General features: G+C 38.5%; 5 protein-coding genes and 1 long non-coding RNA gene across 15 annotated transcripts; 3 read left to right on the top strand and 3 right to left on the bottom strand.

The window, feature by feature from the left end:
- Window positions 1-2161: 2161 nt before the first annotated feature.
- On the bottom strand, window positions 2162-10289 carry LOC132130059 (S-phase kinase-associated protein 1). 2 transcript variants are annotated; one of them, XM_059541677.1, is made up of 6 exons: window positions 5631-5761; window positions 5184-5280; window positions 4994-5067; window positions 3319-3462; window positions 2442-2582; window positions 2162-2258 (listed from the first exon to the last, which is right to left on the bottom strand). In XM_059541677.1, the coding sequence occupies exons 2-6, from the start codon at window positions 5278-5280 to the stop codon at window positions 2223-2225; spliced, it is 492 nt and encodes a 163-aa protein (XP_059397660.1). In that variant the 5' UTR covers window positions 5631-5761; the 3' UTR covers window positions 2162-2222. The 2 variants fall into 2 exon arrangements, with proteins under 2 accessions (XP_059397660.1, XP_059397661.1); XM_059541678.1 differs by lacking the exons at window positions 5184-5280; window positions 5631-5761 and adding an exon at window positions 10178-10289.
- Window positions 10290-11590: 1301 nt separating this feature from the next.
- LOC132130016 (serine/threonine-protein phosphatase 2A catalytic subunit alpha isoform) lies at window positions 11591-20158 on the bottom strand. Its single transcript, XM_059541581.1, has 7 exons — window positions 19841-20158; window positions 16538-16747; window positions 14530-14703; window positions 13262-13351; window positions 12961-13122; window positions 12276-12394; window positions 11591-12195 (listed from the first exon to the last, which is right to left on the bottom strand). Exons 1-7 carry the CDS (start codon window positions 19940-19942, stop codon window positions 12123-12125), a joined length of 930 nt encoding a protein of 309 aa, XP_059397564.1. The 5' UTR covers window positions 19943-20158; the 3' UTR covers window positions 11591-12122.
- Window positions 20159-23226: 3068 nt separating this feature from the next.
- On the top strand, window positions 23227-32439 carry LOC132130659 (ubiquitin-conjugating enzyme E2 B-like). Of its 4 annotated transcripts, none has more exons than XM_059542435.1 (6): window positions 23227-23427; window positions 25197-25277; window positions 25382-25407; window positions 26619-26708; window positions 26803-26893; window positions 31769-32439. In XM_059542435.1, the coding sequence occupies exons 1-6, from the start codon at window positions 23384-23386 to the stop codon at window positions 31776-31778; spliced, it is 342 nt and encodes a 113-aa protein (XP_059398418.1). In that variant the 5' UTR covers window positions 23227-23383; the 3' UTR covers window positions 31779-32439. The 4 variants fall into 4 exon arrangements, with proteins under 4 accessions (XP_059398418.1, XP_059398416.1, XP_059398417.1 ...); XM_059542433.1 differs by having other exon boundaries at window positions 23233-23427; window positions 26803-26882; XM_059542434.1 differs by having other exon boundaries at window positions 23238-23427; window positions 26794-26893.
- A 2511-nt stretch (window positions 32440-34950) lies between these two features.
- On the top strand, window positions 34951-84699 carry LOC132130979 (E3 ubiquitin-protein ligase Jade-2-like). Of its 6 annotated transcripts, XR_009428824.1 has the most exons (13): window positions 34951-35080; window positions 43991-44054; window positions 46192-46277; window positions 46866-47023; window positions 47839-48011; window positions 50206-50417; window positions 56151-56318; window positions 60084-60200; window positions 61829-62323; window positions 63449-63566; window positions 64984-65018; window positions 79073-79201; window positions 80477-80616. XR_009428824.1 is itself a non-coding variant. In XM_059542891.1 (12 exons), the coding sequence occupies exons 2-12, from the start codon at window positions 43991-43993 to the stop codon at window positions 81223-81225; spliced, it is 2469 nt and encodes an 822-aa protein (XP_059398874.1). In that variant the 5' UTR covers window positions 34951-35080; the 3' UTR covers window positions 81226-84699. The 6 variants fall into 6 exon arrangements, 5 of the variants coding, with proteins under 5 accessions (XP_059398874.1, XP_059398878.1, XP_059398877.1 ...); XM_059542891.1 differs by lacking the exon at window positions 64984-65018 and having other exon boundaries at window positions 80477-84699; XM_059542894.1 differs by lacking the exons at window positions 34951-35080; window positions 64984-65018 and adding an exon at window positions 35150-35172 and having other exon boundaries at window positions 80477-84699.
- Window positions 84700-88597: 3898 nt separating this feature from the next.
- LOC132130916 (uncharacterized) lies at window positions 88598-91497 on the top strand. Its single transcript, XR_009428811.1, has 3 exons — window positions 88598-88952; window positions 90639-90717; window positions 91140-91497. It is a non-coding gene; the product is annotated as an uncharacterized LOC132130916 (long non-coding RNA).
- Window positions 91498-96280: 4783 nt separating this feature from the next.
- LOC132130257 (arf-GAP with Rho-GAP domain, ANK repeat and PH domain-containing protein 1-like) lies at window positions 96281-131794 on the bottom strand. Its single transcript, XM_059541956.1, has 20 exons — window positions 131619-131794; window positions 131413-131526; window positions 130572-130682; window positions 127591-127651; window positions 127382-127502; window positions 120980-121137; window positions 120265-120371; window positions 111053-111338; window positions 110309-110491; window positions 110065-110239; window positions 108703-108747; window positions 108500-108617; window positions 107380-107479; window positions 107095-107284; window positions 106973-107018; window positions 98862-99013; window positions 97422-97631; window positions 97067-97172; window positions 96571-96718; window positions 96281-96495 (listed from the first exon to the last, which is right to left on the bottom strand). The coding sequence occupies exons 1-20, from the start codon at window positions 131792-131794 to the stop codon at window positions 96454-96456; spliced, it is 2649 nt and encodes an 882-aa protein (XP_059397939.1). The 3' UTR covers window positions 96281-96453.
- Window positions 131795-144179: the final 12385 nt, after the last annotated feature.

A 144179-nucleotide genomic window follows, 5' to 3' on the forward strand; every position in this document is an offset into this window, starting at 1 on the left:
CTACGATCAAATAAGTGTTAAACGGCATCTTTTATAGATTTAAAGTCCATAAATAACTAAACTTTTATATGTTTTTATGTAAAGATAAAAAAAAGAGAAAAAACATTCCTTGGCTGTTTACTTTTATTGATACAAGTGCCATTTTTAAAAGCTTTTGTTGTGTAGATCTGAAGTAGTCAGCTATGCCTGTCATCTTTCAAACGTCGCTGTATGAAATGATGTGTATGTATCTTTAGGTGTGTGTGTGTGTGTGTGTGTGTGTGTGCTTCAGTGTTGACTCAGGTCTGTTCTGAAGCAATCATGTCATTAGCCATCTGCGATCAGACAGAGGGAGCCATACATCTTCAGTGTTCACATATAGCAAGCCGTCTTTCTTCCTTTTGCTTTTGATGTAACAATAATCATTCTCTAGTTTTATTAAAATATTTTGAAAAACTGGTCTGATGGAGTTCTTCCAGTGTTTATTTTCACATGCATTCACCAACATGACCAACAGATCCACTGCGTCCTACCTGACATGTTTTTAGTGGGGGTTTTTCTCTTTTTAGGAAGCTAGTGTCCCATCACATCCACCCCTATACAGTTATTAACATTAACTACTTTAGTTATGATGTAATAAGGAAAATATCAAAAGCACTTGTTGGTCTTAGCTCATTTACAGATTGAGAAACAAATCATAAAAATAAAAAGTCTGCCACAGAATAAAAAAAATTGTAAAAAAAATTGGCAACTGCAACTTTTTTTCAAAATTCAACATTTTCTAGTTTAAATAATCACAGTTCTGACTTTCGTTTCAGGCAATTTTGAGGGGGAAAAAAAGCTAAAAATTTTACGTGCACCTATCAACGTAGACTCCTCTTAGAATTACCAATATATATCTTGAAATTGCAAAAGAATAAAATAAAGTTCTGATCTCACAATTCCCAGGATTGAATGTTCCTGGATATACACAAAAAAAAGTCCATATTGCCAGATATAATGTTGCAATTACCTTTTGTAGCGATAAAGGACTTCTAAAGCAAATTCATGTTAGGTCAGATCCATTAAATAATATTAATGAACGGCGCTAAAATGATCTAAAAACTAAAGGTTGCATTTTCATTAACAAATAACATTAAATGTTACCAATGATGTCTCCATTTTCTTCAGAGTAAGTGCAGTGTTCACTGGTTTGTTCAAAAGCCACAGTCAAAATGCATGAACACTAAAAATCACACAATGCCAGAAAAAATTAAATCTATAAACAGCACAAGCACACTTTAGGCAAAAACATTCAGTAATAAGACATTTTTTTTTTGCTTTCGTTAGGCATGAAATCATAGATTTAGTTTAGATTTAGAAAAGACTGTGACAATGATTAAGAGTTAATGTGATACATTATATGACAAAAAAACCCCAATCACTGAAAAAGCAGCCGATTCAAAGACAGATCACTGATCAGTAAGAACAAGTTTGGAGTGTTAGAAAAGCTCCAGCGGTGTTTAAGATACAGATGCAGACAGCTGCTCGAATGCGATCACATACTCAAACAGTCTGGAGCCACTTCAGACACTAACAGAAGGAGTCACAGATACTAGTCAAGTGTCTAGACCACTAGGTAGTGTCCATCTTTGAACAGATGAAGAGAACTACATAGAAAACACTTGCAAGAAGCAGGAAAGACATTGCACAGAGAATTGACAAATCGCACAATAATCAGTTTTTATTTATTTGAATGTTTTTGGAATCAAAAGATTTATAATCCTAATGGCCTACAATTAAGGAGCAGAACCGCGAAAGACAGTCAATCCCAGACACTGAGGCAGAGCACATGAAGTCAAACACTTCCAGTTCACAAGACAGCACGCAGACATCTCAGCCTTCAGATTTCCAACACGGATCAATCATCAGCACCAATAAGGCTGCTTAGAAAATCCTCCTCAAGCTAAACGTTCGTTTCTCAAAAACAGAAAACACAATCTGGCATTTGGTGACGAGCTCCGTTAAAATAAAATAAGTGTGGTAAGAAAGTGTTTTCTCTACTCCATTCATCTGAAGAGGAATGACATTAAAAAAGGGTTTACACCACACAAGCAAGAAGGATGGTCATGCTAGCAAACGCAAGGAACTTGACTAGGTTTATTCGTGTTAAATCTCAACAAATATCAACAGCGCAGTGCAATTATATTTTTTATTTTGTTTTTTTTTTGAACAATCCATAGTGTTAAAGTGTGTCAGGATCTTCACTTCTCTTCACACCACTGGTTCTCCTTGCGTACCTGCAACAAACAACATTCTGGTGAGATCATTCAAAAACAAACATTTAAACCAAGAGATTAAAAAAAAATAATAATAATAATTAAAACTATGATAGTATCTCGATGCTACTGAGGTATCACTGGTCTGAGCGCATTCAGAGCATGCGTGACGGAGGAGAGACAGGAAATGAGCTCTTGCTTTACCTGGGCTTCCTCTTCCTCTGTGAAATCATTTTTGATATTGAAAGTCTTTCTGATCTCCTCTGGGGTTTTGCCTTTGATCATGTTTGCAACCGTCTTGCAAGTAACGTCTAGCAAGCCTTTGATGTCCAAGTAATTTGCAGCCTAAACAAAGAGAAGAGATGAAAGTGAGCGTGACGAGACGGTGCAAATGAAGACAAGGCCATCGTGTGGCAGCTCAACATACTGCTGCTCTGATGGGTGCTAACAGCCGCCTCACTTCATCAGAACCAAGAGCACGAGAGACTGAGTGTTTGTGAAACGCTCTGTTGTAAAGCAGAGGAGCCAAATTGTGACAAACAGAAGAGAACTTGGTTTGAAACACTTCAAACAACACTTTTCCCAGTGCATACTGACAGTTACATCAATATTAGTAAATGTCAGAAATTCATATTTAATTGAACGTAATGGGAGATGCATGTCAGAAAATCCATGCATTTACAGAAAATACCTGCTGTCATTATTTAATGCATTTTTGGATAAATATATCAGGAACACTCGTTTTTACTACAGCAACTGTTTCAATGTTTAGATTTGGTTTACAAACTGCAGTACAATACTGATTAAATACATTTGATTAATTATGTTTTATTCAGTTTTCAAGTGCATCATGAATGTTTGGTTTCCGCTTCGATCTTTTATAATTGTAAAAAAAAAAGCTGCAATCTCAAGAAGCAGAAGGCACATCTCTGGTTCTTTTAGCTAGTTTTGCTTCATTAAAAGCAGGACGCCACATTTGTTTATCCAGCATCTTGTTTATGCATCTCTGTCCTGTAACAAACAGCAGTGTTTTACTGAATGCTGGCAGTCAGAGCACAAGCATCGGGTCAGTGTTACACACCAGAATGAGTTCGAAGAGGGTGCCCTGGTCTACTTTGAGGAACTCCTGGTCCCACACAGGGATGTCATCCGTCCTCTTCTCTTTATTCTCATCGTCTTCAGGAGGAGGAGGGTCGTCTTTATGGTGGGTGCACCACTGAATCACCTGTGGACATATTAAACACACTGTAAGGCTCAGTCCCATCGAAGACATACACATTTTGTATTTATTTTAAAACAACATATACACATATATATATATATATATATATATATATATATATATATATACCATGCTTCTAAATATTTAACTGAGAATATTGAACAATGAGACAAACAAAACCCACTCACATAACAGTAATGAGAACTGGCATGAGAATAATGTTATAATGCACTTTGATACATAAACCACATTGCTCCATATTCTCTAACTGTGGACTTTATTTCAAAAGAACAGACACCTCACAAGCTGTTTCTATACGGGGCAATAAATATCAAATTGACCAAATAAATCTCAGAAACTTCCCCAGCTTTAATGGTGTACATTTTGTCAATATTTTTTTCTGAAGAAAGATAAACATGTATAGCGATGAAAGCCAAAATATTAAATGCCATTGTGGATTACTCTGTAAATTTACATCTGTTTTGTAGAGGTGGGGGGGTCAAAATGGCATGTTTTCACCTCCGATTTGGAGCCGAATTATGGGGTTTGGAAAGATGGCAGCATCATGATGTTATTTTCACACAGAGATAGGCTATTAAAAATGGTTCAGTTTCGTATGCAATGGCAAAGTGATTATATTTAGTTTAGTTTTTGTAATTAAGTTAATTTCGAAAAACATATGGAGCCTTTTTTGTTCGTTAAATATACGTTTTTGTTTTTTAAAGTAATGACCAAGCGGCCAGCGGCAGACGGTAAGATGATAATATATGTTTGATCAATTTAGCCTTCTCAAACCATCACAACTTGCCTAAAATAAAGTCTATAGATATACTACTAAACAGTTTAAGCATATAACAATGTTTAAACGTTAAACCTAGATAAATGTGCGATATATCCAATAATTTGTGCGGAGAGTGAAAGCTGTGCTGGACATGGAGGAGCCAGCGATCACTTGCATGTTTTTCGAGGATACGCCATCATTTTTGCTCATAAGGTAAGAGTAATTCCTCATTCGTAACTGTAAAGGGTCTAATTTTCTTTTTGTTCAAACAATATCAATAAAACATTCTTTTATAAAATAAAGAAAATTGTGCTTTCCTCTGTCTGGTCTTGAATAGGAGCGCTATTCTACACACCTCACAGACATGATAAATATATCTATAGAAAGCATTAAATTGGTACTTAACTAAATAAAACATATCGAAAACAAAAACTCTTATTATAATAATCCTATCGATGCATTTCTTAAAGGCACGTCTAATGAGGAGATGGCAAGCACTGCACATGAACTATTAGCTCGCTGTTTGTCATGGTAATCAAATCAAAACTCTTTCAAAATGCAGCTTTTCCCAAAGCTTTGGGAACTTCTAATAACTCCCTGCGCTCCAACTTCTCCCTGATGCTCTGCATGGTCAGCTGTCACCTGTGTGCTAATGCATGCATGCACCTGTTGCGTAGGCAATGTATAATATTCATAATAGCCTATAATCATTATAACAGTATTTCTCCAATTTAAGCAATTAACAATTCTGACCTTCTTCAGGATGGCAGCGTTCACATTGGGCAGAGGAACCGGATCATCATCTCCTTCATCATCCATCCCCAGATCTAAGCAGAATAGAGCTGTGGTTACACACACACACACACACACACACACACACACACACACACACACACACCCCATATACATACATACATACACACACACACACACCTCAGCTTACCTTCCAGCATTGTCTTTATGGTCACAGACTGCTTGGCGATTTCAACATCCACCTCAAACATCTCTCCATCAGAGCTCTGCAGTTTAATAGTCGGCATCTACACCAATAATAACACAACAACAGACACATTATTACAGAAGACGAGAGCTAATGACTCCTGCTAGCTGTTCCCTAACAAGTGCACTTCTCCAGCAGCTTAAAAACCTCTCAGCATCAGCACTATCACTGTCACACTGTGTTTCATTCAACGTGCTTCTCATATGAACTAAAAGCATGACAGAAACATAAAGCACGAGCTGTTTGTGATGCTAAGCTAACGTTAGCCGCGCGGCTAACAGGCCTCTCACAGCAAACTTCATTTCACTCAATATTACGCCCGCTGCGACTCTTCGCTGTCCAAATATAGCACATGACACGCTCATGTGGCAGATATTGTCTCGTCCTTACCGTGACTGAAAGCGAAGAAAGTATTAAACTGAACGTCAACAAGGCCTAAGTCTGACTGATGCTGCACTATTCGTCCTAAATAGCCTCACATCCAAGTGTGACGTCGCAAGCCACGCCCATGTCCAAATACGTCACACTCTCATTCATTTTGAATTCAACAGGAAGAACCATCGCGAGGAGGCAGAAAGAATCAAGATAACAATCAAAGCAGATGAAAAGTATTTAGAGATAAAGGGTATTTCTGTAGACATGATAAATGAAAATCTAAAAGGATATGTAACAAGCTCGCAATCAGGATATTTATAATTTTCCAGAAGTCATATTACAAATGGTCAAGAATTTAAGAAATATATATGGTTAAGGGGCGAAATGATTTGTATGTGGAAATGAAAATGCAAAAAGCTGTAAAGGAGGTTGAGGATTGGGCAAGGAAATGGGTTTCAGATTTTCTGTGGCAAAAACAAGGTTAGGGCTCGAATCCCAGGGAACACCATAGACAGTATAAGAAACACATGTTAGGAGAAAATTGTTAGCTTGAATGCAATGTAAGTCGCTTTGGATAAAAGCGTCTGCTAAATGCATAAATATAAAAACACAGGTGATATGTTTTTCGAATAAGAAAACTAATCCTTCTCTGCATATAAAAATATGGGCAAAAGTTAGAACAATTAATGTAGTCATTTCTAGAAATGTGTACAATATTCAGAAACATATTCAGAAGCTGAGGGAAAAATGTAAGAAAGGGATAAACATAAAGATGCTTATCTGGAATTGAATGGAGGGCAAGGCATCACTCAATGGAGAAGATTAAAGGAAAGAGTTTGAAGCTTTAAATGATGTATTTATTTATGTATACAATTTTGTTTTATTTTATTTTGATTTTTTTTATCTATCATAGTTGAACCATCGATAAAAAGATAAGTCCAATTGCTTAATTTCCAGACAATTAAAAGTGTTATATCACAATGCTGGCAGCATGTTCACTTGGGACAGAACTGCCAGGAGACTTATTTCTTGAGGACAATGGTACAAGAGCAATACCAAACCATTGTTTAAAGTGAGAAAATATAGCAGAAGTAGCACCGACATTTAAAAACAATGGACTTGTGATAACGCTCTTGAAATACTCCGCTCTTCACTTTAAGTTTTCATTTAGTGATGAGTGAATTTTTGCTTGAAAAAGAGCAGGATAAATAACATGGAAGTGTCTCAGAGCCGGCAAAAGCTGTGAAATCTGCAGAAGTGACATGCATGTCCCCTGTTGTAGCAAAGCATAATCAACTCATTTAACTTCTTCCAAGGCCCACATTAATAAAAGAGAGACTTCTGGGAATCCATACTCTGGTTTCAAGAGATCATTTCGGATCCAGAAGCATCCAGAATGTTCTGGTGTTGCTAGAGGAGGAGTACAGTGAGAAGTGCTTGGTACCCACAATGACATTCAGTAGTACACTGTGAGAAAAGAAAATCTGCAAAATATACGGTAAAAAAATGGCAACTATGGTTGCCAGAATTATATAATAAGATATAAGGTATCATCGTTTTAGGTTTAACGATTTTACCATAAATTTACAGTTAAATACCATAATTTAAGTGATATAATGTTAATATACCAACCTATTGATGTACTGTAATCTGTTTTGCACCTTTGTAATACACTGATAACCACCAAATGCAGTTGGTGATGAGAAAGTCACATAATGAACCAAAGCTCATCACAAGCAGCTTTTAAATAATACGATATATAGAAGATGCACAGTGTCATTCACACAAACACTAAACACCATCATGGTCAGACTCTGAAAAACTGAAATATGCAATAAACATTCATTTAACAAAATTATATGGAACATACAACCCTAACAGATAAGAAAAAAATAAGAAGAAACTTAGTTATTTCAAAGAAAAAAACATCAAATTCAAACTGAATTTGAAACTCAACGCAGAGAATTCTGGGAATGTCAGTTTAGATTTTTTCCCTGTAAATTTTGCAGCTACTTACCGTTAACCATTTAACAGGTTTGTACTGTAGCATTTTCACAGTTTTTTTACTGTTAAATTCACAGTGATTTTTTACTGTGTAGTAAAGCTTTTATAAGGATGAATGAGCGCTGAAGGTGTGAGTTTATCAATGCTGGCATGATTTTTCACACTACTGTGTGATGCAATACAAAAACTTGAAACAGAAGATGCTCCCCTCCCCTCATTCCCTGCATTATTGGCCATTTTTTCAGCTTGACAGAGTATATATGTTCATTCTCCTGAGGTGAAAATCCTTCAGTGGACACTCAGTCCTAACGCTCTTGCTGTGGGAGCTGAGCAACACCACTCATTAAAGACCAGAGCGTTCAAGGAGCTCGTCCTCCAGGAGTTAAACAGGACAGAAGGGTCAGAGCAGTATACTTTAGGTTCTGGAGGACATACCAAATATTAGAATATTATACATTTCCTGAATTACATATAGGGTAAACTCACTTCTGCAATCCTTCAAAATTGGCTACACCTTACAGAAAATATTGGCATATATTTAGTTGTTTTTATTAAGTATATGTTTAACATGTTTGAATTTTGCAAACATTATATGAATTATACTAGTGATCATTAAGAAAATACATCCTTTATGTTAATTTAGAGGGGCTGTACTCATCTATGCTGTGCACTGTATATATATATATATATATATATATATCTGTTTATCTGTGTGTATGTGTGGCCTGCTGCATCTGGAGGAGGAGAACTGTCAGTCCTATCATGTTAAGCGTGACTTTTACAATACCAAAATCAAATTGCCTCCTTTAAATTTGATACATTTAAAATGAATTTATCTCATTGCATGAATAAGGGAAGGTGTTAACGTTTTTATTAACAATTAGTCTATTTTAATCAACCAATGCTAGCGTTTTACAGGCTGTTTCAGCTCAGTATATTAGACATATTAAATATATAAGATTTAAGTTGTGCCGTTGCTTAGACATAAGTTACTTTTGGTTTTCCCCAGTACAGGGACTGGCAATCAATCACACGGTGACGTATTTGGTAAGGGGCGTGACCTCTGATGTCACGAGTGAACCTGGGCGGGGTTGTGACGTGATGTGGGCGGGGTTGTCCTCACAGATGTCTGCACAATTAATCGAAATTCTAATCGTGATTACAAAATTAGCATGCCACAATTACGTAATCGTTCAAAAACGCAATTTAATAATAATAATAAAAAAAATAATAGTAGTCCACTTACATTATTTTGCATGTTTTTTTATTTCTAGATTATCTAAAGGGTTTTTCCATTGTTTTAGTGTTAGTATAATATTATAATACCATGAATAATTTTTTACTTTTATTTACTTAAAGAAAAAAACAAACCGATGTATTGCCGTTTGAGGCTCAATGCTATATAAAGCAATGCAAGTTTTTCAGGAAGAGCTTGTTTTTTTTCAGCTTGTTTATTTTCATATAAAAACATGGCATGAATTTGCTAAAAGCAATGGGATAAAGCAAAACATCATTCAGTGTAAACTGTAATAATCATAATTAATAATCGCAATTACAGTCTCAAGGGAATAATCAACAATTATGATTTTTGACCTAAAGTATCCTGAAATGTAATTGCAACAATGTAGCATTTTAACACAAATAAAATAGCTTTATTGTGAATTACAGACAGATTACAGACATGTACAATTCAATTAAATTGTTCTTTCATTAAATCTGTTTACTTTATCTTTGTCAGAAGAACTGAAATTGTTACTCGCCCAAAAGCCATCCAAAATGTAGATGAGATTGTTTCTTCATCAGACTTGGAGAAATGCTAGTATTATGTGTGCTAGCTGATATGTCAGTATAGGTCCTTGAAATAAGAAATGATAGAATTATACAGAAGTCATAGAAATGGTTATATTCTTTGATGCATTAATCTCATCTGGCTCAGACTTTTTGAGATGTGTTTTGGCAAAGCTCAGCATGTGGCCTTTCTTGAGGAGTGCTTTTTTCCCTCGCAGTCGTCCCATGCAAGTCACATTTGGGGAGGATTTGTGATATTGTTGTCACATGCACACAATGACCAATCTTTGAAATAAACTCCTGCAGCTGCTTCAGAGTTGCTGTAGGTCTCTTGTTCGACTCTCTGATCAGTTTCCTTCGAGCTCTTTCATCAGTTTGAAGTGACATCCTGATGCAGGGAGCATCTGTGTTATAGCACTTCTTAATAATAGACTGTGCTTCTATGCATTGATAAAGCCTTTTAAATGTTTTTGTCTCAATTTCCTGGCTTGTGCATGTCCACAACTGTATCCCGGAGATCTTTTGACAGTGCTTTGCCACCCATTGCTGATTGTTTGCTTCAATTGCACTACCAAAGACTGAAATGCTCCGGGAAATGCTTTCTGACGTGTGTGTTAAATCTTTCACCTGGCTGGTATATGAGTAAATACAGCCGTCTTCATTTCAGGCTGCAAAGCAACAAATGTGGTATTTTTAAAGGGGGACGATTATTTTTTACACCCACTTTATTTATACACACACTTATACGAGCACATCTCAGCTCAGCTTAGCTTCCAGCATGGTCTTTATGGTCACAGACTGCTTGGCGATTTCAACATCCACCTCAAACATCTCTCCATCAGAGCTGTGCAGTGTAATAGTCGGCATCTACACCAATAATAACACAATAACAGACTCATTATTACAGAAGACGAGAGTCAGTGAAGAGCTAATGACTCCTGCTAGCTGTTAGCTCATATTCTCTATCTCTAACAAGACAGATATTATTTGCTTCTCAGCTTCAGCACATGCATGGGCTAATTGTATGTATGTATAAACAGCTCAAGCTAATTCTGTTTTCTAATAAAGTTTCAAAAGGCTTAATTGTGTTTGCAGTCAGTTTTGTTCCCCACCACACAAATAAGTGAGTAAAGAACAGAAAAACTAAAACTATTACATATATTATATATTGACATTATGAATATGAATGGATGCCTTTTATTATTATGCACAGGTACAATTAAATTAGAATAGCTTCGCTTTAAATACAATTGACATATCACATATATAACTAGCTCCTTTGTCTTCATATTTCACCACTTTTAATATGCAGAATAACGTTTTATAGATGACATTTTTATAAAACCTTGGATCCTCAGAAAAGCCTGTATTTGTAAAGTACTGCAGTCTCTGAGGGGTTGAGTGATTTTGATTGCAACTATTTCCATAAAATAAAAACAGCTGATGAAAGTAATGCATCAAGTACCACTGAAATATTTGCTATTTATCTATATATACAATATTTTGCAATATTTACCATCTACAATATTTTGGTCAAATATAGCTTATAAATACATATTGTCACAATATTTTCCCCTTATCATGACTTATTGACTATCAATGGGGAAGTATATATTTTCCACATTTTTAGACCTTGAGAATGAATGTTCAGTTTAACTCCACATACCTGTTAATTTGGGGCTCTGTGAAATCTGTTTGAATTTCCCTTAAATTCCATTTAAATTTTTCCAGATTCCGTGGTTTATGATTCAGTTCAAATGGACCATAAAAACAGTTTGATCATTATTTTAAAATGTAATTAACAACAAAACATTGCACTTTATTGTCAAGCAAGTTGCTGCACAAATGAATTGTATAAATTAACTTAAACTTGGTTGTATGATTTTTTTCCTAAAAAATTTATTTGCAAAGAATTATGCTTGACTATGTAATAGTAATATTTTTTTTTATAATATAAAGCTAAATGTGTTAATCTCAATGGTATATTGAGACGTAGATGATATGTGTTTACGTTTGTGTATCAGATGAAACCACGCCATTCATTAGATCCAGAGTTTATCATCATCAACAAATTAGATGTGAATCTCTCTATGCTGTAGTTTTATCACCCAGCCCTTGAGCAGTCCTGACTAAGATCTGTGCTCGGATCGACTGAGGATTCAGGAAGAGCACCACAAAAGACACAGGAGCAAGATCCATCTTTATTCTTGAACTGGTACCCTTTATACAGACACAGAACCATCACATGAAGCGATTCCAGGATTCAGACGACAGCATGCCATCTTAGTCTGCCACACATCTTTAGTTGGCATATTTAACATGTTCACTGTAGGAAAGATTATAGCCTGCTCGTTAGGATATAAAAGCATCTAATCACCTATAGAACATGGAAATAAACTGGAAAACCGACTGAAAAAAAAAAAAAAAAAAAAAGTGCAAACAGACATAAAAAAGGAAAAAGAAAAGAACACAAACAGGGTTCATGAAGGAGACCTGTGTTTCACAGCCTGTGTTCATCTAAAGATAGCAGGACAGAAGCAGAGCAGAGGTCTGAGGCTCGTGGAGCCGGGTCGCTTCAGATATGGCACACACCTTTTGGTCCACAGACATTTCTCACTGGATCAGTTTTCTCTTATCTTTCTATACTGTTGCCCATTCCTCTCCCCTTATGTTAAACTGAATGATGATGATTATACTATCATGGCAATACTGGGTTCACAGGAAGTAGTCGGGGGTCCGGCGGGTGACATGGGGCTCTCCTCTGCGTGGCGCGGGGTCGAACTGCAGGCTGAAATCACACAACAACAACAGATCAGAGACGCTCCTCTGCTGGAGCTGCATCCGCTAACATCGAGCTTCTCCACTTACAACGAGTACTTGAGCGTGTCGTCCAGCTCCATGATGGCCGCCTGGTTCCCACAGCGGTAGCAGTAGTTGGGCGCGCTGAAAATCGTCACCACGTTGCGATCATGGCACCAGTTGTACCCCTAAGAGATTATTTAATAAAAAATACAGATAAAAATGTTAAATATTATTATGGTTTAAAATAGCACGTTACTATTTTAATACATTTTAAGATTTAATTTATTTCTGTGATCCAAAGCTGAATTTTCAGCATCATTCCTAAAGGCTTCAGCGTCACAAATGCAGATTGATTTATTGTGAACGGCTCTGAATAAGTAAACCTGTAAACAGTGCTGCATTTCGACTCTCGTTTATTTAATCAAATCATAGCCTGTAAGTGTGATTCCTGTTCTTCCGTTCCCAAATATAAGGCCTCTTAAAAGCGGTTTGTCATTGTACTTAAGATACATCCTTACATTTCATTAACACGTTTAAGGGCTCCTAAACACACTTCACAGATCACACTTCTTTTAGTCGCAGGTGAAACACTCACACTGTTGAGATCTCAGCAATCTCTTAAAAAATAAATTAGATATCATCCACTTTTTATCCACATGTGATTTAAGAAAGAAATCGGAGAGTAATCAGACGCGTGTCCCATTCAGCAGCAGTGTTCATGTATCTATCGTCACAGTAAAGAAGATTTCACCTCCATCACGAGCTGGTGAGCTCTAGAGACCAGCGTGAGGCCGTTAGCGTGGTTGAACGTCTCAGAGATGTCCTGCCCAAAGGTGTAGCCTGCACCTCTTGGAGAAATACCCCAACCTCCACGATCATCTGGGTCAGACCACAACAGATCACACATGGGTCCCTGAGGAAAACCACAGACGAAGCCATTAGTGGCAGCTTTTTAGCTTTATTTGGCCATCGGATTCAAACTGCACATTCACAACACAAGACAGCTGCTAAAACAGTCACTTTTATAAAGAAGGTTTATCCATGTCCAGTACCTCGTGTGGAACTTCCTGTAAACGATCCAGCGCTCGGATGTGGTCCAGAGTGTCTATGGACGGTGACAATCCTCCATGAAGACAGAAGATCTACCAGCAACACAAATAAAGAAATAAAACATACGATGAAACCTTCAGGGTTTACTGAGAGTCCTATTATTTATCAGTAAATCTCTTTTGTTTGCCAAAAAATTGTTTTCCATCGCTCTAAAAGATTCATTAACTCTGAGGTTTTACGCCTTGATTTGATTACTTTTAAAATTATGAAAAACATTTTGTGGGTCTTAAGCGTCAATTTTTAGGAATTGAGGTTTGCACATCATCTGAAGCTGAATAATCATCTCTCCATTGATGTGTGGTTTGTTAGGAGGACAATATTTGTCTGAGATGCAACTATTTGAAAATCTGGAATCTGAGGGAGCAAAAAATCTAAATATTGAGAAAATCATTTCTAAAGGGGTTCAATTTAAGTTATTAGCAATGCATATTACTAATCAAATTAAGTTTTGATATATTTACAGTAGGAGATTTACTAAATATTAGGGGTGCACCGAACTTTCGGCCGCCGAAAATGTTCGGCCGAAATGGCATTATCGGTTTCGGGCCGAAATAAAAAAAAACAGCCGAAAACGTAAACCGAAAATGAATGTCACCCGCCCCTCCCATCCGTGATATTTTATGTTTTGTTATGTAACTGTTAATAAAAGTTTGATTATTATATTGTGATTTTTCAATTCAGATCCATTAAATCCAAGCAATATATATATACGTTTTTAAAAGAAGCCATTTTTGGCTTCAGTTTCGGTTTGTCGGCCAAGTGCATCCTAAATTTTCGGTTTCGGCGCAGAATTTTCATTTCGGTGCATCACTACTAAATATCTTCATGGAACATGATCTTTACTTCTAAAAATCGTTTATAATTTTGACCCATACAATGTATTGTTGGCTACTGCTACAGAATTAAGTAAAAATAAAACTGAATTTGAAGAGAAATAAAACTTCATAAGGCTCTAAAATGTTAAACCTTTATTATAAGAGTTGTTAAACTATAGGTTTCATGATTTCAATTAATTAGACATGCTTTTTGATTGCCAGATTTAACTAAAATGAAGTCCAGAAAAAAAAGGTATTTTGTAAGATCATAGTTTACTTGTACACAGTGCTCTAGAGCCAGAGATGAAATGTTCAGTTTCCCACTCTGAAAGAGTTAAATATACAGTTGAATGAAGTCTGTTAATGTAAAGACACATCAGAGAAGATCCACTCACCTGACCATCGACCAGAGCAGTGAGGGGAAGGTAATCGAAGAGGTCTGTGAAGTATTTCCAAACGTTTGCATTGCCATATTTCCGTAAGCATTCATCATAAAAGCCGTACACTTGTGTGATCTGTCTGCTCTCGTGGTTCCCTCGAAGTATTGTAATGCGTTCACGGTACCTTACCTAGAGTTTGAAGACATAACCGATGATCAGAAGAAATAAAACTGGCCATCACCCTGCATAAAGACTCGACCCCCAGCAGTCCTTCAGACAACACACACGTCCTTTTCTCTGTTAACTACTGACTTTATTCACACTGTTCTGTAAATATAGTTTATTCAAAAGCAATATTTTCATCAAGTAAACTAAAGGTTATGCATGCTAACCATTAGAGACTGCTCAAAGTACACAGAACAATGAGATTGTCAGTGTTTTTAGTTTCATATTTCATCTGTCAATGCTCGGTTGACACTGGACTTCCTGAAATCTATATTTGGCACTGCATCCGGATGCATCATAAATCACATCATAACTCTGTGTCTCTGGATAAGATGATAATACAGAGAGAGTGCTCAAACCTTCCCAGATCACACAAACTGCTGCTAAATCATTAGAAACTAATCATTTTTACTTAAATAAATGTAAATGTATGAGAATGTATCAGTGTTCCTCTAAATGTTTACGCAGATGCAACTGGACAACTGTTTCCTTTTTTAAATATGAAATAATGACAAAAACCTGAATGATTTAGCACGATCATTTTTGTCACTAACTTCTTTCTTCTTCATAAAACGGTGGTCAAAAAAAATGACATGAATGATGCAAAGATATTAACATAATCCTCTGAGCAACACAAGATGCTAACCAGGTCAAACAAATAGATGGTTTAAAAAGTGTTTTTAGACACAAAAACTAACTTTAGCTTCTGAAGATTGACTCCACAAACCTTCTCAAGTGTAAACCGCTAACACAGAAATTACCACCCGTCCTCTGCAATAACTAATTATGGAAATACATATACATATTTGTATTTATACAGCTGTATAAACAGTGAATAATGCACACTATCAAATAAGTAATGCACAAATCTGTGCATAAATCTCCTGTTCCAGATGTATAACACATTGTTATAAAAAAAAATCGTATTTAGATATATATATATCTTATAATAGTTATTTTGGTTCTCATGTTTGTACGAAGAGCTCCTAAATAAAAAAAAATAAATAATAATAATAATATGTATAAGACACTTTGAAGAATGATGGTAATGAGGCTAAACCTAGTAGCATCGACGCATGGCAATGTTTTTCTTCTATATAAAGGATTTTTTCTTTCAGATTGTACAAATATTGATGGGAGGGTGTGTTTTATACATCTGGGCGTTTCAGAGATCACGCTCTCTGTATGCGTGCATTGCGCAGGCTATAGTCATTCAGATTGGTTAACATTAGTATAATCAGTTTTACTACAAATAGCATGGCAAAGCTAGTAGCAAAACTATGTTAATGTGTGGTTACATTAGTCGAACCATTACATTTTTTTAAATGTATTTGTAGTAAACCCATGATTACTTTTAATAAAAGGTACATATGTAATTAAAACTTGTAATTCATTGCAGAAATGAACGCGAGTAATCTTACCTGACGCTGATATTACGAGCCAGGCTCAACAGTTTATGTGATCTAGCTCTTGATTTTATTGTTTATTTCTTTGCTGGGAGTCAAATATCTCAAACATGCGTGCGGTAAGAGCATCTACGGTAATTCACGTTGGCCAAACACACAATGAAACTCTGGCAATCACAGACATTCACATTCGGACGGGATTAGTTTGGTAGTAGGTAGTTTGCTCTGGAATTATCACAGAGGTTGTGTGAGAAAAACACAGACGTGGCAGATTCGGACAGGATTCAAATCACCAAGTATGTCTGTGAAACACCGATTTCTCTACCGACCCCCTGTAAAACTAGTCCTGTCCGAATAGGGCTAATGGCCACAGTCAGCAAACACATGTTTACCTTGAGAGCGACGAGCAGTGTGACGGTCTCCACAGAGTAATAGCCACGGTCCACATAGTCTCCCATGAACAGGTAGTTTGTGTCTGGTGACTTCCCTCCGATCCTGAAGAGCTCCATCAGGTCGTGAAACTGTCCGTGTACATCTCCACACACGGTGACCGGACACCGCACCTCCTGCACATTAGACTCCTTGGTCAGGATCTCTTTAGCCTGCCGAGAACAAATAAAATCAATCTGGTTTAAGGCATCATTTTAACCATGTTATCGTGAAGCTCCTGATAAACTCTTTGTGAAGTAAAACACTAAACTTGTTTTGGTAAACATTAAGACTCTACCTGCTGTTTTTCCTCTGATGTATTTGCAATAAGGTTTAAGCAAGCTTCATTTACTGCTATACGTGGCGTTTCCAAGGTTCTCCGGATCAGAGAGGCATTACAGAGTCCTTACAGGCGCACATATATAATAAATTCAGACACCAGCTCTTTATAAAATACTCTATAAACACACGAGGCCTTATGATGACAGTAAACCATGTCAGGTTTATGTATTAGTGCTTTAAAAGCAGTAAGCCACATGAAGCCGTAATTTACACTCATTTAAGAGCATCTAGTGACGTTTAATAAAGAAGCACCAATGGTGTATAAAGTACCTGAAAGTCATACTCAAGTAAAAGTACAGATATCTTGCCAGAAAATGACTTTGGTAGAAGTTGAAGTCACCATTTAGACTATAACTTGAGTAAAAGTCTTGAAGTATGTGATATTTATTGTACTTAAGTACGAAAAGTACTTTTTTTTTAATCTTAAATGTACTTAAGTATTGAAAGTACAAGTAAATACAAAATGGAAAAGAACCAAATGAGCAGCAAGATTGTGTTCAGTTTTAACTATTTCTTCCATTTTGTATTGTTGAGTAAGAATAAGAAGCACTTGTTCCAGAACTTCGTGTCTTTCATTCCAACATATGAAAACATTTCTGGAATCTGCATCTGAAATAGCATTTAGGACATGGATCTATTTAAACTGCAGTTACAGATGCATAAATAGGTTTAATGATTTGTTTTTAACATAAAACGTTGAATAGTGATATTTGAAATAATTTAAAACATGAAACAAAATAGTCGAAATGTGAAATTAAAACCGTCAGTAGGTGACAGCAAGTGACTGTAAATGAGTGAGTCATTAAGATTCAACTGATTCATTCAGACGGCTGATTTATTCAGAAACAAAGCATTTGATCGTGTTAATAAGTGAATCACTGAATCATTTATTCAACCGATTCGTTCAAAAAGCGGATTCATTCAATAAGTGAACACCGTCCATTGCTCAGATGCAAAACAAGCAATATTATGTCTGAAATGCAAGTCACATATTGCTTTACTTAACTTGTATAACTTGATTATTAAATGTGTTCATGCATCTACAGAAAAACGGTACACTTTGTGTGATACAGATTAAGTTAACTAGGCCTACATTAAACACAGACTCGACTCGAGTGAAAAAGTGAAATCATCCGTGGCTGTGTGAAGCACGCTAGGGCTGCACAATATTGAGAAAAAATTACATTGCGATATTTTATTTTTCTGCGATATGAAATCTAATCTAATTTTTTTCTTACAAACAAAAAGGGGGTGAGCACACCTACATTCTCATTTTAAATGATTTAAACATCGACACTATTGTGTCAATTGATTAATATGCGCGAGGTAGAGAGAGCAAGACAGCACTCGTATTGTTTGAAGACGGTGAGCGTGCGACCGGGGCTCGCACGCTCTCTCTCTCCCTCTGTCTCTCTCGCACGCGCGCTCTCTCTCTCTCTCTCTCTCTGGCGTGCGCTCTCTCGCTCTCTCTCTCTCTCTCTGGCGTGCGCTCTCTCTCTGGCTCGCTCTTGCTCTCTCCCTCTCACATTCGTCAAGGGCCGGGGAGCAGCTGGCCCATACAGTTAATGAATAACGGATCAACTACGACAGCCTACATCGCACATCCTGCGATGTGACTATCGTGGATTCGTACATCACAATATCGATGCTTAAACACATCGTGCAGCCCTAAAGCACGCACTAGTTTTTGCACGAGCAAAGGTGTGTTTTTATGAGTCTAACTAGCAGAAGTCAAGGGTAGCCAAAATGTTTTGAAAACATGCCACAAAATATCTTTTGTGTTCCACAGAAGTCAGTCAGACAGGTTTGGAATGACAAGAGGAAGAGAAAATGATGACAGAATTTATTATTAGCAGGACATTTTCTGCATTCTAGCTCAAAATCAATGCTTTACAGTCAACTGCATTTCTATGCGACAAAAATTCATTATTAAGTTTGCCGTGAATTCAGTTATATCTCTTTGCCAGTTGTAATCGATACAAATGTGACAATTTAAACTGGTGGAGATGTTAAATGATTCATGATACAGTTGGGAGGCATTTATATGAATGTCTCTCTTTAGGGAACGGACTGTATATAAAACAGTTTAGATGACATTTCATTCCTCTAGTCTCTGTATCATGAACATTAAAGTAGTGTTTATAGCAGCTGCTCTATTTACAGCGGTAACCAAGGAAACGCTGTACTGCGGCTGTTCCACGAGCGCCCCCTGCTGCCAGAGACTAACTCTGCACCCCTCCGCTGTTATTATTATTAACATTTCAGTTTCACAACATTATGAGACAATCGCATCGTGAGTTGAGTGAGTCGTTACATCTCTAGTAAGATCTATCATTATTTGTTTCAACATTCACGGGGGACTCGTGGGCTGGATTCGGCCGAGCTTTGACCCAAGTCTAGCCCTGGGATAGGCCCTTAATAATGCAGGGCTTGTTTCTGAAGATGTGTTTGCTCATGTATCTTGTGAGAGAGTGTAAAAGTGCAGACAGGAGTGAGATCTGAAGAAGGCCAGTCACTCAGGCGCCATTTTAAGAGCAGAGAGATGAGGAAGCAGCGCATTCAGACGCGACGCGCTCACAAATAAACTCTATACGCGCGTAAAAACACACAAACAATTATGTTTTTATCAGATTAGAAGATTTAGTACTACGAAGTCACGGTTTGCTGCTTGATTGGTTAGTACTGTAGTTTACAGCCTACCGTGATTTATAAACCAACTCGATAGCACAAGTGATTTTATAAAAGATTATTTTTTATCTTGTGTTGTGTTTTTCAGGAGATTAATAGCGGTCGTAGTTTCTCGTAAGTGAGGGGAACGGCTGAAATGCCGCCATCTTGTACGTTAACGTTACCTCGGCAGCTAACGCGGAGAAATCAAATAAACATTACAAACTCGATGTTGTTGTTGTGTTTTACACACATACCTTCTCGCAGAGGCTCTTGACTTGGCTTTCCGAGAGCTGTTTGCACTCATTGAGCTGTTCAATCCACTGATCGAGCTCTTTCGAAAATGCCTTCTCGTCCATGTCTGGTTTTTCACTCGGTTCCGCGCGGATTTCAGCTCAGCTTTCCACGAATATCCACCGTCTATCGACCGATTACTTTGAGTCGTCACGTTACATGTGGGCTGGGGATGCTGAAGTGATTAAATAAGGGAATCCCGGGAGGAAACGAGAAGCCAGCCGTCGGCCTTCAGAGTCCCACCCTGAGCCACAGTTGTTATCACTTCAGCCTTTCTCACATCAGACAGTGAGAGCCGGCTCGTCTCTGATTGGACAGTCGCAGCGGATACTCCGATCTGATTGGACAGTCGCAGCGGATACTCCGATCTGATTGGACAGTCGCAGCGGATACTCCGCTCTGATTGGCCGCCAGGGGCTTTTTTAGCTTTCCGATTGGTTTTCGAATACGTCGTTGGGCGTTTTCCTTCACTGCGATAGGATCCTTTCTTTTACTGTCTATGATAGGATCTCATTAATACGTCAATGGTTAAATTTAGAGATGTTTTTTTACAGTCTATTGATTAAACATTAAAGAATTACGTACTGTTAGTTTTCTTGTATAGTTTCTCCACTGTAGTCCTTGATTTTGTCCTTAGGAAGATAATTTACCTAATGTAACTATTGTTTAGTTGTTTGTATATATGTGTTTTTTTATTATTATAGGCCAATATATATTTTTGTAGTTTTTTTTTTGCAACATTTATGGGTATAATTCTCATCCATCTAATAGAAATTGATCCTCTCTCTCTCTCTCTCTCTCTCTCTCTCTATATATATATATATTTTTAACTCTTAAATTCTTCACCTTGTTATAAGGACATTTCACATTATTTTGCTCCACTGTCTGACCATAAACAAAGTTTAATATCTCAAAGGTTTGCATCCTAATTCTATATTGCGGTGTTACTGGAGATTTAATAATGCTCAACTGGAGGATAATACATTTACTGATATCAAAATTAACCTTGCAAAATAATTATTTACTAATGTGCCTAATGTCTATAAAGAAAAATGAGAATACTTTAAGTATAAAACCAGATTCGTTGTTGTCTGATACCATGATTAAGACTGAATCTGGGTCATGTGTTTGAAGCTTGAATAGTCTTAATGAAGCAGTTACTGAAACCAAAACATTTTTAAGGTCACAAAAAAAAAAAAAAAGATGTTCAACAGCATCAAAGCTTTTTTAATGCTTTATTTGAACATTCATTTTACGGTTCAACCAAATTAAAACACAATAATTAAAAATAACAGTAATAGAGAAAAAAGAAAGAAAACATGAAAAACCAATACCATAGCTTTAAATAGAAACATAGTAAATAATAAAGGAAAAATAAAAAAGAGATTATAGCCCACAGAATATTGAAGTAATTCAGAAATATTAATTAAACAAAATATTTGTAGGCCGTGCAAATTGCACAGGTGAAAACTGAAATGGTAAGTAAATTTTTTTTCTTGTAAAAATACTACAAAACTTAAGATTTAAACGAAGTTATATTTGTGAATACAGAATCTACCTATGAAGAGTATGCGGTGTACAGGTGCTGGTCATATAACTAGAATATCATCAAAAAGTTGATTTATTTCACTAATTCCATTCAAAAAGTCAAGCTTGTATATTATATTCATTCATTACACAGAGACTTATATCTTTCAAATGTTTATTTCTTTAAATTTTAATTTTTATAACTGACAACTAAGGAAAATCGCATATTAAGTATCTCAGAAAATTATAATATTGAGAAAAGGTTCAATATTGAAGACAACTGGTGAATCAGCTAATTAACTCAAAACACCTGCAAAGTCTTTAAATGGTCTCTCAGTCTAGTTCTGTAGGCTACACAATCATGGGGAAGACTGCTGACTTGACAGTTGTCCAAAAGACGACCAATGACACCTTGCACAAGGAGGGCAAGACACAAAAGGTCATTGCAAAAGAGGCTGGCTGTTCACAGAGCTCTGTGTCCAAGCACATTAATAGAGAGGCGTAGGAAAGGAAAAGATGTGGTAGAAAAAAAGTGTACAAGCAATAGGGATAACCACACCCTGGAGAGGATTGTGAAACAAAACCCATTCAAAGATTCACAAAGAGTGGACTGCAGCTGGAGTCAGTGCTTCAAGAACCACTACACACAGACGTATGCAAGACATGGGTTTCAGCTGTCGCACTCCTTGTGTCAAGCCACTGTTGAACAACAGACAGCATCAGAAGCGTCTCGCTTCAAAAAGGACTGGACTGCTGCTGAGTGCTCCAAAGTTAAGTTCTTAGATGAAAGTACATGTTGCATTTCCTTTGGACATCAGGGTCCCAGAGTCTGGAGGAAGAGAGGAGAGGTACACAATCCACGTTGCTTGAGGTCCAGTGTAAAGTTTCCACAGTCAGTGATGGTTTGGGCTGCCATGTCATCTGCTGGTGTTGGTCCACTGTGTTTTCTGAGGTCAAAGGTCAACACAGCCGTATACCAGGAAGTTTTAGAGCACTTCATGCTTCCTGCTGCTGACCAACTTTATGGAGATGCAGATTTCATTTCCCAACAGGACTTGGCACCTGCACACAGTGCCAAAGCTACCAGTACCTGGTTTAAGGACCATGGTATCCCTGTTCTTAATTGGCCAGCAAACTCGCCTGACCTTAACCCCATAGAAAATCTATGCGTTATTATGAAGGAAGATGTGATATGCCAGACCCAAGAATGCAGAAGAGCTGAAGGCCACTATCAGAGCAACCTGGGCTCTCACAACACCTGAGCAGTGCCACAGACTGATCGACTCCATGCCACGGCACATTGCTGCAGTAATTCAGACAAAAGGAGCCCCAACTAAGTATTGAGTGCTGTACATGCTCATACTTTTCAGTTGGCCAAGATCTCTAAAAATCCTTTCTTTGTATTGGTCTTGGTATTGGTATTCTAATTTTCTGAGATACTGAATTTGGGATTTCCTTAGTTGTCAGTTATAATCATCAAAATTAAAATAAATAAACATTTTAAATATATCAGTCTGTGTGTAATGAATGAATATAATATACAACTTTCGCTTTTTGAATGGAATTAGTGAAATAAATCAACTTTTTGGTGATATTCTAATTATATGACCAGCACCTGTATTTCAAAACAGGCGTGGGATCGGGGTTGCCAGGTCTTCACAACAAACCACGCACAATTTCTACTCAAAACTAGCCCTGTCGCGTTTCGGGAGGACGTGGAGGGTTAAACTGCGTTCCAGGGGGTAAATATCAAGTTATTGGGGTAGCTTCAACCCGCGGACATGAAAAACAGCCGCGGCAACAGTGTTTAAGTAGCCCAACCTGGCAACAACGATTGAGATCCGCTCCGTAAACAACAGCATCTGGCTGTTGCCAGGGCGATGGCGTCACGGGTGACGTCACCGGCGCGTTGGATCGCCCCGCTCCTCGTGAACGCGACGCTCTTCTGCGCGTCTGATGACAGCTCGCTGTATTAAAGCATGTCTACTCCGGCGAGACGACGCCTCATGAGAGACTTCAAGAGGTAGGTGTCAGCACATGAATGTGATGTGATGATGTGTTTACGCTCCGGACTAGCCTTTAGCAGCGCTAGCCGGGCCCGCGCCAGCACGAGCGCGTTCGCGATGTTTACCTCAGAGTACCACAGTAAGTTACCACAGTAACTTATGCTGCGTTCCAGGCAGGTTTTTGAGCCCGTAAGTCACGATTTCAAACCACGACTCACGACTTTATAGCGTTCCAGGCAAGTCACGCCAAACTTCCTGAGCGCAAGCAATTGTAGCTAGATTATTAATTTTATTGCAATCTTATATTGTCCTAAAATCGTTTTTTTAACGTGCACCACTTGCGTAAACACTGCATCCATAGGCAATATTATCCGTAGAGGCTGCCATTGTTGTTTCGCAGGCTATGTGACGTCAGAGTTCGTAACTCGGAGTACATCTATCTAGTACGAGTTCACGGGTGGGAAGTCACGGGTTTGACTGCTGTTCCAGTGCAGTGTCACGGGTAGAAGGTTGGAAAAACACGGGTTACGGGTTGCCTGGAACGCGGCATTACTTCTGGTTAGGGACGACAGCTTTGTGCGCATCGCTTGTTTAGCACTCGTAAGGGCCACATATGTTGTGTAGGTCTGAACACACAACCAGAAACAGCATCACAGTAACGTTGAATGATTAAATATCTCGGCGTTTGTACTTCGCTATAACTCTTTATTTTTATATTAAATAGACCCACTTTATTTAAGTGTCTTTAACTAACGTTACTTTAAATTCATCATTTGATACAATGCACTTCAGTGAGGTCATATTTAAACTGTAATTATTACTGTTTTTAAGAATTCATACATTTATAATTGCACTGTTTGACCCTGACGTCACTTCCTCCTTAAAACTAAACATTGAAATACTTTTTGCGTAGTTGATTAAACTTATTTTATGGAGTGAGTTTTATTTTGTGGCTTGCATCAATGAACTGAAGAAATAGTTAAATTTTACCGGAAAGGAGTGGTTTTGATGCATAAAATGGTTTTATTGTCTTTCAATTTTTTTTTTTTAAATTTAAACTCATGAATTGTTGTGAATAATAGTGAAAAATCACTTTAAAAAAAAACTCCAAACTTATCCATTAAGAAGTCATTTTGACATCTTCCTGAGAAACATAAAAAAGTTTTGTGATTTTTTTTTATGTCATTACTTTGGTCTGAGCATAATAAACTAATGAAGAATATGTTTTTTTGTTTTTTTTATAAAATTAAAAAATCACGTTTTATTAATATTTTATTCTGTGTCATTAGTAAAGGATGCCAGTTATTTTAAATAAATAAATAAATAAAAAATAGACAAAGGCATGATTTTTTTTTCATTCATCAGTCAGTTTATGTTTCAGGCTGTTTTTAGCCAAACTTTGCACAAAGATGATTCTCAGCTATGATATGAAAGATATAACACAATGATTCGATATACTACTGTACTTTATAGAACATATGTCTAAAATATTCATAAATTGATTCTAAACACTGCATCTAATTTGCATTTTAATATGTTTTCGGGCCAAACCATAATGCAAAAAAAGAAGTGAAATAATGGGAATAATATCTCTGCTGCATATTTTCATCAGAATATTGATCTGTTTCAGAACAAAAAGTCAAACTCTGATCAGAGACGTTTCTTTACGCCAACCAAATTTAAATTTAAATGATAATCACAAAACATTACCACATTTCCCCAAGAGTGCTTGAGGAGGATAAATCTTCCACATATAAGGCATAAGCTTGTTGATATCTGTTTGCAGACTTCAGGAAGATCCTCCAACTGGAGTGAGCGGCGCTCCGTCAGAAAACAACATCCTGCTGTGGAATGCCGTGATCTTTGGGTGAGTGACTAGAGCATGACGACGTATGGATCTGTTACACATGTGTGTGTGTGTGTGTGTGTGTGCTTGAAGAACTTCAGCATTGTTCCTGTGTTTTCTTTCAGGCCTGTAGGAACTCCTTTTGAAGACGGTGAGACGCTCCTTGAATCCTCCAAATAAACAGTAGTTAATAAACACCAACTCAGCATTAGGTTTAGATTTTAGAGCGGCTTTTATAAGCTCCAGCTCCAGCATGCCTGATGTGTTTACTCCTAATGTGTCCTTTATACAGCTGCAGCTAACAATTGTATTAATGATCTGATTGTAGAATTATTTTATGGACCAATTTCGAGTTGCTTATTAGCATGCATGTTACTAGCAGATTATCTGTTTATTAGTACTTATAAAGCACTTATTAATGTCTCATTCTGCATGAGCGTATTTTAGATCTCATAATTCGACCCCATACCTAAACTAACAACTACTTTACTTACAATTAATAAACAGGTTATTAGGAGTTTATTGAGGCAAAGGTCATAGTTATTAGTGAGAATTGGATCTTAAAATAAAGTGTATGTATGTATTATTTTATACATGCTATTCCATGTTTTTATATATACATATATACAAACTTCTAAAATGTAGATCAAGTGAAAATGTAATCATTTTTGGCACCAAATGTGCTGCACAACAGATGTTTCCTGTTAAATTGAAAACATGGATGTCAATTAAATGATTATTCCTTAAATTAAGTTTATCAATTCACTTTACACACAAATATTAATTTGCATTTCTTTACTTTTAATCAATAACATTTTGATGATTTTATGAAAATAAATAAATAAATAAATACATTGCTATTCAAAGGTTTGAGATCCAAAGATTTGTAATGTTTTTATAAGAAGTCTCTTCTGCTCATCAAGACTGCATTTATTTGATCAGAAATACAGAAAAATACAGTAATATTTCGAAAAATTATTACAATTTAAAATAACAGTTTTCTATTCAAATACACTTTTAAGTAAAATGTATTTCTGTGATCATAGCTGTTATTTTCAGTGTCTTTAGTGTCACATGATCTTCAGAAATCATTAATATACTGATTTATCATCAATGCTAGAAACTATTGTGCTGCCTCATATTTGTTTTGGAACATGTGATACCCAGGATAGGCTTCTTTGAGTACATAGCCATTTTGCATTTAATTATTTTCATCTTTCACAAAGGTTCAATCTTCATAGACAGGTGTGTGTTTGCATCAAACTGGCAGTAAACTATGATTACAGCGATCAGTCGTTGCTGATTATTTTTATAGTTGTATTGTATTTTTATTGTATTCATCTGAATTCTGTCTCTCCGCAGGAACATTTAAGCTGGTCATTGAGTTTTCAGAAGAATATCCCAACAAGCCTCCGACGGTTCGCTTCATCTCCAAAATGTTTCACCCAAACGGTGAGCTGCAAACAGATGCGTTCTGGAATAAAGATAGCGGATCGGTGCCGGCGGTGTTTCTGATGAATGATGTTGTGTTTGTCAGTGTATGCAGATGGCAGCATATGTTTAGACATTCTTCAGAATCGCTGGAGTCCCACTTACGACGTCTCCTCCATTCTGACGTCCATCCAGGTGCATCATGGGTTTGTTCTTGTTACAACACAAGTGCATTTTATTATTCGATTACAAAGTGTAGTCCATTACTAACTATAGATTACATGATGAAAACTGTAGTTAGTAATGCATGCCGACTACTTTTTATCTTAACTTGTTTTAATCACACTATATTGATAATTAAAAGCAAAAACAGAAAGAAAATATATAAATTTTTCAGTGGGTTTGTGAGTTGATAAACACTAACAAATCTTAAAAAGGAAAAAATATAAATTTATTAAACCACTTGAACACTTAAAAATATAAATATTTGTTTAACTGCATGTCAATGTGACCATTAACCGGCCAAAAGTAACCAAAGAGTAACTGTAATCTGATTATGTAATCCAGATAATAATTGTTACAGAATACCCGGGAGGCTGAGGAGTAACAGAAAGATGGTTTTATTTAGGGCACAAGCAGAGGAGCGGGTAGTGCTGGGTAGAATGATGAATGGGTCCGTGATAGCTGGGTGAAGACATCAGAGGAGGGAGGTGTACCACACACACGCACGATGGAGACTTGGATCTTCGGAGGATCGCTGGAGAGAGGTAAGTAGAGGAAGAGTTAGTCCTTAGAGTTAGCATACAGGTAAGACCTTGTCGCGAACGAGACTGGACGCTGACTGAGTGCGTGTGTGTGGTATTTATAGTGCAGATGTGATTGGGTCGTGATGAGGGTCAGGTGGAAGTGAATAGTATTCCGGTGAGGGCATGCGCTGTGAGTGAGTGGAGGTGGAACCTGGCGTGTTTGTAACAGTACCCCCCTCCCCACGTCCCGCTCCTGAGGACCGAGGACCCAGACGACGTGGTGGACATCCTCTTCCCCTGGGAGCTGGTCGGTCAGGATGATTGGAGTGGAAGGTGTTAAGTAAGTTAGGATCCAGGATGTCGTTGCGTGGGACCCAGGAATGTTCCTCTGGACCGTATCCTTCCCAGTCCACTAGATATTCAAGTTGTCCACCACGCCGCCGGGAGTCCAGGATGTCTCTAACTTCATAGGCCGCACCGTCTTCTAGTAGGAGTGGAGTGGGGGGCTTCGGTTTCGCCAGGTTCTGTGGAAGGAGAGACAGAGGGATGGTGAGGTTTTAGGAGAGACACATGGAAAGTGGGGTGAATCCGGTATTCAGGGGGTAATTGGAGTTTATAAGTGACCGGATTGATCTGTTGAAGGATGGTGAATGGGCCAAAGAATCTGGGACTTAGCTTGCGGCAGGGCAGGCGCAGGCGGATGTCCCGGGTGGACAGCCAGACTTTCTGACCGGGTTGGTACGTTGGGGCCTCAGATCGGCGAAGGTCGGCTGTCGTTTTGCATCTGCTGGATTTGGTGGTGTGCCGCGTCCCAGACCCTCTCGCTCTCCTGGAACCAGTAGTCGATGGCGGGGACATCCGAGGGTCACCTGACCAGGGGAATAGAGGAGGTTGGTAGCCGAGTACGCACTGGAATGGAGTGAGTCCGGTGGTAGGTTGTCGAAGGGAGTTTTGTGTGTACTCGGCCCACCCAAGGAACTGGTTGCAGGAGTTCTGGTGGCCGTGACAGAAGGTACGGAGGAAGCGTCCAATCTCCTGGACCTTCCTCTCCGTCTGCCCGTTCGACTGGGGATGGTATCCGGAGGACAGGCTGATGGCCACACCTAGGAGTGAGTGGAAAGCCTTCCATACCCGTGAGATGAACTGGGGACCTCGGTCCGAGACGATATCCTCTGGGATGCCGAAGTACCTGAAGACATAGTTAAATAATAACTCGGCCGTTTCCATGGCCGTGGGCAGACCTTTCAGGAGGAGAAGACGACATGATTTAGAAAATCTATCCACTATGACAAGAATGCAGGTATTATTATCTGAAGGAGGAAGGTCAGTAATGAAATCCACCCCTAGGTGTGACCACGGGCAGTTGGGAACGGGCAGAGGATGGAGCTTGCCTGATGGAAGATGGCGTATGCTCTTGGATATGGCGCAGTTTGTACATCCGTTCACGTACCTCCTGACATCCGAGGCCATGTTGGGCCACCAGAAGCATTCTTTAAGCAACGAGAGGGTTTCATTGACCCCCGGGTGACCAGTGCCAAGAGATGTGTGAGCGGAGTGAATGAGTGGAGTGCGCCGTGTCCTGGAAATGTACTGATGTCCCGGTGGGCAACCTGGCGGGGTGTTTGTAGCAGGATCGGTTGGAGGAAGGGTCTCTGCAGACCAGGCAATGGGGCAGATGATGACCTTTTCAGGGAGAATGGTTTCGGGTTCTTCGAGATTCTCTTCGGGGGCGTGACACCGGGACAGGGCGTCAGCCTTTACGTTCTTTACCCCTGGGCGATAGGATATGGTAAAGTGGAAGCGGGTGAAGAATAACGCCCAGCGGGCTTGTCTTGGGTTTAACCTCTTGGCAACTCGAAGATACTCCGGATTTTTGTGATCAGTGAGAACCAGAAAGGGGTGTTTGGCTCCCTCCGGCCAATGCCTCCATTCTTCCAAGGCCAACTTGATGGCCAACAGCTCCCGGTTGCCGTTGTCATAGCTGATGGAAAGAGCAATTCTCTGCCTTGAGGTAGAGCTGAAAGGCCCTCAGGTGTTGGAGGACCTCCGCAACATGGCGTCGATGTTCTGCTAGGCTCCGGGAGTATATGAGGATATCATCAATGTAAACGAGGACGAACTTATGGAGGAACTCCCGGAGCACCTCGTGAATAAAATCCTGGAAGACGGAGGGGGCGTTAACAAGTCCATATGGCATCACACAATACTCATAGTGGCCAGTAGGGGTTATGAAGGCAGTTTTCCACTCGTCCCCCTCTCGTATCCGGATGTGGTTATAGGTGCTGCGGAGGTCCAACTTGGTGAAGACAGTGGCACCACGGAGATGTTCCAAGGCAGCTGGGACGAGGGGAAGTGGGTATCTGAATTTGACGGTTATGTTGTCGAGAGCCCGATAATCGATACAGGGTCTCAAGCCTCCGTCCTTCTTTTCCACAAAGAAGAAGCTCGAAGCAGCAGCGGAGGTAGATGGACGAATGTAACCCTGGGCCAGCGCCGCCTTGATGTATTCCTCCATGGCCTTCTCCTCCGGAATGGATAGGGGGTAGATCCTTCCTTTAGGCACAGGTTCACCCGGCAGCAGATCGATGGCACAGTCCCACGGCCGGTTTGGGGCAGAAGACGTCACTGAAGGGGGCGTAGCAGGTAGGGATGGAAATGGATTGGTTTTCCACTGGGCTCTCTATTGAGGTAGAATAAACTGGAAGAGGTTCAGGGGAAGGTTTGGCTGGGACTGGACAACCAGAGATGCAGCTCTTGAAACAGGCATCGCCCCACTTCAGGACTTTGCGCGTTTTCCAGGAGATGACAGGATTGTGCTGCTCCAACCACGGGCGCCCTAGAATGACGTCAGCTGTGGATTCCTCCAGAACCAGCAGATGGATCTCCTCATGGTGGAGTAGTCCGGTTTGGAGGGAAATGGGACCCACACTATGACGTACACATCTTCTACTCAACGGCCTGCCGGTAATTGTGTGGACTTGGTAGGCTGACGGCGTTGCCGTGGTAGCGAGCTTGAGCTGACGGCAGAGGGCGCCGGAGATGAAGTTGCCGGCTGACCCAGAATCGAGGAGGGCGGAAACTGGAAGAGAGATGTCAGCGGCAGTAAGTGCCACAACAGTGGTGAGTGGTTTCATTTGGTATTTTGAAGGGAGAATGGCACTCACCATGGGACGAGGAGGACAGACGGGGCATACAGTGATGGCATGCCCGGGGCTGCACATTAGAGGCAAAGATTCTGGGCCAGCCATCTTTGTCTTTCAGCCATTGAGAGTCGATATGAGTCCACTAGCATGGGTTCGTTGGCTGGTTCTGGGGAGCTTTCATCTTAATGTTTAATTACACATTATTTAAAAAAAATTGTAACTGTATTATATAATTGACCTAAATATAACTATCAAAGTTCAGTTGAATTTTTTTTAACTAGTGTTAATTTCTCATTGTTAAGTTAGTAGAAACCACAAGGTTGACCAAGGTGCTGTACATGACTGAGTGATTGAAACAGTACATAAAAAGAGAACTTCAAACTGAGGGAGAGAAAAGTTTTAACTTTTGCAAGGCGGCGTAAATGGAAAAAGCAGCTTGGATCCAGATCACCACGATCATAAAAGTCACTTGGTCCAAACAATACAACTTGTTTTTTTCTCATTAAAGGCCAAATTTATTTGCAAAAGCCACTATTTTGGATCCTGTAGGCATAAACTAGCCAAAAACCTCAATAGAATATGAATCGTTATGTTTAAGTGGGAGATACAACTGGGTATCACCAGCATATAAATGAAACAATCCTCCATGTTCAGAAAACAGGGATCCCAGAGGTAGCACGAATAAAGAGAAAAGTGTAGGCGCAAGGATCGAGCCCTGTGGAACACCACAAGAGAGGTGTACTACTGAAGAAGTATGCTTTCCAGTACATACAGAAATATGACCAAAATTTTATTTTTTATTTTTTGAACTAATGAGACTTTATTGTAAAGTATTACTAATGGTTCTTTAGAATTATTTTGCGCTCGAATCTGTTTGAAACACTTGTTTGCTTTGAACATTTCAACACAAAAAAACAATACACATAAAGCTTATAGAGTTGTTTTGGTTACTTATTTCAATATTGTGATAAAAGCTTCAGCGATTACCGCAAAAAAAAAAATACCTAGCTGGTCAAAAGATTTATCAGTAAATGCATGAATAAATAATATAAATATTTCATGTTTACGACTATTTTTTTGGGACAAACAGACGTGAACAGTATGAGTCTTAAAGCACTGAACTCTTGTGATTTGTGGGTGAAGTATGAGCTGCATGTTTGATTGTTGAAGGCTATGTTGTGTTTGTTTCCAGTCTCTGTTAGACGAGCCCAATCCCAACAGCCCAGCCAACAGTCAAGCAGCTCAGCTCTATCAGGAGAACAAACGTGAATATGAGAAGAGAGTGTCTGCCATCGTGGAGCAGAGCTGGCTCGACTCATAACATCTACACTCTATTAATAGGATTATTCACTTCTTCATTAATGCATTTCACAAAGATCACCAATATTTGTGTGCTTATTATTTACTTTTTACTGCATGATAAGCAAAATCTGAATCGTACCGTTGTCGGATTGATGCAGTTGAATGCAAATCAGTAGCAAAGATGTTGTCCAGTGCAGTCCATCTCAAAGTGCTTTAGTAAAACATTATTAATATATTTAAAAACTGATGCACCTAAATATCGACTGTAGGCCTGTCATGATAACAACTGTTTGTTTGTTGTGCGATATATTGCCCCAGAACAAATTGCGATAAATTATATTATTGACCTTTTTATGCCACTAAATTTAATCATAATGTAACAGCATAATAATGCAAGAAAGACAGTGCACTTTCAAATGACTACAGGAATATTTAGATCATGCAAATTAAGTATCAACATTTTAGATACCTTAAAAAACTTCGCATTTCTAATAAAAAGTGCAACATGACACGTAGAAAAAAATGCACAAAGAACTTGTATGGAGATTTTTCCATCTACAAAAAAAAATATTTTTTTGTAAAAGCATTTTAATTAAATTTGAACCAAGTAAACCATATTATGCACAAGAAACTGTAAAAGACACAGGTGCAAGTGAAATGCAAAAAAACACGGGGACATTGTTTATGTAAATATAATGGGCGATATATTGCGTCCCCAAGAATGATTGAGGTCATGCACACAGCGTTCGTTATATTGATTATTGAGACATGTGAGTAATGCCTGGATGACAGTGTTGAGCCAAGGTTTTAGTTTTTGTGAATTTATCATAAGAACATTTCTACTTCGAATATGCTGTATAAGAAAAAAAAAAAAAAAAATTCAGACTTGGAGTTGATCATCTTTTTAGAAGTTTTTGGCAGAAAGAAACACCGTGGAGCATGTTTTTCTATTGCATAGACCGCCTAGCTTTACTGAAGCCCATCTTCCCAGCAGTGAAGCTCCAAAAAGGACAGATAAAGATGAAATTATGCTTTGTATGATGAACAGACAGATTTTCATATTTACAAACCTGCTTGTTGATGAATTGGTACAAATAATTTTGGAAGCCCTTTTTGATTATGAGATGAGAAATAAGAGTAAATGCATCTTTTGATCTCACAGCTCAGAACTGTTCCTCAATCCTGTGAGACAGATGAATCAACAGCATTAACTTCACTTCAGTCAAGAAAACAAATGTCTTGGCAGATATGTTTTTGACATTACTTGCAGTATTCAGTGCACAAAAACCAATAAATATTTAATTTAATTATTTAAATGTAAATGTTTTTGTGAGTGTGTGTGACAGTGAGCTGTACACTAAACGCTAAGTATTACGTTGTAACTATTATTACAATTGGTAATGAAATTACATTTCTTAATGTTTTTGCTAAATGAGGCATTCTCAAAAATACAGCAACATCTGTAAAGTTGTGAAATATTATTACAATTCATAAAAACCATTATCTTTTTGCATATATAGTAAACTAATTTATATCTGTGATCAAAGCTGTATTTTCAGCACCATTCCTCCAGTTTCCAGTGTCGTGTGATCTTCAGAAATCATTCTGATATGATGAATCGCAGTTTCAATTATTATTTATGCTCAGGTAATAATAATATTTTGTATTGTTCTCAGTGCTGGAAATATTCTTTGTTGCTTAGTGTGTTTTTTTTTGTCATACAATTTATTATTTACAGCTCGTTATAACTGTTTCCTGTGTTCGGGCTTCAGTTCGCGTGTGGTCGGGAGGGATGACGTCACTCTTCTTTTTCCGCTCACATTTACTGTCTATGGAAAAAAGGCGTACTGCGCCACCTAGCGTCATGAGCGCTACACTACAATCCCGCGGGACTGATCACGTGTCGTCTGGATTGCATAATCCTATTTTAAAACTGAGAGTAATTGTTTTAATTTGCTCGAGACACTGAAACAGGTCGCTACTGCAAAATAATGGCATGTTTTATATGACTCGCGGGGTGGGGGGTTGGTCTCATGAGTGTCGTCATGGTCAGGTGAACACTAATGTGAAATATAAATATGCTTTAGCAAGATTGTGGTCCTCGAGAGAAAGATAATTGACTACATCATCCATTATAGTCTGATATGCGTCAAATACAGTTCAGGAGGTGGTTCTGACTGATACGTCACTCAAACTCTTAAGAGCAGCAGGGGGCGGGGCTTCTGGGGTGACGCTACAGATGCAACCCAATGACGTCAGTTTATTATAAATTCATTATAAAACCCTCAGCGTTATTAATATGACTATATTGTTTAAATAGTTGCAGAAATGAGTGGAAATGAAACAAGTGTGTTGAATAATATACAACTATACCTTACTTAAACCCCTTGAGCTTAATTGCTATTATAAATATCATAAATTATAATAATCGTATGTCAGTAGATGTTATATTAATATTAATAATATAACTGAGCAGTAAATCAGTATATTAATGATTTCTGAAGACTGGAGGAATGATGCTGAAAATACAGCTTCGCATCGCAGAAAAAATTACACTTTAAAAGATATTCACACAGAAAACAGCTGTTTCAGATTGTAATAATATTTTAAATCAAATAAGCGCAGTATTGGTGAGCAGAAGAGACTTCTTTTAAAAACACAATTTAAAAATATATTAATTATTCCAAATTAAGTGTATGGGTGTGTGTATATATACAATTTATTAATTACAGTATTTAGTATTTGTTGACATAAGTTTATTGAATTGTTCAACTCTCCAAATTGTTGAATTTATTTTACTAAAATGTAAACGGAGTATTTTTTTATAGGCTATCATATATTTTAATGTAAATGATTACTTATATCACATAAAGCCCTTGCTTCAGGTGATTAATTGTTATTATAAATATAAATTATTAATGTAATTTGAAAAACATCATTTTGACTGAGGCTTCTTTATCAAATCTCTCCCTTGTTCTCATGAAAACCATAAAAAAATAAATTTTGTGATTTTTGTTGATTTTTATTAATCCGGAGCAGGAGAAAGCTGAAGATGTTCTGTGTGTTTCCTGCTCCGGTGTTTGCTCGCGGCTGCCCCCAGCGGACTCACGGGTTAGTGCTCGGTTAATTCCGCGAGCCTCATCTGAGGAGACTGACTTTATCTTCGTGCTCGCTTCTTGATGGATATTTTCAAACTTGACAGGTAACGCCAAACGCTTCCGCCGCGTCCTCCTCCGCCGTCTGTGACGCGACGCTCGCGGGCTTCTCTGCGCTCGCCGCTAACGGAAATTTTTGGTACGTCATTAATATGGCGCCAAAAGAGTTATAAGTGTGAGCTTATGTTGCTGTAGCTCGAGAGACGCCTCGCCTCAGCTGCGCGACGCTGAATGTACATCGGCTCATCAATCCTAGACGCGATTAGAAGCGTTGTTTTCGACGCGTCAGTGTGCGGGATTCTGAGGTAACGCTTTCTTCAAAAACACTTTTGGGGATGACGAACCGATAACCGTTGACGTACTTGGTGTGCAAACAGCAATTTCGGGAAATCGACGGACTGTGCGTCTTTAGATCGAATCTATAACTTTTATCTCGGGCCGCTGAGAGGAAACCGATGCGATGATCCGCTGATCGCGCGTCGAGGACGGACATCACGCCCTCTTGTGCGGAGAAGGTAAAGCGAAAGAACGCGTGCCATCTTTTCCTCCTCATCTGATCTTCGAGCAGCGTTAGATCAGACGAGCGCCGTTCTGTCAAGTTCGGCTGAAGTAATTCTAGCAAGTTCTAGCGACCTGTCAATCATTATTGATAAACTCTTCTAGATCTTTGGGAGCTTATACTCGGGCTGACTGTTACTGATAATGCTAAAGTTACTCGGAAGTGCAGTGCGCTGAACCTGGATCTGTTTAGACTCGAATCAGGGGTTTGTTTTCGTAACGTGTTCAGTTAAGAGCGCTGGATGGCCTGCGTGCTTCTGTGAACCGATTCACAAACACCCTGCGGGGATTCGGCCACGCCCCCTACAGTCCGCTGCTGCTCACGGCACACTGGCGTGACGTCGTGCAGAGGGGCGTGGCTATGCGTGAGGGGCGGGGAAACATGTTCAATTGTTTTATATATTGTTTTACTAGCGTGTAACTAATCTAGTTAACCGTTCCAGATAATGAAACCAAAATTGTAGTCCGTTAACCGATTACAAATTACATGTAGGAGTTAGTAACCTAGTCCATTGCATTACACATTTTAGGTAGCCTAATGTTATCGGCCTGCTTTTAATCGAACTCATTTATCACATTGATTTAAATATTGTAATCTTGTACCGTATTTTTGATATAAAAATACAAAAAGAAATAAAAATATATTTCGTTCATTTTTATTAACTATTGATGCAACAATTCACTCACGATACGATTCACGATACTGTTTCCACATTAAGGCTGCAAGATTAATCGAATGTGATTGTTATACTCATTTTGTTAGTTAAACCGGTTCTGTGAATAAGAGCAAAACGTCATCACATGCTTTCAGATGGAGCAGCATTTACGCAGATGATTTTATTGCGCGATTAGGAAATAAAAGAAATTCTTCGCGATAATAACAGCAGTTTTCATAGCTTCCCAGTGAACTACATCTCTGTATAGTAAATGCTGCTCCATCTGAAAGCATGTGAAAATGCAACATTAAATAACATTTTATTTTATTTCAAACTCTTTTGAAATAAATCCTTCTGTTAGATGATGTCGCTTCTTGCACAGAATAAATCACGCAACATATTTCATAGTATTCTAAGCAGTGATAACGGCATTGTATTATACTTTATTTTAATGAAAATTATAATAATACTAACTTCGATAAACCATGTATTGTCATAATCATGTGTTTATCAGTCACGTAGGAAATTTTAATTCTGTTTTGATTTATCGTGCAACGTTATTTCAGATTACAATTTTCTCACATTTTTAAACAAAATTATATATAAGATAAATTATAAATAAAAAGATTGTCCTTTTATTATTGTTCTAATACAAACCTCGGATGCATTGCTTGACAGAACTCCCCGAAGCCTGCCCCATCCGCTATACTGATCGGTCTTATGTCCTTACAAATGAACGAAATTATTTTATCCGTTATGGCCTCTTGTCATGTTGCAGACAAAGTGCTTGCGGCGAGCGATGCAAAGTAACGTTAAGTGTCAAGACGTGACTGTTTAGCTGGAGTTCCACACATTATTCCATGCTCATTTGGGTGCACATTTTTGAGATGTGACCTCATGTTGCTAGTTGTCGAATGGTATGCTAACTGTATCTTAAATAGCTTGCATACAACAATCTCGGGGGTCAACAATTTTACCTAATTTTCTCTGCTGCGGTCGAGTTGGGCTCTGCACTTGCTGCCATCTTCTTTGAAGACGCGTCAACTTTCAGCAGTGATGCTGTGCCAGACAGTGCGACTCCTGTGAGGCTGTGACCTGTCCCTGAACCCTCAGGCACGCTAGCGGGCCAACTCGCAAAGCAGACAACCACGCCTCTACTACCGCAGGCCTTTTTTTCCACATTTTTTTTAATTTGAATATTAATTTTCACCTTCGAAATTCGTTTTTTTAAAACTATTCGAATACATATTCGAATTTCGAATATTCGTTGACAGCCCTAAGTCACATACATCTGGGATGCTTTTCTGGTGAGCTAACCCTTTAACTGAATGATTTATGAAAATAATACAAAGATGTTGGCAAAGTTTTTACCATTTCTAGGGTAGGCTAAATGTTATGTTACTACTTTTATTACTATTCAAAGCTGATTTATTGATACTTTTCGAAACACTGATTGATCGATTAGAGACATTCGTTCTAAGTTAAGATTTTTCAACATGCCTTCTGATATTCATGCAGGTTTATTTTGTGCTAGAAAAGAGGAAAAGATGATTGAGTCACGTGCCGCATGAACTGAGGCGAATACAGTGATCTCACACCACATTAAAGAGTGGAAAAACACATTTAATCTTTGTATTTCTTGATAAAATTGACAATATTTAAAGGATATGATTTGTGTTATTATTAAAGTAACGTATTTCAATTGTTGGGTGGCTGGCGTGCTGAAAATAATGAACGGACTTATTTATATAATTAATAAAACAGCTTGTGAGTAATACAAGTGTTTTTGCATATAGGCCCCGGTGCTGACTTGCTACGCCGCTGATCGTGATCCAAGCAAAGATACGGAATACATGCAACATTAACAATTTTTGATTTAAATTAGATTCCATAATTTCTAAATTTGTAGCAAAAATTTTATGGTCTGACTTTAACTACATAAAAAAACCCTAAATGAGACTGCATATTCAGTCTCTGACAGCAGGTGGCGCTCATAGAACAGCAGCAGCACAGCGTTTCCTTGGTTACCGCTGTAAACAAAGCAGCGCTGCACTTAAACAGTACTTTAATATGAATTATAGAGTGCCAATATAAATGAAATGCCATCTAAACCTTTATAAAGCTAGTCAGTTTCCCTTGGAGATACATTCATAAACTCCTCCTCCCAAATGTATCATGATTTGTTTATCTCAACCAATTTGAATCGTCACACTTTTGTTTTGATTTTCAACCGACTCACAGTGCATCGTTACATCCCTATTATTACTGTAACAACATGAAGTGTATTAAACATTACGTTACATTAAGGTTTCCAGAACGGGTTTGTGATTTTAATGAAACTCCAATAGTTAAAAACATTCTAAAAATGTAAAATTAAATAAATAAAAAAAACAAGAATTAAGATAAAATTTTATATTTATGTACTGCATGTCATGTGACCATTAACACTAGAACGCCACAGGTTAAATTTACCCATGGCTGTTTTTTAAATGTATTTAATAGGGATGTGACGATAAATCGATTAGATTTTCCGAATGCATTGTGATTCTCTCTGGAATCGATTCTGAAATTAGTTTTTTTTTCAACAGCAGATGGCGCTTTGTTAGTTTTTAATCACACATCTGCTGATAAAAACGAAGCTCCAGAGAGAATCACGATGCATTCGCAAAAATCGTGGAATCTTTTCACGAATCGACTTATCGTCGCAACCCTAATATGTAACAGATTTTCAGTAAAGCATCCAAGTCTCTCAGTGATTGACTTTTTCTAAAATTGTTATTCACAATCCCCTGTTGTTAAAAATCGTTTAGATACAACCACCTCGGCATTTAAAGTGTTTTATATCTAAAACCACCAGCGGGTAAAACTTACCCATGCTCATGACTACTGTTTTGATGTGGTTAAAAAACGTATTACATCACTGTATTATCTTCACAAAGTAATTTCTAGAGTAGAGCTGCAACTAACGATTATTTTTTCTGTCGACTACTCTAACGATTATTTTTATTAAAATAAATTATTAATGTAATGTTCTTTTTTTGATTAGCTAATGAATCCTTTGGATAACTTTACAAAAAAATATAAGTACAACTTCTAATATAATATTTCAACCTTTATTCATTTTTTTTCCAAAAAATACTTCAATGTGGTTGAAGTTTTTACCGTATACAAAAATAAAGAGGCAAAGATGAATTAATAAAAGCATTTATAATTAAACCACAGTAGCCACAAATTTACAATTGTCTGAGATGTCATGAAATGTTCTTTAGCATCACAAACCATAAAATGTAGTATAGTTTATTTTCATAATAGGTAAACACAGATCAGAAGTTAACACGGTCACATTCCTTGATTCAGCAGCTGCACGATGTGACGCCGAGAGTCCCGTCTTGAATCCAGAGATCTAGAACTGATTCGGTGTAAATTGATAGCTCGTGACTGTTGCCTCGCGGCGCGCCGTCTTTTAACACTTGTTTGAAATCCGTGCCAACACAGACTTACTTTGTTTTAAATTATTTTGTTTATCCTACTTACTTCAGCCGCTACGGGTGATCATACCAATAACTTGTAATCCTTACAAGAATATCAGAATCATGTGATGAGCAAGTCTGCGTTTATCAGACACTTAATATCACATCAGTTTGTGCTTTTAGAATCGCCGAATCTGCTGCCGTCGTTCCATCACATCTGCAGCAGAGACCTGAACCAGGAAGTTGGTCACCAGATCACACGGTAACCAGTTAAACCGTAACACCGGAGAGCGCCAGTATGTTTTCCTCTGAGGTGCTCGTGCATCACAGTTGTGCTGCCGTAGTACACCATATTCGTTTTTGCAAAAGGAACAAGGGACCATTTTATTTGGCTTCTGTTTAAAGTATTCCCATACGTTTGATAACCGTGGTCTCTGTTTTTGTGATAGAATGCAACTTTCTCCATTCCCAGGAGCTGAAGCCGCCATTACGCGAGATGTAAACAGTGTGACGCGTCGACGCATTTCACGCACGTCGACGTATTTTTGTAGTCGACGTAATCGATGACGTTGCAGCACTAGTCTAGAGTCAGGAAATGATTATTTTAGTCATCAACTATGTTTTTGTCCTGTTGTTTTATGTTTAATAGATAATATATGAGCTGTAATAATTCACCGCACTGGATGTATAACGCAAACAACAAATTTAAGTGCACCGTTTCATCATTAAAATTAAAAACTGGTGCTCATTAAAATTGTTTCATTTATTACATCATCATCATTATTTTTTTTTCTTTCAGGAAACGTGCGGAGTAGAATAAAAAGCAACACAGTTGCTAACAATAAATGAACAAAAAATAATAATTGATCCAAAGTTTTAACATTTATGAATAGGCTAAATTTAACTTTGGAGTAAATTTTTGTTTTGTAATTTTTATCTTTTATTTTTTGATACTCTGCTGATATTTATTCTAGTCTGCCTGTTTCCTGAAAAAGATAAATAAAACAATTCCGATCTTGTGAATTACTATTGCTTACTGTTGCCTATTTAGGGTATCTTAGTCATTTAAATAACATGGGTTATCTTAATATGTGATTAATGACATTCTATTATAATAATACACCACCCAAATGTGTATTTATTTATTTCTAATTCTCGTTGTCATTGCAGACTGGTTAAGCCTTTTTACTCTTAAGAAAAGTGACTAGTGTAGCCTGCTTAAAATAGCCTTGAACATAAAACAACAGGTCAAAAACATAGTTGATGACTAAAAATAATAATTTCATGACTCTAGATATTAATACTGTGTGAAGACAGTTGCATAATATGTGTTTAAGCCATGTCAAAACAGTAGTCATGTGCATGGGTAAGTTTAGCCCGCTGTGAACATGCAAACTCAAAACGTTACTTGATTATAAACTTTAAATCTGAGGGTACTTGAAATAAATATGCTTCAGCATGCTTCTGTTTATTGTAAAAGATGCATGTTTTATATTTATATCAGGATTTGCAGCATCTAGAGTTTAATTTTACACACAATCTAGAGAAGCATTTGTGTTTTGTAAGGGTTCAGGACTAGGTACGTCAGGTACTTTGCCATGTCAAGAGCAGCTCCGTGCTTTTAAAGTGTGTTTGTCAGCTGCCGTGTGATTGGAGGAGAAGGAGGCGAGGCGGTCACATGGGCAGAGGTGTGTGTTTCTCATATATGAGGGGTTTATTCATGAATGAAGCACTGCCTGTGGGAGCTCTGGCTCTGATGTTTCCATCACTTGTAAGCGCTCGTGTCACTCCACTGCCTGCTGGATTTCTGTCACACGTAGTCAGTAGATCACCAGTGCATGACGTCTTCTTAGCCCCGTGTAAAAGCTCTGCTGTGCTCGTGGTGGAGCTTCAGTGTTTGTGAGGGATGCGTGTGGTACTGATGTAGGGCTGGGAATATCATGACTTTATCTCTAGTCTTTGTCATGTTGGTTTAACTATTTTGCAAGTTGTCTGAGCATCACAGCCAAACTAATTTCCCTATTATAAAGACAAAGCCTTTCAAGGTAACCAAAACAGATATTTAGGCCAAAAAGGGTAAGGATAAAAATCTTTGTTCTTTTATTTTTTAATAACAAAGATAAAAGAATGACAAAGATGCACATAATGTTCAAATAAAACAAGCAGTGCTTTATGTTCAGGTACAATCGGTGTATTTAGCAGGTTGTTCAAGAAACTGAATGAACAAATATAAAAATAACACACTAAACTGATTCCTAAAGCAACTGTTAAATTTATTCAGTCAAGAATTTTTATTTTTTAAATGCATAGAATGCAATGCATACATTAAAAATAAACATTTAATTATTACCCATTGTTTCTCTGTCTGTACTTGCACTGTGAACAATGACAATAAAGTTGACAGATGAATTAAGTGCATTTAAGTGCCATTCAGTTGGGGTTTTAAATAAACCATTTTCTGAGATGCACATTAAACATTAAACACATAAAACATTAATTTAATTATCTTTTAATTATTGAAAATTAAGCAAACTTAACTTTTTGGTAAACAAAGGGGATTTACTATTAAAAATAAAACATGGAAGACATTTGTGATTAAACCTTAAAAAAAATAATGTTTGATGGCTATGTACATTCTGCTGAACAATATTTATACATATCTGGCAAATACTTGTCTTTAAACTAAACCAGACTTTTATTTTGACGGGTTGACGTACCTTTACAGTTCTGTGTATGTGATGTGACGCTAGTTTTACTCAAATCAAACGGTCAAATGCTCATGAAGTGACTGTCAGAGCAGTTCTGGAGATGTTGTTCATGTGTTCACGTCTTATTTAGTGAGACAGCAGACGCTGAAATCACCGGAGCGTCACGCGCGCTTCAGTGTGTGTGATAAATGAAGACGCACTTCTGCTCCATTCATTAACAGAGACACGCAGAACATGCAAGATTCATATTTAAATAGACTGTTCCGGCTTAATATTTACAGATATTAGTCCATATCGTGATTTGATGTAAGTGCAATGAACTACTTTTGATTAATTCATTCAAAATTTGGCAAATTCCGTGCCATTCCACGTTAAACTGTAAATTCCGTTTTTATGACTGGATTCCGCGATTCCCTCCACGTTTTCTGCATCGCAGAAATCATAGGGCCCTAGTTGTGGTATGCCAGCTCTATCTTGCACTGCTGTATTTTCAGCATCATTCCTCCAGTCTTCAGTGTCACATGATCTTCAGAATTTATTATTAGAATCATCAACAGTTGTGCTGCCAAAACATTTTTTGGAAACTGATACTTTTTTCAGGATTCTTTGATGAACACAAAGTTAAAAAGAACCACATTTATTCAAAATAAAAATAATTTCTAACAATATAAATCTTTGCTATCACTTCTTAACAATTTAACACATCCTTGCTGCATAAAAGTTTTAATTTCTTTCAAAAAAAGAAAGAATAAAAATTTACTGACCACAAACTTTTGAACTGTAGTGTATATTGTTTTAAATAAATGCTGTTCTTTTTAACTGTTATTCATCAAAGAATCCTTAATAAAATGTATCACAGATTCCAAAAAAAAAAGTTAAGCAGCACAACAGTTTCTACACTGATAATAAATCAGTATATTAAAACGATTTCTGAAGATCATGTGACACTGAACACTGCAGTAATGATGCTGAAAATACAGCGCTGCATCACAGAAATAAATTATAATTTAATGTATATTAAAATAGAAAAATGTTATTTAACATCATAATTTTTCACAATATTATTTTTTTCCTCTATTTTTGATTAAGTAAATGCAGCTTAGATGAGCGGAAGAAACTTCTGTAAAAATATTTAAAAATCATTCTGATCCCAAACTTTTTACACCGATAGTGTGTGTGTGTGTGTGTGTGTGTGTGTGTGTATATGTATCTCTGTACTGATGCATGCCTACAACATTTTTTTATTGTAATCTTTTAACTGTAATATTGGTGTTCGATTATTTCCTCCAATCACTGCAGTGTGGAGTGAAGGCAGCTGATCGTCAGCAGCATCGGTGAACGGGGTTTCACTCTCTTGTAGAGACCCACATAAAAGGGAAAAGCCCCGTTTATGGCCACATAAATCTGCTAGCAGCCGGTGGAGTGTTTCCTCTCCGGTCTTTGACATGCTGTATACAGCAGGCCTGTCTGTACAGACACATTTCCCCCAGCACACTTACTCTCACACTGCGCTTTCTGCCATCTTTTCAGAGTCTGATAATTGTTCATCCCTTCTTTGCCGACAGATGGAGAGTGAGATGAAGAGGAGGAAATACTCCACCAGCAGCAACGACTCTGACACCACCGACAGTGAGTGATCAACACACACACACACACACACACACACACGGCGTCTCACCACTAGATCAGATCTGTTTAGATAAAGATGACGTCTAACAAAGATAGTAAATAGTGAGATAATATGGGCACTATAACTTACATAAACTGCATATAAATATCAGCTGCCACTACGTATCTGCCAATAATATGTCTTAGTAAGATGATATTTAATTGCTTAGTTATAAGAGCAAAACATAATTCAGTGCAATCAATTGATGATTGGGAGATGAACAAATCCTCAAAAGCCTGATAATCAGATTTGAGACTATAAAAAAGTGATTTGTGGAAAATCAAATAAAGCTGGGTTTCTTTAGTCTAGTAAAGTGTTCATCTTCGGGGAACACATGTTAGGAATAAGTGTTAGACTGAATGCAATGTAAGTCGCTTTGAATAAAAGCGTCTGCTAAATGCATACATTTAATTTGAATTGAATTTAATCTTCAGAAATCACGTGAAGAGAGATATTCTTACGTCTACTTTATAAACCTTTCTGATTTCACAGCAAAGCAGGGTTATACAGAGAAAAAGGCATGAAATTATTGATCAAACGGCATGTAATAGATTTTGTGCAAGAGGTTTATTAGCAAAGTTTTGATAATTTAGATGCCTTAGAGATGTGCTTATCAAATATGAGAGAATAGGCTTTAAAAGGTTAATACAACAATTAATCAACAGCTTAGAAATTTTGTGCAAACTAACACACAAGACAACTAAACCATCTTTCAGAATACATATGAATGAAATTCACTGAATTGTAGGCCAAAAAAAAGACCTGTTTAAATAAAATCTTAATATAATTTGATTAATTGTAATTTTTTGGTGTGTATATAGGTAGAGACTCTTGAGACGCTCACAGAAACCTCTCCTGCCTCGTTCTGTTCAGAAACTGAGAAACAAAACAATCACGACATCGTAAATAATGCTAGGGACATTAACGTACAGTTTCATGTTATTTAACAACATTTATTTGTATATGCTGAGCCTGGTAAGAGCACCTAGATATGTAATGCTAGGCTAGTTATTGTAACTGTTTAAACTAATGTTATATCTCGTAATAGACATCATAACGGTATTCTTGATAATCAATACTGTAACTTACCTTTATAGTCATTAACACATTTTTAAAACACTTTTATAATATTTTAAAGCTTTTAGTATTTCTCAACTTCAGCTGTGCATTGAAATTCACTTTAAAGATGCACTTTTCATTCAAAAATCTGCCAAAAATGGTGGAAAACAAAGACTTTTAAGATGAAAATGACATGAAATTATTATTATAGCCAGTAGATGGCAGCAGAGGATCATTCGTTAGCTCTTTTTCAACTCACTTGTTTTTTTTTTTTTACGTCTTGCTTTTGGATTTATTATAAAATGACTATTATAACATATTTTTGTACTTTTATTGCACTGATGTATAAAGTATAGCAAGTGCAGGAAGCTGCAAATTCTCACGTCATTTAAAAAAAAAATAATAATAATAATAATAAGCCCAGACAGCGACAGCCTTAAAGGGTTAATTATTTGAAATACTTACCTAGTTATCTACAAATTAAATAAGTTAATTATCAATGGTATAACAATTCAATGATGGATTGGTTATTTTGAAATATTTTAGTTTTATCTTCACGTGTAGAAGCTAATAGATATAATCAGCCAACATTACGTCTGAAATCACGTAATGCACAGTTCGATTTTGACATCAGTTTTCTGTTGGTTCTTTTCGTCCCCTTGCTACAGTCATCAGTCAATAATAGCAATGACTCACAGAACAATTTATTAGATCATTTGTCATCCCTGAAACTGTATACGGGGACATTTGGTCCTCTCAGACATACAACACTTTTCTTGAAATTGTGACTGGATTATGTAGAGAAACCGAGCGAAGGGCGCTCCCCTGAAAGCACAGTTGACTGTAAATGACTGAGCTGGCTTCTCTAACACCATGCATATAGTCCATTGAACTATCAGATGTTTATTTAGGATTGTCTAAAGTATTCAACCCCCTATATTTTGACCACACCATTTGCTTACATTCCTAACCCATACATGGACGAGTAAAAAAAAAATGAGTGTAAAAGTTCACCCGTGACCCTTGATTCTCTCGCAGGTCATGTGACCACCTGGTCACGGTCTTCAAAGAACACAGGGACCAGCAGCACATGGGTCCGCCATGAGCAGAAGAAACCGTCCGAGGTGAGAGACACGGTTTCATAGGGTTGGGTTTTGACATAAATCTCACCATTCGATTCGATTGTCCTTCACAAGCTTGCGATTTGATTCAAAATCGATTATTTTGGAAATAAATCAGGGACAGGTAAAGAAAGAATTACCTCAACTAATGCTGGTAAAGTATACCTGAGAGTCAATAATCTTGCAGGTTGAAACTTGCTGATTTAATACAACATTAAGGTAAGTTGGTGAATGTCTCCTTCCAATGGGAATCAGGTGTGTGTGTTTAGCTGTAGGTCAGATGTTTAGATATGAAATATGTGTCTGATTTAAAACAACATTTGGACTGCACTTTTCACAAACCGCTGGATAAACTCACATAACACTCTTCATTTTTTCTTGAAATTTCCAAAAAATCTAAACATTTTACAGTTTAACTTTTAAAAGCAGTTGTTCTGAGATGAGATCTTACTGTTTGTGTTCATACATATTTGAGTGTTTTTGCATTTTGGCACAAACATTTCTTTCTAAAACATGGCAGAGTCTTTGATTCACGCCAAGATGTCACCGGGGCGGTTCATGCTGAATGATGCCAGTGTTCTGTTCTTTCAGGTGTTTCGGACCGATTTTATTACAGCCATGAAGTTGCCTGATTCAGCACAACTGAGCCCAGAGGAGTTCTACTTCCTCTCCGACCCCTGGAGGCAGGAATGGGAAAAGGGTGTTCAGGTGCCAGCCAATGTGGAGCCGATTCCTGAGCCTGTAGTCCGGTGAGAGTCTCAGGCTTGCTCTTAACTTGTGTGTTACGTGTTTCCCAAATAGGAAAAATGGCCTTTTCCGATATGCATACAGTGTTGGACCATAATATGTGACCCTGGACCCTGTTACATTTGAGATTTGTGCATCACCTGAAAGCTGAATAAATCATCTTTCCATTGATGTATGGTTTGTTAGGAGGACAATATTTGTCTGAGCCTTTTAAGTTGTCCAAACGATGTTCTTAGCAATGCATATTACTAATTAAAAGTAAAGTTTTGATATATTTCCAGTAGGAAATGTACAGAATATCTTAATGGAACATGATCTTTACTTAATAATATCCTTTTGGCATAAAAGAAAAATGTATAATTATGACCCTTACAATGTTTATTGGTCTGTTGCTACAAATATACCCCAGAGACTTAAGACTGCTTTTGTGCTCCAGGGTCACATTTCCTAACATATACTTGAACCGATTGCCTTAATAAAAAAAGTTACTAAATAAACATTTGAACTAAAATACCTAGCTAGAATGAAACAACCCTATTGTACAAGAACCGCTGCTCAAGATGCATATGCTCTCTTATATGGCTAAAGTTTAAGGAAAATTACATTTCTCAGTGCACAAAATTAAACTATTTTTACAAAAGTAATAAATGCATGGAAAGAGCCACATTCACATCTGGATCTCTCAGTGTTTTACTCAGCATCATGGATCAATTATCAACATTATGCTACAAATCCTGTCTGTTGAGATTTACTCCAAGCTGAAACATTCCTTGAATACTTGATGCATGAGTTTTGTGGTCGTGCAATTTTTTCCCAGGATGCTTCCAGAGGTCAGTCGAATCCCATTCTTTTCACCGATCCAAACCAGGGGCCAGTCGGAGTTTGGCTTCGGAGAGTCACATGTTCTCAGTGAGCCGTTGAGTTGTTATGATCTGGATGATCTGGATGTGACCTGGCTTGAACTGGTTAATACTGAATTCAGACAACTAGGTAAGATTTATCAACTGTGTGAATCATGCTTGTCTTTAGGTTGTTATTGTAAACAGGCCAAGAAAAGAGTTGAAGGCCGTTTTATTTAATTTTTTTAATAATTGAGATACTATTATAGTTTTTATTAATATTAAAAATTAGTTTTTGAATTTGTATTTTCTGTTTTTAGTTTAATTTTAGGCAAAGTGGTAACATATGGAATAATAAAATTAAAAAAGTTAATTGCAGCTTTTTTTCTCACAATTCTGTATTACAGGATACAAACCAAAGTCAGAATTGTGAGATATACTTTTTTTATTTTACTTAGAAGGGCATGTGCTCTTTGAGAAATAAATAAGCGTAAATCCCTGATTTAGTTGTGATTTCTATCATGCTTGAGCAGAAGGGTTAGGGATTTAAATTTTTTGTTTTTAATTGTTAAATAAAATATTAATTAAAAAACATGTCTAATTAAAATCATAAAACTTATACTAGTTAACAGTAATTTATTTAAAGTTGAACAAAAATAACAATTTTATGGACCTATAAAAATAAATTTTATTTTCTCTCAATTATTATTTTTTTTTTTTACCAAATTCTGTTTTCAAATGTTTTGCCATTTTAATGGTTTAAATTTTAATAAAAACTTTTTTTTTCTCAGATTTTTTATGTACTTTAATTTTTCTGGCAGTCAAATGATAGAAAACTAAATTAAATTAAAATGAAATTAATTTAACAAACCATTAGATTTTTTTTTTGTCAAACAAAGTGCTGGAAGAACATTTGTGTGATTTATTCCTTAAAAATAAAGTTTTAATAATGATTTTATTAAATTGGGGAATTGGTGCCAGAGGAGGGTTGATTACAAAATTTCACACGTTGGATGAGAAGCTGTCTTCTGAATTATAATTGTACCAAATCCTTGTAGAAACCGTACTAATGGCATTAGTTAGATGCCAGATATTTGATGCATTTGTAAGCTATGACAAATGCATTCCTGCTTTGTTCCAAAAAACAACAGCCCTATAGAGAACCAATTGAGTAAAAACACACTCAATATAAAGAGTTATAGAGTTCCATATAAAAAGTTACATCTTTGTATTTGTTCATAACTAATATAACATTTTCATTTTTTTTTATAAGGAACCGTTTTTGTTTTATACAGTATGCTGCTAAGAAAACACCGTAGAAGATGGGTAAAGAATAGCTCCATCATTTTTCAATGTAAAAAAAAAAAAACATACTTTATGTTTTTTTTTAAAAATCAAGGAAATTTATCTGAATTTTTTTTTCTTTTTGCTGTATCTAAAACGTACCGAACCGTACCGTGACACCAGTGTATTGTATCAAACCGAACCGTGAATTTTGTGAACCGTTACACCCCTAATATATATATATATCTATATATATGGAAAAAAAAACATTAGACAACCGAACAAAATAATATTGAAATAACTTGAGGTTCCAACAATTTTTTTTAATTATTTTATTTAATGTTTTAAATAAATCTATTTTAACATCTTTTTAAAATATAAATGTAAAAAAAAATATTTGAAGTAAATGAATGAAGACTTGAATGAATTTCTTGAATGAATGATTTCAAACATCAAATACATTTTAGCTGTCACTAGTTGGCAAATACTGGCAAATATAACACATACAGTCTTTATTTGAATTGTAACATTGGTTCCAAAGGAATTTTTTTTGATTGCAGCTGCCACAACATCAGGTTTTAAGAACATGCTTAATGTAATTGAGCCCCGTTACAATATTCCTTCACGAGCCCATTTCAGACAGACCGTAATTCCTGCTTTGTTCCAAAAAACATAAGCCCTATAGAGAACCAATTGAGTAAAAACACACTCAATATAAAGAGTTATAGAGTTTCATATAAAAAGTTACATCTTTGTATTTGTTGTTATTGAAATAACTTGAGGTTCCAACAATTTTTTTTATTATTTTATTTAATGTTTTAAATAAATCTATTTTAACATCTTTTTAAAATATAAATGTAAAAACAAATATTTGAAGTAAATGAATGAAGACTTGAATGAATTTCTTGAATGAATGATTTCAAACATCAAATACATTTTAGCTGTCACTAAAATGTATTATGACACATTTTTGTCATAATTTCTTCAAGTTTAACTGAACTTTTATTTTGACGGGTTGCAGAAACCCATAAATATAAGCGGTTTTATTTTGTGTGTCGCAGCACTTCCAGAGCTGGACGAGCTGACCATGGAGCAGGTCGTGGTGGAGCTGGAGAACCGGTGTCAGCAGAACATGCAGCAGGCCATCGAGACCGAGGAGGGTCTGGGCATCGAATACGACGAGGACGTGGTTTGTGACGTGTGCCGTTCACCTGAGGGCGAGGATGGCAACGAGATGGTCTTCTGTGACAAGTGCAACGTTTGTGTGCATCAGGTATTACATCCAAAAACAGTCCAGATTATATTGAGGTCTGAGCGCTGTAACGAATCGCAGTCAGGTCCATTGTGTGCATGTATGTGGTGAAACACCTCTCGACACCAGTGGCCAGATTCACAAAACTTACATTAAAGTTTAAACTTTATTTTAAAGGGTCCTTTTTACAATGTACTTATACATATAAATTCTGAGTAATTTAATTAACTACATGTACTTACTATATTAGGTTAAGGTTAGGATTTGGGTTTGTCTTAGGGTTACTTTCATGTAGCTATGCATAATTAATTGATATCAAAGTTAGAAGTGCATGTAACAAGAACACCTTAAAATAAAGTTTACAAAAAATCTTCAAAACTGCTATTGTCTTCTTCTTTTCTAAGTTAAGAGGACATTTAGGAATAGCGGTCAACCGAAATGGGTTAACAACTCTCCAGTTAACAACTCACCGATTCAAACGATCCGGTCGGAGCGAGTCTCCAGTTAACAACTAACGATTCAAACGATCCGGTCATAGCGAGTCTCCAGTTAACAACTCACCGATTCAAACTATCCGGTCGGAGCGAGTCTCCAGTTAACAACTCACCGATTCAAACGATCCGGTCGGAGCGAGTCTCCAGTTAACAACTCACGATTCAAACGATCCGGTCGGAGCGAGTCTCCAGTTAACAACTCACGATTCAAATGATCCAATCAGAGCGAGTCTCCAGTTAACAACTCACCGATTCAAACGATCCGGTCGGAGCGAGTCTCCAGTTAACAACTCACCGATTCAAACGATCCGGTCGGAGCGAGTCTCCAGTTAACAACTCACCGATTCAAACGATCCGGTCGGAGCGAGTCTCCAGTTAACAACTCACGATTCAAACAATCGGGTCGGAGCGAGTCTCCAGTTAACAGCTAACGATTCAAATGATCCGGTCGGAGCGAGTCTCCAGTTAACAACTCACGATTCAAACGATCCGGTCGGAGCGAGTCTCCAGTTAACAACTCACGATTCAAACGATCCGGTCGGAGCGAGTCTCCAGTTATCAACTCACGATTCAAACGATCGGGTCGGAGCGAGTCTCCAGTTATCAGCTCACGATTCAAACGATCGGGTCGGAGCGAGTCTCCAGTTAACAACTAACGATTCAAACGATCGGGTCGGAGTGAGTCTCCAGTTAACAACTAACGATTCAAACCATCCGGTCAGAGCGAGTCTCCAGTTAACAGCTCACGATTCAAACGATCCGGTCGGAGCGAGTCTCCAGTTAACAACTCACCGATTCAAACGATCCGGTCGGACCGAGTCTCCAGTTAACAACTCACGATTCAAACGATCCGGTCGGAGCGAGTCTCCAGTTATCAACTCACGATTCAAACGATCGGGTCGGAGCGAGTCTCCAGTTATCAGCTCACGATTCAAACGATCGGGTCGGAGCGAGTCTCCAGTTAACAACTAACGATTCAAACGATCCGGTCATAGCGAGTCTCCAGTTATCAACTCACCGATTCAAACGATCGGGTCGGAGTGAGTCTCCAGTTAACAACTAACGATTCAAACCATCCGGTCAGAGCGAGTCTCCAGTTAACAGCTCACGATTCAAACCATCGGGTCGGAGCGAGTCTCCAGTTATCAGCTCACGATTCAAACGATCGGGTCGGAGTGAGTCTCCAGTTAACAACTAACGATTCAAACCATCCGGTCAGAGCGAGTGTCCAGTTAACAGCTCACGATTCAAACGATCCGGTCGGAGCGAGTCTCCAGTTAACAACTCACCGATTCAAACGATCCGGTCGGACGAGTCTCCAGTTAACAACTCACGATTCAAACAATCCGGTCGGAGCGAGTCTCCAGTTAACAGCTAACGATTCAAACGATCCGGTCGGAGCGAGTCTCCAGTTAACAACTCACGATTCAAACGATCGGGTCGGAGCGAGTCTCCAGTTATCAACTCACCGATTCAAACGATCGGGTCGGAGTGAGTCTCCAGTTAACAACTAATGATTCAAACCATCCGGTCAGAGCGAGTCTCCAGTTAACAGCTCACGATTCAAACCATCGGGTCGGAGCGAGTCTCCAGTTAACAACTAACGATTCAAACGATCCGGTCATAGCGAGTCTCCAGTTATCAACTCACCAAATCAAACGATCGGGTCGGAGTGAGTCTCCAGTTAACAACTAACGATTCAAACAATCCGGTCGGAGCGAGTCTCCAGTTAACAGGTCTCGATTCAAACGATCCGGTCGGAGCGAGTCTCCAGTTAACAAATCACGATTCAAACGATCGGGTCGGAGCGAGTCTCCAGTTAACAACTCACGATTCAAACGATCCGGTCGGAGCGAGTCTCCAGTTATCAGCTCACGATTCAAACGATCGGGTCGGAGCGAGTCTCCAGTTATCAGCTCACGATTCAAACGATCGGGTCGGAGCGAGTCTCCAGTTAACAACTAACGATTCAAACGATCCGGTCATAGCGAGTCTCCAGTTATCAACTCACCGATTCAAACGATCGGGTCGGAGTGAGTCTCCAGTTAACAACTAATGATTCAAACCATCCGGTCAGAGCGAGTCTCCAGTTAACAGCTCACGATTCAAACCATCGGGTCGGAGCGAGTCTCCAGTTATCAGCTCACGATTCAAACGATCGGGTCGGAGCGAGTCTCCAGTTAACAACTAACGATTCAAACGATCCGGTCATAGCGAGTCTCCAGTTATCAACTCACCAAATCAAACGATCGGGTCGGAGTGAGTCTCCAGTTAACAACTAACGATTCAAACCATCTGGTCAGAGCGAGTCTCCAGTTAACAGCTCACGATTCAAACGATCCGGTCGGAGCGAGTCTCCAGTTAACAACTCACGATTCAAACGATCCGGTCGGAGCGAGTCTCCAGTTAACCGCTCACGATTCAAACGATCTGGTCGGAGCGAGTCTCCAGTTAACAGGTCTCGATTCAAACGATCCGGTCGGAGCGAGTCTCCAGTTAACAACTAACGATTCAAACGATCCAGTCGGAGCGAGTCTCCAGTTAACAGCTCTCGATTCAAACGATCCGGTCGGAGCGAGTCTCCAGTTAACAACTCACGATTCAAACGATCCGGTCGGAGCGAGTCTCCAGTTAACAGCTCTCGATTCAAACGATCTGGTCGGAGCGAGTCTCCAGTTAACAGCTCTCGATTCAAACGATCCGGTCGGAGCGAGTCTCCAGTTAACAACTCACGATTCAAACGATCCGGTCGGAGCGAGTCTCCAGTTAACAGCTCTCGATTAAAACGATCCGGTCGGAGCGAGTCTCCAGTTATCAACTCACCGATTCAAACGATCCGGTCGGAGCGAGTCTCCAGTTAACAACTCACCGATTCAAACGATCGGGTCGGAGCGAGTCTCCAGTTAACAGCTCTCGATTCAAACGATCCGGTCGGAGCGAGTCTCCAGTTAACAGCTCTCGATTCAAACGATCCGGTCGGAGCGAGTCTCCAGTTAACAACTCACGATTCAAACGATCCGGTCGGAGCGAGTCTCCAGTTAACAGCTCTCGATTAAAACGATCCGGTCGGAGCGAGTCTCCAGTTATCAACTCACCGATTCAAACGATCCGGTCGGAGCGAGTCTCCAGTTAACAACTCACCGATTCAAACGATCCGGTCGAAGCGAGTCTCCAGTTAACAACTCACCGATTCAAACGATCCGGTCGGAGCGAGTCTCCAGTTAACAACTAACGATTCAAACGAGTCTACAGTCACTCGATTTTTATACTTTCTTTTTCAGAGTACTTACATTTTAGTTATGTATTGATATATAAATAAAGTTTAAACAAATTTGGAAAAAAAATTTTTTCCCTCCTTTTCTACTCTTTTGAATGTTGTCTCTTTATGTCTGTTTATGACTAGGGGTGTGCACGGATAGTAGAACATTCGAATACTCATTCTGCTATAATTATTCGATAAATAAAAATGATATTCGAATTTCGCAAAAAAAAAAAAAAAAAAAGTCACAATAAAACCTAATTTAGTCACTTTCTGTGATTCTCCACGGCATATTTGAAGATATATAATTAATATAATTAATACAAAAAAGAAGATATACAAAAATAATTAATGAATAAGGGGCCGTCCACATATTGCGCCTAAAAACGTGTGGAAAACGCTAGGCGCGCCGCTTTCTCCTTCTTTCCAAAGCGCTCGGGCAGAAGCGCTCCTGAGGCGTTTGCCAATGACGCGCTCTCTCCATGAAGATGCAGAAATTTCAGCAAAGGATAAATGGATTTGCAGCACAAAAAAATCGCTTTCAGTAGCTCTGCTAATAAATTTATTTCAAAAAGGCAATCCATATATAGCTATGATCAGCTGTTCCTTCATCTTGGCTAGGCTTTCAACGTTGTTACAGGAAAGGATGAAGCTGAATGTTTAGTTCTTGTCACATGACCCGCGGTGCGCTTGCGGCATTCAGAAAAGTTGAGATGTTTTTAATTCGATGCAGTGCGGACGCGCCTGGAAAAAACGGGTGCGTCGCACCGCGACCGCGTTGCTTCCATTATGAGCGCGCATACCATGCGCCTACATTGGAAATAACGAACTTGAGCATGCAAAAGACGCGATAAGTGAACGGCCCCTAAGAACTGCGGTCTTCTACAGTACTTCAAATATACCATGGAGAATCATAGAAAGTGACCGAATTCAAGAACATTGTTGTGGCATCTCTCAAGCAACGAATAAACACAGCTAACTTGGAGAATGCAGTGAAAACACTTCTTCTCGCCTCTGCCCTAGACCCTCGGCACAAACATCTCCGGTTTCTCGATGAAAACATGAGAGAAGTAAGAAAAAAAACTTTTTTGAACATTATCAGAACATTTTCCTTGATGCGAGTGGTGCAGATGCAGCCGCCGCCAACAACGATGAAGAGGATGAAATGCCCACTCGTCGGAAAAGGCTGAGGCAGTTCTTCAGCGATGATTACAGAGAGTCCAGCCGAGACGAGTGGGAACCGTTCTTGCTTCATCCACCAGATGAGGATCCCATTCAGTGGTGAAATGAAAACACAAAGCGCTTCACAAAACGTATTCGCTTAGCACACCGTTATTTGTGAGTCCCGCCAACGTCTGTGCCATCAGAGCGCGTTTTCTCCGCGGCCAGCCTCATTGTTAACAGACTAAGAAGCCGACTTTCCCCCGATCATGTTTACATGCCCGTATTTCTTAACAAGAACATGTAAAATAGAAAAAAAGCAAAAAAGATTTGCTGACAGTTTCAAAGTTAAGTGTAAGCTAAATTCTGTACAATGTCAATGGCCTAATTGCTGCAGGATGCTTTACGTTTTTCTTGGTTCACTTTTTTTTTTTTTTTGCTTTTAATCTGTAATTTTGTTTGTTTGCACGCATTGTTAAAGGTTTTCAGCTACAAAACACAATGTGTAATGTTCAGGCTTATTGTGTGTAAGCTTGTTCAAAAATGACGGAAACAAATATTGCTGAAAAATAACGTCTGTCTCATTAAACTTAATTTAAATAAACGAATATTCGAATATTCCTTTTTTGTGAGCTCAAATATTCAAATGTGATATTTGCGGAAAACACCCATCCCTATTTATGACATGCACTTGCTTCACATAATAAAATAATCTTTTAATGTAAATTACACTCATTGAAATGTATAACCCCAATTAAAGTATCAACCGAATCGGATCATTCTGATTTGTGGAAGTGATTGGTTGTGTTGACGGAGAGCATGTGTTTGTTCCTCCTGCAGGCGTGTTACGGGATCTTGAAGGTGCCGCAGGGTAACTGGTTGTGCCGAACCTGTGCCCTCGGAGTGCAGCCCAAATGTCTGCTCTGTCCCAGGAGAGGAGGAGCTCTGAAACCCACACGCAGTGGAACCAAGTGGGTCCACGTCAGCTGTGCCTTATGGATCCCCGAGGTATCAGCTGAAATCAGTCTGGGAATCACACTTATAAGTAGTGTTCAGTTTAATAGTGCCATGAAATATCAGCTTTCGAATAATTTTGGGTTCCTAGAGACAATGGCTGAAATCCAATCCTGGATTAAAGTATGAGCAAGAACAGCAAATCATGTCTTTACAGAAGAAAGCATGCACATTAAATCATTCAGTCTCAATCATATGTATAATATAAACGCTGGCTGTTAATAGCTTGCGTATGAGACACATGCACCTGCTCTAATGTGTAATGAAGCACACGTATAAAAGGACAGTGTACATGTTTGTGCTGTAGATAATGGACAGCATGATTACAGACTCGCTTGTAATAAGCTTTGCTTTTCCTAATATTTTCCCTAAAACTATTTGAATAACGTCCAGACAGTTAAAATCAGATTCTGATTCTTATTGTATAACATATAAATAGTTCAAAATGTAGTTCATATCTTAATAACAATGAGCATTTCGTGTTTTTGAACAGATTATATTACATCCTGCCTAATGTTGTTCAGTGAAACAATGTTTATATTTGTCAGAATCAGAATCATTTTTTATAAAATACTGTCACCAAAAACTTAATTTGAAGCTAAATGCAGATGTTTAAACGAATAGACTATGGATGAAACCTGCTATGGATATCCTACTTTTAAAGCATACATTTTATGTAAACAGTAGGTCTACATTATATTCACATATGCAGTTCATAGGAGACATATTGTATTAGCCTTACAGTTACAATATGAAATAGACTACTGTTTAAACCTATAACATTAACTATTTAATCTCACAATTCTGACTTTTTTCTCGCAAATGCAAGTTCATATCTCTTAGTTTCAGACTTAATAACTCAATTTAACTCAACAAATGCTAGTTGTCAATTCTGAGAGGAAAAAGCCAGAAGTGTGGGATATAAACTGATGATTCTGAGCCGAGGGGAAAAGAGAGAGAATGATGAATAGATTTTTCTTATCAGAACAAACATTTTAACATGCAACAAGGGATACAGGAACTAAACACAGGAATGAAACCTAGAAACAAAAAAGTCAAGCCAAGGAACACAAAACTTGGATCGTGACAATATTAAAGGCAGTGAAATTGAATATAGTGTAAGAAACCATGTAGGCTATTTGTTCTGAAGTAACATGACTCCAGCATATTATTATATTCATTGGTTATTATTTCATTCATCGGTTTTGATTATTTGTTCAGATTTAGTCGAGTTGAAATGAACCTTTGAATTAATTTTGCTTCATATGATTGCCTGATTAAAAAATGCAATAAAGCAGTAAAAGCGCAAAGGAAATCCGGCCCCAAACGCTCGTTCACACTTATTCATCTGCAAGACGCTTTGCTCTCGACAGAGGAAACTTGTAATTAGCATGCAATAATGGATGAATTCTAATTGAAATATTTCCTCGGCTCTCTTTATGTCTCGTTGCGTGATTGAAAGGAAAGCTTTTCAGCTGGAAATTTGAACTTGTTCGGTCAGGTGGAGGGCAAGATGTTTTTGTAAAGGAGCGCCCTGCTTCACATGTGAAAGCCTGCTGAATATTTCAGTCAAAGGAGGACAAAAGCAGAAGTGACAGAAGAAGGTGTTTTGAGAAGCCTGGTCAAAATGGGTATTCCAGTAACTCTTACAGAAGCTGAAGAGTGAGGCGGGAACAATGGCAGAATGACAGGGATGTAGAGAGCCACAAAAGCGAGTGAAAAGGCTCTCAGAAATCTGATGAATAAAGTGAGCTGAGATCTTCCAGACGCAGTTCCACACCGCCACGTTCCCTTTGATTTCATCTGTAACACTTACTGTGTCAAATACTGTACAGTATGTGTTTGTCTCACAATGTGAAACAACTCCTTGACAGGCTTCGTGAGACTCACATATTTTTGTTATTTTTTTGCAGCTGCTGTTCATTCTTTTGCATTGAGGAATATGTGTCTAATTTTACTATGCATCTTTACCGAGTGTATGCCCATGATGCATCTTCAGATTAAACCAGTGAAATCACAAAAATACAATAATTCACATTTATTCTTAGGGTGACACTTTATTTTAAGGACAAGTTATCACTATTAACTAGTTGCTTATTAGAATGCGTATTACAGAAATATTGGCTATTTATTAGTACTTATAATGCACATAATATGTCAATATATTTAAGATCCCTTAATCCACACCAACTAACAACTATCTTACTATCTATTAATAAACTGCACATTAGGAGTTTATTAAGGGAAAACTCTTAGTTAATAGTTAATAGTGAGTGTGAGCATTCTGGGTATTATTAATGATAATATAATAATTTAGTATGTTAAGAAATTATACTTTTTTTTATAATTGCTACAATATTAGTACCTGATCATTCAGTGTGTAAATTATACCCCTAAACTAACTAAACTAAAGCAATAATCGCTAAGAAACTCCCTTAGCTGTTATAAAACCACTGTAAACCACGGCTTCGCTGGGCTTATTGCTTTTATAAAACGGTTATTCTATGCACATACTAATGTTTCACAAAATAAAAAATAGCAAATAGTGTGGTTGCTACAAAGTGGTTGCCGAGCAACACTCAGAAGTAAACAAAAGTGTGTGTTTGTAGAGTAATTAACAACCGCTTTGAACTTGGCTCGACCAATCAGAATCAAGGACCAGAACGTTACAACTCCGAGTGAACCACTAAATTCAGATCTGTGATTGCTTGCTGGCGCTGAGCCAGAGATAGATGTGTTTTTACAGCACTGCGCATTATAACCAATCACACATGATTCTGTTGAGCTTATTAAAGCATTGGCCAATCAGAGGCGTTCCGATGAGTCATCGCTAAAATGCTGGTGCTTCCTTCACTCGCTCCTGACTGAATACCTCTTTCTGGCGAATTCTCTCGTCAGAAACAACAAAGTGCAGATGTGTGTACGAATCTGTAAATAAGATATTGATTTCACAGTGTTAACAGTTTCAGTGATTTAATGGGAGTTTCTGAGAGTGATTGAAATCTAGACTGTCAGTGAAAATGATCTTTAATAATGTAAATGTTATTTGCTCTCTTTCTGAACAATGAAAGATTAGTAGCAATATTTATATCACATTAACTTTCAATGTTAAATTCACATTTAATATAAAGTCAGTCGTATTAAAAATATGTTATGGTATGACACCTATATCTGTTACTTAAGTAAACAGACAGTGTTTTGTAATAAATTACATAAATTGGAGTAAAGGCTGATGAAATATATACATTTATACACGCACACATACATTACATACATTTTATCTATATATCTAAATAAAAATAGGCTCAGTATATATGACCCAAAGTAACTAGTAACTAACTACTTGAGTAGATTTTTTATCCGATACTCTTTTACTCTTACTCAAGTAACTATTCAAGACTAGTACTTTTACTTTTACTTGAGTAAATATTTCTAGAAGTACTTTTACTTTTACTTGAGTACAGTTTTTGGGTAGTCTACCCACCTCTGATGTTTCATCTCTCAGTGTATTTGTGTTTTACGGTTAATCGGTGTTGACTCATATTTAGGAATATACTTAATTATACTTAACTAATTTTTTTGCACGATAGCTTACACACACAGCGCATGGAACTTTGATTTCAAACTATGAATTTAATTTATTTCAACTATAAAAAACTAAAGTCAGTAATAAAAAAGAACAAATTAATGACAAGCAGTAGCACAAAGAAATACAACTCTTCGATGTGTTAACTGGGTGTTGTTTCCATGTCATCAAAGGTGAGCATTGGCTGCCCTGAGAAGATGGAGCCTATTACAAAAGTGTCCCACATCCCGGCCAGCCGCTGGGCCTTGTCCTGTGGCCTGTGTCGTGAACACACAGGAACATGTATACAGGTGAGACACATGCTGCTATTGAACACTCGACCCTTTCAAAGAGCAGAATTAGCTATGCATTATTTAAAGGCAGCTGATATTATTGTTTACAGCATCTTCAGAGCGTTTTGCCAAGGTGTTTGTAGAGGGTTGCTAAATGCTTTTTAGTTACATACAGCAGATTAGAGCTGTGCCATAATATAGTATACATTAGAAATGGAGATACAAGCAGTCGAGAAGTTGTGTGGTACACATCATGAGTATTCTGTATGAATGTGGGTACAGTTATACATACTTGGATAGCCAAGATTATATAAATAGCTAGTGCATATACTAGCTAATTCATCTTATTTGTCCTCATGTTGTTCAAGACTAGTATTTTTATTATTTTTTGTAACACTAGAGGGAGATTTTGCTGGATGCTTCTTTCCATGCAGTTACAATGAATGGCAACTGATGCATTCAAGCTTCAAAAAGGGCACAAGAGCACCATAAAAGTGTCATAGAAGCAGTCTATACAAAGAGACGTAATGGCTTTTATTACTGACTAAAAATCAGCTAAAGATTTATTTAGTGAGCTTGAACTAGAGATTCATGAACGAATCATTCAGACTGGATTTATGAACAAGATCTGCTTTCATCTGATCATGAACTAATAGATGATGTTACACTGGAGAGTTAGAGCGGATGTCACATTCATTTCGTGAAAAACAAAAAATGTGTTGTTTGACTTGATAAGTCGTTGGGAAGAGTATTGCAGTATAGCAAGTTGTACTTTTATAATATTTGTATGGAGCTTTAGTGTCCTTTTTAATGCTTATAAGCTTCAATCCCTGTTGGTTGTGGCTGTGTGGGAAAACGCTAACAATGCAATTCCTCAGTTTTTAATTTTGTGTATCATTTTGGAAGGACATGAGGGTAAGTGATGCCCAGAGCTGGGTTGATTACTTACAACTTGTTAGTCCAAATTATATGACAAACAATATAGTTAATAACGTAATCTGTTACTCTACACATTTTATGTACTCCTATCTGATTACTTTTAACCAAACTCCTTTATCACATTGATTTAAATAAAATAATCTTGTACTATATTGGTATAGCAATACAAAGAGAAAGAAAATATATTCCATTCGTTGATCTTAAAAACATGAAGTGTGTTAAACCTTACATTTACGTCAAGGTTTCCCAAACTGGGGTTTGTGAATTAAAATTAATTGCATCATAAAAATGTTATCATTTCAAATTCAGTTTACATATGGTTAATCAATACATGGTTAAATAACCCAATGAGTGATAATTTAAATAAAAATTAATGCTTTCATCACTAGTTGATGTTAAAAAGTTTTTGTAAATCAAATGCCGTGTGGCTTCTTTGTAATTATATCCACCTGACTATGTCCACAAGACTGGAAGGCTATTTAAGAAAAGGAAAATATAAAAGATGAAAAAGAAGAATTCAATTAATTATGCAAAGTGCATTGCTATTGTGTGAGTAATATGCAATCAGGTAACGAATAAAAAAGCAACCCTAGTCTGATTACAATTATTTTAAAATGTAAAATAATCTAACTACAAGTACTTAATTTCTGGAATCCAGATTACATGAACCATTCTAGCGCTCTAAACATGCTGTTCTGCTCCCACAGTGCTCCATGCCGTCCTGCATCATGGCCTTCCACGTGACCTGTGCGTTCGACCACGGACTCGAGATGCGCACCACTCTGGCAGAGAACGACGAGGTGCGCTTCAAATCATACTGTCTTGAGCACAGCGGCGTCTCGCGCTCGAGCAGCGGCGGGAATGTGGACCGGCCTTCCGATCTGGCAGTGATGCTTTCGGACCGTTCGAAGCAGGAACAAGCAGAACGGGAGAAAGCCAGCCATCGCAAGCAGAAGCTGCAAGAGCTTGAAGACGAGTTTTACAGTTTAGTGGACCCCAAGGATGTTGCAGAAAGCCTTTCCCTTCCAGATGTTCACGTGGACTTCCTCTTCCAGTACTGGAAGCTGCGACGAAAGGCCAACTTCAACCAGCCGCTGGTGGCCCGCAAGAGGGACGAGGTGGACAATCTGGCCCAGCAGGAGCAGGATGTTTTATATCGCCGTCTGAAGCTCTTCACTCATTTGCGTCAGGATCTGGAGAGGGTGAGTTCAGCTGCCCTTTTCTCGCATGCTCTCATCTGAAAAGCTCTCAATAATGATTGTTTCAAACAGGTTTCCTGAACCTTATTTAGACAAACCGGTATTCCTGCCAGAGCAGCAGAGCGAGTCTTAAATAATGTTGTCAAGATTCTGACAACACTTGCACTGTGTCTTAACCAGACTTGCTATGATGCCATGATAAAAGGTATCATTTCCCTAATGAGGTGTGGTCTAGTGTTGCACGGTGCACCGATACTTCAAAAGTATCGCGATTCTCGGAAATGAAAAACGTCACGATTCCTAAATGTATTAGTATCGATACTTCAAAGAATGACTGTGTTCCAGATTTGTAAGAGACGTATTTCATGTTGGTGTGTGTAACGCACGCTTCCAGTGCCTCCCCATGGACGTCTGTGTTTTTTCTCCTCACGCAAGCAGCAAAAAAACACTACAGCGAGATGGCTGCATTAGTGGCTTTACTAAACTGATTTGGCTTTACTAAAATGTGTGCATAACCGCATTAAATAGTTTAAATAAGTTGTTCAGATGAACAAAGCACAAGGTTTTCTTGCATAATTAACATTTTAATTGTTTGGTCAGACAGTTCATATATAATATTCACATTAATCGGGGATTAAACGTGGAGTTATGTTATGTATGCTAAATATGAAAACGAGCGTATCTGCACAGCACCTATAACTGTGCTTTGTATCTGCTGATTGCTGATCGAGATTTACATGCTTGGCTCACTGACCCTGTATACTCATTCATCTCGTTCATAAATGAGATGTGTCAGTTCATTCAACTCGTTCACGAATGAGAAGAACTTGTAGATGCCAGACCACTGATTCATTAAACCTGTCTTCTTCTGATTGTTTTGTGGTAAGTAATGAATATACTTCAGGGAAATGTATCGGAGTAAAAGTATACATTTTAATTAGGAAATGTAGTGGATTAAAAGTTGTAACTCAAAGTACAGATACTCCCAAAAAATACTGTCCCCATTGACCCAAACTAAGTCATGTGGAATGGTTGGTTTGGATTTACAGCATAGCCCTTCACAGAAACATGCTAACACTTAGCGATTTCAGTTCGTAATTTAAATGTAAATGGTGTGTTTCCTTTTAGGTCAGAAACCTGTGCTACATGGTCACACGCAGAGAGAAGATCAAACACTCTTTATGCAACCTGCAGGAGAAGATCTTTGCCTTGCAGATTCAGCTCTTAGAGAAGGACCTAGCTGGAGGTATGAAAACTCTGTCTCCTGTGTTTTTCTTTCACCATTTTGATCAGTGCCAGTTTTTATTCAAGGCACACGAGCTAAGCTGGCAATGCACGGCCAAAATAATCAAATGTGCTGGGTAAATAAGTTCAGACCACTCATTTGCATACTGACATGGTTGACAGCTGTTAATGTACAACCATCGTTTAAGATTGAGTATCTGTAATACTCTATAAGATTTCCATTCCAACTAAAAGCTTAAATCTAGGCACGCTGGTAGTTTCAGAGCAAATGCAAAACTGTGACATTTCATTCACTGGCGCGCTTCCATCAGTGCATATACTTACTTGATGATCATCTTGACTTGCTGGCAACCCACCAAAATAAAAACACGATGACTTAAGCTTTTAAAGTGATGAAAATTCATATAAAAACAAGATTTTATTTTTTTAAATGTTAGCATTGTATTTTTAAGTGTACTGTGAAATAATTGCATTTTTATTTATATGTATTATTATTTACATTTTTTTCACTCACTCTTTATTTTCAAATATAATATAAAGTGTTATAACACTTTATTCTTTTGTTTATTTTATTAACAAAAACTAATGAAAGTGCAAAAATATTACTACTAGCGTGAGCACCAAACCAAATCCAGGTGCTCTCATGAGAACAAGACCGAAGAGCGTATGTGCATCCCTCTCTATACTCAATGCCTGCAGAGCAGCTTGCGTTCTTTCCTTTAGTACAAGTAAAGGAGGATGAGGATGGAGAATCCAAGAAGTGAGAAGCACCCTCCTCATAAAGGTGACACTAATTATACGTTGAGTTGTAGTTGACCGCATGATCACCTGGCCTGGGATTTGATGCGATCCTGTGCTTTATGTCCTGCTCCTCGATTACTGCTTTATCAGGTAATCATTCATGTTCTTCAATCAGTATTAAATGTGATGAATGTAACCGATGTCCATTCAGTTAAGCCTGTTCCTGCTGAAACACCATCACAAAAACTTCAGACAAGGCTATTTTGTGATATTTAAGGATATTAAGACTACATAAGGTTAATCTGCAGTTATAGACTAATGTTCACATCCTGTGAGTAATGGTCATAACTCAAGCGATTTAGAGTTCATATATCCAATACACCTTAATTAGCTGTTTCAGGTGTGTTTAATTAGGGCTGGAGATAATCTCACCCCTGACATTGTGCTTCTGTTATGTTAATCGTAGAGACTGTATTGATATTGCAGTGTTCATAGATTTTAGATTTCTAAATTAAATATAATTTAGTGATACTATAATCATAGTTAGAATGTTTTTGCGTTGAGCAATTTAAAAAGTGAATCATATTGTTTAACATATTAACATTCCTGAATGTGACTGTATTTTTTTGACAAATGAATTGACTTGCTCTTAGGTGACATTATGCTTTCTTTTTTAGATTTCATCCCAAAGAAAAAGGGGCAGCAGTGTGATGTAAGCCAGCTTTTTAAAACTTCAACCGTTGGACTCCTCAAAATAATTATCCTCAAAATAATTGACTCCTCAAAATAATTATCTTAAAGGTTGTAGTCCTTTTGTCCTTTTTGTCCCACTTTTATTAAGATTGATCTTTTTGTCATTGATTGTTAAACTGTTTAAAAATAAATAAAGTGACTCAACGGCTGGAAAGGCGTCATTTTGATTTTAAAATGGTTTCCCCAAACTTTGAAATGGTCAGGAGTTTATGCACCAGCTTAATGTTGTTGGTAACCGTGTCTACGTTTACATGCACAATTTTTGGTTCAGTCGGACTGAATTTATTTCTCACTGTTTGCACATAATAACCACTCTCCTACACGTTTCTTTATTTGTTTGTTTTGCTTTTCATTTATCACGCAAAAAAAAATCAAGAAACCCCCCTTCCAGCACCCAAACCGGGTTGCCTGTGGATGAGTATCCTAAACAAAGTTGTCCTGCTCCATTTCACAGTTGCTGAGTAAAAGGTATTTTTTTTAATGACAGGACACGCATTTATACAACACTTTATTCAAAAATAAGAGTCGCTCGTTCATTGCGTCATATGTCATTACATTATTTCTGCGTCATTGCACATGTGCAGTCCTTTCAGTTTTAGTGGTTCAATCAGATTGAGTGTTTACATGCACTTTCAGTCGTATTAAAGAGGAATAAACCACCATTCCGATCGAGCTCAGTCGAATCGATTAAGGTGTTTACATGACTTTTCAGTCCAATTGAGCCATCAATCCGATTACAAATGGATTATTTGGTTGCATGTAAACGTAGCCAATGTTAACTTGGTACATCAGATGGCAACATTTTTTTTATGTTGTCATTTCAGTAATATTTTCAATGAAATAAAATGAATCAACAAAAGTGGTTTAGAATCAACATTATATTATAATATTGATCCAAAAATATTACCAATATTATATATATATATATATCAAACAAGTGCTTGAGTAAAAGTGCAGATAACTCTAATAAAATATTACTCCAGTAAAAGTATTAAGATCTTTACTCTAGTAAAAGTTCAAAAGTATTTGATTTTTAATGTACTTAAGTATTGAAAGTACTGATCATTGAATGTTTTTGTCATTTTATATACTTTTTAATGAATTTCATATTATATATTTAAATAATTCTACTGCTCAATATTCCTGGTCTACGTATGAACTATATTAAAATATCAGGTTACTGATACTTCATGTTCAAATATATCAAATTTTATATATGTTCATATATAAAAAATTATATATACACACACATTTATATTTATATATATTTATTTATATATATAAATTTCTCAGTATAATATTGAACCGTTCGGTACAACATCCATGCTTTAGTGCACAAATAGTTTTTTTTTTCTTTTGGTTGTGTTTAAATAATTTCCGTGCGTTTTATTTCTCCTGTTTTGGCTCTGTTTGTGTGTTCCGTAAGTCTACTCACTGATATGAGCAAACACCTCCCCACTTACAATTGTGCATCTCAGGGAACCAAGGTTCCGTCTCTCCCTTTGCATTGAACAATTATGGGGAACACATCCAATAGCTGTGTGCTATAAGCAAGTGCAGAACGAAGCTGCTCTGCAAGCCCAACCCGGAGCGCCCATAATGAGGGCTTGTAAAAAGCATAAGTCAAATATGAGACCCAAGACAACATGCTGGGGTCTACAGGTGCTTCTCAATAAATTAGAATGTCGAGGAAAAGTTTATTTATTTCAGTAATTCAATTCAAATTGTGAAACTCATGTATTAAATAAATTCAATGCACATGGACTGAAGTAGTTTAAGTCTTTTAATTGTGATGATTTGGCTCACATTTAACAAAAACCCACCAATTCACGGTCTCAACAAATTAGAATATGATGACATGCCAATCAGCTAATCAACTCAAAACATCTGCAAAGGTTTCCTGAGCCTTCCAAATGGTCTCTCATAATCATTGACACCCTTCACAAGGAGTGGAAGTCACAAAAATTCATTACCAATAAGCTGGCTGTTCACAGAGTTCTGTATCCAAGCATGTTAACAGAAAGTTGAGTGGAAAGAAAAAGTGTGGAAGATGCAGAAGATAGTGATTTGAGATAGTGAATTGGTGGGTTTTTGTTAAATGTGAGCCAAAATCATCACAATTAAAATTACCAAAGACTTAAACTACTTCAGTCTGTGTGCATTGAATTTAATACACAAGTTTCACAATATGAGTTGAAATACTGAAATAAATGAACTTTTCCTCGACATTCTAATTTATTTAGAAGCACCTGTACATAACAAAACCTTCTCCACTAATCTAGGGGATTAGGTAAATTATGCAGACAAAATCCGTGCCTGAAGAGCAGGGGCATATAGGTTATAAAGTCTGGTAGATGGCGAAGACACGTATATCACCAATTGAAGCTCCGCTGGACCAAGCCCAGGAAGGGGCCATTCCTCTGGTGGAGTGGGCCCTCACTCTGATAAGACACTGTAGGTCCGCTGGGGCATAAGCCAGGGCTAAAGAGTGAATGATCCAGTGAGACAGTCTCTGACTGGCAGACAGTTAGAGCAGCCTCTGAAACATAAAAAGAGCTGCTTTGACTGCACGAACTGGGCAGAGTGTATTGGGACCCTGCTCATCCTCTGAATTTGGAAGAGCTAGAAGGGTATTGACTTGTGCTCTGAACAGAGTGGAAAGCACTTTATGCACATAGTCGTGTCTTGGTGTGAGGTGTGGAGTGACTCTACAGTCATTAGGCCTAAACTCAAGGCATGAAGCACTGACTGAAAGTGCTTGGAGGTCACCCACTCGCATGACTGAAGTGAAAGCCAAAAAGAGGGTGGTCTTAAGTGACCAGGCCGTAAGTCAGCAAACTGGAGTAGCTCAAAGGAGCGTTGATTTCGATGTGTAAAACATGCAGGCAGATTGATGTGCTCCCTGGAGAATGTAGCACGTAGAATCTGTGCTGGCATGACATCACTCAAGCCCGGTTACTCAGTCCCGTGACTTCAGCGTCTTCCCGCTGCAGGGGCGCTTCCCCAGCGAGTAGCAGACTTTGAGCTTCTTGCTTCAGAGTTTAGTGAAAGGATGATCTTTGTGCTGAAGGAGAAAAAATTGGACAAATGGCACTCTGAGCCGACTTATGTAGTGATCGGCTCCATCCCATTTGGCGGCTGAAGTGGCTCTCTCGGACAAATAAAGATTTCTCCCACTCTGCTGCTCTGTGTTTCACGGAAACTTGGCTGAATGACACCATACCAGACAGCGCGCTCCATCTGCCGGACTTTCAGCTGTTTAGAGCGGATCGCGACGCATAATCAACGGGGAAATCGCGCGGCGGCGGTACATGCTTTTACATCAATGAACGGTGGTGTACAGATGTAACTGTGTTAAAGAAGACGTGCTGCTCAAATCTCGAAACGCTCTTCATTAACTGCAAGCCGTTCTATTCGCCGCGGGAGATTCATTCGTTCATTCTGGTTAGTGTTTACATCCCTCCTCAAGCGCACGTGAGCTCAGCTTTACAGAAACTCGCTGAGCAGATCACAGAGACAGAACAACAACACCCAGACTCTGTTTTAATCATTCTTGGGGACTTTAATAAAGCCAATCTCTCCCGTGAACTGCCAAAATACAGACAGCATGTTACTTGTCCCACAAGAGACAGTAATATATTGGATCACTGTTACACCACAATAAAGGATGCATTTCACTCTGTTCCACGAGCAGCTTTGGGACGTTCTGATCACCTTCTGGTTCATCTTATACCGACCTACAGGCAGAAACTAAAATCAGCTAAACCTGTATTAAGGACTGTAAAAAGATGGACTAATGAAGCAGAGCAGGATTTACAATCTTGTTTTGACCTCACTGATTGGAGTGTTTTTGAAGCTGCTGCCACCGATCTGGATGAACTCACAGAGACCGTAACATCATATATCAGTTTCTGTGAGGATATGTGTATTCCTACCAAGACTCAACTAAATTACAACAATGACAAACCGTGGTTCACTGCAAAACTCAGACAGCTCCGTCAGGCCAAAGAAGATGCTTACAGGAAGGGGGACAATGTCTTGTATAAACAGGCTAAATACACACTGGAAAAGGAGATCAAAGTGGCAAAGAGGAATTATTCTGAAAAAATAAGGACTCAGTTCACTTTGAACGACTCCGCATCAGTGTGGAAAAGCCTAAAGAAGATCACCAATTACAAGACACCATCCCCCAGCACTGTGGAGAATCAACGACTTGCAGACGATCAGAACGAGTTTTACTGCGGGTTTGAAAGAACACCCATCACCTGCCCTGAACACCTCCCCACACAACCATTCACACCATTCACAACTCCTGCAACCAACCAGGCCCAGATTGCGTTACACCAGCCTGTCTGAAATCCTGTGCTGACCAGCTGGCCCCCATCTTCACACAGATCTTCAACAGATCGCTGGAACTGTGCGAAGTCCCTTCATGCTTCAAACGCTCCACCATCATCCCTATCCCAAAGAAATCCAAAATTACAGGACTAAATGACTACAGGCCTGTGGCTCTAACGTCTGTAGTCATGAAGTCATTTGAAAAACTGGTGCTGGCCCACCTGAAAGACATCACTGGACCCTTGCTAGATCCTCTTCAGTTTGCCTACAGAGCAAACAGGTCTGTGGACGATGCAGTAAACATCGGACTGCATTATGTTCTGCAACACCTAGACAGACCGGGGACCTATGTGAGGATCCTGTTTGTGGACTTCAGCTCTGCCTTCAACACGATCATCCCAAACCTCCTCTTGCCCAAACTAACTCAGCTCTCCGTGCCCACCTCGTCTGTCAGTGGATCAACAGCTTCCTGACAGACAGGCAGCAGCTAGTGAGACTAGGAAAATACACATCCAGCACCCGTACAATCAGCACCGGAGCTTCCCAGGGCTGTGTTCTCTCCCCACAGCTCTTCTCCTTGTACACTAATGATTGCACATCTAAGGACCCCTCTGTCAAGCTCCTGAAGTTTGCAGATGACACCACACTCATCGGCCTCATTCAGGACGGTGACGAGTCTGCTTACAGACAGGAGGTTAAAGAGCTGGCTGTCTGGTGCACTCTCAACAACCTGGAGCTTAACACGCTCAAAACAGTGGAGATGATCGTGGACTTCAGGAGAAACCCCCCTGCACTCCCCCCACTCACCATCATGAACAGCACTGTGACTGCAGTGGAGTCATTCAGGTTCCTGGGCACCACTATCTCTCAGGACCTGAAGTGGGACATTCACATTGACTCCATTGTGAAAAAGGCCCAGCAGAGGTTGTCCTTCCTTCGCCAGCTGAGGAAGTTTAACCTGCCACAGGATCTGCTGAAACAGTTCTACTCCACCATCATCGAATCCATCCTCTGCACTTCAGTAACTGTCTGGTTCAGCTCAGCTTCTAAATCTGACCTCAGAAGACTACAGAGGGTATCATCGGTTCAACTCTCCCATCTATTCAAGAACTGTACTTATCCAGAGTGAGCAAAAGGGCTGTTAAAATCACTCTGGACCCCTCACATCCAGCACACTCCCTCTTTGAACTGTTGCCATCTGGTCGACGCTACAGAGCACTGAGCACCAGAACGACCAGACACAGGAACAGTTTCTTCCCTCAGGCAATCCATCTTATGAACAGCTGATAATAACTGTGGGACACACTACACTATTTATATTTATATACATTACACTTTTTATCCAACACACATACTTAGCGTACACTTAAATCTTTTGCACATAATATACATGTACATACATGGAACACAATACACTACTTATATTTATATTTATATACACATACACTTATTTATCCAACACACATACTTAGCGTACAGTTAAAACTTTTCCACATAATATACATGTACATACATAAATGCTCATTTTAATATACCTGCCATACATTGTCAATTTGTATATTGTCAATCCTTACCCACCTATTTGTATTTTTTTTTTTATTTTTTTTTTTATTCCTTATTGTGTTTTTTGTTCTGTCGCTGTTATGTTGCACTGCGGAGCTCTGTCACGAAAACAAATTCCTCGTATGTGTGAACATACCTGGCAATAAAGCTCATTCTGATTCTGATTCTGATTTCTGATTCTGATTCTGATTCTGATTCTGATTTGTTCATACAAATAAACGAATGTGAAAAATCTGGCTTCAATGTCAGAGTAAACAGGAGTTTTCTCATAGGCATGCAACGGAACAGGAGAAATGGAAACATGTTTTTGCTCCACAATATCACTCGAATGTATGAAGTAACTTCCTATTGTCATCTGAAAGGGCTTCTTATCACAGAATGTGGCAGAAAATATATTATATACAGTAACTGTAAAAAAGGTTATTAGCAATGGATTTTTATTATGAAAATACCCAAGATGGCTAGAAGAACACAGATAAACTATACATTGTCGTAAAAGAGTATTTATTGTCTTCATGTTTCCTCATTCAAAACGTTTCTACCTTTAATCATAGAGCATAATGAGTTCTATTACTTCTGTGATGCATATGTTGAGTTTCTGCACAATGGCGCCCTCTGGCTTCCAGTATGAATGAACCAGACATTACATGTTAATAGCACTAAATAATAGCCAATCCACAAAAATAATACTTCTTTCAGAAGAAATTTGAACTAAACCTATAATGATCCATGTTTTTCTACAGAGTAGAAAAGCACTCAAGCTCCAGGGATCTCTTGTTCTTGGCTCATTTTGAGTCAGACTTGTGAATTCACTGAATTGTTAGCAGGCTCGCTCTGACTGAATCATTTGAATCAGTGAGTTGTTGGGTGTTTCTCAAATGGAAGGCTGCATCCTACCTAGGTAGCTCTTTATTTGCTTTGTGTTGGAAATTGAAGAAATGTTTTTTTTAAGGCACTTTGGGACTGTTTTTACTTCACACACACACACACAAACACAAGTGCGAAACTTTGACAAGATCTGATTTCTGGATAATTTGATGTTATATCTGGATAGTTTGATGTTTTATAATAGTCATTTTCCATCCATCCATCTTCTTCCGCTTATCCGGGGCCGGGTCGCGGGTGCAGCAGTCTAAGCAGAGAACCCCAGACTTCCCTCTCCCTAGACACTTCCTCCAGCTCTTCTGGGGGGACACCGAGGCGTTCCCAGGCCAGCCGGGAGACATAGTCTCTCCAGCGTGTCCTAGGTCTTCCCCGGGTTCTCGTCCCAGTGGGACGTGCCCGGAACACCTTCCCGGGAAGGCGTCCAGGAGGCATCCGGAACAGATGCCCGAGCCACCTCAGCTGACCCCTCTCGATGTGGAGGAGCAGCGGCTCTACTCTGAGCTCCTCCCGGCTGACTGAGCTTCTCACCCTATCTCTAAGGGATCGCCCAGCCACCCTGCGGAGAAAGCTCATTTTGGCCGCCTGTATCCGGGATCTTGTCCTTTCGGTCATGACCCAAAGCTCATGACCATAGGTGAGAGTAGGAACGTAGATTGACCGGTAAATCGAGAGCTTCGCCTTGCGGCCCAGCTCTTTCTTCACCACGACAGACCGGTACATCGACCGCATTACTGCAGAAGCTGCACCGATCCGTCTGTCAATCTCCCGTTCCATCCTTCCCTCACTCGTGAACAAGACCCCAAGATACTTAAACTCCTCCACTTGAGGCAGGAACTCTCCCCAAACCTGAAGTGGGCAAGCCACCCTTTTCCGAGTGAGGACCATGGCCTCTGATTTGGAGGTTTTGATTCTCATCCCAGCCGCTTCACACTCGGCTGCAAACCGTCCCAGTGCATGCTGAAGGTTGATGAGGCCAACACGACAACATCATCCGCAAAGAGCAGAGACGAAATCGTGTTGTCACCAAACCTGACCCCCTCCGGCCCCTGGCTGCGCCTAGAAATTCTGTCCATAAAAATCATGAACAGAACCGGCGACAAAGGGCAGCCCTGCAGGAGTCCAACACGCACCGGGAACAAGTCTGACTTACTGCTGGCAATACGAACCAAGCTCGTGCTCCGGTCGTACAGGGACCGGATAGCCCTTAGCAAAGGGCCCCGGACCCCATACTCCCGGAGCACCCTCCACAGGCCACCGCGAGGGACACAGTCGAATGCCTTCTCCAAATCCACAAAGCACATGTGGACTGGTTGGGCAAACTCCCATGAACCCTCCAGCACCCTGTAGAGGGTATAGAGCTGGTCCAGTGTTCCACGGCCTGGACGAAAACCACACTGTTCCTCCTGAATCCGAGGTTCTACTATCGGCCGGATTCTCCTCTCCAGTACCCTGGCATAGACTTTCCCAGGGAGGCTGAGAAGTGTGATCCCCCTGTAGTTGGAACACACCCTCCGGTCCCCCTTCTTAAAAAGAGGGACCACCACCCCGGTCTGCCATCCCAGAGGCACTGTCCCCGACTGCCACGCGATGCTGCAGAGGCGTGTCAGCCAAGACAGCCCCACAACATCCAGAGACTTGAGGTACTCAGGGCGGATCTCATCCACCCCCGGTGCCTTGCCACCGAGGAGTTTGTAGTTGTAAATAAATATATATAGTTGTTAATAGTCATTTTATAATATCAAAATATAAAACAAGAAAATGGAAATGCATGACCAATAAGCCAATAAGTGCTTTGCTTAACCCTCTGGAGTCTAAGAGTATTTTTGGGGCCTGGAGAAGTTTTGTCATGCCCTGACATTTGTGCTTTTTTCAGTTTCTTATAAATATCTAAATGGGTAAAGTCTAATCTCACTGTAATCAGCACAAACTGGGCTGTAATAATATGTGAAATGCATGTATGTACATGATTGTGTTTTTGAGAAAAAAAAATTTATGCGTGGTTAGTGAAAAACTAAAAATGTTAAAACACTTGAATAAGGCAAAAAAACACATAAAGAACAATGGTTCCCGGGATTTTTGAGAACTGGAGCTTGCTGCCTAGAATTTTTCTTTCTAAATTATGTGAAAATCATCTTGTTTACTCACTCACAGAAAACAATATATTGATTTAAATTTTCTAAGACTTTTTGTTGGAAAAAGTCATATGCGAGTAGGCGTCAACTATCATGAATATCATTGTGATTTACACCTGAGAAGACAAAGGCCTGCATAATGAGCTGCATAATGAGCTGCATAATGAGCCTTTATGTCATCTGTGCCACTGAGAGGAAGGAGTTACAAGAAAGAATGTGAGAAAAAAATAAATCTATATAATTTTATGTTTGTAGTTTATTAAGAATATATTTAATTATCCCACAACATAATTTAATATTCACTTGGGGGATCAGTTAAACAGTTTATTAGAAACAATCAAAGCTGACTTTCAAACTAATTGTTTGGCATCCTTACTCCAGTCACACAATCCTTCAGGAATCCTTTTAACAATCTTATTTTCTACAAAAAAACATTTATTGTTATTATTATTATCATTATTATTAATGTTGAAAAGAGCTGAGAATATTTTTCTGGGTTTTTAGGGGGAATAATTGAAAGAATTGAAAGCATTGTTTTTACATTTGTTACAGTTATCTATTTGTTACATTTATATTATTTACATCAAGCTTTTGAATGGTATAGTATTGTATATTGTTATTGAAACTTCATAATGTCTCACTTGATTATACATTTAGTCAGGAATTATAGTTTGGAAAAAGTCTAACTAGTACTAGTTTTCACATAACGTGTAAACATTTTACAAGTATATAAATAAATAAAAAGAGACTTACTCATGTTTATGATCTCTCCTGAATAAAGTGCTTCATTCTTTTTTTTTCTGAGGAAATCCATTTCTCAAATCCTCAACCACATCACATCTTTTGGGGGTGATTTATGTCTTATTCCTCTCACCGCGAAGCAAACAGTAAAATAAAAAAACTTGAAGAACAGTCTCGCTGCTTTTTCTTCTGTTATGGGCGTATTCAAGCCGCGCGCTTCAGTTTGAATCTGAATCGCGTGGGGGCGTGGTCACATTAGATATAATGAAGGGAGACTTGAAAAACAGACATCGCATTGTTTTCATATGGATTACTTTATCAAAGAATATCTGTTTTCGGCGGTACTTGTTTAGTTTAAAAATAGACATGTCAAGCTTTCTATAGATATCTCTCTCATGTCTCTTCGTTGAGTATTCACAGAGTTACAGTTCATTTTAATGACGTGTTTGTAAATGAAGATCAGCGCAGACAAAGGCTGCAGACAGCGCACCTTGTTTGTTATCTTTATTTTATAAGTGCACAAAGTTTTGTTATTATGTCTGTATCCAAAAAAAAGTAGACCCTTTACAGATTCGATTGATGTATTGCTCTTATCTGTAACATTAAAACTGAAAGCGTAATTTAAGTTCTTTTCGGGGTTATCAGGAGAAAATGACTCAAAACGCGTATAGAGCCGTTATGCATTGGAATGAAGTGAAGTAAAAGTTTCTTAAAAGAATTTAACTTTTTTGATCCACTTCAAATATTGACTACTGTACTTTGTGACTGTCCACCACTGGATTCAACAGTGATGTCGAATCGACATCATAGTGTTGAATCAGTGACACTGCCAGTGGGTTGGTTTTTATTTTTTACAATTTTTTTTTTTTTCAACATTGACTAAGGATGAACCAGTGATGTTGGAACATCTTCACTCATAATGATGATCCAGTGACTTTACCATACAATTTAAACCTTTTTTTTTTTTTATGTCAATTTTTTTTCGACATTTTAATTGCCGGTGAAAATGTGATATTGAACCAACACCGCTTTGTAACATTATTTCAATCCTGTTAGCATTGATTCATTGCTTGCTATCTGGGGACACTTAAAAAATTATTTTCTATTTTAAACAACTTCTCAGTGAAATAAGGTGCTTAAACTACATATTTCATAAGTTCCATTTTCTATACTTTGTCTATGATGTTTGACATGATGTTAGATTTGTGTTGTTTAAACCGGGAAAATATATTAAATGAAAAAATTAAATATAGCCACAAAAATTCATTGTTGATGTCCAAGCATTATTATTATTATTATTATTATTATTATTATAGGCATCATAGAAAATGACCGAAACTGCTCAAACTGAAACGAACAGATGCCGCCATTCAATGTATTTAGCACCCTCTGTTATTGCAGTGCATTATGGGATTAAATGAATGCACTCAATAATGTTGACTGGTTTTGGACACCACTCCAATTGACCATCCACTCACTAATAGTGCTTTATTGTGTATTGTTTTACACCCAGAGCGCTTTACAATCATGTCGGGGGAGGGGGGGGTCTCTCCTCAACCACCACCAATACAAGGGTATAGGGGTGATTTCGGACACAGCACATGTACATCAGGGCATTCATTTTACAATATACAGGCCAATAAATGGCCCACTTCCAAAAATTTAATAGGCCCAATTTAATTGATAAGCTATTGAGGGTTGATTGCCTGCTTAATGGCCATTGTTGTGAAAAAAAAAAAAAAAAGTGAAGTGACATTCAGCCAAGTATGGTGACCCATACTCAGAATTTGTGCTCTGCATTTAACCCATCCGAAATGCACACACACAGAGCAGTGAACACACACACACACACTGTGAGCACACACCCGGAGCAGTGGGCAGCCATTTATGCTGCGGCGCCCGGGGAGCAGTTGGGGGTTCGATGCCTTGCTCAAGGGCACCGAAGTCGTGGTATTGAAGGTGGAGAGAGAACTGTACATGCACTTGGTTGTTCAATTGATATTGTAGGCATATGTTTGAAACTTACTCGGGCTCGTTGGTGCCAAACGAAAAATAACTTTTCTCAGTGCAAGATTCCCAAGAATTTTGGTCTTTTACCATCTGCTATACTTATACTATACTTGGAAAGATTCAGGGAATCTGGAGAAAAGATTTGAACTGTGAGATAGTATGTTCATTTGATATTATGTTGGTTTTCATGCTAGGTTCCTACAAGTTAGATTGCAATTCATCAAATAAATCCAATAGCTCTATTGGTGAAAATAAACAAGATTCTAAAGCCTAAAACAGAAAAGTCATGTGGCGATGTGTGAGCGTTCTGCATTCATGAGACCCGCCTAATCGTTTTTTGTTTGAGCTACCAGGGTCACCATTGACCTGTTTTTTACACAGTGCTGTATGGAGGAGCTGCATTTGTTCGGATCCCTCTTTGCAGTATTCGTTATTCCTGAATCTCTGACTCGGCACTTTTCTCTACTTGCTGGCTTTCTGTCATCTGCTGTTTAGACCCATATTCATTGTGCCTTCCAAAAAAACTTTGAGCCTCGTCAGCGCAGACCTCGACCCTCAACAACACCATTTAAGGAACTTATTTTTCCATACGTGAGATACACTACAGCCAAACTGTCTTGACATCACATCTGAGCAACTGTCCACCACTGAGATGTACTACAGTGATGTATAAAAGCTTTGCATTACATTAAGTGGCTGATTGCAGCCTGATCATGTGATGTTTTCTCATTTGTGGGTTTTTGGGATTTTGATTAAAAAATACCCTTTAGTATGAAGAACCAAAATAAAAATGCTTTTGAGCTGTATTAGCTTAAAGTGAGCTCAGCTATTATGATTCCAGATCATATGTCTGACATAGGAAATAATAGCTAGAAAAGTGTATTTTTTTAATTAAAACATCGAACAAAAACAAAAAACATGCAGTTTGTTGCAGATGCTGATATTTATATGTGTCCCTAGAGCACAAAAGCAATCTTAAGTCGCAGGGGTATATTTGTAGTAATAGCTCAAATGCAATGTATGGGTCAAAATTATTGATTTGTCCTTTATGCCAAAAATCATTAGGATATTAAGTAAAGATCATGTTACATGAAGATATTTAGTCAATTTCCTATCATAAATGTATCAAAACTTAATTTTTGATTAGTAATATGCATTACTAAGAATTAATTTGGACAACTTTAAAGATGATTTTCTCAATATTAAGATTTCTTTGCTCCCTCAGATTCCAGATTTTCAAATAGTTGTATCTCGACCAAATATTGACCTCTTAAAGTCTTTTGATTCAGTTTTCAGGTGATGTATAAATCTCAGTTTTGACAAAATGACAGTTATGACTGGTTTTGTGGTCCACGGTCACATATGAACAAAAATTAAGATTAAATTCTTATAACTTGTAATCATATAAATATCTCCCAATAATATGACTCCTATATGTCTTATAAGATATGCTCAGTTTTCTGATCAAAGTTCTAAAACATAATGCATTGCAATGATGATTGAGAGATGAACAAATAAACCTTCCTCAGAAGCCGGATGAACATATGGTTTTTCTGAAAAATAATGTCTGGATAATTAGCTCAATTGATGCTTCAATCCATTAAGTGCTCATCTTGAAGTATTATGGACAATACTCACAAAATATCTGCATTATGGTATCATTTAACTGAATTAAAACTGGAAATCATACCTAAACATGTTCTGATGACAAAATGATTCCCTCACAAAATGTCATGACAATAAAAATGGCATCATTCGACATTAAAGGTTTAAGTTGCATTAAGTTAAGAATGTGCTCTTTCTGTAAAATGCATTGAAAAATGAATAACTAAAATATAAAAAATCCACAAAAATTTATCTTAGAATTCAGATCATCAGCAAGGACAGTTTTCACATGTTTTGTTATTACAAATTGTGATGTTTAAATTAATACTTAAATTGTGTAAATTTGGTTTGTTTAATTAAATTTAATAAGTTAACAATTTTTTTTTTTATAGGATGCCATTTTAATCTGAATAAAATAAACTGAAATGAATGATTAACATGAAATACTAAATTTTAAGGATGATTTAAAATGAAATGCACTTGTCAACAGCCAGGTTTGTTCTTTGCAGTAAACTAGATGCTGATTGGTTTATATTCATGTTTTGCACCCTCTTGTGGACTGTTGATTTAAAATCTGGTGTTCGCTGATCTTTTCCTCAAACGCAGTGCTTCCTAAAGCTGTGCTGGAGACACTGAACATAATTTGAAATATTTAAGTGGAAAATGGTTGACAGTTGTAAGATGTTTAATTGCTAATTTTACGCATTTTGCATGCTCTTTTATATTCTGTACTTTATAGAAAAAACTCGGAGAGGGGAGAAGATTCATTGCAATGGAGTCAGGGAACGAGTGAAAGAAAGAAGAAAGAGTAGTCCAGACAAGAAAGACAAATGGAGATCAGATGACAGCTCTGTATTCACACAGCTGGGTAAGTAACTGAAGGATGTGTTCGGTTTCATCATCTGTACCGATCTGCAAAAAAAGACAGAACAGCAGTACAATTCAATCAACCTTTAAAATGAAACCTCTTAAAATACTTTTTAGGCGAGAAAAACTGCTTCAGACTTGAGGCAAAACTCAATAGAGCAGAGGTTCTCAGATTCTTCCTTTTTGTTCTGCGGCTCATTTTTAGGTTATACTGCCATGTCACTTTAGGATCTCATGAGTCTAATTATGTTACTGTCAAGTTATGTTCTAAAGAAGAACAACAGATTTGGTCACTTTTGGATCATTTTGATGCTCGCCTTGTTCAGTGTGAGAGCTGCATGCTGTTCGCATGATCGTCAATATTATACATGGCATTTGAAATTGTTTAAAGTGGGGGAAAATGTAAAAATGTTTCACATGTTCTCTAAACTTATAAAGGTAATTTATGTGTCCCTGGAGCACAAAAGCAGTCTCAAGTCTCAGTGGTATATTTGTAGCAATAGCCAAAAATACATTGTATGGGTCAAAATTATCAATTTTTTTTCTTTTATGCCAAAAATCATTAGGATATTATGATCATGTTCCATGAAGATATTTTGTAAACTTCGTACCATAAATATATCAAAACACAATTTTTGATTAGTACAATGCATTGCCAAGAATCTTCATTTGAACAACTTTAAAGATGATTTTCTCAATATTTAGATTTTTTTGCTCCCTCAGATTCCAGATTTTCAAATTGTTGCATCTCAGACAAATATTGTCCTCCTAACAAACCACACATCAATGGAGAGATTATTTATTCAGCTTTCAGATGATGTATAAATCTCAATTTCCAAAAATTGACCCTTATAAATGGTTTTGTGGTCCAGGGTCACACATGTTTGTTTTATGTTATGTAATGAATTTATATAAATCAAATTATTAGATTTAAAAAATTAGCAGCAAAAGGCTAGAATTTACTCTTAAATGTTTTTTTCACTGTTAACTGCTTTAATTGAGTGAGCGATACAGGGGGAGTGGCTATGTTGCATCAGATCATTGTCCTCACAGCTGATTGGTCCATTTTCAGGTTTGCGATCTCTTCAGAGTAGGGTAGCAGTGTAGCGCAACCGCTCAAAACCAACCCAGCTTCTTGAGCTCGAAACCTCTAGCTTGAGTGTGTGGGTAGAAATTAAAACTGGCTTCATGCAACAGGCCTCTGGACGCCTTGATTAGCTGGTTCAGATGGTAGTAGCTGGGATGGACACAGACTGAATGTATATCTCTTCCACAGGTTTCTCCAAATCCTTCCCGCTGGACGGCTCGCTTTTTGACAGCTGGCTGGCTCAATCGGTTCACATCACGGCAGATAACATGCTGAGCCAGTGGTCTCTATCCGAAGAGAGCCGTGACCCCTCCGCCAGCCTCCTGTCAGACCAGCTCCTGCAGGGCGAGGAGAACCTGCTCAGCCTCATGATGGACCACTCCATCAAGTCCTCCTGGAAAACGCCCCAGCAGGGCCGCAAGCCGAGGGCTGGGCCACGCTCCCGCAGGAAGTCCGTCTCGCTTCCAAGAATCGGATCCGCAGTCAAAGGCAAGGTTTGTCCTGAGGACCAACTTCCCAAACGAGGAGAAAGAGTACGCCATGTACACCCTCATCACACCCGCAGCAGCGAAGGCAGGCCGGACCCTCTGCAGCCAGCCATATCCAAAATGGACTCGTGCCACATTTCCGAGGAGCATGGCTCTTGGGACCCTGGTGCGGACGATGGGGATACGGAGAGCGACAAGCGCTCGCAGGTGGCCTTGCATCTGCGTCTACCTAGACAGGGCAAGTCACGCTCTAAGAGCAACACGACGCAGGTCTTGCTGCAGAACAGCACTGGGAACAACATCTCCGCGCACGACACTGAAACAGACGGCTATTTCTCTGACGCGGAACAGAGTGACAGTGAACTGCCCTCATTCAGCCGGAAGCTGCGCTTGCCCCAACTGCATGCTGGGAAGGAGGAGGTAGTGCGGAGAAGCGTGCTTGCCTCCTAAAACCATTTTTGGTTGTGAAGATGTGAAGGCGTGTGTTCTTTTCTCGCTTTACGTGTCAGAGTATGTTAGTCCGTCGCCTACATTTATGCAACCATAACCATTTGTGCTTGACAAACAAGAAGAATCGAAAAAGTCTAAATGAACACTGTCAAGTGTGTCCTCTTGGGAAGCAATAGGCTCTGTCCTGGAACAGGGACGATGACGTGGGCATTATGACGTCTGTTCAGGGTGTGTTTGTTTTATATAAATACGTCTGTCATGTGTCTCCAGAGGATGCGGCTACTATAAAATGATGAGAAAATATGACACAAATAAGCACAAATAGCCGTTGGGGAATGTAGCACACATGTATGTCGTATCCACCGCCTCATTCGCTTTTACAGAGACTAGACGTACCAGAATCACACGGACACTTGAGCGTAATTCTTACGTGACAGATCAGCTTCCATCATGGGTGAATCTCACGAACATGAAGCCTGTTTTAAGAGCCGTGTGACGATTGAGTACATTTTTTATGTTTGTTCAATCCATCTCGAGTGGTCTGAAGTTGTAACGTTGATTTCCTCTATCTATTGGTATCGCAAGACATTAGTTTTGTAGTTTTTATCTTACTTTGTGTTATCACTGTGGTCTTCTTTGTGTCATGGCGCACCAATAATTTAGGGTTATTTATGGAAACCTCAGTATCTTGAAAAATCGTTAGAAATTTTTTCTCTTTACATTCAGAGCAGCATGCAGAGTCAAACGTTCCCAGTTTCCCATGTCGGCAATTTTGGGCATCTATCATTTCGAATTTGGGCAAAAAATGCTATATTTTCGAATGCATTGGTGTATTGTTACAAAACATGGTATGTGTCTTCAGCACAGTTCCCTAGACATACTCGAAACGTTTTGTAGCAGTACCACCTAGTGGTCAAACATTATAATGGAATTTAAAAATGTTAACAGCTTTTGATTAATTTAGCCTATTGTCTTGAGACTCCTCTTGATAGATTTCTTGGATCATGCATTGGCTGAACTTCCTGTCCGCTATTTTGATTTTTGTTAACTTAGACCACTGGTCTGATTTTCACCAAATTTGGCTCAGACCATCTTCAGACCATACTGGAAAAAATTCATGAATTTCGTGTCGATAGATAAAACGGTTTTCATTTAACGTACCAATTAATTTAATGCCAAACTGGATCTGAGGCTGTATCTCTGTAAAGCTTTGACAAACCGACAACTGACCACACCACATCAATTTGTTAACAGCGCCACCTATCGGTCAAAATTGATAAACCATTAAATCATATTAATAATGACTGAATTTATGATTTTCAGCCAGTTTATATTAAATCACCTTAAAATGTCTTCAGTTACTCCGTGTTACTTTTGGTTTGATCCTCCCTGCCATGCTTGCGCCTCATTCTGCTTCCATTGTGCTTAGCCCATTAATTGCTGTTTGCATTTGGACTTCAATTCTGAGTCAATTCTAAGGGTAGTTCATGTATCTTGAAATATGCATTTGATATCAGTTTTTAATTCCATCTTGAGCCAAGAAACTGAGCTTTCCATAAATGTCTGTATGACCCAAAATTTGTTGTGCGCCATGACACAAAGACGACCACCATGGTTAAACGAAGTAAAATAAAAATTGGTGGTTTTGCGATACCAACAGATCGAGATAATCACTTTAAAAAATTTAAGAAGTTAAAAATAGTTATGCAACTCCATTGGACCACTTCTGATAGTTCCAGTTACAACTAATTAAAATGTCTAGAATTTTTTGGAGGGATCTTTTGTGAGATTCACTTTCGTATCTGGCACTTTCTTTCCCACTTACTTCAGTACATTTGTTCAGAAAGAACCATTGTTGTTCTCCATTAAAGTGTGCCTTCTGTAGCCCCCCAAATCAAACGAATAATCAACATGTTTAACTATTTTAATACAATGATGGCAATCAGAAACTAACACCTGCTTGGTCCAAAAGCTTGTATGTAGATGTCAAAGTCATAGAGATTCTAGGTGCCTAGAAAACAGCGTCGACCCATCAATACTGCTTTAGCAAAGTGCTGCTCATGCACCGACGTCCGTCAGTCTAATTGGATTGACACTTACGAAGTGTCCTCAGGCTTTGCTAATGTTTTCCCTCTGATTGTGACGTCTAATGAATCAACCCATGGTGTTTATCTCAGGGTTATAGCGAAGAAGTGATTGCAATCATCTGAAAAGCTTAAACCTGTACATTCACAAACAACAAGGTTTCTTTGCCAAAACGTCACGTTTTGAGATGATCTTCTCACAGTGTAATGATGAAACACTGAGTTTCTTTTATTATGTATGATGATGCCAAAGAAAAGTAAGTCAGCATATGCTCTGAAGTGGATGTAAACTTTGTGTGTGGATCTTCTGAAGATCTCAGCGTGCACTGATATCCACCCGTACACTCCTGGATCGCATCATCAATCGAGCATCGTCCTCATCCAGCAATCACAGACGTGAGCTGTCCAGAAAGGTTTAGTTTGAGACAAAAGCAACTGATGTGTAGCATACGTGATGCGTGTCAGTGATCGAAGGGTTAGTTCACCCAAACAAGGACAGTTCTGTATTCAATCTTGTCGTTCCAAACCTGTTTTGATGTTCTTTTCCATACGATGAAAGCAAATGGGTCCAAAAAGGACAAAAAAAAAAATAGTCCATGCGCTACATTCCGAGTCTTCTGGTCTCCCAAATTTTAAGTGTTTAATTTACCGAAATCGTTCCCCAGTCACGTAGATCTCCAACGTTGTGGCAAATTTGCGACTAGCATCATAACCAAAGGATTTTTCACCAGAAGACTAGAATCCCGCACACAAGTCACCATCATTTTGTGTTCCACAGAAGAGTAATTTTGGGTTTGGAACAACGCCGCGGTGGATGAATTGTTTCAGTCCTTCGCTGGCTTAAATCGCGACAGCCGTCTACTGTATCCGTACAGACCACAGACAGCGACCTGTACAGATTTCATGTATCTTAGCTGCTTTAATAGGGACTAATCATAGCGCTGGTCATTTGCCGTTCTCTGGTTCAGTATGCACCCAACGCAGACATGGAATACTGTGCCTTTAGTGACTTAGTTTCAGCCTCCTGCAAGAGTTCAAGCTGCTTTATCATGCTTCGTTGCCGTTCGTGTACCAAAACTATAACATATACTCTACGTAATCTCTGTAAATGTTCAGCTTCTGTGCGACCGTTTTCCTCCCACAACGTAATGACTGAGTAGATCTTGACACTCGTATGTTGTTAGTGAGCCTTCCGCTTTAATGACAGAAGGTAACTAGTCTTTGCACTTGATTATTCTTTTGTCTCTACAAATAGCTGGAATGGCAGGAAATCATCAAGACCACCAAGGGGTGTGCGATATTGATGAAAAACAATATATTTTTTGTTTATGATTAGACGAGATGTAGGGTGTTTTTGTGCTGGTACGTTGGCTGGTTTAGGCCCGTCATGGCTCACTAAGACTTTCGTTCAAAAGTAACTATTCGTTCAAAAACATGCATTCATTCAGTAAGGAAGAGCTCAAAAGTGTTTTGTCATGGATTTGTTTGAAACTATTTTCCTTACATAAAATTGAGAAAAAACTGTTGTCTTTTTAGCTCATTTAAATGACAATTCCTGTGTAAAATCAATCAATATCACATTTACAAGTGTGTTGATATTTTTAAAAACAGCACTTGTGCTCATGTGATATTGCCAAATTATCATATAAGATAAAAGCTCATAAATATAATTTTATTTTACCTTAAATCTTGAATTTCAGGTTATTCTGACTGCATTCTTCTAGGCTGCATCATCTGGTTTGTGCCAAGTGAGTGACATACTTAACATCAGCTCGAGTATCCTAAAAACAATTAGTAAATTATCCTAGAAGACACTTATCGCACACCCCTAAGATCCAGCTGTTCTCTAGGATGCAACTGATTATTGAAGAAAAGTCATAATTCATCCACAGAAATAAAGTGAAGTGCCCTTTTTTTTTTGTTTCTTTGCATTTGTAAAGATGTCTGGACATCTTATTATTATTAAAATCCGCATGAATAAGATTCGTTACAAACAGCACTTCTGCTTTTAAGCGTTTAAGGGTTTCTTTAATGGATTTTGGTGACGTTTGACCCCCATGAGCTTCACCTGAGTATCTTTCAGTGTTGTCGTTCACTTCCAGAGGATCTGTTTACTGATGCGTCTCAGAAACCAGTCGTGAAATATCTCTCGCTTGTTCAGCTGCAGCTTTTGCGGTCATATCCGACTCTCTCCTGTCTTGTTTACTATGCAGCAGATTTTCCCACATGCCCCTGTGACCGAGCAGTTCTTTCTGTCGTTCTCTCTTGGAAGAGTAAACGAGGCGCAGGAGAGGTGAAGCACTTGTAGTCCATTAAGAATCACACGTGTCCTGTAAATCTGTCAACATCTTCCGCTCGACACGGTTAGGATACGATGATATGAATGTTGCAGGAGTTTATCCTTCTATGTTCTTTGTTTCAAAGAATGTTGTGCCATTTGTTAATAGCAGAGAAAACTATTGAACATATAATTAGAAAAAGAAGAAGAGCTATTTTAAATTATTTTAGGCTTCTTTTGTTTTTTTGCGATATTTATTTTCTTGTATTGGAAATCTTTATAGAAGGAAAAAAGACTGTATTTTTCATCAGTGCAAAAAACCTATTTTTTCCTTTTTGTACATTTTCCATGTTAAGCAGTCTTTAGAGCAATATAATGTTCATGTGACTGTATGTGCATGCTGTTTGTGATGCCTTAATAACAGCTCCAGTCCCATCATCGCCAGCGCTCGGCTGTGGTCGACCAGTGCAGTCAATAAAGCTGTGCTTTCTGTCTTACGTCTCTGTGCTCTGTGTCACTCCACCACACGCACAAAACACAAACATACCCCAGAATAATAACAACTTTCAGAAAGTGTTTTAGTGAGAGGATTGTACAGAGTGACTCTTTCTCAGTGTTAAATTATTACACCAGTAGGTGGCGACAAATCACTGTCTTCATATGGGAGTCATTGAATCATTCAACTCATTCAATCAGGAAAAAGTCATACTTGGTGGAGGTCTCAGGTTATTTGCTATGACAGTTTTTAAAAACAGCTGATGATAGAAATGGAATGACTAAGTGACTACCAAAGTCTTAATATAGGAAATAAAATAAAACCGACACAATGACTTTCATAAGCGAATGCACAGTCAGCAAATGAGGGTCTAAAACATACTTGTGTGCCGTTTAGTCCTATATGCTTATATTGATTGATTACACAAATTTTGATGAATCTTTAGCATAAACGCTAAAACACAAACTATTTAAATTGGTAGCTAAAACAAACACTGGATTTGTTTAAAAATGTCTTATCTCTTTCCAAAATGTGTTCACATGAAGACATCTAGCAGAAACTGCTATGAACATCCCATCAGTGGCTTTATACCTTCTGCATTGGCAGTTGCATTCCTGTTATGTGTATCTACTGAAATATACATGAACACACAAATGCAATGTGCAGTATTATTACAGTATTTCCAAAATGCAGTATAGTATTTATTTATTTTTAACATTTCCCATATTGAACAGGAGAAAACCAGGAAAAACTTTTAGTAAGATAAAGGGATTTCTAATCATGTGCTGACAAAAATTAAAAATGGCTAAAAATAACTGTTCCGTCGGGTTTAGGAACGGGAAAAAGTTATAAATTCAGGAATATTTTAAATTGTAAAACAAACCTCTTTGTTATCACAAAGACTAACATATTGCCGTTATCAATGTTAGTTACCACATAAAATTATTTCCATATTCTCATTAACAAATATTCTTTCCAAATTATGGACACAAAAAGACTTAAGTGAATGCATTGAATGCATTACAGTACAAGTGTATGATATATGCAAAGACACTAGTAAAGGAACGTTACTGCTCTGTAGCAATATTCAATTTGAAAATGCAATTATATAATGTATGTTTGCCATTTCCTACACTAGTTTTAATATGCTAATTTTAAAGCTTTGTAAGTTGCAAAATTAAAATGAAAATTACTTAAAATGGTGAGATATGTTTAACATGTCCAAGAAAAAATTGTAGCAAAATTATAATTTAAATGTTATGTTTCTCAAATGCATTTATGTTAACGGATAAGACACTTTGGGTTGCATTTTTAATTCAAATATGACATATATATATAGCAAAATGCAGTGTGGAATTGCAAGGTAATAACATGCCAATACCCTGCTTCAACATGAAAATTATTTACCAGAATAGATGGATATTTATAATGTGTTTCTGCCAAAAAGGGTACCAAAATGGTCATTTAAATGCCTTTTTTCCATAAATGCATTGACACACACTTAAGGGAATTTTTTTCATTATTTATATACTTCAAATTTATGTTTTTGCATAATCATAACATGGAATTTATTTACAGAAAACAATTAAACAATAATGTGTAATAGTCTCCAATTGTTCTCCAGTTTACTGGCGAGATGTTTAAGTAATGTACATCAGATTATTGACTGAACATTGATTTTTAAATCTCATTTTGAACGTGTTGTTTATTTGATGATTGGAAGAATTTTTCCAGTTTTCCAAAAGGCAGGACAAAATGTGACAAATAATGATTTGAATGAACAGATTTGATTGTTTGTTATGAATATTATATCATTGTTTATTTTCTGCTCCACAGATTCTGCCAGAGTGGATTGAGTTCACTTCGTTTCCTGATTTATAGTATATTTATTTGTCAATCTTCCTGTCTTCGTCTATACATCTGGTAGCTGAAATTCAAGGTTGTTGTCAGGCAGAACTTTAAGAAAGACCATTCAGATTTCACAGATTAAGAGAGAATAATTTAAATGAATGGTAATTTTAAATTATGATAACTTTAAAGACTGCATTAGGGGATAAAGGAAGTGCTTCAATGAATAGTTCACCCATAAAAATGCTGAAAATGTAGACTCAGGCCATCCAAGATGTAGATGAGTTTGTTCTTCATCAGGTTTGGAGAAATGTAGTATTGCATCAGTGTCTCATCAATGGATGCTCTGCAGTGAATGGGTGCCGTCAGAATGAGAGTCCAAACAGCTGATAAACACATCACAATAATCCACAGCACTCCAGTCCATAAATGCTTTGAAAACAGTATTGTCATTGCCATAAAATAACAAAACAACAAAAGGACAGGGTCCTTAAGTCTTTCAGTACAGACTAAATATTACTTTCAGGTTTTTTTTCAGTGGTTTGCTCTTAGAAAATGTAAATGTTTCTTTTTAAACGGTTAGTTCACCAAAAAAAAAAAAAAAAAAATACAATTCTGTAATTAATTACTCACTCTCATGTCTTTCCAAACACGTATGAACTTTGGTACACCAACTGAGATATTTTTGATGAAATCCAAGAGCTTTCTGAGCCTCCATAGAGAGCAATGCAACCGAAACGTTCAAGGCCCAGAAAGGCAGTAAGGACATTGTTAAAATAGTCCATGTGACTTCAGGGGTTCAACCTTAATTTTGTGAAGCTATGCAGATACCTTCTGTGTGCAAAGAGAACAAAGATAACACCTTTATTCAACAATTTCTTCTCTTCTGGGTCAGTCTCCGCCTCCATTCACGAGAGAACCACGAAGCATGGGAAGTTCATCGCTACGAAATCTCGTTTGAGAAGTCTCATTCAGCACAGATCACGATATTTGCCATCAGTTCACGTGTGCCACACGTTGGGTGAGTATTCATAAATACGCTGTCTTAAAGTTGCCATAGAATGCATTGATACAATATTTAAAATGTTCTTTGATGTCCAATCCACCTGTCACTCAAGTGGCCACGTCCTTAAGTATGCAGAACAGATGAAGGGAAAATTAGCTATATAGACCAAAATATTTTTTTTATTATTTTACCAGACTGTAAACATGTTTGTTTCTGCTGTAAAGTTTGGCATTTTAACATGTGGAGTCTATGGGATTCACTCTCTTTTGCAGCCAGCCTCAAGCGGCCAGTTGATGAATTACAGTTCATTCACTTCCTTGTTGGCTTCAGGAGAGAGAGAGAGCGGGAGGTTGCTGCTTGGTTTTGAGTAGCAATTGGGTGGGTTTTGTTGTGAAAACCTGGCAACCCTGACGGAGCTTCAAGAGCGGTGTTATGGTTTAACTGGTGGTGATTGTGTTACTGATTGCTTCCAAATGCAATTTTTAACTACCACATTCCTATTTACGATCATTCTGGTAGCACGTGAAGGCAGCCTTAGTGAAACAGGCTTTAGCAACATTAGCCTTACAGAGAGCCAAGAAGCTCTTTTAGAAAACAAAACATGATGCATGATGCTTGCTTTTTCTGGAGTTTGGACGTTTGAGCACAAAGCGTTGGTATCAATCCCTGTTTTAGATGCAATCTTTGCACAACTCCAGCGCTGAGCTGACCCTATTTGTGAGGACGTCCGGTGTAAAATATTAGCAGAAAGTATAGGATTTTTCCTTTTTTCCCGGGACATTTCTTTCGAAAATGAAAGTTAACCACTGTGTCCTCAGCGGTCTATGGAGACTCCTACTGTTTGTTCGTTGGTGCATCACAACACATGGCACTTTTAATGGCTCTGTGGCGCTGACATTGTATCTCCAGCAGCTGCAGCAAGAGAACAGTAATGATGGACCGCTGCCTCTCACTCAGGGCTGTGTGTGTGCTAATAGAGCAGAGAGCGTCACAAATGGGCGGGACTTTCACCGACCATGACGTCATAGTCTGGAACTGCTTGTGTAGAGAGAATGTTCATGATTTATTAGGATTATAAAACAATGAGTGGATTTTTACCATTATAGGCTGGTTGTTTTCACACACAACAGTGTTTAAACACATTATAAAAGTATTTTTTGCATTCTATGGCAACTTTAATGTTTGTTATAAAATCTATTCTGTCTTTATTTATCAGATTAGTGCTTTGTTTGTTTGCTGTATTACATCTGTCATTTGACGTTGTCTTTGCTTTGAACTGAATGAACACATTTGACGTGCCATAGATCTTTCATCAGTTAATCATATTCATATCAGGTTCAAAGATGTACAGTAAGTTGTACTTGTAATAAAATCATGGTAAGCACAACACTTACCATGGTTTTACATCAGTTACTGTGGTTTTACTGGGAAACGTGTATTAATAGCACAGTAATCGCCAAACTTACTATGGTTTTACCACTGTAAAGTAGTTTTGATGTGCTTTTACAACATAGTATATCACATTAATCATAACACTTACTGTACCTTGCTTTTAAAACCTTTTAATGTAAAATCCCAATACTGTAATTTAACTCAGTATTTTTTCCATCTTGCAGTTAATTCATATCAGTTTATATCTTAAATTCTCTATATGATGCTATTTTATCTTCTCTCTCTTTTTTTTATTAATATATTTTTTAGCTGAAAAGACCTAAAGGAAGCAGTCAGCCCAGCCGTGTTAGTGGAGAGTATTCGTTCAGAAACAGAAGACAGACATTTGGTAGGTCTGTGTTAGTTTGAACCCTTTTCTCAAACTTTCCTGCTGTTAGAATTTGCACAGCATTTGTTGTTTCTTAATATTTGTCTTAAAATCTCCCCAAGAACCCTAAACACAGTCTCACATCAAAGTCTTAATTCAATTGAACTCTTGTGTGATATTGTATAAGTGTAACCTCTGTTGTCATTCTCATTACACAATCACATCTGTAAATCTTACGAACCCCTTGTTAGAAAGTAGTGGGACGTCCCAAATGGCCAGAAAGTTTATATTGTCCATTTGCTTCTTCATAAATGATTTTAAATGGGCTCCATCATTTCATGTTCTCTCCGCATCTCGTAATTAATCTCTGTGTGAACAAGGGGACATGCTAGTTTGATGCAAGTTGCATAATGTAATAAAATGTTTTCCTTTCTGTCTTACAGGATTTCTTGCAGATTTCCTTCTCCGTCATGCACATGCACTCACCTTTTTAACTCTTTATCCCACACACATACTGAAATGGCATCTGGATCAATATTAAGACTTTGCAGTGTTCTTTTTTTTCTTGTTTTGTTTTTTTGCAGATGCAACTTTGTTTTAATTATAAGCTTGTAATGAATACATTTTGACCTTCCAACAACCCATATACAGTATATATATATATATATATATATGTATTGAACCAATAATAAAAATAAAAGGGGAAAAATAGTCGTATTGGTAAAGCTTTGTTTTATTTTTCGAGCTTCATAAACTGTACTTGGTGTCTTCCTAATGCTTATATCAAATAAAAAAGAAAGATAGAAAAGGATCAGTGTTCATGAGGAGTTTTAGTAAAGGACATATTCATGCACAGCATCTACAAGGTGTAGCGGGTTTGGAACAACATGAGAGTGAGTAAATAATGACAGTGTTGTACTAACTAGTTACAGAAATAATATTACTTAATGCAAGTATAACTTATTACTGTTGCCAGAAAGTAATAATATTACTTTTGAAAAAAGTAATTAGTAGAGAGTAATAAATTCAATTTTTTGGAGTAACAGCCCGACACTATTCATGACAATTTAGATTGATGGGTGAACTAACCCTTTAATTTGTATATGCAACATGACGTGCTATCAACAACCAAGTGTGTCGTGTCATGTTTTAGAGTGGCTCGAAATGTAAGTATCCTTTATTAAACCTTTCTGCTGTGTGTGGATAAGATAATGTATGAGTCTGTGTGGCGTTATATTATATAACACACGCCTGTTTGAATAATAATATGCGTTAACAATGCAAAAGATAATGTGTAGAATTTATAGGTTAAAGAAATACGTGAGATAAACCAGACCGTTGTTTTGGTGCAAACTAAATACGCATTAAAGGTACAATTTGTAAGATATTTGCAGTAAAATATCCAAAAACCACTAGGCTAGTGTTATATTTTGTCCAGCTGATTACTAACAATATCTCTAATGTTTTCAACTACTTGTAAATCATGCGAAAATTCCCATTCTAAAGAGTGACACGGGGCAGTGCAGTCACCTGTCAATGACGTTATTTACCCTTTGTTACCGCCTTTACTGACGTAGAAACCACATGACAACAGTGTCGTGGACAAATGCGGAAGTAGCTTCGCGACAAACTTCAACTAGAAAGAGATGCCCATCTCGCTTGTGTTTTACTCGACAGGTGAGTTGGTTTGATTCGTATCTTTACAGAAAACTAATGCTATTATAACGATCAACAAGATTAGTATAATGGGGCATACACGGCAAACGTGGGGCATCGCGTCTCTAGACCCGCGCGAGGACACGTCTGATCCATAGTCTGATCGGGTCTTAGCATTGACTTTGTATGTAATTTACTCGCGCAAATCGTTGAACTCGTGTTAAATCCATGATTTATCTTTCCGTCTGATTGATGGCCGTCAGCGGTTGGGTAGAAGACAACAAATCCCATCATTCCACGCTCCTTCTTAGCGTCATCAAACCACGCGATTGTTATTGTTTTGGTAGTGCGCCCTCTAGTGGCAGGTCCTATATATATAATATACAGTATATATATATATATATATATATATATATATATATATATATATATATATATATAAAATTCATTGGAACAGCAACGATATGACAATATTAGATAAAAAAACTGAGCTGCAGAAATGAAGTTAACGATGCTGTGTGTGGTGGACGTGCCTTAAATACATTGTATGGGTCGAAATGATACATTTTTTCTTTTATTCCAAAAATCATTAAGATATTAAGTAAAGATCATGTTAAATTAGGATTAAGATAAGAATTAAGCAAAATCCCTTCCATAAATATTCAACATTTTTATTTATAATTAGTAATATGCATTTGCGAAGAACTTAATTTGGACAGCTTTAAAGGCGATTTTCTCAATATTTAGACTTTTTTTTTTTTTTTTTTTGCACCCACAGATTCCAGATTTTCAAAAATTGTCCTAACATCAATGAAAAGCGTATTTATTCAGTTTTCAGATGTATAAATCTCAATTTCAGAAAACTGACCCTTACGGCTGGTTGCTGCGTCCTATGCTTCATGTAATCCAGAATGACAGTATGTACAGTTCCTTCAGCCTGAGGCTCATTCATTTCATTTTTGATGTAAAATGACATTTAGCAAAACCCAAGTTTTCATTCATTTAGCAAGCCCAGCTCATATTGAGAAAAAGTAATTTTTCATCAAAAGTTATGTAATTGGTTACTTTTTTAGGCAGTAACACAATATTGTAAAGCATTATTTCTGATTCGAGTCTACACAAATAAAAGCAGATCGTACACAGTTTCAAATAAAGTATTGCTTTTATATGTACAAGCAAAAAATGATGGTGCATTTTAAGTTGTTTCCACTGTAACAGTTCCACACTCCACACAAACACTGAATATTCTCCTAACACCGCACATTAATCTAGATGAACTCTAGAGCGAGCTGGTGTGTGAAGCTGCTACTACTTCCATGTTTCAATAACACGATTAGCCATTTTTGAGGTCGATGAATGATTTGGATTTTTCCTGAGATTAACCTACTAACTAAATTTAGTTGAATAAAGTTCAACTCCACATTTACCAACTATTAAAGGGCAGCTCTAGTGTATAGATTAATGACCTCAAGTTGCATCTCAGATGATGAAATGGCTGCTTCAATGCATTTGTTTCTTGAACTGGGAGCAGTGGAAGCAGACGTGAAGAGAAGAAGCATCTTGGGGATTTCTTTGGGATGTCGAGTGCTACCCTGCCACATGAGTGATGCTGTCGTGTCTTATTCTGTCATCTACAGCTGAAGATGCTGGACATGTTTGCCTGTGTTTTGTAGAATGGATGATCTGGCTGTGGACAGTGATGAGGAGGTGGACTACAGCAAAATGGACCAGGCATGAGTGATTGTGAGCTGTAATGGAGAAATGTGTCCGTGTACCAACGAGAAGGCTGAGCTAGACCGACTGGAAGAAAATCAGTGCTGTGAGTGTACAGACTCATCTGCAGCATTCTGCCTAGTGTATAAGAAATCTGAAAAGAGCAGTGAGCAACTAGGGGTCTGCGATATTTATCATCAGTGATAATATTGTAATTTGAGCAATGTGCGAGTTGAGTATGAGTATGTCACCCACTTTGCAAAAAAACAAACAAGAACATATCTAGAGAGTGCGAAAGCATTCAGAAGCCGTACCTTAAATACCTTAATCAGGTCAGTGCTACGTCAGCACAGAAGTTTATCATTTGGAAATATCTAAAACATTCCAGTGATTTTTACTCCATTCAAGTGCAAGAAGATGCGAAAGAGAACTTAATTTGGCACTGTCCCAGTCTGAGGCACACACACAAACTGTGCACAGTAGATATGATTGCATATTGACTTATTATGAAATCTTTTTTATCAACACTTGATTGTGGTTATGTGACATAAAAACATTTTGAACAAAAAGCAGAGAAAATCAAATTTTTGTCAATGACTGTCCGGATCAGATTCAGAATAATGATCAGAACAGATGGTGTCAACACCCCCAAAGCTTCACAGTCCTAAACCACTTCCTGGATCGCCGTTTTATTCCGTGTAACATTAGGCAGTTTAGATTTATATATTGTTTAATTCTTGATGATTGCATTTTTACATTTGCGTCTGCTTACATGCGCGATTGCTCATTCAGTAGTTTCAGAAGATGTGTAATAGCGCCTCCTACCATACACCAGCGAAAATACTTAAAGCTGGAAAATTCCGTCAATGAAAGGGAAAAAGTTAAACAGGATGTGAACTCTGAATTTATTTTTTTAATCAAAAATTTCAAAGTCGTTCGTCCGATTTTAAGTTCTCTTTCGTGTCGTCTTGCTCTTGTATGGAAAATTTACACAAAAATAGTTAAAATACCCATCTTTGCAAGTATCCTCGTTAGCATAGTTATGTCTTCAATGAACAAACAGTGAAATAAATAGGATGTGTTTTATTATATTGGATCCATGCATTCAGTCTTAAAGTGACAGCAGCCTGATATACCTGCTGCTGTCTGTCATTAATGTTAATCAAACAACAAAAATAAAAAAAATCACTGCTTTTGACTGAACAACTGTTGTAGCATTAAGAAGGATTATTTAATTTGTTTTACATTTGATTATACAGTTTCTGTTCCTGAATACTAGAAAATCCATGCACTGTTTTATTTATTTAGACCTTTGTTTTGTTGTATTTACTTGTGCTTGTAGTTTGTTTATTTTTATACTGACTGTTTACTTTTATATTATTTGAATTTTAAATTTGGCCAGTAGTTTTCGCACTGGTAAAATACACTCGATTTGAGCAGATAATGGGAAATGGGAATTTTGGCTTCTAATGTTATGATTGGATAACAATTTGGTGTGTGTAGGGTTAATGGTACAGTGTGTGGTCATGATCCGTGATCTTCTGTTTCTCCTCTAATACAGGGTGGATATGAAACGGCCCAAATATTAAAGCTTCAAGGAATCCTTCCATCTGCATGTATATGATGCACATGTCCAAACCGTAAATGAGTTGTTGATTTGTGTTGTTTTTCTGATTCTTCATTTATACATTGGTAGAGAAAGGATGTGAAAATATGTTTTATTATTTCTGTTTTATTGGTAATCCCAAAAAGTTGTTTTGGCAGTGTGTTTCAGAATTAGATGCAATTGTGACACCAGAGCTTCTAGAAACTAAATAATTATCCCGACTTATAAGTGTTTGACAGATTTATCCCAAGCACTGATGAGGACAAAGCTCCTTGGATATCTAAGGATGATGCTTGTTGATAAAATGCAGATGTGCAACTCCTGTTTCAATGCATTTATTCAAAAATACAAATGCAATGTAAGTCTGAGTTACAATAAAGCATAATACACACTCTGGAATGCAGACTGTCATTCAGCTCTTTATTATATAATTACCACTGGACATTTTATTGCCAGCATGATAAATATGATTAAATGGGCTGTTAATATATTGAAATCAAAGTGGCAAACCAAACAGTTTCTGGTAGCCACTGACTTCCATAGTGTTTTAATCAGCTGTTTGGACTCATTCTGATGGCACCCATTCACTGCAGAGCATCCATTGCTGAGACACTGATGCAATGCTACATTTCTACAAACCTGATAAAGAAACAAACTGGTCTTCATCTTGAATGGCCTGAGGGTGAGTAAACTAACACTTTTTTTTCAGATAAATTGTACTTTCTTTAGTGTTATTACAGTCATTTTTAATGCATCTGTAAATAGAGACGCTGATGAGCTCTTCACAATACAGTGATGATTTCTCCATCTGTCTCCACGTAATTCTGCAGACAATGTCAGATTGACACAATCATTTCTGATACCAAACAGTGAGATGTATTATAAGTGTGGAGGCTCACCATGAAGATCTCGGTGTGATGTACGATCAGCTCTTTGGTTAACTGCATCATGGCTGCTTTCATGGCGAGCTCCTGGAACAGCGTGACCACAAATATCACGGCCAGATTATGAGCCGTCATGCGGTTCTCCTGACTGTGCATCTGAACACTGAGACAGCAGATATTATAAATCCATTGTGTATGTGCATACAGTGCATATATATATATACACACACACACACACACACAAATACCTTCAAAATAACAAATGCAATTATACAAAATAAATGCAGCCTTGGTTTTAGAGATCTGAAATATTCCAAACATTTTACTGGGAGCGTATACACAAAGCATGCCTATTGTTTTAATTTAAAAAGTATGTATTCTATAAGACTTGACTACATAGAAAGTCTCTTTATATGCAAGATTTGGATAATAAGACTTTCATTCATTTATGGATATTTATAGATGCTCACAAGTGCATATTGAGTGTTAGTAAGTCAGTATGTGGTCATACATGTGCAGGTGTCCACACAGAGCGTCCAGTGTAGCGCGGTTGACTGGAGGAAGCTGTTTAAGCAGTTTGCGGTACGTCTGCAGTCTCTGTTCTTCATCTGACAGAGCTGTGGAGACAACTAATACATCAATACACTACAGTCTTTATATATAACATGCCATTTATGCATGCATGAATATTCTTGATTGCCACGAGGAGCATTGAAAAAAAAGCTTGAGCAAATACATGTGTAAAGATTCACATAATGGCCATGACCAATGAACATTTTAGAAATCTTCAGCACAATCTTAGAGCACAAATAGATAGAAAAGATCTTGATTTTTAATAGAGTAGTGATGGCTGAGAACAGACAGACCTGCAGCTTTCAGCCAGAGCGGTCTGTGTGTGTCCGGTATGATCTCAAAGCTCTGCCGCAGGATCTGTTTCAGAGCTCCTGAAATGTCCAGGATGGAGAGCTCGTCTGTTTCCAGAACAGTTCCTGTCGGAGAAACACGCAGAGCATCGACCAGCTTACTGATCCGAGGAGCGACTCCACAGCGCCGGTACAAACCCTCCACCTTCAGCCCTGAAACAAACACAGCAGTTCCCTTTACAAGAGACTTCCTTCTGGTGTCTCTAAAAACGAGACATTGTAGTATATACATACTTCAAGCTTGAATATGTGATCCTGGATGCTGATTGGTCAAAAACACATGCTACAGTATCAGCTATGATGTGGAACTTCTAACTTCTATCTAAAGGAGAGACTGCATTTCATGAATTTACTTCATAGAATAATGTTTTATTTAAAATTTGTCCTCTATCTACGTATATATTTGAAACATGTAGTCCCTAATGAAAAATAAGTATACTTTAGCATACTTTCATAAAGAGTACTTAATACAGCAATAATATAATTTAAAAGAATATACTTATATACGTAGGTATTTATAATTAAATGAAAATGTACAATGGATTTATATTAAATGGAGAACTTAAGAGTGCTTTTTGACCCACTTCAGCACATCTTATGTAGTTTCACTATTAAAACGTCTATTGTCTTTGTAAAATCATAAAAGAGTTACTGCTGAATTTACTGACAAGTATTTAAGATAAACTAAGAGACTTAAATGTCATTTATATTGAAACTTGTATGTTGTATATTTAAGTATAGTATAATTACACATTTATAACAAAGTTACAATTTAATACATTTAAAATATATTTAATGTAATCCCAGAAAACCTCTAATAATCAATCATATAATCATATAATATAATCATATAATCATGTGCTTTAGTATGTTATTCAGCTATCAAAAATAAGCACTTTACGATTTAACGTGACATTACAAACTGCAATTTGTTAAAGCGTATTTTAGTTGGCTCTCTTTAATTACACTTAAGTGGTCTTTTATATTAAATGATCCGCAAGTACAGTTTTAGCTCACTCTTTAGTTTGGGGAGCAATTCTCGCTGATAAATGACTATTAACTACAACTTTTTCCTCAGTAAACTCCTGATTTGCTGCTTATTAATAGTTAGTAAGGTAGTTGTTTAGTTACGGAATGGTGTTTCAAGATGAAGAGGAATCTAAAATATGATCATGCAGAATAAGATATTAATATGTGCATTATAAACAGCCAGTATTCTAGTAATATTCATGCTTATAAGCAACTAGTTAATAGTGAGAATTGGTCCTCAGACTCGTGTTACCCAGTTTTTTTTAAATATACTCTAAAGATGTACTTTTCATTTAAGCAATAAGGCATAGAGGTTTAGTTCTACTGAAATGATCCGAACAGAAGTATCCTCACCGTACTGTGTGATGTGAGAGATGCACCTGTCTATGGAGCAGGGCACAGATCCTGAGCGCTTCTGTCCGTCTGTGCTCGAGCACATGGTCTTCTGCACGAGCTCATGCCACCGCAGACAGCTGTGCTGCAGCTCAAACTGCATGTGTAACGTCCTGCAGCAAACACACACGTTCAGCGATCAGTGAGAGATGCTTTCAGCTGCAGATCCACATTAAACACTTCCAGAACCTTCACCCCTTAAAGGGATAGTTCACCCAATAATCAAAATTATATCATTAATGACTCACCCTCATGTCGTTCCAAACCCGTAAGACCTCCGTTCATTTTCTGAACACAGTTTAAGATATTTTAGATTTAGTCCGAGAGCTTTCAGTCCCGCCATTGAAGCTGTGTGTACGGTCTACTGTCCATGTCCAGAAAGGTAAGAAAAACATCATCAAAGTAGTCCATGTGACATCAGAGGGTCAGTTAGAATATTTTGAAGTATCGAAAATACATTTTGGTCCAAAAATAGCAAAAACTACGACTTTATTCAGCATTGTCTTCTCTTCCGTGTCTGTTGTGAGCGCGTTCAAAACACTGTAGTGACGCTGGTGACGTGTTTTCCTTGTTATTGGGCGCGCCGGAAAACACGTCATCAGCGTTGTACGTAAACAGTCACAGCAGTCGCGTTCACAACAGACACGGAAGAGAAGACAATGCTGAATAAAATGGTAGTTTTTGTTTTTTTTTAGGACCAAAATGTTTTTTTGATGCTTCAAAATATTCTAACTGATCCTCTGATGTCACATGGACTGTTTTGATGATGTTTTTCTTACCTTTCTGGACTGTCACTTTTGAGAAAAATCTAATTCGAACGGATATCGAATATCTTGCAATGTATTAGAATATATTCGAATATCTATGTGCCCCCCCCCACGCATAAAAAAACAAGCGTAGCCTAAGGGGCCGTTAACATATCGCGCCTAAAAACGCTAAGCGCGGCACTTTCTCCTTCTCCAAAGTGCTCGGGCAGTTGCACTCCTGAGGCGTCTGCTGTTGCCAAGCAACGATGACCTGCTCTCTCCAAATTTCAGCAAAGGATAAATGGATTTGCATCACTGAAAATCGCTTGCAGTAGCTCTGCTACTAAATTTTTTTCAAAATGGCAATCCATATACAGCTATGATCAGCAGTTCCTTCATCTTGGCTGAGCTTTCAACGTTGTTACGGGAAAGGATGAAGCTGATTGGTTAGTTCTTGTCACATGACCCGCGGTGCGCTTGCGGCATTCTGAAAAGTTGAGATGTTTTTAACTCGATGCAGTGCGGACGCGCCTGGAAAAAACGAGCCCGTCGCACCGCGTGCACGTCGCTTCCATTATGAGCGCGCATACCGCGTGCCTACATTGGATATAATGAACATGAGCACGCAAAAGACTCGATATGTGAACGGCCCCTAATGGAGATTCAATCACAAATGTTTAACAGTGAGTCATAAACAGGACTATCTGGATTATTATTTTTTTTTTACCTAATGTTTGAAACAGCAGGTTATCAACTTAGAATATCAACTTATATGAAGTGCCACTATGCATATCCCACAACATTAGCCTAAATGAAAAAAGAAAAGAAAGAACGATTCAGAACAGGCACAAACAATAACGTGACAACTTAAACAGCAGCAGGAGTAAGGCATATAGCCTAGCCTAATTCATTTCTTAATATTGTTTGCAAGAAACACCAGTCTATCAACTTGATCTGGATTAAGTGCGACTCTCTTTTTATTTACAATTTCTCCCATGCTGGAGAACACACGATCGGAGAGCACAGACGTGCCTGGCTACTACCTCTTATTCGCTTGATTTGGTCATGGGCCTACGCTACAATACGCTGGATAAGATGGCAAAGAATCTAATAAAAAACAAACGGTCTAATCATAGACTGTAAAAAATGCGCAACACATTTTAAAAAACTGATATTTTATTTATAGTTCGATTACGGATATTTCACGTCGTATTCGAATGCATATTTGAATATCGAATAAAAAGTGACAGCTCTAATGGACAGTATACCGTTCACACATCTTCAATGGAGGGACTGAGAGCTCTCGGACTAAATCTAAAATATCTTAATCTTTGTTCCGAATGTCTCACGGGTTTGGAACGACATGAGGGTGAGAATTAATGACATAATTTTCATTTTTGGTTCAACTAACCCTTTAAGCTTGTCTGTACATAGTATACTCTACTAGTAAGGAATTGGCTGAATTTGGTCCTACAGTATCATGGTGTTCAACATTAGCCACATTAAGCATCAGATTTACATACATACCACACACTCTTATTTCAATCACCCCGGGCACCCTTGCAACACATTGCAACACCCTAACAACCGCCCTGGGTACCCTAGCAACCACATAACAACAACCTAGCAACCACCCAGAGAACCCTAGCAACTGTATAGCAACACCCTAGCAACTGACCTGGGTACCTTAGCAACCCTATATACGCTAACAACATGCTAGTAACATGCTAATCATGCTGACAACGTGCTAGGAACATGCTAATCTTGCTACAAATGTGCTAGCAACATGCTAGTAACTTGTTAATCGTGGTAACAAAATTCTAGTAACACTCTAATCATGCTAGAAACATGCTAGTAACATGCTAGTAACCTGGTAATCATATTAACAACATGCTAATTACATGATAATTATACTAGAAACATGCTAACAAAAGGCTGATCATGCTAGAAACATGTTAACAACATGCTAGTAACTTCCTTATGTAAACAAGATTTCAAATTGTTAACAACATAATAGTAACATGCTAATCATGCAAACCACATGCTAAAAACGTGCTACCAAAATGCTAGTTGCATCAAACTTGTTTTAAACTTTTTTTTAATGTAGTTTCAGTGTTTTTGTTTATTTTGTGGAGATTCAGTTTAACTATATTAAGTTGAAGTAAAAGAGGGTAACTTCATCTTTCAACTGAACTGTGCACATGTTTTAAAGGTCCTGTTCTTCGTGATCCCATGTTTTAAACTTTAGTTAGTGTGTAATGTTGTTGTTAGAGTATAAATAATATCTGTAAAATTCTAAAGCTCAAAGTTCAATGCCAAGCGAGATATTTTATTTAACAGAATTCGCCTACAAAAAACTACATCCCTCTAGTTCCTGCAGCAATGACGTCACTAAAACAGTTTTTTGACTAACCTCTGCCCACATGAATACACAAAAAAGGGAGCATGATCTTGTTGCGCTCCGACGGAGAAGAGGAAGAGCTGCGTTTGTGTTTCCCATGTCGTCGAAACGCTGTTATTTTCATCTCGGAGTCCAATCATCTTTGTTTGGGCTTCCCAGGGACGCTGTACTTGGAGATTAATGGTTACAATTTATGTTTAACTCGGTTCCTGAAAATTCTAATCCACATGTAAAACTATGTGCAGCAAATTTTGCTGAGGACAGCTTCCTCAATCTCAATCAGTTTAATGCCGGATTCGCTCAAAGATTATTCTTGAAAGATGGAGCAGTTCCCTCTTTGTCTGGAGAAGGCGTTGTTTATGGACCACAAGCGGTAAGTGTATTTTATTATTTAAGTTGGTGGGTTTAACAGTTTCTGTAACTTATTACACAAAGGGCAACGCTGTTTAGCTTTGTGAACTAGATGTTAGGGCTGAGCAAAAAAATCGAATGCGATTTTAATGTGCATCTCGTCAGTAAAAAGGCTCCTGTGATTATAAGTACATCTCCAGCACATGCTCCTGCCCACTTGCTTCTCAAAACTAGCCCAATCGCGTTTACAGGAGGGCAGTCTGCGCTCAACTGATGTCGAATCTCAACAAAGGAACCGCTGGCCCAATCAGAACTCGTTACGTATTTCTGAAGGAGAGCCTTTATAGAACAAGGAAGTCATCAGCCCGTTTTTATGACAGTGAAAACAGCGGTATACAGATAGGTGAATTGTGTGAAAAATACTGTGTTTTTTTACACGCAAAACATGAACACATGTTCTCTTACGAGAGTTCTCTCGTACTGCGTCTTAGCTAAGACGCTACGGGAAAAGTCTCTTTTCAAGAAATACTGAATCCTTAATTTAAAGGAAAAAATTATCCTTAATTTTGAATTTTTGTAAAGCGCATTTGCAGCAGCACACAGCCATAGGCGAGACATTGCTTCGCGCCCTTCATGCCACTTCCCGCTGAAACGGGTGTGGCCCAACCCTATAAAAGGAGCTCGAAAAGGCTGACTCACCTGATTTTTCATCTCTTCAGCGAAGCTCACGCATCGTTGGATCACGAAGGAAGCAAGCGCCGTCTGATAAGCATCACAGCGGGACGAGCCACTTCTGAAGCTGCTGGCCTTTGCCGCCTTCCACTGCCGTTCCTGCTGCGCTCTCCGGCGCCTATATCCTTGTGTGTGTTCGCCCTGCGACGCACACTCGTAAAAGAGCTGCGTCTTTTTAAAGATGCCCTCGTGCGGCTCGTGCAGAGCCCCGCTCAGCGAAGGAGACCGTCACGTCATCTGTGTCTCCTGCCTGGGTAAGGATCATGCAGCGCTCGCGCTCGCTGACGGCGGCTGCCCTCACTGCGAGCTACTGCCGATGGTGACTCTGAGGACTCGCCTGGCATTCTTCTCCAAGCCTGCATCCTCCGCTGCGCAGCAGCGCCGTAAAAAGCGCCGCTCTCAGCGTTTACCGGAACCGCCTCCAGCTCAACCAAGCTCGCCGGTTCTCCCCTGAATCGCTTTCCGATGGTCAGCGCCCGCTGTCTGCTGCCGCGTCCTCCGATGAAGTGGATCTCAGGGCCGCGTCGGAGGAAGAGGACACGTGCTCTCTGCTAGCTTCGGGCAGTGAGGGTTGGGCGAGCTCCGCGGATCTCGCGCCTTCTGCTCAGAGGCCCAGCAGACGGGCTGATATCGAGAAGGAGCTGATGCGAGTGCTCATGCTGGCCGCTGCGAGCCTCAGCCTCGAGTGGTCTGCACCAGTGGTCAGAGGCTACCAGTCACTTCCGCCGGTGGAACAGGCTATAGCAGCGCACCTTTGCCCGCCCTCTGCTGGACGGCGGACGAAAGCGGCGTTGCCATCGAAAGCCTGCCGCATGACGTCATCGCTGCTCGCACGGATCTTCTCTGCTGCTGGGCAGGCTGCGTCTGCGCTACACACCATGGCCACGCTGCAGATCTTCCAGGGCGATCTCCTCTGCAAGCTGGATGAGATGGGACCTGAAGCGATCTGTCTCGCGAATCTGAGGAGTGCTTCGGATCTCTCCCTCCGCGCTACTAAGTCCGCTGCACAGGCCATGGGACGGGTTATGGCTTCCGCTACGGTGGCTGAGAGACATTTGTGGCTAACGCTTTTGGACATGGCACAGTCTGAGCGCGTTGCGTTCCTCGACGCCCCGCTGACTCCTGCTGGCCACTCGGATCGTCTGTCAACGCACCGCGTTGGGCACTCAGCGCGCAGCGAGTTCTCTCCGCTGCGGCGCGACTGTTTCGCTCAGAGAATTTCAGAAGATGCTGGGTCTCATGGCCTCAGCATCTCCAGTTCTTCAGTTGGGCCTGCTCCGCATGCGCCCCCTGCAGTTCTGGCTGAGAGCGCGGGTATCTGGTCGGCTGCGTCTCAGGGTCAATCAGAGCTGTGTTACAGCCCTGAAAGCCTGGACAGCGAACGACTGGTACCAATCAGGTGTAAGCCTGGGGACTTCCTCGAAAGTGAAGATGGTGTCGACGGACGCCTCCACTTCGGGATGGGGAGCGCTGCTCGAAGGCAGACCGTCCTTTGGCCTGTGGTCAGAACGGGAAAAGCTCCAACATATCAACTGTCTGGAAATGCTGGCAGTGGAGAACGCGCTGACGCGCTTTTGTCCCCGAATCAAGGGCCACCACGTCTTAGTCCGTTCGGACAACATGTCTGTGGTGTCCTACATAAATCGCCAGGGCAGTCTCGGGTCCCGAAACCTGTACAGGTTGGCGGAACGCCTCCTGGTTTGGGCTCAGTGCAACTTGCGCTTGCTGAGGGCAGTTCATGTACCCGGCCTACAGAATCTGGGTCCAGACAGGCTGTCCAGAAACAACATTCCCATGGGCGAATGGTCTCTACACCCACAAACAGTCCGGCTGTTGTTGTTGTTGTTGGCTCTCGCTTCAGTGAAGCATGAGGGTGACCTGCACGCGCTCTCGGTGAGCCAGTCGTGCTTAGAGTTTGGGCCTATTGACTCAAGGGTCATACTCAAACCTAGGCATGGTTATGTGCCGAAATCCCTCAACACGCCGTTTCGGGCTCAGGTTGTTGCCCTGTCTGCCCTGTCGGTGTCAGGAGAGGATGGAGACTCGAGTCTTCTTTGCCCTGTTAGGGCTTTAAGAGCTTATGTGTCTCGCTCCGCTGTCTTTAGACAGACTGAGCAGCTGTTTGTCTCGTTCAGTGGACGTTCCAAGGGAATGGCTGTTTCGAGACAGACTCTATCCAGATGGATAGTTGACGCCATAGTGTTAGCTTACGCTTCCAGGGGCCTTCAGTGCCCACTGGGTGTCAGAGCACACTCCACAAGGGGCGTCGCCTCGTCGTGGGCGTGGTATACGGGGATCTCCTTGCAGGATATATGTAAGGCGGCAGGTTGGGCCTTGCCGTCTACATTTATCAGGTTCTATAACCTGGAGGTTCCCGCCTTGCAAGCAAGGCTGCTGTCGGTATAGTCGAATCAGGGCCCTGATTGGAACTCTGAGATCGCAAGCGTTATGCGCTGCCGACTGTTATATGGGCAGCATTGCGTAAGACCCGCATTGCCACATTGGTCAGGCCTTGCCTCGACTGTGTGATGTCATATTGCCGCATCTACGGGTGCTGCTAGATATGGGACGGAGGGTCCCCCCCCCCCCTGTCCTGGACTCTCTGTGAGTCCCTCGGGTGACTGTGCACTGTAAATCCTGGGCGTTGCTTCCAGGTTTATTGGTGTGTGATCCCTGCGCGCACGGCGCTTTACATGGGGTTCCCGTAGCGTCTTAGCTAAGACGCAGTACGAGAGAACACTCGTAAGAGAACGTACTCGGTTACTAACGTAACCTCGGTTCTCTCTAGAAGAGGGAACGAGTACTGCGTTCTCTACCATGCGTACGATTCACTCTGGTTCGCTTCGGCGATGAAATAAATCAGGTGAGTCAGCCTTTTCGAGCTCCTTTTATAGGGTTGGGCCACACCCGTTTTCGGCGGGAAGTGGTCTGATGTTGCATCAGTCTGCGCTCGATAGGCTGTGCAGTTGCCACAGAGCAGCCAATGAGCGAGCGAGCCGTCTCGCCTATGGCTGTGTGCTGCTGCAAATGCGCTTTACAAAAATTCAAAATTAAGGATAATTTTTTTGCTTCAGTATTTCGTGAAAAGAGACTTTTCCCGTAGCGTCTTAGCTAAGACGCAGTACTCGTTCCCTCTTCTAGAGAGAACCGAGTACATTATATTGCACACTGTAAACACAATCAAAGCTCCAAAAAAGTGTGAATAATGGGACCTTTAAACACTTCTGCTATCTTATGTTCTTATTCCACCCAAAAATGTGCGTCCCTTACTCTAACTTCTCAGGTGATATCAGTGGCATGGGCTATTTCAAAGGCGGTTAGGCTATACATTGTGGGAAATGTTAAATTTAAGTTCCAATGTTATAGTATATAGACTAAAAAGTTATGTAAATTTGTGTTGAGAAAGGATGAGATTTCTAAAAGATCAAATCAGGAAGCCCAGGTGTCTTGCTAATGATCTTTTGTCTTTATGGTTTTCCTGACTATTTTGCTTGTGAAGGTATGGGCGATACTGCCAGACCGAATGATGTAGCACCTATGCATTTGAATGACACTGTAATGCTGATGAGATCAAGGCTGGGAAAATGGCATGTATCCCTCCCCCTTGAATGTATATAAACTCCAAAGTATCATTGCTTTGGTTAGACATTTTGATGACTACAGCGACGCAGCACGTTTCTCTGCTGAAGATACCCAAGAGTCTCCTGCTCTTCGTTTCCAAGTTTCCAACAACATATATTTAATAGATAGATCAAAATGATTGTTAGAGACACTTTAGTAGTCACTGGACATGTCATAGTGTCCATTCGTAATTCTACGCCCTTGATCTTCAGGACACTGACCTTTCAGGAAACTCCAGCAGGATACAGCTTTCTGAGCGCTGCAGATCTGTAGAGAAGACATATTTGTTTAATAGACATTCCTATGAGAGTGTTTGGTGATCTGTCGGGGCTGTGATACTGACGGCAGCGTGTCTGACTGTCCAGAGTCACCGTGTCTGTGGAGCCGTGTTTGGTGTGGATGCTCATCTCTCCGTTCTGAAGGGTGCACCACACTTCTGCACACTGCAGCGCTGCACCTTCTCGTATAGACGCTCTGGACACAGCACAGACCCCCAGCAGATCCTCCTCCACCACGGCACCCGCCAGCACAATCTACACACAGCAGCTTCTCGTCAGCCACCACTGAATCTCACACGTTTACTAGCAGAGAGGGCTGTGTCTCCACTGGGACTGGGATGATGCTTTACCTTCATGATATGCAGCATGTGACTGAGGAGAGCGTCTCTTTCGGCTGCCCTGCAGATCACACTGTCTGTCAGCAGTAACACCTCAAACTCATGGGATTGCCTGTGAACGACATGGTAAGCATTATTACACTTCCAGAATAAAATGCATGTTCTGCACAGCAAAATATTAATAAGAGAAGCTTGAAAGAATGATTTCTATATTCTCTTCTGTGCACTGTATTGAATTTGTACTTGTAGTGAACTTAAAATCTTAAAGTATATTTAAAAAACCATATTTGCAGATGATATAATATTAATGATATACAATGCCACTTAAGTGCACTTTAAGAGAAAGTGCGCTTTGTAATAATGCCGAATAAGTTTTAATGATCTTTTCTCAAGCTACTTCATATCATATCATTTGAATGGTTGTGGATTATTTAGTATTTCAAGTTAATATATTTTAAATGTGCTGAATTGCAACTTAATCATTATGATTAATTACAGATAGATTTAAATAAATGACATATAAGTACATTTTAGACGATAAATCATATTCCAGAAATCATAATTCAAAGACAACAGAAATAATTATGAAATTATAAAACACACACACACACACACATATATATAAATATATATATATGTTAGTCATACTTAAGCGGGTCAAAAAACACTATTGCATTTAATATAAATGTAAAATAAAATGCACTACATTCAGTCCAAACTCAAGTATATTATTTTAAACATTATTACCGCAATCTTTTCATAAGCGTGCTTCAGTGTTCTTCTTTTTCACAAGGGATTTTGGGCCGATTTCATTAAAATATCAGTATTTTCAAAAAGCTCCCAAATGCACAAGAAATGCTGCTTTAGGAGACAATTTCTCAGAACATAAGCCAGTGCTGAGCTACAGTCCATAGTAATTTATTTTGTAAATCAGACTATAGCCCTTCACACTGCATTATTTCTCTAATGAACTAAACGAACACATTAAATTCATAGCCCTTAAATACACAATGTGTGCCAGCACAGGATTGTCCATATGATGATATCCGTAATTCACAGCTACATGAACGCTGTCCTAACATTGAGATGGTAAAGACAGTCATGTGTTTAGAGAATATAGTGACACTGTTACCCCACAGAGCAGTCGAACACTGAGATGACTTCTGTCAAATCCAGCACATCACAGGCTGCAGACTCATTCTCCTGCGAGAACAAGAAACGCTCCTCATCCAGCTTTCCATGGAGCTCTTCTACACGTGTGGAAAAGACAAAGAAAACCCTGCGTTGTCATTTGAATCGAAGTGCCAGATAAACAGACAGAGTAGTGCGTCTTACCTATCTGCTCCTCTGAGTGTCTGGTTTGCTCAAAGTCTGGTGCCTCTTTAAAACAGAGATGAATTCAAATGAACAGAAACTGATTACAGTCACTTATATTAGATAGTGAACAAAATAATCAACATGCACAGGCCACCTAAAAAAATAAACAGACTTCAGCATACTCTTAAAAATTGAGTAGTTATGAAAATATAGTTTAAAATAATATAACTACATTCCATCTGAATGCAATGTTTCCAAACACTTAATTGCATGTTATTTATAATGTTTTGACTCGCTTAAGTAGGACTTGAGTACTATATGTAATAGATATGTAATTTTAGAAGTACATCTATTAATGTAGACTATGATATAATGTAATTTCTGTTTGAAATTTGTATATTTACATTTATTTTCTAAAAACACGTTTGTAACGATGAAGCTGCAATTTAGTCCATTTAAAATATATTTGCTTTAAATGTAATATTGCATAAATCAGTAATAACCAAGTACTTTGCATGTGCTTGAGTATGTTAGTCAACGCATCGAAATACATGCATGATAAAAGATGATTAAAACATAATGATTTAAAATGAACTTTAAAGTAAAACTCTAACATTATTATAAAACTCACTTTTTAAAGTGTATTTAATTGTGATAAGAAACATTCCTGAAAGTGTCTTTTCTAAATGCACTTAAGTGGCCTTTTATTTCATTAATATCATATTATTTTGGTAACACTTTACAATAAGGTTCATTAGTTACCATGAACTAATAAAGGAACAATAGTTCTACAGCATTTATTAATCTTAGCTAATGTTAATTTCAACATTTAGAGCTACATTATTAAAATCAAAAGTTGTGATTTAAGTTAGCATTAGTTAATGCACTGTGAACTATATGTTTCTCATTAACAAAGATGAATAAATACTGTACTAAATGTATTGTTCATGTTAGTGAATAACATTAACTAATGGAACCGTATTGTACAGTGCTTACCCTTATTTTTTAAGTCTTTTTTAAAAATATACTTTTAAGATTTGAAGTATGCTATAAGTCAAGCACACATTCAGAACAACTAACCACACTCCTTTTTCACAAGAGCTCACTTCAAGATCAAGAAACAAATATTTTTAATAAAGACAGACTTTTTTTTCTTTTTTTTTTACTGTAACACCACAATTATTAGCACCCTTACGAGTAACAATCTAGCTGAAGCATGTATGTGTATACACACACACACACACACACACACACATATATGTGTGTGTGTGTGTGTGTGTGTGTATGCAAATGATTTGATGGCTTTAAAAGTAGACGTCAAAAGACCTGGAAATGTTCAAAAAGTGGTCTAAATGTGCCAAGAAATAAAGCTCCACTAACCCACAAACTCATTGTGTCGGAGTAGCTCGGTCTGCAGGGCTTGTCTAGCGCTCTCGGCCACACTGATGGCAGACTGAAGCTCAGGATCTGTGGCACTGCAGGAAACTCTGGCTCCAGAGCACAGCAGAGACAGCGTCTCCTCCACATCAGGACCAGCAGCCACCTCCCGCAGCCTCTGAGGAGCACCGCAGATCACATCAGCATCACATCGCTCTGAAACAGGGTGCTTTGATCACATGCTGACCTGGTCAAGCAGTTTCTGGCTTGTGGCAAGCGGGTGAGCTTTCCGGTAAAGTCCTTTGTGGTATTTGGCGAGGATAAACTCCAGCCTCTGATCTGGAGAGACGTCAGGGCTGATCTGCTCCGTCGGAGGGATGCTGGGACCCCAAACACTGCTGGCAGCTTTATTCCCATACAGCACAAACAACTGAAACATGACATGTGTGTGCATTGGTTGTTAAGTCACATTTCGGTTTCAAAGCAGATTCAGGGTAAGAATCTTTTTTTTTTTAATATCAAACTAATTCAATTTCAGCTGTAAAGTGGCTCTATAGTGTCATTTTTAAATGACAGTGTGATTGTTGCAAAGTTGCACATTCAGCTGAACAAAGCAGAAGACAATGATGCTATTATTCAGCTCAAGTCTTTTCTTTTCTTTTCATGGACACTATTGTACATACAGTATACAAGTCACTTTCTTGTCAAAGAACATGTAAATTAGTATGAATTCATCATAGTATTACTATGAATTAGAATGTCGTTAAAAAGAAAAGGCCACATCTCATATAAACCTCAAAAATCCATAAAGCTGAAATTAAAGGAGCTGCTGAGAAAAAGAAGGCTGCTGACGCTTATGAACTTTATGCAGAGACTAAAGAAAAGCCATTCATTTTCAAGCTATTTAAATATAAATATTGAAAACACAACTTTTCGGACTACTGTAAAATAAGTAGAAAATAAAACGGGTCATTTAAGAGACAGAACTCACCTGAATTAAAGGCTCTGTCCAAACCTTATCATCTAGTTTGAGACCTCGCACCTTGGACCTGTTACTGCTCATGAATCGATGTGCGGCTGCGCAGGCCTCACAGATGACCACCAGCAGGTTCACTGATGCCCACTCGGGGTTGGCCGCGCCACAGTCAGCGCACACTTTATTACAGGGGCTGGACCGGAGTCGAAGAGCCACCTCGCTGTAGGACAGAGCGCTGCGGATCACTTCATCCAGACGCTCCAGCCACACGGACGTCTCCTTCGCAGAGTCTGCAGAGAAACTGAACAAACCATTGGGTTACTTCACCACCAACAGAACAGAAAACCAAGCATGCAGAGAACAGAAATGATGAACCACTGTGAATATTTCCATTGCAGTGACCACAATGATCATGGTCATCAATATTATCACGGTGTTGTGGAAAATGCAAAAAATAATTACTCATACTGAAATCATTTCATAAAGTTTTGTGTTGAAAGCCAACAAATATAATAAGCAGCACTATGCTCCTTTTGCATTTACATTTAAAATTAGGTAACACTTTATTCACCAATATACCAATTCTCACTATTAACTAGTTGCTTATTAGCATGCATATTACTATCATTTTGGCTGTTTATTAGTACTTATAAAACAGATATTAATGTCTTATTCTGCATGACCGTATTTTAGATCCCTTAATTTATGAATCCCTTAATTTAAATAATCTTAAATTTAACAACTAACTTACTAACTAATAAGAAGTAGAAAATTAGGAGTTTGTTCAGGGAAAACTCTTACTTGATAGTGAATATGTGTTTCCTATTCTACAGTGTTACCCATGTGCAAAGTTTTTACAAAACAAAAAAAGTTTTATAAAATATAAACCTTAAATTTCAGCATTTTATTATAAAAAAAAAAAAGATGTCAAAATGAAAAAATGATAAGTATTTAATCTGCTCCATTAACAATGGTACATAGGCTACCTTATTACCTGAAGTGTTTTTTTTTTAATGCACATTAGCTTACTTTCCATCCAAAACAACAAAAATTTGGACCAATATTCACATTGTTCTGAACACAAAGGGCAGACAGGCTGAATGAAAATGTAAGTTCACTGTCTGTTTCTCCTCTGTAAACACTGCTTTATTATGCATTACATAAAGAGAAAGATGAAAGAAAATGTCATCAAAACTATTCTGAAGACAGTCGGTTTCCCTTTGATTTCATTAATTCTGTATTGAAAGCTGTAGTATGCACTGATTACTGTTACGGTTCTAAATCACCTTAGAGGACTATTTACACAAATAATGTCCAGTAACTAGGAGAGGATTAAAGAAGCCAGAGTCATGTGTCCAATTCACTCAATGTATTAATGAAAAAATGTATTATTTTCTCACAATGTTAACACAATGTAAATGACACAATAAAACAGCATAGGCCTATGCAAAATAACCAAAACAATATTCTTTGAATCAAAAGATACAAAAATGTTGACATAAGGCAGTGAAAAGGTGTTATTGAGAATACTCAGTCCCAACAAGTCCCAGGTTTCCAGAGAATGTCCACGTAATGAAAGGAAGGCACAGATATCTTCAGACGTCGATCCTCAGACGTGATCATCACATTGGAACTCGAACAGATGGTTTGCTAGTATGGATCTTTGTTTGATACTGATAGGGTTAATATGATGTGGTGATAACAGTGAGGCCTGTAGCTTCGTGTGTTATGATATTCAGTGTGTGTGTTGGGTCTGTGTGATTACAGTTCGCTGGACAAATGTGGATAAATGCGTGTTTGGTCTGCAATGACGCACGCGCTGATATTCACCATATAATTCCAGCAACTTCTGAAGCGATCACACAACATCAGCCGCCCATCGAATTTGAAACGCCGAACTGCTCACCAGCTGAGTGCTATATATCAATCTATAGATTGATGGCTTTAATCAAACTTGCCGCATGCATTTACAATACTAACACGCACCGCATTTCTTCCTTACTTTTCTCCATTGCCGTATATCTGATCTCACGCTATTTTCTCCAAACTCGCGAGACTTCCGATTAAGCTCCGCCCACTCAACAGGCGCAACACTTGAACAGAATACTGAACAACTATAATATTAAAATAAATGTAGCTTGACCATGGCCTTTTGCACAGCCGCCCCCAAATTTGGTATGCAAATTTGTCATTAGTAGGGTCTATAAGGAACTCTCTGTGTTTGGGGGTAAGGTAGGCAATTCAACAACTTAGCTACTGGTCTTGTGTATGTTTGATCTTTCACTTTGACCACTGCTGTTCTGACTCTCCCATCTGAACTAGGAATGACAGCAGAGACAGTACCAATTCTCCAGAGCGCTCTTGGGATCTGCTCATCAACAATGAGTACTACAGTACCAACTGCAATATTCTCTTTCTCTCTGTACCATTTCTGCCTTGACTGCAATGTGGGTAGGAAGTCATGAATAAAATGCTTCCAAAAATGATCACTCAGAACCTGACTATGTCTCCATCTTTTTCTACTGAGTAATTCGTGCTCTGAATAGACAACTTGGGGCAAGGAGGAGTCAGGCCGCCCCATCAGCAAAGAATTTGGCGTTACTGGGTCTGGATCTGCTATGTCGCTAGAGACATAACCCAATGGTCTAGAAATAAGAATGCCCTCCACCTCGATCAAGATGGTTCTCAATACCTCCTCTGTAACTGTCTAAACGCCTAAGGTGATTCTTAAGGCTGTCTTTACAGACCTCACCTCTCTTTCCCATGAGCCGCCGAAATGAGGTGCACTGGGTGGATTAAACCGGAATCTGATTTGTTCTTTTGCTAGCTGGTCTCTAATGCTGGTCTGCATCTGGGAGAAGGTGTCCTCCAGCTCTTTACATCCACCTCGGAAATTTGTTCCCTGATCAGAGAGAATCTCATAGGGTTTCCCTCTTCGGGCAATGAAACGCCTGAGAGACAGCAGGAATGAATCTCCATCCATGTGATCCAACAGATCAAGATGTACAGCTCGAGTAGTGAGGCACTTGTATACGACACCCCACCTTTTCTCAGTACGGCGGGCAACCTTCACTAACAGTGGTCCAAAACAATCTACTCCAGTGGAGTAAAAAGGAGGTCTACATAGCCTCAGACTTGATGAGGGTAAGTCTGACATTCTAGGAATCTTTGGTTTGCCTCTCCATTTATTACAATCAAGACAGTGATGCTGATGTCTTTTAATCGCCTCTCTTCCTCGCAAAATCCAAAACTTACGCCGCAGCTCAGCATACACCCTGCCAGCCCCCGGGTGGTGCAGTTGATCATCATATTGCTTGATTAGGAGCTTAACTACTGGATTATCTTGTGACAGAACAATAGGGTGTAGAACTGCATCACTCAATCCATGGCACTTACGAAGTCGTCCTCCTACTCTAATCAAGTCTAGTTCTTTGTCATACTCAGGAGCAAGCTTAATGAGTCGGCTATGTACAGAAATGTCTTTTCCTCCTTTGAGCAAAGCAAATTCGTCAGGAAAGTCATGCATCTGACATTGTCTAAGGATAGACAATTCTGCCTTCTGAAACACATCTGCACTGGGTGAATTGGTGTCATCAGCCGCCCCATGAAGAAATCGTGCCGTAGCCTCTAGTAACTCAGGATAGCTACTAAATTGACTGGGATCAGGTTCAACTTGCAGTTTATGTTCAGTCAATGAGCCGCAAAACACAGATTTCTTAAGTTCCTGAACTTCTTCAGGTGCCTGTCCTTTTGGTGCCTTAGGCCAACAACTGCTAGACTGCATCAAAAAGGCTGGTACTTGTTTCCATCGTGTTTCTTTAGCTAGTTGTACCAGTGATAACCCACGCGTGATATCATCAGCAGGATTGGCTGCTGAATCGACATAGCGCCAAGCTCCAGAGTCAGACAACTCTTGAATTTCGGTGACTCTAACTCTTACAAACACTCTGTATCTGCAAGAATCAGACTGCAGCCAAGAAAGAACTGCAGTGGAGTCAGACCAATAGACGAATTTGGAGATATCTAGGGTCAGCTCTTTCTTCAAGACGTCTCCTAGTTGTGCTCCTGTCAATGCAGCACAAAGCTCTAAACGAGCAATGGAGATTTGTTTCCGTGGAGCGACACGTGACCTTGTCGCCATGAAGGCAACATGTATATTACCCTGACTGTCTTCAGAGCACAAGTATGCTACAGAGCCGTATGCTTTTTCAGAAGCATCACAAAACACATGAACACTGCGGCTCTTGACAGGATACTGAAGGCTGGAACTGTAGCATCTTGGCAGGTGGATCTGAGACAATTGTGGGAGCTCGCTCTCCCACTGATGCCAAATGTCTAGTAAGCCCGATGGTAAATTAGGATCATCCCATCCTCGTTTCTTATCCCACAACAATTGCACAACAATTTTAGCTCTGGTGGTATATGGTATGAGGTATCCAAGGGGGTCGTAAAGCTTGGCTAAAGTGCGATAGATGCTCCGCATGGTAATTTCACCATCTCTCTGGTAAGGTTTGTATACCAATGTGTCTGATCTACATTGCCATATCAGTCCAAGAGCATTCTCCTGAGGGTTGGTCATTTCTTGACTTAGCCAAATCTCCCCACTCTTCGACTTTAAATCAGCAGGAAGGTGGTGAATAACTTCAGGGATGTTACTGGCCCATTGCCTCAATTCGAATCCACCGTCCATAAGATGGCACTGCAATCGGTTTACCAGTTCTACAGCTTGAGCTTCAGTAGAGACAATCTTAAGACAATTGTCAACATAGAAGCTACGCTCCACTGTTTGACGTACTTCATCAGTACCTTCGAGATCCACCTTGGCATGGGACTGAAGTGCATAAGTAGCACAACAAGGGCTACAAGAAGTGCCAAATGGCAGAACTTGCCACTGATACACGATGGCCGGTTCAGATGTAATCCCATGACGCCACAGAAAGCAAAGGAAGGGTTTATCTTCATCAAGGAGATGGATTTGATGGAACATACCCTTCACATCACTACAGATGGCCACAGAATGTTCTCGAAAGCGGAGGAGAACTCCTAACAAGCTGGCACTTAAGGTAGGACCGGGCAAAAGATGTTCATTCAAAGACTGACCCTGGTACTCAAAAGAACAATTGAAGACAATACGGTTCTTTGCATTGTGATGAACCATATGATGTGGTATGTACCATGACTGGGGACTCAGATCACATTCTGCAGCTGTCACTGGTGTGACGTAACCTGCCTGCAGCAATTTCTGAATTTCTGATTCATAAGACGCAGCCATACTAGGTGCTTTAGATAACTTTCGCTCTGTGCTGCGTAGCAGGGCCATGACAGCCTCCTTGGGTGCGTTCAGAGGTGGAGGCAACTCTTTCCAGAGTAGAGGCGTGGCGTACCTTTTTACACCATTCACATCAATCCTGATGGTTTTCTCCTCTAGGAAGCGAATAGCTTCCGCATCCTGTCGTGATCGACTGACCACTTTCTCAGATTGATAAGGAAGAGTATCCAGTTGCCAAAGCTTTTCGACTTGACGGAATAGCTCAGCTTCAGGAGAAACACAAGAAATGAATAAACATTCTTGAGCCTGCAAGTGAGGCTTAATAAGCCTCGAGGGACCTTGCAATGTCCAACCGAGCTTTGTATGAACTGCCGCTGGACCTCCAGGAGGACCCAATCTCACTGGCTCAACAGGGGTTATCAAGTGAGGATAATCTGAGCCGATAAGTACCAAGGGCTGCGCTTCATGGATGTCATGTAAAGGTAAGTCACGGAGATGGTGATATCTTCTTTGCAAATCAGAGATGGGGTAAGTATGCTGAACCAGGGCAAGCTCTTTTGCTGTGAAGGCACCCTTGACCGGGTAAGATCTGTCAGGGTGTGAAACAGGTGATATGAAGAAAGATACAGATCTTCCATGAATGGTATGGACATCCTGCCTCACTGTACGCAGAGCCAGATCTTCAATTTCACCCTGAAGGCCTAGACGTCGAGCAGCTTCATTCAACAAAATAGTTCGCTCAGATCCGTCGTCTAGCACAGCATAGGTTTCTAATGACTTATCCCCATTCCGAATGATTACTCGAATTAACTTCAGTAGCACTTGCCTGCTACTCGTAGGTCGATCCAAGTATAGGGCCTGAGAAGCAGGGCTTACTGAACTTTCCTCCGATGTCCGGTTATTACTTTTACTCATCACATCAGCGTTGGCATTGACTTCATGAAGAACATCAAGATGCCTCCGTTCACACCGCTTGCATTTCACCTTTAACGTGCATTTAGAGGAAGAATGCCCTCGTCCGCAACGCCAACATCTATGTCCTGTTCTGATCCAACTCTCAATTTGCTCTTTAGTTAAGAGTTTGAAGTTAGAGCACTGATTCATGTAGTGTTGAATTGTGTTACAGAACGGACAATACTTTTTCAGCTTCTCCTGTGGCCTTTCTGAGTCCATGCATTCAGTCTTTGGAAGCTTTACTGATCCTACTTTCTGCTCTTTACCATGTAGGACAGTAGTCGGCTTTCGGGGCACAAAACCAGTTCGCTTGTCTTTGTGAACACTGTGTTTCACATGCTCAAAATAGGACCCATACTGTGTTCCTTCTACCTGCACGCAAACCTCATATTCCAGCCATTCTGCGAAATCAATCAGAGTTGGAATAGGTGTCTGAAGGGGGTTAATGAATCTATTGAAGTTAGCTCTTAGGTCATACGGCAATTTAGCTAAGAGACGAGAAACATGTGAGCCACATTTCAGTTCAGTCCAACCTGTGCTACCTAACTGATTTAACATTCCAACCAGTGCTCGGACACGAAGGGCAAATGCCTTGAAAGACTTCACATCCCCGCTCTTGATATTGGGCCCATCCATCAGATTAGTGATCCTTTGCAGTGCCAAATGATGTGGTTGCCCATACATATCAGTGAGCGCTCTCATAGTGTCACTGAATGGAGTACGACTGTGACTATACGAGTCAGCGACAAGTAAAGCGTCTTCCAGCTTAAGGTGGTCCATAAGTATTTGGAACTTAAACGACTCAGAAGCGTCTTCAGGAAGAACGTTGTTTAATGCAAGCTTAAGACGGGAAAACTCTCGGGGATCATCCCGAACGAAATCTGGAATTGTAGGTGTCGGCCCTCGATATTGCATTGGGGGTGGATGCACAGGACGAGGAAGTTCCGTATATCCAAGCAAATGGTTAGAATGTTCAGATGTACGTAACGGTCCATTATTTCGACTGTACTCTTGCCTCCAATCATTTGGAGAATGATCGAAACGATCCGTGAAAGCATTCTTCTGCAGACGCTCTCTGTCATTTAAGCGGCGATGGTAAGGATCCGTTGTTGGATGATAATAAACATCATGAGAAGGCATAGTGGACCGCAACACTGGTGAGTCATCTGGATATTGCTGACGAATATCAGACGAATGAGGTGGCCGCAGAGGAACATTAGTATCATAATAGTGATCATACCGTGGCAAGTCATTTTTACTACTATGTGGATCATTATACGAAGGGGTCGACATACCTGAATTATGTGGACTATCACTAAGCCGACCTGCTTTCTGTAGACTGTCCGTAAGCTCTTCAATTAGCTCTTGCTCACGACTGCGAACTGCAAGGAGGGATTCATCTCTAGGTGGCACCAAAGGAGTATGTTCTGTCTGGCTAGAGTTTCCATCACCCTTAAATGACTCCTGCATACTAATAGACTTTGGTGTAGATGACACCACTGCTCCTTCATTCAAAAGCTGTTGCTCAGATAATGAAACCTGGGAAGCTAACACAGAAGAGTTAACAATCATATCAGATATGCGTTGCATGTCTTGCCTCATTCGCCTATTTTCCTCCCTCAATTCACGCATACAACTGATCATATCAGACTGCTCATCTGCAAATGCAAGCTGTTTTGGAGGATAGCTAACCTCATAATCACGCAAATGTGTTGGCCTTCTTATTACTCTACATGGGCGTACAACCTCTGGCTCTATAACTCCCTCACTATTTCTGGACATCATTGCTAAGGTGGTTATAGTATCCGGCTCGAAGGACCATTACATGTATTGAAAGCTGTAGTATGCACTGATTACTGTTACGGTTCTAAATCACCTTAGAGGACTATTTACACAAATAATGTCCAGTAACTAGGAGAGGATTAAAGAAGCCAGAGTCATGTGTCCAATTCACTCAATGTATTAATGAAAAAATGTATTATTTTCTCACAATGTTAACACAATGTAAATGACACAATAAAACAGCATAGGCCTATGCAAAATAACCAAAACAATATTCTTTGAATCAAAAGATACAAAAATGTTGACATAAGGCAGTGAAAAGGTGTTATTGAGAATACTCAGTCCCAACAAGTCCCAGGTTTCCAGAGAATGTCCACGTAATGAAAGGAAGGCACAGATATCTTCAGACGTCGATCCTCAGACGTGATGTCATTACATTGGAACTCGAACAGATGGTTTGTTAGTATGGATCTTTGTTTGATACTGATAGGGTTAATATGATGTGGTGATAACAGTGAGGCCTGTAGCTTCGTGTGTTACGATATACAGTGTGTGTGTTGGGTCTGTGTGATTACAGTTCGCTGGACAAACGTGGATAAATGCGTGTTTGGTCTGCAATGACGCACGCGCTGATATTCACCATATAATTCCAGCAACTTCTGAAGCGATCACACAACATCAGCCGCCCATCACATTTGAAACGCCTAACTGCTCACCAGCTGAGTGCTATATATCAATCTATAGATTGATGGCTTTAATCAAACTTGCCGCATGCATTTACAATACTAACACGCACCGCATTTCTTCCTTACTTTTCTCCATTGCCGTATATCTGATCTCACGCTATTTTCTCCAAACTCGCGAGACTTCCGATTAAACTCCGCCCACTCAACAGGCGCAACACTTGAACAGAATACTGAACAACTATAATATTAAAATAAATGTAGCTTGACCATGGCCTTTTGCACACATTCATTCATTCTTTTATTTAATTTCTCTCAGCACTCTGCCTTATATCATGTTTGTACACTCACCTGCAAATTTATTTCTGAAAAGCTTAAATCTTAGAAGCTTTTATAAACACCAATGCTTTTTGATAAATTAAATGCTGTGATAATTTGAAACATCAGGACTTTTTAACATCAAAACGGTAACCATTTCATCCCTAGTGGTAAGATAAGAAACTTCTCGCTTACAAAATGTGAGAAATGAAGACACTCACTTGAAGGTCCTGTATGGAGTAATGAGACTGAAGCTGTGACGGCCCGTCAACTTCACAGACGCTATGTTCATCGACACACACATCAGGCCAAGACCCACACTGAAGTCCTGTGGATCCAAACCAGTTCAATTTGCAAATGTTGCTTATCAACAACTACAGTCCAGCAGAAAAACATGCATGGTCATTTGTTAAAGTTTGACATATACTACAACATTTGAAATCATTTATTTGATAACAGTCTCAACACACTTTAAAAAGTCAATTGTTTCTTCATGCTATTAAACAATGGTCGCTGTGATTTTGCCAAGTAAGACATGTTCCTGGATCAACATCTTCTGATGATCCTGGATCAACATTATTGTCCAAAAATATAGACTTAACCAAATCCCTAACCCTAAACCTAACCTTACCCATTATTTCTTCCTAAAATCAGAGGGAAATCATAGCTGATTAACAAAGGCGTAGAAGCACCTAACTCTGATTGTAAGCCTAAAACAGATATTTGCTGAAAAGTTATATCTCAGTTCTGATTGGTTGATTGGAATGCTGTTCCAGGATCAACAAGGATGAAAATCAGATTTTCGCTAATTTGCCTCAAACACACAAACTGGCGTAGTAACCGTTGTAAACCCAACTGTGTTCCTAACCGCTCTGCTTATCTCTGAGCTCTTTAATTCTTCTTGAAAGGTTGACATTAGTAAGCAGTTTTCCACACCTCTTTGCTGCTGTAAATCCAAAAGGAGTATCCACGGATAGCAGTGTACACCTTTTTCCGTGGCTCTTTCATGATCAGCGGTCCGCGATGTTTGGGTTCAGTGATCGGTTCTCTTCCTCGAGTGCTGTAGAGAGACATCAACCAGCGCTGCCGCACATCTACCACACCACACAACACAATCACAGCACAGAGCTCAAAGTGATGACTTGAAGCTTCAAATGAACCAAAAATTAACTCTCAGCTTTAAAGGTGCTGCATCTCATTTTTTGACTGTACTAAAGCATAACAATACCATAATACATTTGCATATATTAAGGAAACATGTGCGTTCCGTGTCGGAATGTCTGTTTTTGTTTTGGTCTATGTGACTCCGCCCACTGCCAGTTTAGCCAATAGGATTTCGACAGCCCCGGTTACCAATTGGTCAAAAAACTAAGCGATTGCAAACTGAGTCAGAGATTACAGATTCAACTCGACCTAAAAAGCCTCGACATCCATCTATAGAGCAGAGGCATATTAAAACACAGATAAAACGTACATTATAAGGCTAAAATTGTCAGTTTGCTCTCATTCTTTTATGCATCTGGCAACCCACATGAGTGTCAAATCTGTGGAGGGGTGGGAGAAACAACACTCTCTAATATTTTAAATGTGCACTGCAGTACCCTTTTCAACCACTAGCTGACAATATTATATATTGCACCTTTAAAGGGACAGTTCACCAAAAAAAAAGCTGTTATTTACTCGCCCTCAGGTCATCCAAGATGTAGGAAGTGATGTACAGTTCACAAACGAATTATGCTTCTGAACCGGTTCTTGAACTAGATAAACCAGTTCACCATATCAGACTGAATCATCTGAAACACTTCACAGCTCAAGCAGCACAGATCTACAAATAACTCAGTCAAAACTCACTGCCCAACTATTAGTGGGTGCTTTAATAAAATAACTGTGTTTATGCGACATCACTGTGTGATTATGTAAACACACTGGTGAACTGGTTGTTTGAACCAGTTCAATGAAACTGTCTGAAAGAACCAGTTTACAGAAAGGATTCAGACTTCCTTGTTCACTGGTCTTATTCTTAGTTTGGTGATAGGATCATGACACTCTTTTGTCTTGGTGGATCCTGACACTTTGTTCTAGTTTTGGTTTGGTGTCATTGTTGAGGTCCTGACATCCATGCTCTGTGCATTTCTGTCTTGCATGTTTTTGTTCTGTTTGAACACAATGGTGATGAAGATTTGTTTGCTATGTGCTCGTCTGTTTTGTCTTGTGTGAGCACATGGCTTCTGTCATGTCTGTTTGCATGTGCCCTATGCACATGCCTTTTTGTTTTGTTTCGTGTGCTCGATTGCTCGTCTTAGTCTTGACCCCACCCTTCTTGTTCCCTAATTAATGGTTTAATAACCTCACCTGTCCTCCCTTGTTACCTTCCTCAATTCCTTCCCTATTTATTCTCCCTCTGTGTTTGTCCTGTGCTGGTTCTTTTTGTTTTTCTACTTGTAGTTGGTCTAGTCTGTGGATCTTTTGAGCATCCCAGGCTGTCCTGCGTTTGGATTCTGTCTCCATAACCTGACAGAGGCTCTGAATCACAGGTAATAATGTTGTAAATAGTGTTCAGTTTCTTGCACAGACCAATCGTTTTGCTTCATAAGACCTCAATATATCGTCAGGAGCCACGGGGATTAATTTTGTACTGACTGATTTGCTTTTTTAGACTCTCATGTGACTGTAGCCACTGACTTATATTTTATGAATCACCAAGGACCATGGTGAGCTTTACTGTTCAACTGAAGAAAAAAAGTCACCTACATCTTGGATGGCCTGAGGGCAAGGGCCAGCAAATTTTCAGTTTTGGGTGACAATTCCTTCGTCACTTCCTGTTTGTTGTTGGCGGCTGTACTGCGTTTGAGCTCCGTCACTATATTCTTTTCATTGACTATTTTTAACTCAAAAAACAATTTTATACATCATCGTTTCCGTTTATATAACGTGTGACTATATCCTCTATTGTATTCTACAACAAAAACAATCAGAGCGCCTCGCTATCACTAGTTTTATTTTGATCTCCCGGGTCCGCTATTAGCTTTTAGCCCGTTAGCATCAGCGGCGTGGTTGCAGCTAACTGCGCTAACATTGCTAATACTCTATTCACACACATTACCACTGCTGTACTCACTGTTACTTGCTTTAATGGCGGATGAATGTCTCCACTCTGTGCAGCTCGAGCTCGAGGCCGTGGGAAAGCAGATTCGCGACCTGGAGGAAAGGCAGGCCCAGCTGAGAGAGCGGAGAACCGCGCTGGAATCATCCCGGGCTGACGCTCACAAGTCCGGGGTAAGTATACAGCGATCTGTTAACAGTCCCACCACGTCTACTCCGTGTGTTTCTCTGCACAGGCCCGGTGCACCCAGGACGCGATCTTCCCAGATGTCCTTCACTGCGACGCCGGGACACCACGGACCCTGGGTGCATCCACAGCGAAAGACGCGAGCCGGGTCCCGGGCGACGACTTCTCCCCCTCCTGCCTTCGACATCTCCATCCGGAACCGCTTCGCTCCCCTCCGCGAGACAGGACGCGACGCTGTGATCATCGGAGACTCCATCGTCCGACACGTAAGTGCTACGTTAGCCGAAGGTAAAGTGCACACTCATTGTTTGCCTGGTGCTCGTGTTCTCGATGTTTCTGCGCAGATACCCGCGATCCTGAAGGTCGACGAGAGCCCCAGAGCGGTCGTGCTTCACGCCGGGGTTAACGACACCACGCTGCGGCAGACGGAGACGCTGAAGAGGGACTTCAGCAGCCTGATCGAGACGGTTCGCAGCACGACGCCCGCGGCGACGATCGTCGTGTCAGGACCACTGCCCACGTATCGACGAGGACACGAAAGGTTCAGTAGACTTTTTGCTTTAAATGAATGGTTGTTGTCATGGTGTAAAGAACAGAAACTGCTATTTGTTAATAACTGGAATCTTTTCTGGGAGCGTCCTAGGCTGTTTCGCGCTGATGGATTACACCCCAGCAGAATCGGAGCGGAGCTGCTCTCTGACAACATCTCCAGGACACTTCGCTCCATGTGACTAGTAAGACAATTCTCTAATAACTATTATGATGAGTTTTGTTCCACCCGCTTAAATGATAAAAGTACTTGTGCTGTAAAAACTATTAAGACTGTGTCTGTTCCCCGAATAGTGAGGTCAAAATATAATGTAGGATCTAGAAAAAATCTTATCGTAATTAAACCAGAAAAATGTAAAGTAAATGAACAAAAACAACTTTTAAAGTTTGGGCTCATAAATATTAGATCACTCACACCCAAAGCAGTTATTGTAAATGAAATGATCACAGAAAATAGTTTTGATGTACTCTGCTTGACTGAAACCTGGCTAAAACCAAATGATTATTTTGGTCTAAATGAGTCTACTCCACCAAACTACTGTTATAAGCATGAGCCCCGTCAGACTGGTCGTGGAGGAGGTGTTGCAACAATATATAGTGATATTCTCAATGTTACCCAGAAAACAGGATACAGGTTTAACTCTTTTGAAATACTTTTGCTAAATGTTACACTGTCAGACATGCAAAAGAAATCTAATGTATCTCTTGCTCTGGCTACTGTGTATAGACCACCAGGGCCGTATACAGAATTCCTAAAAGAATTTGCAGATTTCCTCTCAGATCTTCTAGTTACAGTTGATAAGGCGCTAATCATGGGAGATTTTAATATTCACGTTGAAAATGCAAATGATACATTAGGACTTGCGTTTACTGACCTAATAAACTCCTTTGGAGTCAAGCAAAATGTCACCGGGCCCACTCATCGTTTTAATCATACACTAGATCTAATTATATCGCATGGAATCGATCTTACTGCTATAGATATTGTACCCCAATGTGATGATATTACAGACCATTTCCTTGTATCGTGCATGCTGCGTATAACTGATATTAACTATATGTCTCAGCGTTACCGTCTGGGCAGAACTATTGTTCCAGCCACCAAAGACAGATTCGCAAATAACCTGCCTGATCTATCTCAACTGCTATTTGTACCCAAAAATACACATGAATTAGACGAAATTACTGACAACATGGGCACTATTTTCTCTAATACATTAGAAGCTGTTGCCCCCATCAAATTGAAAAAGGTTAGAGAAAAACGTACTGTGCCATGGTATAACAGTAATACTCACTCTCTCAAGAAAGTAACTCGTAGTCTTGAACGCAAATGGAGAAAAACTAACTTGGAAGTTTTTAAAATTGCATGGAAAAACAGTATGTCCAGCTATAGACAGGCTCTAAAAACTGCTAGGGCAGAGCATATCCACAAACTCATTGAAAATAACCAAAACAATCCAAGGTTTTTATTTAGCACAGTGGCTAAATTAACAAATTACCAGACGCCACCTGATTCAAATATTCCACCAACGTTAAATAGTAATGACTTTATGAATTTCTTCACTGATAAAATAGATAACATTAGAAATACAATAGCGAATGTAGATTCTACAGCGTCTAACACTTCAGTTTCATCCATCGCCCTCAAAGATAAACTGCAGTGCTTTACAAATATAGGACAGGAAGAGCTAAATAAACTTATCACTGTATCTAAACCAACAACATGTTTATTAGATCCTGTACCCACTAAATTACTAAAAGAGCTGTTACCTGTAGGCGAAGAACCGCTTCTCAATATCATTAACTCGTCGTTATCTTTAGGTCACGTCCCAAAACCATTCAAGCTGGCGGTTATCAAGCCTCTTATTAAGAAACCAAAACTAGATCCTAGTGTACTGGCAAATTATAGGCCTATTTCAAATCTTCCATTTATGTCTAAAATTTTAGAAAAAGTTGTGTCTGCTCAATTGAGCACCTTCCTGCATAAAAATGATCTGTATGAAGAATTTCAGTCAGGTTTTAGGCCCCACCATAGCACAGAAACTGCACTTGTTAAAATTACAAATGACCTGCTTCTTGCGTCAGATCAAGGCTGCATCTCATTTCTAGTCTTACTTGATCTTAGTGCTGCGTTCGACACCATAGATCATGACATACTCATAGATCGATTACAAAACTATACAGGTATTCAAGGGCAGGCTCTAAGATGGTTTAGATCCTACCTGTCCGATCGCTACCATTTTGTTTACTTAAATGGGGTGTCATCTCATTTATCATCAGTAAAATATGGAGTGCCACAAGGATCCGTCCTAGGTCCCCTTCTATTTTCAATATACATGTTGCCCCTTGGTAATATTATTAGAAAATACGGAATAAGCTTCCACTGTTATGCTGATGATACTCAGCTATATATTTCAACGAGACCAGATGAAACTTCCCAATTATCTAAGCTAACAGAGTGTGTTAAAAATGTAAAAGATTGGATGACAAATAATTTTCTCCAATTAAATTCAGATAAGACAGAGATATTAATTATTGGACCAAAAAACACCACACAGAATCTTGTAGATTACAATCTGCAACTAGACGGATGTACTGTTACTTCCTCTACAGTCAGAAATCTGGGTGTTATATTAGACAGCAATTTGTCTTTTGAAAATCATATTTCCAATGTTACAAAAACTGCATTCTTCCATCTTAGAAACATTGCCAAGCTACGAAACATGTTATCTGTTTCTGATGCAGAAAAGCTAGTTCATGCATTCATGACCTCTAGACTGGACTATTGTAATGCACTTCTAGGTGGTTGTCCTGCTTCGTCAATAAACAAGCTACAGGTAGTCCAAAATGCAGCAGCTAGAGTCCTTACCAGGTCAAGAAAATATGATCATATTACCCCAATTTTACAGTCTCTGCACTGGCTACCTATTAAGTTCCGTATCTGTTACAAATTATCATTACTTACCTATAAGGCCCTAAATGGTTTAGCTCCTGCGTACCTAACTAGCCTTCTACCACGCTACAACCCATCACGCACCCTAAGGTCACAAAACGCTGGACTTTTGGTAGTTCCTAGGATAGCAAAGTCCACTAAAGGAGGTAGAGCTTTTTCACATTTGGCTCCCAAAGTCTGGAATAGCCTTCCTGATAATGTTCGGGGTTCAGACACACTCTCTCTGTTTAAATCTAGATTAAAAACGCATCTCTTTCGCCAAGCATTCGAATAATGTATCTCTTAAATTGTGAGTGTAGTTGCATCTGCATTTTTATTCTTTAGCTTGGGTTAAACTAATTTTACTTTGTTGGATCAGCAGCTATGCTAATGATGTCTCTATCTTGTTTCTATGTTTTGCCACGGGATTTACATCCCGTGGCAAAACGGGATGTAAATCCCTTTACATTTTCTGTAAAGTTGCTTTGTAACGATTTGTATTGTAAAAAGCGCTATACAAATAAACTTGAATTGAATTGAATTGAAATGAGAGTTTCCGGTTTCCTACCCTCACTGTGAGCCATGAATTCAAAGTGCTTCTTCTGTAAATGGATGGAGAAGCGTCCTTGATCCTGCTCACGTATGTTGGTGATGCTTGTTACGTGAAAAACATATTCTGTGAATTTGTCCTGGAGCACATTAAAAATGTGGTTATTAAATAAGTATTTGCAATATATACTTTATTTGTATTAATCATGTCATTATGAAACAACTCACTGTGCGCTTCTTCCACAGTGACATGGTATGTCCATCTAGAGTGGCCCACAGAACATTGTGCCTACAAAACAAATACAAATTTAACACAGATATAAACCTTTTGTTTGCACTTCTTACTGTTTGTTCCCTGCAATCTTATAATGGGTCTCATAAATATGGAAGGCATTTTCTGCCAAATTTAAATAAATAAATGAAATGATTAAAATTAAAATTAAAACCAGATTAACGATTTCATTACAGAAAACTGTACGCAAAATATGTGATAAAATTGAGAATGAAATTAAATGATTTCATTTTCACGGTGACATACCTGTCAAATTGAAAAATAAAATGCAATTGGTGATTTCACATTTCATTTTCAATACAGTCTCGAGGCAAGACTGCCAATATTAAAATGAAAAGCAAACGTGAAAAAGAAACTACACATACAGTTTTTACAAAGCTCTTTATTAACGCTCACGCAATAATAGTGACACAATTCAAATTTAAATGTAAATTTTACTTGTCATTTTAATTCCTCTTTTATTTCACTGTTTTCATTTTCGTTTTCATTTTCAAAGACAACCTGCATGCAAATTATATGTTAATGAGTGGGTGTGGCTTATTCAAGTAACGGCGCTAGAGACAATCGTCGAAGTCTCGTGTGCATGAGTTGAATGGTGGTTGAAACAATGTGTGAAACGACATTAAAATGTGAATATATTGTAATCGAGACACGGCGAATCTGTTAGTGAGCTTTTGTGGGAAGCTGCTGCAGCATTAGAACGTGGAAGAAACAACCAGCCTGACCAGCATGCGTCAAACCCTCGACCCACTGCAGTTCCTCGGCCTGAGCCTCCACGAGACTCCCCGGAAAATCTGTCTGGCACTGCACAACCTCACTAAGACTATTTACAACTCGAAGGTCGACATCGGAGTTTGTGACGGCTGCAAAATGTCCAAGTGTATCCAAGATAGATTCAACTCGTAGCAAAATGAAGTCATTATCATCCGAAATGTTTGCTAGCTGGTTTAATTCTGCTGCTATACTGGCCATAACCGCCATTATAGCTCCTCCACATAACAACGTAATTGAGCCACACCCACTCATTAACATATCATTTGCATGCAGGTTGTATTTGAAAATGAAAACGAAAATGAAAACAGTGAAATAAAAGAGGAATTAAAATGACAAGTAAAATTTACATTTAAATTTGAATTGTGTCACTATTATTGCGTGAGCGTTAATAAAGAGCTTTGTAAAAACTGTATGTGTAGTTTCTTTTTCACGTTTGGCTTTTCATTTTAATATTGGCAGTCTTGCCTCGAGACTGTATTGAAAATGAAATGTGAAATCACCAATTGCATTTTATTTTTCAATTTGACAGGTATGTCACCGTGAAAATGAAATCATTTAATTTCATTCTCAATTTTGTCACATATTTTGCGTACAGTTTTCTGTAATGAAATCGTTAATCTGGTTTTAATCATTTTATTTATTTAAATTTGGCAGAAAATGCCTTCCATACATAAAGGCCCTTTCACACCAAAAGTGAATGTTAAACAAAGATTTTAAATAAAATCAATAAATTCCTATAGAACTAGTAGCAACTCCAAACGCAAACAATGAAGTGAAGTTATTTTTGGTTAACTATTTGGTCCATAGGCCTAACCCGTGATTAGCATAAATATTCCTAAAGCATTGACACTTTTGCCTTGTGTAAGATATACAATTTATCCCCATCAGGTTTTCTGTACCTATTCTGTACATTTTTACACTTACCTGAAACAATTACTCTTTCAAGACAGTTTTACACTTACGTATTCTTTACATTATACCCCTCGTGAAAAAGATGTACACTTGCACAAATAATATACTTTAAAAATACACTTATTACACAAAATACACTTAATTGCGTATTATTTGCAATTAAATGAATGGTTCATATTATCATACACAGTACAGACCAAAAGTTTGGACACACCTTCTTATTCAAAGAGTTTTCTTTATTTTCATGACTATGAAAATTGTCGAGTCACACTGAAGGCATCAAGGGCTATTTGACCAAGAAGGAGAGTGATGGGGTGCTGCGCCAGATGACCTGGCCTCCACAGTCACCGGACCTGAACCCAATCGAGATGGTTTAGGGGTGAGCTGGACTGCAGACTGAAGGCAAAAGGGCCAACAAGTGCTAAGCATCTCTCGGGGATCTCCTTCAAGACTGTTGGAAGACCATTTCAGGTGACTACCTCTTGAAGCTCATCAAGAGAATGCCAAGAGTGTGCAAAGCAGGAATCAAAGCAAAAGGTGGCTACTTTGAAGAACCTACAATATGACATATTTTCAGTTGTTTCACACTTTTTTGTTATGTATATAATTCCATATATAATTCCACATGTGTTAATTCATAGTTTTGATGCCTTCAGTGTGAATCTACAATTTTCATAGTCATGAAAATAAAGAAAACTCTTTGAATGAGAAGGTGTGTCCAAACTTTTGGTCTGTATTGTACATTTATATTAAATCCAATTAGTTTAACTTATTAGTGATCATTTATTTTTTCTTTTACCCAATTAATTAGGACTTAAATGCATGTTTATATGTAATTTCAGGATTACTTCTACATATATGTGCAAACTGGATGTAATGTTTTCCGAACACTTAACTGCATGTTATTAAACAAATCTATTACTAATTTAATTTAAGAGCACTTAATCTGGACTTAAATACATCTTTACATGTAATTTCATCATTGCTTCTATTCTCTTTGAAATATGGTTAAAATGTACTGCAGAGTGTACTGAATTTATAGTAAACAAAAATATACTTTATTTAAATTTAACATCAAATAATATACTACGGTTAACCTATAATCAAGTACTTTTTATTCTCTTTGTCAAAGTTGCTGTTGCTTTATTTAATTGAGCAGTTTTGAATGCCTAAACTGCAGGAAGTTCTTGAAGTTCTTCTGTGATTTGAGGGATAGTGTAGCGTTAGTTACTTGCGTCCCTTCCATACGTCGAGCCAGCTGGACTGTGCCACCGCACACTCGGCTCTCTGGCGTAGCCCTGATAACGTCTTCTTCTTCCTGCTAACATGAATAGTTGCAGCCCTGCAGCCCAAGAATTCAAGAGATTTTAAGACTTTGCCAGTGGCTATGCAATTTGTTACATGTCACCAGACAATACCCGATCAGGATAGAGTGTGTTTCTTCATCAGGTTTGGAGAAATGTAGCATTGCATCAGTGTCTCATCAATGGATGCTCTGCAGTGAATGGGTGCCGTCAGAATGAGAGTCCAAACAGCTGATAAAAACATCACAATAATCCACAAGTAACACACACACTACTCCAGAATATATTTGTTTGTAAGAAGCTAATCATCAAAATCTAACCCACATACTGGTTTAGAGATGTTTTGGCTTGTAAACGGTGCTTGATCTGTGCAGATTTCTCTCCTGATTCAGTTTGAAAGTTAAAAGTATCTAGTGATTTGTTTCTTACAAAAACCCAGCTTTTGGTTAATCGAGTCATTAACTGATTAACTGATGGACTGGAGTGTTGTGGATTACTTGTGATGTTTTTATCAGCTGTTTGGACTCTCATTCTGACGGCACCCATTCACTGCAGAGCAAGTGATGCAATGCTACAGTTCTCCAAATCTGAAGATCTGAAGATACAGTATCAGTACACATTTTCATTTTCTGGGGGAACTATTCTTTTATTGTCACGATAATAAAAATCTTAATGTCTTATTTGATTTAGGGGTGAACTATGACCTCGGCATTTGAAATTTTAATCACATGGGACATGATCGTTTTATGAGATGTAATCATATTGTACCATGGTATATTGGGTCCGTCAGCATTGTTCTGAAGATCCTGTGATTTGGGAACTTTATAGATCTCTCCATTGGTGCAAATATCTTTCTGAACATCCATCACCTGATCTGTGAAACTACAAGGAGGAATATAAACACAGCAGGAACCAAAGCCCAACAGGTTTGGTCCAGAAACATGCAAAGTGAAATCACAGTTGAGAGGCATTACCTGGCTTTATCTGAATGGTGCTGGTCATTACTGAGCGAGTCTGGAGTCGCAGGGCAAACATCAAAAGATGAAGATGAACTAATGAAGAGCGTCTCCCTGCAGTTGGTTTTAACATCTTGAGGATCAGGGGGCGCAGAGATGGACCTCAGCTGTCTAGAGGAATCCTCATGCTTCATGTCAGTTTCTACTGAGAAAAACAGCAGTCATCACCATTAGAAAGTTTTGTTCTTTGTGTTGGTGTGAGCAGTAGATGTCCTTTTTAGCCAAAGTGACAGACGGCCAAACTATAATTAAAAAGAACAGTTCTCCCAAATAGAAAACATTTGTGATTGCACGCATTAATGTGTGAGAACCGACGGCAAACCTGGAATGATCTTGAAGCACAATAATGACTAAATAATGAATCCTGACTTTAATTTCTAAATAATGTATAATTATAAATATTTAAATGCATGCATTACAGGTTTCTATAGAAAACACATTGAAGTATAGTTTATCATGAATTTTGTCAGTACATTCAGCACACTTTATATACACTCTAAAAAACGTTGGGTTATTTTGTGTACCCAATAACTGGGTTAAAAATATTGGGTCGTTCTGTTGGGTTATTCGGAACATTTATTGGGTTGTTTCTATAACAACGCAGCCAGTTGGGTTAAAATTTAAATTTCAACGGTTGACCGCCGCTGCAGCTGATACGAAGATAAAGAAGATACACGGGTGAGTTAATATTACACTATACACAGTATTCATATTGTATACATGTTATTTTTTTCGTTATAAAGTGACTTTAAGCTCTTACATAGTATTATTGCCGCTTTTTTCTAAATGTTCAGCCAATTATTTCCATGTTTATATCTCCCCTGTTGACTGCTTTTTGTCCGCTATCTGCGACTAATGACACCAATATGTCAATAATAGCCAGCCAATTTATTGATACTCGGTTGTGATACTCTTCCTAACTTTCCATGTTCTTTCCAACACTTTTTGGGAAGTTATTCATATTTTCAGATAAGTGTTTAACCGACGCGCTCGGCTTCAAGACCCAGCGAAAGCCTGCCAGTGTCACACAGTCACTTTAGCAGCCAGCTACAGGAAGAAGGTAACGTTATGCTGTGTTATAAAGGCCCACATTGTAGCTCAAATGCTGCTCAAATGTTTACTTGGGCTATCCCAACTACATTGTGAATTTAAAATACTACAAATTGTTAAACTAGGGTGACCATAAGTCCTCTTTTTTCCGGGACATGTCCTTTTTGGACCTAAAAAAATGCGTCCGGCCGGGACGCCATTCATTGTATGCGTTTTTGCAGGTTTTGGGTCATGTAACCGTAACGGAAACATTGTTCAAACTGCACCACGGCTTGTCAACAGTGGCACATGGCTCCAGAACAGCGTTACAAAAGAGCCCAAATGTAAATTCACAAACGATTTACAGAGAAAATTCCCATGTGAAAGCTAAACCATTTTATCATTTGTTTGTTATTGTTCGATTGTTGCGGGCCAAAAGTTGAATGGAAAGAATGTACTTAATGTATTAAACTTTAATAACATAGTTGCATATTTGCATGGTTGCAAATACATTAGTCAAGTAGTGTTTTAATGCATTCCCCCTGGCTGCTCCCCGAAATATGGTCACCCTAATTAAACATTTTATCTAGAAATTTTATCTAGAAATCTCTATAAAGATTAAAAGTTATAAAAGATAACTATGACTCAATAAGATAGTAAGGTATTACAATAGCCAGTTAAGTTACATAACAATTTTCAGATCGCCACATGCCCATTAAATAAAATGACGGTTGGTTGAGACTTTATTCCTTTATAATAACATTTACCTTTATAACCATATACCTTTATAATAACATGTATTACTTTTTAAATGACACATAGCAGTAAAATGACATTTTAAATGGAGGTAATTTACCACAATACATGGCCATTGCAGAAGCTAACACTTTAAAATTACAGCTCTACAATTTTACAGTGAATTTATAGTAGGTTAGTGAGATTAGGCTTTATTTTTGTTATTCACTTTATATTAAATAAACATTTTTTACACAGGATGCTATGGATTCATATGTAAGAGAAACACTTCAGAAGTGGAACCTTGGAACATTAATCGACAGATTTGCAGGTGAGAGATAATGTAGCAAGTCTGAAAAAGGAAACCCTGTCTCAGTTGCTTACCTTTAAAAAAATGACAATTAAAAAATGTCATCACTAATATAATGAAACCTTTTTAATTTGACTTCATGAAAATCAGAACTTACTAGTAACAAAGGATAATTAATTATTCAAATGACACCTCTCTTTAAAGGAATAGTCCACAATTTTTTTTTTTAATTTGTCATAATTTTCTCACCATGTCCCTATACTAACTTCTTTCTTATTTGGAACACAATTCCCAAGAGGTTTTTTTTTTTATATTATTATTATTATTTTTTTTTCAAATCAATAAATCCAGAATAAATCAGAACATTTTCACACATAAAGGAAAGCCTTGAGTCACAAATGCATTTTGCAACAAACATGCTTGCTCATACACACAAACACACAGGTGTGACTGCAAGAGTGCATTTGTATAGAACAGCCACAAATGCATATAAAGGGGTGAGACTTAACACCCACACAAACACAAATGCAGGTGCACACACATGCATGTACAACTTTCATTTCTGCTTATTGGTGTTGGTTTTATATACACATTTTTAATATATTTTTTTATTATTATATATTATATATTTTTTTTTCTACATTTGGTTCATTAAAATAAATATATTTGTGCAAAATTTGTGGTGTTATTGCAAAAACATAAAATTTTACAACACCTCAAATAATAATTCTGTTGGGAATTATTTGACACACAAACACTGTAATTTCCCCAGGTTTTTTCTAACCAGCAGACAACAAAATTCGGCCTCTAACACCTAGATCAATTTTCAGACACAACCTACATTTAATTAAGATCACCATTACAGTATTTTTTTCATAAAAATGTAACATTTCATAATATGCAATCTGTTAATAGTTGAGTAACTTTGCTGTAAATGGGTTAACAAAAAATATAACATATCACCTAAAACACAGCATAAATGTATTGATAAGTGAATAATAAAAATGATATATCATATTAAAAGTATATTATTTTTTTATACAATTGCTTTATAAATATGTGGACTTTAATGGAACCCAAACACCAATAGGGTAAAGTGTATATGAGAATATGAGGTTAATCAATGGGACCTGAAACCATTTCATTATTTGGTGGACTATCCCTTTAAGTATATGATGAGGACATTATGATGATTAATGGAGTTTGATGGTTAAGGGAGATGGAAAATATTAGAGGAAAACAAAGATCTACTATGAGATGTCCTAACCAATATTGTCAAATAAAGCAGTGTCGGTCATTTATTTGTCTTCTTATTTTCCCTTTTCCAGAGGAAGAAATTGACCAGCAAAGCTTTCTACTTCTTGACGACACCACCATAACAGCACTTATACCAAGAATTGGCCAAAGAATAAAATTTAATAATTATTTCAAACAGTTGCAGACTGTGAGTAACTAAACATACAATGCCTTTTACATGCTTCAAATGTAAAAAATCCACTCCGAACCACAAAGAATATTTCTTGCATCTTAATGCCATTCATGGCATTAACAGTTCATCAAATTTTTTCTGTTGCTGTGAGAACAACTGTAGTAGAACATTTGCATACATGTGGTCATTCAAAAGACATCTGTTGAGAGATCACATGCAAGCAGATGACCGGCCAACAAAAGAAATATTTTCATCTGCCTCTTCTGAAGTTTCACATCAACATACAACTCCATCCACTAATGTGCAAACATCAGACACTGAAGATGTGGGGACAGAGGAAGAGTGGGATGACTTTGACAAAGAAGAAATAACTAACCATTTAGCTTTGTTTCTTGCAAAGTTGAGAGCTAAATCTTCTCAAACATATTCTGCCGTCAACTTTGTTGTCAAACAAACTGCAAGTTTAATTACAGATATAGTAGGTGGTCTACAGGAGAAGACCATGTCCTTGTTTCAGCGCTTCGGACACCAAGATGACCAAGCAGTAAAAAATTTGAAAGCTCAATTTGAAATTGCTTCTGAGCCATTAAAAGAGCTTGAATCTGAGTACAAGCAAATGAAATACTTCACAAAAACGGGGTGTTTCATTGAGCCTGTTGTAGAGTATTTTCCAGGGGTATCCTATTGTCAGCGGCATGACTCTACATCTGGAATGGTTAAACAGACGGCAGTACCTGATACATTTCAGTACATTCGATTGCGTCCACTTCTGAAAAAAATTCTTGAAACACCTGGAACAATGCCAATCATCATTGACTATCAAAACACAGAGCGTGATGCAGGAGTATTACAAGACTTTCACGATGGAGAGCTTTACAAAAGCCACTCCTTGTTTTCCAAAGAGCTTTCCATCCCACTTCTTTTGTACAACGATGATTGTGAGACGGTTAATCCCTTGGGCTCCAAAACTGGTGTGCACAAATTAGGATTGATATACTTCCAGATCAAATGTTTGCCCCCCATGCTGTTGTCTTCTTTGTCTTCATGCTTTCTGTTAGCTGTGTATAAATCGGATGATGCTAAAACATATGGCATTGACTCTGTTCTGCATCGTATAACTGACGATATTATGGACTTAGAAGAAAGGGGACTCCTTATTGACACTCCGGATTTTTCTGGTACTATTAAGATCAGTGTGGCACAAGTTTGTGGCGACAACTTAGGACTGAATTCACTCCTTGGCTACTCAGAAAGTTTCAGTGCTAACCATTGCTGTCGCTGGTGTAAGGTGCACAAAGAAGATTTGTGGAGTCAGACTGTGGAAGACCCAGAGATGGTTCGCAATGCTCAGAATTATGCAGAAGATTTGTCATCCAACAACCCTTCAGAAACAGGACTCAAACGAAAATGTGTGTTGGATGATTTGAAGTACTTCAGTGTTGTGGACAATGTAGCCCCGGACATCATGCATGACATTCTTGAGGGAATTGGACCTTTTGAAGTCAAATTGGTCTTGGCATCCTTGTTGGCTGAAGGGCTTGTGAGTTTAGAAACACTGAACTACAGATTGACAAGTTTTGATTATGGATTTCCTGATAGTTGCAATAAACCTACTGTGCTGGGACAACATGAACTTAAGAACCCTAATGGGGCAATGAGACAGACTGCTGCTCAAATGTGGTGCTTCTTGAGGTTTTTGCCCATCATCATTGGAGACAAAATACCAAAAGAGAACAAACATTGGGAACTGTTGCTACTTCTCCTTTCTTGCATGGAGTTCATTTTCTCCCCCTCCATCACAACAGAGGCCACCATATACCTGAAACATCTAATTGCGGAACACCACACAGTTTTTTTGCAGCTTTACCCACATCTGCACCTGAAACCCAAACACCACTTTCTCCTACATTACCCAAGAGCCATTCGGAAGATTGGTCCATTAAAAGAATTTTGGACAATGCGATTTGAGGCAAGACATAATTTCTTTAAACAGCTGAGCCATGTAGTTTGTAATTTTAAAAATATTTGCAAAACTATGGCATTCAGGAATCAGATGATGTTGTGCTACCGCTTACTGACAGGAAGTGTTTTCTCCAAAAACACCGATTTTGGACCAGGACACCGCTCATTTCTTGCTGCAATTCAGGGAGAATTTGTGAAGGGTCTTGAAGAACCCCCATTTGCTGAGGTTTATGTTCCTGATTGGGTAGTAGTTAATGGCACAGAGTACAGACCAGGCATGACCGTTACAAGGGGATGCACAGAGGATGGAGTACCTCAGTTTGGGCTGATAAAAGCTATTGTAACTATCGGCCTCGATGTTGATGTGAAACTTGTTGTAAAAAAATGGCACACTGTGGGTTTTGACCGCCATTACTTTGCATACGCGGTTTCCCCTGATGAAGCTCTCGAGGCTGTCTCTGTGAACTCACTGCACGATTTTCAGCCCTTGCATGCAGTGAAATCATATAATGTAGACGATGACTTGTACTACATTCCCTTGCGCTACAGACGTTTTTAAGGCAGGAATTTTTTTTTTTACATGAAATTAGTTGTATAAGCTTTTACTTTTCCCCCCTTATCAGTACATCTTTATTAAATACATGTTAAAAATAGAAGCTTCTTGTACATCTAGAATAGACAAACACACTTTACCATAGGTTATTAGAATTTTAAGGTTTGTTATTATAATTTTAAAAAGGCCAATTCTTGGTGTTGTTCACTAATCAATTGCAAGGCATATGTTAGGTTGGTAGTCTACAGGAGCTGTATTGTCCAATTATTAATATATATATTTTTTATTTAGTTGGTTATTTAAAGTATATTGTAACTGCAATTATAAAATGTATTTTCTTCACATACAGACAGAACAGACAGAAGAACACTCTGAAAACAATGCTAGTGAAATCGTTCCTACTGTGACACTGACTATTCTGGAAAATTCAACCTCATTTGTACGTATTTCTTTTTCCCTGATATTTGATACTTTAGAAATACACACTTCATCAGTTATGTTGAAATTCTCTGACATCTGAAATTCACTAGCACTATGAAGCTATGCTGATGTGTAATTCTAGAAACAAAATTCTCCATTAAGGATATACGACAGATTTTAGAGGGAACCACACATGGGTCTTCTATTCTCTCCAATTTGGAACAAAACCACAACTTATGTCTTGAAGACCGAAGGAAAATGGTTCGCATTTTGGTGTCCCATTTAATGGAGAAGTTTGGGGAATAGTAAGTAATGTTTTATTCATTGTTCTACTTTACATAAAGTAATTCAATCATAAGCTGTCAATTCAATTTACTCATTAGTAACCCAATATCTGTACAATCCTTCTACCACTAAGTCCATCACCAGACCGAAAGAAAGAGTTAGCTCTGACCCTGGTCACACAATTTCCATGCCTTAGAGATTCAGAGGGCAGTGGATATGTGAGTATGCTGATCCCAAGTTTATCAGAACTACACTCACCTTTACAAAGAATTATACTATTTTAAAAACTCAAGACATTTTTTAGATATTTTTGGGAAAAACTATCCATTTCACATTTGTGTTGATGTTTTAGGAGGTATGGTATACACCAGGGCGATACCGCCATCCGGCCTCAGGGTTTTTGGAGGAACGACTCCGTAATATCAGGAAACGCCTTAACAGGCACAGTGCAACATCTAGACAGAGGTCAAAAACCACAGATGTGCGCCGAGCTACTGTGACTGAGAGGATTACTTTATTGCCAGGTAAAAGAAAAATGTAACCAAAGGTGCTGAAACCTTATTGACGTTCTTCTTTCTACTTTCTTACTTATTCCTTTTTTATTCCTTAAATCCAAATTGTGCTATGATCAAAGCAGTTTAATGTGAAACTATCTAAATAATTCTCCTAATTTGGAAATTTCAGTAGTAACTGTTACATCGGCCTGTTAACATTCTTCAAACATTGCTTTAGGTTGTTGAGATATTAAAGGAGAACTCTTTTTGTAAATTTGGAGTGCTGTCAGTACAGAGAACAACGACAAAATTCAGTGTTGCCTACACCGTGTTATCATCTTTTTAAAATTTGCACCCTGCTGACTTCAATAGGGCAAGTTTTAAACCTGCTTTTAGCCTCTTAGCCAAAGCCAAAGTAGTCGATTGGCAAGTTCACGCGCGTGATCCTAGGTAACTAAATCCTAGGTTCACTCTGAAGGAATCACTCACATGACCTGTGCACTTGTAATGACACATCAAGGATGTTAAGAGGCTAAAAGCAGGTTTAAATATTGCCCCACTGAAGTCAACAGGGTGAAAATTTTAAAAAGAGGATAACACTGTGTAGGCAACACCGATTTTTGTTGTTCTTCTCTGTATTGACAGCACTCCAAATTGACAAAAAAAATGAGCTCAATGTTAAAATTGACGGGAGTTCTCTAATCACTCTGATGCTGTTTGATTCATGCAGATTCACAAGTCAGTGAGGTAGACAATAACAAAATGACAGAGTGGCTGAAAAAGAATAAACAACCAGTGAGTCAAGTTGAGGAATTTATGAGAGGAACAGCTATCTACAGGGCACAGTGGATAAGAGAGAACGGGTCTAAATCTTTAATAGAGATCACGCAAGAGTATCCAAGACTTCTGGACACCCCCGGAATGGTAAAGAAATGTTAAATCTATAATAAGAAAATGAAATTCGCATTAGTTTTAATAAACAATTAATACTAACCTAAACAATTCATTTATTTGCTTGGACATTGTAAAAAAATCACTGTGTCCTGCCCTAAAAAAAATGAATCCCACTTGATTTGATTCACTTAGCTTAATTTTTTGATATTGAAAAACAAATGTCCATACTTTCATTGTTACTGCACCATATGAGATGTTGGTGTGATTTTAACTTATCTTTTTCTTTATTAACTTTTAGATTGCTCAGGACTTTGGTATTTTATACCCACATGCCAAAGATAAACTTTTTGAAATTTGGGGACATGCATCTCAACGAATCCTTTCATATTGCAAGACCGAGAAGAGAGCCTTGGATCTTCTTCCTGTTCAGACTTCAAACATTTCTTCTGGTGAGAAAATGCTACTTTCATGTCAATTTATAATATTTTGTCTATAATATAATGCACTTGTTTAAAGATTAATCCATTGTTCTTTCTGTTTTATGTAAAGACACTCTTGGAGATGTTGCTTTAAAAACCCTGCCAGCTATTCTTCCTCCATTGCCATACAAAATGGGCTGCAAGATGGTTCGGCCCTCTTACCAGGAGGCAAAACAAGCATTTGTTGATTTACAGCCTGTAGGTACATCATTTATGACAACACATTTTGGGTAATATTTGATCCATGTGTGCATATTTACAATTAAAAAATTATGTTTAAAGGTGGGAACAAACATCATTCAGTATTTGGAGGAGGAGGAGCAACGGAGGCAATTCCCTCATGTCCTACAGCTTGGGGATAAATTCAACTGCTCACAAGCCTTCGTCGTTGTGGGAGGAATGGCACTTGAGCAAGACAGCCTTTTACAAGCTGTGGATACATGCTTTAAATTATTTTATGTTTTAGACATTGAGTATCCAAAGCCTGCTGCAGCTGTTTGGCAGTTTCTACAACACACAATATATTCTGTGCCAGGGGGAGTTCCATCAACTCACTGTCGCCTACTTAGGCAGTTTATAATTGGATAAGCTGGACAGGCTTTGCTTTGGTTTGTTTTTTTTGTTTATTTGTGTTTTTGTATTCCATGCTTCTTAGAACTTAAAACAAAATTGTAAATAAATTCATTTGAGCATTAATATTCTGTGCCTGGAGGTGTTCCATCAACACACTGTTGCCTTATGAGGCAGTTTATAATTACATTACTTTTATTTTATTTATTTATTTATTGAAAGAATTTCTTACCTTAAGGTAGTAAACTAAAGCAATTGCAACAATAACTTAATGAAAATGTTTACAATTTCTATTGTTTACAACTGTTTGTTTGTTTTTTTGTGTTCCATGCTTCTTAGAACTTAAAACATAATTGTAAATTAATTAATTAATTTAACATTAATATTCTGTGCCTGAGGTGTTCCCTCAACACACCGTCGCCTTATGAGACTTTTATTGAAACAATTTCATTAGGAGATACATTAAAACAATTGCAACAATAACTTTTGAATGTAATGTCTAATTGAATGTAAATAAAGCATTGTTAATATTACTTAAGTTGTGAGTTATTTATTTACATGGCAATAATAGTAATAATAATATTATTACTAGGTTGGTTAAAGCATCATTTTGGCCAAATAACCCAACAGATTAGTTCTTTGTAACCCAATTTATTGGGTAAAACTAGTTACCTAATTTATTGGGTTAAAATAACCCAACAATAGGTCGGTGCTATATCAACCCACCATTGGGTTAGCTGTTGGGTCGTTTTTAACCCAACTTTTTTAAGTGAGTATATATATATAAATGTAAACTATACATTTTCATTTAATTGTAAATAACATGCAGTTAAGTGTTTGAAAACAGTACATTCAGCACTTTAGTATATATAAAAAAAAAAATTTTGTAATAAAGTACTATTTAAAAAAATATAGTAAATATGCGTTTTCATTTGTGGCTGAATGTTTCGTGATTTTGTGTACATCAAATATTTATCGATAGTGGTCACTCTGTGAATATGAACAGAAATCTCTTCACTTTTTATTGCCTTATAGTCTAAAATGAAACAAAAGTGCAGATAAAAAAAAACCCGGACTTTATTTCTTTAAAGAGAAAGAAAAAAACATTAAAAGTGAAACCAAAATACCTTGTTTGTGTAAGTGAACACCCAACTTTTACGCAAGGCACAGAATACAGTATCAGTATCTACTGCAGGGATAAAATTCTGTAAATTATCTCAGAAACCAGAAAGAGTCCTCTTGAATTCAGTCACTATCTGCCGGTTATCATTACTTCAGCAGACGCAAGTGGCACGTCAATGAACATACTTTGGTCTAAGCTTAAAACTTTAACATGGACATTTCAGAAAGTACATGTATGATTGAACCCTTTTGATTTCTGAGATAAATGGGACGCAATATGAACAAAATTGAAATTACACTATGAGCATTTTTATTCATATTTTAAGTGCTCCACAAATCTCAACTCTATTTGAGAGTTCTTGTTTTAGCTTGATATAAATGCCTCCTGCCTTATGTTTTAATATGACAATATCACTAAAGCAGTGATCAATGTCCTTAAATAAACTATCAGGCTTCAATTCTATTAATAATCAAATAATGCAGCCTGTGATCACCATGTTAAATGAAGTAAAGATGTTAAATATAGTCAAATATAGCAAAGTCGTGCTGGGCAATTAATGCACAATAGGATGAAGCTGATTCTCTTTACTTATCCAAATAACAAACCGCACAGCCATAAAAGTCCACTTCTATAATTTCTCTATATTTCGCTAATCTTTTGCATTTCATTTTTAAGTTATGTGCTAATCTAATTTTGCATTGTTACAAATAATGTCAGCTCTTATGATAAATTGTTTGAAATGTCCCTTATTTGGATAAAAGTTTTGATGCAAATGTAAATGTCACATTTTATGGCTTTATATTTCAATTGATTTAATATTGATATTGTGGTTTTATGTGTGTCTCATTTCAAACTTTTATTAGGAGACAAAAAAGTGTGAATAATTTGAAACTCCTATATAGGATTTTCCTATATAGAAGAGAAATAACTGGATTCTGGATTAAAAAGACAGATACATGGATAAATATATGACTGATATTAATGTTTTTGCAAAGAAGACAGTAAAAGTACCTTCAGATGTCGTTTGTGTAACAGCCTTAAAATCTGGACAAGACAACAGACCATATCTGAAAGATATTTGAGCACAGTAAGTGTATTGAATACAAATAATAAAAGGTTGAAACAGTGTTCATATTAGATGGGATCAAGTAACCAGCTCCTGTTAGAAAATCCAAATCCTTTGTTCCTTTAAATGTCTGTCTGTGTGTATTGAAGGCTACTTGTTTTGTGATTAGATCAGACAACAGATGAACAACATGTGCTCACCTTTCACTGGATGACGGCTGACCCACACCTGCTCCACTTAAATACCTCGATCGAGGCTTCGGCACAGGTAAGATCTCAGGGGGATCAGACATCTGCAGCCAATAAGGTATAATGCACAAGTTATGTTAGCAACGTCAAGAATGTAAACAACATCAAGATTAACCAGAATTCACTGCCTTTGAGTTGCATAGAAACATGATGTATTCAGCTGAGAATTGTTTCCACTCATCAACACAATGACTTTTTAGGTCAAAAGGGAAAACCATTAAAGGGTCATTCAGAGCCTAACCCTTTGGCAACAGTCTAGATCAGAAATGGGATGTTTCTGTCCTAATCTCCATGCATCTGTCACGTTACTAAACAGAAACTAACACTTGTTCAATGTAGACATAGGATTTATGGGAAACATATCATAAAATTTAAATGGACATTTTATTCAATCTCAAGCCAGTCTTCTGATAAACTCCAGTTTTTTTATCCCATTATTTAATGCGGTTTTACGCATGAACAGTGCGAGTGTATCTCTAAATGCCATCCTTTTATAACCACTGTATGAAACTGCACCTTATTAGAAAATACAAGTAAAATAAACAGCAAGCAACAATTCAATTCGAAAGCAATGCAATCACAAATTGTAAAATTTTTAGGATCTTATAATTTTAAACTGTTAAACCACTACGCCACCAATAGTCTATAATTCATCTGGACCTTTCCAGATTTGTTCTGTATAGACTTCATTGTGCTATTACTATTGCTAGTCTACTACTAAAATCAGTTCAGATACAGTAAAGATACTGTACCTAATAATCAATAGTTTATAGTTGGCTGCAATCTAAACTACTGAAGATTTGACTCTTGGTTTAGAAAATAACTAATGTTCCAGTGGTTTGTATTCATGTTTTCATTCAGTGTATGAAAGAACGTCATAATAAAATAATTTAAAGAGCATGTGCATATGAAAGACTACGGA

The sequence above is a fragment of the Carassius carassius genome, chromosome 47 (genome assembly GCF_963082965.1).
Source record: "Carassius carassius chromosome 47, fCarCar2.1, whole genome shotgun sequence".
Lineage (NCBI taxonomy): Eukaryota > Metazoa > Chordata > Actinopteri > Cypriniformes > Cyprinidae > Carassius > Carassius carassius.

Coding starts and splice junctions, on each gene's coding strand:
- LOC132130059 (XM_059541678.1), bottom strand. CDS start 10,274: ATGCCGACTATTACACTGCACAGCTCTGATGGAGAGATGTTTGAGGTG. Junction 5,068..10,177: donor CATAAAGACCATGCTGGAAG/CTAAGCTGAGCT, acceptor TATTCTGCTTAG/ATCTGGGGATGGATGATGAA. Junction 2,583..3,318: donor CCCTCTTCGAACTCATTCTG/GTGTGTAACACT, acceptor CTCTTTGTTTAG/GCTGCAAATTACTTGGACAT.
- LOC132130016 (XM_059541581.1), bottom strand. CDS start 19,942: ATGGACGAGAAGGCATTTTCGAAAGAGCTCGATCAGTGGATTGAACAG. Junction 13,352..14,529: donor CTGCTCTGGTCGATGGTCAG/GTGAGTGGATCT, acceptor TGTTGCTGGTAG/ATCTTCTGTCTTCATGGAGG. Junction 12,395..12,960: donor CTCACCAGCTCGTGATGGAG/GTGAAATCTTCT, acceptor ATAATCTCTTAG/GGGTACAACTGGTGCCATGA.
- LOC132130659 (XM_059542432.1), top strand. CDS start 23,384: ATGTCTACTCCGGCGAGACGACGCCTCATGAGAGACTTCAAGAG. Junction 25,408..26,618: donor AGGAACTCCTTTTGAAGACG/GTGAGACGCTCC, acceptor GTCTCTCCGCAG/GAACATTTAAGCTGGTCATT. Junction 26,709..26,793: donor CAAAATGTTTCACCCAAACG/GTGAGCTGCAAA, acceptor TGTGTTTGTCAG/TGTATGCAGATGGCAGCATA.
- LOC132130979 (XM_059542891.1), top strand. CDS start 43,991: ATGGAGAGTGAGATGAAGAGGAGGAAATACTCCACCAGCAGCAACGAC. Junction 46,278..46,865: donor AGCAGAAGAAACCGTCCGAG/GTGAGAGACACG, acceptor CTGTTCTTTCAG/GTGTTTCGGACCGATTTTAT. Junction 56,319..60,083: donor GTGCCTTATGGATCCCCGAG/GTATCAGCTGAA, acceptor ATGTCATCAAAG/GTGAGCATTGGCTGCCCTGA.
- LOC132130257 (XM_059541956.1), bottom strand. CDS start 131,794: ATGAAGCATGAGGATTCCTCTAGACAGCTGAGGTCCATCTCTGCGCCC. Junction 127,503..127,590: donor CACTGTGGAAGAAGCGCACA/GTGAGTTGTTTC, acceptor AATGTGCTCCAG/GACAAATTCACAGAATATGT. Junction 121,138..127,381: donor ATTCATGGCTCACAGTGAGG/GTAGGAAACCGG, acceptor GTGGTGTGGTAG/ATGTGCGGCAGCGCTGGTTG.